The sequence below is a fragment of the Motacilla alba genome, chromosome 2, assembly GCF_015832195.1.
Source record: "Motacilla alba alba isolate MOTALB_02 chromosome 2, Motacilla_alba_V1.0_pri, whole genome shotgun sequence".
Lineage (NCBI taxonomy): Eukaryota > Metazoa > Chordata > Aves > Passeriformes > Motacillidae > Motacilla > Motacilla alba.
In genome coordinates, this window is record NC_052017.1 from 104,166,665 (window position 1) to 104,290,111 (window position 123,447).

Consider the following 123,447-nt stretch of genomic DNA (forward strand, 5'->3'; position numbering starts at 1 on the left):
TTCAAAGCAATGAAAGTGGCATAACATAATATCAAAATGTAAATGTAAAAACATTAAATAATAAATACAGCAAACATTTAAAAAATTTTAACCCAGAATTTCAAACTCCAACCCATAATTTACAGTCTTCTAAGTAGATAGCATTTAAAAAAAATTTTTTTGCACTGTGGAGTGTAGGAAAAATAGGTTCAAATGTAATTTCTCCTTTAATTCGGAATAAAAACAAATTTTCAACAGCAAAATTTCCTGAACACATACATCCCATGTTTTGATCAGGATTGATATTTAGACAAACAAATTAAAAGAAAATTCCTCTTTCCAAAAAGTGCCACATGTTATAGAACAGCAAGAGCCTGAGTGAACATTAAATCAAGACTGTTTAAATTTAGAGTGGTATTAATAAACCATGAAGGAATTCAGTCATTGTTCCAATATCAATCCATATATCATCACCATGTACAGTGTAAGATTATATACAGTTTTCTTATTAGCCAAAAATGCTGCCCATCAGCAGAACCAGGAAGCACAAGTCCAAGTAAAGCTGTGCAATTATATACAAACCGTTTCAGCTCACCCTTGCCAAGAAAAAACATCACCAGAAGTGTTGTCTGCATGACCAATTAATTCCTGCAGAAGGCTGAGAGCATCGAACGTGCACGAGGCTCTTCACCCGCAATACTTGGTAAATACAGGGGTCTACAACTGAGTGAACGCACCTGAATGTATCGTTTGTAACAGTGCTTTGCCTGACCAGAATGAACTTGCCATAGAACAAGCAACCGAGACTTTAATGTATAATTTAGAGTTTACCTATATAAAGAATCGCTTAGGTTGGAAAAGAACTCCAAAATCATCAAGTCCAGCCCTTAACCCAGCACTGGCAAGTCCACCACTAACCCACGTCCCCAAGAGCCACATCTACACAACTTTTAAATACCTTCAGGGATGGAGATTCCACCAATTCCCTGGATTGAAAATAACACAAAACAATCCACTCAATAGGGCTCACCTGGACACATACAGTTAATGAACTTTCAGCTTTCTCATTCAGCTTTCTCATTCTCGTTCTTTGCAATTATTAGTTGCAGTCTTATTTCACAAGACTCTTAAAATTCAAAGTTTCGATAAGAACAATCCACTACAAGAACTGCCACCACCCTGAAAAAAGCTTCCAGTGGTATAAAATGCTGCTGCCTACTTAGTTAGCAGAGCAGATCGTGTCCCAGGGTTTCATTCTGCACATTTCAACCCCACCATAAAAGAAATCCATTTCAAGATTTCTTGTCTGGTGACCATATGCCCACATAGCTATGGCAGTGAATGAATTCATCCCCTGCATTATCACCTTCTACAGCAATTGTTTTGCTGGGGCAACTACCAAAGTCAGAATAGAAGCTCCAAGGTCCAGCAAATGAAGGGCTCGCAGGAGCACTCTGCTTCCAACTGGATGAAAGAAGCTTGATCATGGCCATTTAACACAGGACCATGTATTGTACCTCCCATCGGTGTGGAGGACTTTAATATTTCATGGATTCAAAGTTGAATTGGAAATTGGAATAAATTTTGAGAAGATATAATGAGGGTTATAGACTCCATATTTTCCCAGATAACTTATATAAAATTCATGTTTGTGATTTAGCTAAGCCCCAGTAATTCACCACAGGCACTAGAGGAAGGTGATAAAGAAGACCACAGAGCTGGAACACCTCTCCTGTGAAGACAGGCTGAGCTGGGGTTGCTCAGCCTGGAGAAGAGGAGGCTTTGGGAAGACCTAATGGCAGCCTTCCAGTGCCTAAAGGGGTTACAGGAGAGATGGAGAGGGCCTTTTTACACATGTAGTGATAGGACAAAGGGGAATGCTTTTAAATTGACAGAGGGTAAGTTTATATTAGATATAAGGAATAAATTCTTTACTGTGAGGGTGGTGAGGCCCTGGAACAGCTTGCCCAGAGAAGCTTGCATGTACTATCCCCGGAAGTGTTCAAGGCCAGGTTGGGTGGGGCTTTGGGCAGCCTGGTCCAGTGGAAGCTGTCCCTGCCCATGGCTGGGGGGTTGGAACGGGATGGTCTTTGATGTCCCCTCCAACCCAGACTGTTCTATGGTTTTAAGACTGTATGTTGAATATTTTTTCTGAAATTGGAGGCTGCACTTTCACATCCCTTTTCTTCACCCCAAGGCTGCAAAGAGGTTATGAAGAGTTACCAGAAAACACTCTCAGTCACAAGGCGCTCACTCCCTGTAGGAGGGGGAGGTGAGAGGTGGCTACAGTTACGGCCAAGGCTCTGCTGGCCGAGTCTGTTTTCTGGCGGCAGCTCAGTCAGTCTCTCTCAGGCAAGGTAATGCTTGTTCCTGTAGCCAGCAAATACAGCCAGTTCTCACTCTCATCCCGCGAGGCACCGAGCTGCTGCTGAATCAGGGTTACACAAAGACGAACGAGCCCAACGGGAAAGGGCAGGGAAATGGAGACAGCTCACACTCATAAAATGAGAAACACAGAGTTAGAAGAATTACAGAAACTATAAAAATCCTCTGCACTTTGGAAGGTCCTTCTACCAGCAAAGCCTGAGAAGTCCTTTCCCCACAGTAATTCCTCTTCTGTGTCGTCCAAACCTCAAATTCCTCTCTGGAAATGAATGTGGATGGGACTATATTTCCCTGTGGTTGTTGCTGAATGACTCAAAACTTTTCCCTCCCTTTTCCTGTGAGACCGAGGGGCCACATCAACCACCAGCAAAATTTTGCACTCTGCATTTTAGTTCTGTGAAAGAAGTAGTATCTGGGCCAACAGAATAGGAAATTTGGTTACAAGTTCCAGCTTTCTTTAATTGCAAATACAAATATTGTCAATATGTAAAATGAAAGATACTAACATAAAGTTAGGCTGCTTGGTTGGGTCAATGGAAGCTTGCAGGGGTGGACAGAAAGTGGCTCCATGGCAGATGTCCTGCCTTTGGGACAACATGCACTACTGCTCCTATGAGCTGGGCCAACGCAAACTGCCTCAAAGCATCCTTGCTTGCCACAAAGACCCCACTCCTGGCCACATCTTCAGCAGGTACTTCTTGGGACTGTCTGGAAAGGTCAAGGGAGAGAAGACCATTGCCAGGAGCAGCTTGTACTCTCCACTGCTGAATGTAGTGGCACTAGCAGCTGCAAGGCTGAGAAATGGCTTCTTTGCCTTGGTCTTCTTCAACAAGGTGTCTCAGACCTTAATGCCTAGAAGTGATGGTCAGGGAGAGAGAAACTAAAAAAAAAAAAAAAAAAAAAAAAAAAAAAAAAAAGAACTGAGTCAGAGGTTCCTTAGGAAACTTTGATCTGTGTCAATGGAACTAGATAGAGCTTGTGCAAGGGTTCCAAAAGGTTCAAAGGATAGTGGTTAATGATTCCTGCCACCTTGTCTGGTGACTAGTTACCAGCAAGATCTGTCCTGTCGTATACCTTTATTCCTGATCTGAAGGAGGGGATGAGGTACACTTTAATTAAGTCTGCAGATGAAACAAAACTGGGGAGTGCATTCACTGGGCTAGGAAGCAGTCCTGGATCTGGGCAGGCTGGAGGACTGGGCCAACAGAAATGTTTTGGAATTGAAGAGCAAGTACAATTTTCTGCTCCTGGGATGGATCAGCTTACTGGAATGGGACAGGCTGGGGACTGGGAGCATGGGGAGCAGCTCCACGGGAAGGGCTGTGGGGGCCGTGGAGGACAGCAAGCTGAACGTGAACCAGAGGTGCACCCCAGCAGGTGATAGCAGATTCCTGCTGGGAGGCTGGGGAGGAGATGGAGCTGGGCTCTACACAGTGCTCCATGCTGGGAGGATGAGACACAAGCATGCGTTGAAACAAGGGAGGTTCAGACAAGATACAAGAAGAGACTTTTTCAGCCTGAGTGATCAGGCACACCCAGGCAGGGGTGCAGGTTGCCCAGAGAGGCTGTGCAGTCTCTGCCTTTGGAGCTTTCAAGATCCAAATGGGAAAAGCACTGAGCAGCCTGGTCAGGTCTCACATCTGACCCTACTTGGAACAGGAGGCTGGACCAGAGACCTCCTTATGGTTCCTTCCAGTATAAATGACTTCGTGTTGCAATTTTGCTATTTTAGTGAATTTTGTTCTCTGATACTTCTGCATATATTTGGATATTCATTTCTTTGCAAGTACCTTGACTATGTTCGTTTAATAAATAAAAAAATGGAATTTATTACACAGGCAAGTATCTCAAGGGGGAAAAAAGGAACATTATGAGCAGACCAGCTGCCTGTTACCAATTTTGAAGTCTATTTTCTGAAATCTAATACAAAGCAAAACCAGTAACACTCCAAAACTCAGAAAAATACATGGTAACAGAAGAAGCAAACTCTTCCATACTTAAACTTATAAACATCCCCCAGGAACAATGGTCAGGTGGTGCCTCTGGTGCCTTGTTTCATTTTCATTCCCCACTAAAGTGTTTTTTGTATGTGTTGCATGTGGCACATGGGCTGAACACAGTGCTGCTCCATGCTTCACAGTTCTCCCTGCCCTTGCAGTTATCCATTGCCCAAGAAACCCCAGAGTTCTCCAGGTCCCAAGGGAAAAGTCTGAACAAACAGGTGTATGTATATACTTGTTCTGCAGTTCATGCTGATTTTGACAGATTTTGACTGTCAACAGGCATGCCTGGTCTCTTTCCATGAAGAAAACAGCGTGACAAATGACAGCATGAAAACTCTGCACTTCAAAGGGTGATTTTATAAATGTGTGACAGAATACTTTCCTCTCCATCCCAAGCGTCCCTGCAGGAACAACAAAGCTGGTGAATAATGTGAAGCTTTGCTCCTATTTTCTGTGCTGCTCCCTTTCTGGGAGGCAGAGCTGGAGACCTCACTGAGCTCTGTCAGCCACAGCAGATGTGCTTCTGCTAGTGCAGGAGGGAGTTTTTTCCAATCTCAATACTCTGCTCTAGCATCTGCACTGAAATGGGCTAATAACAGCACTTATTTGCTGAACTTTAACCTGAAATGTTTGGAATACCCTTCACACAAGACTCTGGAAGCCAGCTGCATGCTGAGCAGTCATCTTTAAAGTAGAGAAAAGAGGTCTATAATCTACCTGAGGATGTCTGAGTGGTGATGTTGAGTCTAGAAGCTGAAGGCTGTAACTCATTGCTCAGTTGGGCTTGTAGGTAGTTTTATGTGGATCTGAGGGAGGCATGGGTTCATGTGCTTCATTCCTCACAAATATCTCAAGCAGAGAAATTGACTTTTCTACTGTGGGAGAAAGCTTTGTTGAGCTTTCAAAAGACCTGACAGCCTGGATTGACAGGAGAAAGATCAAACTCGTCTTGCTCCCCTGTGTCCTCTCCACAGGTATCTCCAAACAAATTTTGGGTTATGTCTTCCCTTTATAGGGTTGCATGGTAGATGAAAGATTAAAATCACTGGCCACCATGGTCATTCTTTCTTCATTCCTGAACTGGTTTTGGCCTTTCCTAAAGTTACCCAATACTTTCCATTATAAGGACTTTATAGCCTTGCCAAAATTCAGTCATCCTAGCTGTAATTTCTCCTGCTGGCTGGATGCCTCTGGCTGATTTTGTTTGGACTTCTTTTGATAATTTTTTTGGAAAATTTTCAGTCATTTCCAAGAAAGAACCTAAGGGAAAATGTATATATTGTTGTCTATGTCAAAAGCCCGTAGATGTTTTCCTTTATAAACTCTAATTTCCCAGGCTTTGCATCACAATTCCGAAATCTGGTGGGTAGGTGCTCTTTGTGCCTGGAATAACATTTTCTCTTTCCCAGTGGGAGTCTGCACAGCATAGAAGCAAGATGTCAACCCAAGGTTCGCCCAGTGAAGAAAACTTCAAGTCTTTCAAGAGTTCTACCTCACTTATTGTAAAGGTCAGAGAAGAGGCAGGGGAAAAGAAATTTCTGATTTTCAAAGCTGAAACTAAAGAACAAGACTCTTGACTCTGCCAGGCAGTGCCCATGTGATGGGAACAGCAACACTGGCTCTGGGTGGGGTGGAGGTGACTTTCTTCAAGTGGCCAGCACAGTGCTGTGGTTTAGATTTGTGACCAAAAGAGTGCAGGTAACACATCCATGTATTTGCTGTTGCTGAGCAGTACTTTGACAGCACCAATGCCTTCTGTTTCTAGCTCTGCTGCCCCATGAGTAGGCTGGGAGTAGGCAAGAGGCTGGGAGGGAACAGCTGACCCAAAGTGCCCAGGGATATTTCACACCGTATACAGCATGCTCACCAATAAAACAGGGACCTTTTGTGCTTGGCTGCTGCTTGAAGACTGACTGGGCATAGGACTGCTAGTGGGAGGTGATGAGTGATTGCCTGTGCATCAGTTGGGATCTTCTTTTCCCCATTCACTTATTAAACTGCCTTCATCTTGGCCTATGAGTTTTTCTCACTTTTGGCTTTCCAACTCTCTCCCCCATCTCTCTGGGGAAAAGTGAGTGAGCAACTGGGTGGGGGCTGAGCTGCCACCAGCTGGCCTCAACCCATCCCAGCAACTCACCAACATCCAGCTCATCCCTGTCTGTCACTACCCATGTTTTTCTCAACAATCCTGACAGGACCCCTATAGCTTCATTTGCAGAAGGGCTGAGCACTGCCCCATGACATGGAGGTCAATGGGATGGAGCCTTCAAGCTTGGAAACATTGTGCATGACTGTAGCTGGATTGCTGGTCTTCTGCAATCAGCAGCATCCATCATGTCCTCATATTTCACATGGGGTTTCACTCAGAGCCTGCCAGGGTTGCTCTTTGCAGGTTTCACATGCATGGAAAGATGGGAGAGAAAGGTCAGAGGCAGCATTGTGTGTAGCTGAGCCTTGCGGGGCTGTCACTAGGACTTTCAGCCAGGCTTGGAAAGTGGAAAGTGGAAGGTGCCCTCAGATGTATAGTGTAAACATCAACAACACTGGGTACCTCAAGAATTCATTGCACTTCAAGGGAGTCACTTCTTAGGAGAGAATAGCTTTAATCTTACTGTGTCTCAGTCCTATAAAACAGAGATTGCTTTGCCTTATTGCTGGCAAAGTTTAATTAAGATTTGTGAAATGCTACCCTGATGACAGACATAGAGGAAATCAATAATTGTTTCTTCAGAGAAGACCATGAACATTGCAGTGAATGGGACCTATAAGAACCATGAAGAAAAGACAGAATATTGAATGGGTGCTCCCTAAATGAATTCAGTCCCTCCTCTGTACCAGATAAATGGAATTACAGAGAAAAAATTTATACAGCATTATAGATAAGTATCCATATTGACACATTTTGTCAGTAGGAATGTATGTCTTATCAATAATTCCAAACATAGGCAGGTAAGCTGAAGTCCCACGGGAAATCTTTTTCATGGCATTTTCTATCTTGTGAGTGCTTGATTTCACCACCTCAGTAATGTTTTTTGACCACAACTATTTGTGTGTGCCTGACAAAATGAAAAAGCCACAGTATGTCTTCACAGCCTTCATTAAATTTTCCAGTGAATATCTCATGCTCTGTAATCTACCTGAAAGAAGACAGAAGCAAAACAGCAGTTGCACCAGAAGCAGCTGTTGATAATATGGTCTCAGAAGCAATCACTTCCTATCTTTTGGTACATTTTTTCCTTTTGAAGTCCATTTACTGTAAAAAAATGACCTATGTAAACCTGGTAAATTCTACTAAAAATACTAATCAGAGTGGCCATCTTTTATTTTCAGTATGTTCCAAAAAGCAAAACTTCAAAGGTTCAATGTTCTCTATAAATACTAATTTACATAATTTACAGATGTGTTCTACATAGTGTGCAAAATATTTTACAATTGCAGTCATGATGTTCCCTGATTTTCAAAGGGTTTTTTCTGTTCTTTTTGGGCCAAAGTCAGAGCTGAAGAGTTGTAATTTAATATTCCCCTGGACCTACTTACACCCACTTGTTGAAGCGTCAGGGAGTCCTAATGGGTGGAACTCACAGGCTGAGGAGCCAAAATACATTGCAATAATGTTAACTTAATATAGGGAGGATTCACTGTATTTTTATTTGCTTTTCTTGCTAGGATCCTCTCCTGTGACCAAACAATATACAAGCCACACTCAGTCCCAGTTTGACTCTGAGGTCTGCACTGCCAGGCAAGGGGTCAGGAAGACCACATATGGTATTCCAGTACCTGAAGAGATCCTACGAGAGAGATGGAGAGGGACTTTTTACAGGAGCACACAGTGACAGGACAAGGAGGACTGGGTTCAAACTGAAAGACAATAGGTTTAGATTAGATATTAGGAAATAATTCCTTACTGTGAGGGTGGGGAGCCGCTGCAACAGGTTTTCCAGAGAAATGGTGGATGTCCCATCCCTGGAAGCATTTAAGGCCATGTTGGATAGAGCTCTGAGCAGCATGATCCAGTGGAAGATGTCCTTCTCCACAGGAGGGGGGTGGAACTAGATGATCTTGGAAGTTCCTTCCAACCCAGGCCATTCTATGTTTCTATGATTGTGTCATGCATTGGGACTTACCATGCGAATCTCTCTTGACATAACCAGCAAATCTGGGGAGTGGGCACAGCTGAACCACACTGTGTTGGTGCCTGTAAGTAGCTTACACCGGCTTCCACTCTCTCTAGTGCCAGGTGCCCTTACAGAGACAGCCCTGTGCACCACTTTACCTCTGGGAGAAACTGCACAGCCAGACTGGAGCATGCAGAGCACGCCCAGCTCAAGCCCAGATGTGTGGCATGTAATGACAGCAGACTGATGCTTCTCCGGGCTGACACAGCCCAATTCTGGGTTCCTGCTGGCTTGCTCCCACTAAAGATAGCCATAAGCTGCATGTCATTGGCATTTGGACAGTCTCAAAACATGGAGAGACCTTTGCTGCTTTCTATCAACATAAATCAAACTCTGGCCAGTATCATTTTTATATACTCCAGCTGAAGAGAGAGCTGACCTGGTTAGACCTCAGGCAATAAGAATATATTCCCGAGGCAATCAGAATTATTTTTCTGTGTGTTGAAAGAAACACATACTATGAGCAAACAAAATATCATGAGTAATATATAAAAATCTGCTCCTTGCAGGAGCCTAATAAAATTGCCACAAACTATTTGGTCTTGGTTTTAGTGTCTTCAACATTTTACCACTCTAGCAGTAATGGAATTACTTTTCATTATGGAAATTTTGGAGTGCAAATGTCAAATATTTCATTGGTTTGGATATTAAGCAGATACAATGGCTGCAATTGTTTTAGACAATTTTGACAAAAAAACTGTGCAGGGAAATTGGTCTGTAAATTTCCAGAATAAAATTTCACAAACTTTCTGAACTGCAAACAATCTCTCTTCACTCAAAATATGAAAATACACCACAATGATGTGTTTTACCAAATATTAAAAATATGAAACAGTGGTCCCTCAATCTCACCCACAGATGATCGTAATAGCTGTACTTCTACTTGCATACCAGCACTTTGCTTTTATTTAAATGTAGTGCAATGTGACTGTCCAGCCTATTCTAGAGCTATCTCCCTTTTTTTTTTCTCCCAAGATAAAAAGTTCACAGCAATTGAAAGACAAGACAACTGGCACATGAGCCTTTGCATGATCAGCATCCAAACCATGGCTAGAACAAGTCTGTATCTCTGAGTAATTTTGGCATACTGAAAAGACAACCAGGTGTTTTGCTGCTTTCAGAATCCCCCTCAGCCTCACAGTTAATCAAAAAATAAGAAAGGAAAAACAAAAACCAACCTCACTTGCCAGGGACAAGTCTAGATAACTAAATGCTTTCAAATTATTATGCTAATTACCCAGATTAAGAAAAGGCTCATCTGTAGATTTAACAAAAATTTTAGCAAATAGCTTCACCATTTGTTCAGGATCATTTACAAACTCATTACCCAGATCCAAGGATAATGTCTTCACTCTGGGCACAGCTCCAAAATGGTCATTAACAACAATATGAAATTGTTGTGCAGAAAAAGATTTATCATTAAAATATGTTATAATACTCAACTCTTACTTTTCAAATGCACATTTTGTATGGAACCCAAATGGTTCTTACTTCAGACAAATGATCTTCCACATCTGGTTCCCGTGTCACATGCAGTTCTCCTCAGTGATGCATGCAATTTTTTTTTTTTGAGACATTTTTAAATTCAGTTGCTGCCCTTTGTATTGTATGTGAGTTCAGGCTATGAGAAAGCTGCCTATCAAAAGAGAATGCCACACATGCAAGGACCAAGGCTTCCAGGATCTCCAAGTCTTGACAAAGAGCACAAATTTTGTAGGTTAGGCTCTGGGAATGAGCCAGGTGAAGGTAATGGTCCGTTATGAAGTGGAATCAAAGTGAACAAGAACTGAGCCCATTACCTTGGGTTTAAATCACTTTAGCACAGCCTGCACAATTTATTCTAAAGTGCACACAGGGAGATTAAACACTGACATCTTTCTCTTTTGGATTACTTCTGAATTTCAACTCATTTTGCAGAGTAAAAGTGAGTGAGACCCATTATAAACAAACTTCCTTTATATTCAAGAGGAGACTGTAACAAGAAAAAAAATAAACAATGCACATGTGGTTGGTAAGTGCTTAAAGTCACAGCGTGCCACAGCAACTGCAAAGCACTCACTTGGGTACCTTATTACAGCATTTGATGAATAAATTGTAATAGTTCCATATAAACAAGCCATATTAAGGCAATATGTAAACATTTCTAAAGAAGGATGATTTGTTTAGATCCTTTAGTCCTTCTCTGAGTCTGGATCTGGCTGCAACATGGGATCGCTTTGTGACAGGCAGCCTGTTGTGGTAGTAAGCTGCTGTTATATTGTTATTGTTGGATGAAAAAACAGGCCTCGAAATTTATGTCCTGAACTTGGGTAAGAAGCCCTTAAAATAAAGCATTTCTGTGAAATTAGTTTCCCTAGAACGTGGTCTAAAGTTTCCTTAAAATAAAAGAATATGAAAATATACTTGAAACTTTTTCTGAGAAGATCAGTGGTTTTCTGCGGAAAGGCAAAATAACTGTGTTTGGCAAATTTCACCATAGATTTAAATGAAACTTGAAAAATATGAAAGAGTGTATAAAAAGCTAAAGTTTGTGAAGGCCTGTGACTGAGCAACACAGTATTATGTTTCCTAGCATAACACAAACCTGTATTATGTAGTGTTCTGCATTCTAAATATGTATCTATTCAGCTGAACATATACAATAATGTATATGCTCCATAATATCTATTATCCACTGGTGTTTGTTAAGTGCACTTGGTCGATTACCCCATCTCCATGATCCATCAACAATCTGTCTTTCCCTTTGTTAATCCCAGGATTGCTAAGGGTGGTGATGGTCACCCTCCTCTGGGGGACAGTCATGGATTGGTGTGACAGAGAGAAGAATGCTCACTTTAGAAACTAAAACATAAAATACTTGGGTTTAAAGGAAAGATTTGACATATGAAACAGGTCATGAGTTTCCTGCATTTTTTTACTAACACTAGATTTTTATAGCAGTGTTAGCAGAAGCTCATCAGCCATTTAAATTAACGTATTTTTACCTATACTTTCTTACACATTCCTAACATATGTATAAGAAATCCAGTGTGGAATACAACTTACATGATTAAAGCCCATATGGAATCTTACTTCAGAAATATGAAGTGTCCCACTGTGTTCACAAATTAATAAATATTTTCAAGTCACAAGAATGAAGGTAGACCCCAGGCATACTGAATCAATCATAAACTCTGTAGGAATTCAAAATACTAATAATTTTTCTTTCTATTAATAAGGAACATATTTTCCTCAGACACAGAAATTAACTCATCAGGCTCTGCAGCTTTGGTTGCTACCTTCAGTTCATTAAGGTGACTGTATAAAAATTTGGAAAAGTGTTATCTTTTACTGCTTTTGAGGAATTTTCTAAATTCCTGCACAGTCCTGCTCCTTGCACATCACCTGATGACACAGGTTTAAGGCCATATTCTTCTTTCCCCATCTCTTTTTAAAGCACTCCTTCTACATTGTGTTTTCAAACAGAGGTACCCTCCTATGGAGAAATGGGGCTTCACTTACTGCTTTCATACAGTCATTGAAAAGTGATGGAAAGGTTTCTTTTTGGAAACACACTCATGGGCTTTGCATCAGAGTTTCGATGGCTTTCAGTTTTGAAAACAGAATTTTATTGATTCTTTAAAATAAAAATTGTAAATTAACTTAGGAGCCTCACACCACCAAGTAAGCATGAGTGTTTCTCACAAACACTGCAGTCCTAATCCAACACAGCACTACAGGGACCCTGTAATTACCTGATGACTGTATTCAGATTTAAGTGTTTTACTCATGATATTCCAGTCAACTGCTAGAGTGTAAACTAAAAGCTGAGTCAAGTCTCTTTGATATCTGAGCCCTGCTTTAAAGCAGCAAATGGCTACTGCAGCTGGTATTCCAATATTTTCATCAGTCCCAAACTAAAGGTACTGCCTCCAAGTCAGTGAAACATGCTCAAGCTGATGTCAACTCAAGTAATCAGACCAACTGAAGGAATTCAGATTTCTGAATCTGTTCTTTCATTTTTGCTCTAGAATGACTACTTTTGGTGGATTTAATCCTTCATTCCTTGCTGACATGAGATCATCCTTGATAGGTTTCCAATTCTTTTTGACCTGGTGTTAAATTAATGCTGTGACCCTGAGCCATGACCTTTCTGGTACACTCTGGTCCTTAATGGAGCTATAGACCCTCTGGAAAGACCATGTAGTATAATCATTTCTTTGGTCATCCCTACATGCTGGCTGTGGTACTCTAACAGGCTGTGGTACCTCTAACTGCAGAGGCAAAATCGTGTGCATCTTCTCACTGCATCAGGAGGGACTCTGGTGCCTCCACCACTTTTTCATCTCCCAAAAGGACTGGGGCACATTGCAACTGCCCTGCCTCATCAGCACTGATGTTAACACTCAAAGGTGGATCATATACATTTATCACCGTCTTCAATTGCCTAAAAACTAGTAGCTTTGCAGAAAAACAAACCATGCCTTTCATGAAAACATGAGCCTGGAAACGATCCCTTAGTCCTGGCAAGATCCAGAACTAGAAAAATAAAAGATGACTGGCCTGTATATCCCTAATCCCACAAATATTTACACACTCTCTCCAGCGCCTGTAGTGCACGCAGTCCCATTGAATCCAATAGGACTACTCGAGGCCCTTCATTCAGCACCAGGGTGAATTTCGCACGTCCTGCAGCCTCTTCCCAGCAGATAGCTACTCCAGGATCCCTCCATCGGCGTGCCGCGTGTAAGGCACGCTGCTGTGGGGAGCCTGCACAGATCACACACTCACGAGGAATCCCGCGGGCGCCTGCACGGGCGTGGGGAGCGCAGAGCCAGGACGGTTCTCCTGCCGGGAACACCCCAGGCCGCTTGAGCTCCCCCGCTCCCTGACGGGTGCCCTGTAACTCCCGTCCCGGGCTGCTCCCCACGGACAGCCCGGGCTGCCCACGGCCCCGCAGCTCGGGAACCCTGCGGTCCCGCAGGACGCGGCGGGACGGGGTGTGACACCCCGGGGCGCGACACGACACCCCCGGCCCCATCCTCCGGCGGGACCCCGAGCCCGCCCCCGCCGCCCGGCCCCGGCCGCGGCCCCTTCCCCGGGGCGGAGGGAGGGAGGCGGGGCCGAGCCGCGGCTCCGCGGGGCCGGGCCGGGCTCCGCGGGGCTGGCGGCGAGAGCTGGGTGCCGCCGGCGGCCGAGCAGCGAGGGCGAGCGGCAGCGGCCGGGGCTGCGCAGCAGGGCCCGCGGCGGGTCATGGCCCGGCAGTAGGCAGGGAGCGCTCCGCCGCCCGCCGCGACCGGCGGCAGCCCCGCCGCGCCCCGTCCGTCCTATGTGAGCCGCCCCGGCGCCAAGATGAAAGGTAGGCACGGGAGCGGGGCGCCCGCTGCGCCGCCCGCACACGTGCCCCGGGCACCGCGGCACCGGCGCCGTGCGGGAACGCTGTGCGGGCACGGCGCGGGCGGCGGCAGCCGGACAGCCTCAGCAAGGGGACAGTGCGGGCACGGCGGTCTCGGGGACCGTGCCCGCGGGATGAGCCGTGCCCGCGGGATGAGCCGAAGGCAGCAGGGTGCTGGCGGGACGCGGTGCGGGCAGGTGGCGGGCAGGGCGCGGGCAGCCGGTGTCGGGAGAGGCAGAGCGGGGTCTCACCGCCACCCCGGGTGCGGGGTCTGCGCCGCCGCCGCGGCTCGGCGTGTGTCGGTCAGTCCCGGTCCGGGAGCGGGCTGTCCCTGCGTGAGTGTGTGAGTGTGTCGCGGCATGTGTGCTCTCCCCCCAGCACGGTTTCTCTCGGCACCCAACTTTTATCTTCCCCCTCGCCGGTGCCCCGAGAAGAAGAGTTGTGTTTCTCCCTGGTTGATTTGTTTATTTTTTGCCAGCGTTTTGCGATGTTCTTGGTGTTGCTTCTAAACATCTGGCAGTGATTAGGTGCCAGTAGAAGCTTAACTGGCTTGTGAAATGTATTTGGCGTATTTCTCCTCTGCATCCACCGACTGGAAAATTTTTGGTCTTTACTTTGCATCTGTTCAAACTGAAACTGTTTCTTTTCCTTTTTCTCTCTTTTCCTCCCTTCCTCCTCTTTTTGTTTTAAATGGGTGGAACATTTGAGCCTGTCCTACATAGCTGCGACTGAGAGGTATCACATACTTTTAAATGAAATAAAGAAGCAGGTTGCCAAATTGCTACTCAGTAACCTAGTAAAGATGTATCGAGGGTGCAGGAAAGCCTTCTGTTTATGAAAATTGATAGCCTTACAGCAAAAGGCAGAGGCTTTACACACTGGGGAATACTTAATGAAAGCATCAAACAACATTATAGAAAGTTTAGGAGTTAGTTGGGATGTTGTGAGAGTTGAATTCAGTGTTTCTTCAGAGGCAAAAATAAGCTAAAGGAAAAGACATACATATATGAAAATTGCTTTTGGGCACCACTGTGCCGGTTCTTGGACTGCAGAGTTTTATTCCAGATGCCAGGAGGCCAGTAAACATCATGATAGTTACACTGAGTTTCCAGAGTCTAGGACACCAAATGATGTGATCATTTATTCACTTGCCAGAGTAGCTGCCTGAAGGGAGGAAAAACTTTTGGGGGGCATTTATTTTGCAAGCCCACACACACACTATTTAAGTTACTTCTGGCACTGTGGCACAATGCCTCTCCAGGCCAATGCATTTACAATGTTCTTTATTTATAGGCTGCTCCTGCCAAAAAATTTGTCATCAGCCTGTCATTATCAGCGTAAGTGTAAGGGCAGGAACAAACCAAAACAATGGGGATCTGGTAGTAGGTAAAACAAACCTGTGCCTGTTACCACTGAAAGCCTTACACTCCATTCTTTGGGGTTTTGGGGAGAGGTGGGATGCAAAGCACCAAGGATGGGAATAACATATCATGCAACTTGTGTCTCCTTCCATTCTGCTTCCACCACTCTTTGCGAAGCAGAGCAGTGGTGTTCAAAGGGAGGATGTAATTCCCGGTCCTGGGAGCACTCACTGGTGCCCCACACTCCATCAAGAGGGAGTGCTAGTCCTTACCATTTGGCTTCCCTAAGAGTGATCACAGCCATCTTATTTCTTTCCTCCAGAGAGTTACAGAAATCAGTAATAAAACATGCAAAAAAGAGCGCTTGAATGACTGTGCTAATAACAAAAGAAAAGCGTCAAACAAATCATCACAACAAGTGCTTCTGCCAGTGTTAGAGAAGTCAGAGAGTCAAACCAAATTTTGACATGATGATTTCCTTTTCTGGGTATGGACTTGGCTTTTCATGTTTTCCTCTTTAAACTTGATGGTAGTGATAATTGTAGGACTGTAGAACTTTGTATAGTTACACATTTTTCTCAATAAAAACAAAAAGATCTGTTGATTGCAGCTGTCTCTGTATCTACCCTCTCTAGAGAATGGAGGAATATCTAAATAATTACATCACTAAATATCTGTAAGGAATAAATTATATTTTCCATTGCTGGTATTTGTAATGTGTTATGTTTTGAATCAGTAAAACAAATTGAAGTTTATGTTCAATATGCTGGCAGTTTTATTTCCAGCAAACAACACTGAGCTCACAAACTTTGTCATAATTTTTAGCAATAATTCATGTGATTTATGTAGGGATTTGTCTACTTTAGGGTCAGATATATCTTTATCAAATGATACTTCTAAGTTATGGTTATTTATTGGGGTATGAAGGAGCACTCGTTGCCGGGGAAACAAATGAAAACATCTTCCTCATAGTGAAACACCACCACATGTTCAAAAACATTGGCCCTAATTTAAGACAGGGACAAGAATTGTTAAAACTGAGAGCTTCTTCCCATAAAGCTGCAATATATTTTGTAATTACTGCTTTAAACTCTATCTGTAATCACTACTGTCATGGCAGTGCCAGTGATAACTATTTTCCTGTGAAATATGCATACTGTTTGGACAACCACTTAATATTAATGCCTGAAATCAGGCAATGACAAAGTCAAAGTGGTCATTTTGGGACTGTTGCTCCAGGATGACAGAGAAGCTCTTAATTAATGATGCTTAAAGTAGCTTAGCTGCTTCTTTTCATTCCTCCTCCTCCTCCTCCCTCTCTGCCATCACAAGCACCTTGCTAGGTACCATTTGTATAGCAATGGTGCTGGAGGACAAATCACCTAGGATCCTGTGCTTGAGTGCTGGGGCGTGCTTGAGACCTGGAACGCAACCAAATATTCTGTCTTGTGCCATTCCTCTGATTCGATACAAGAGGATGCACAGGGGAGAAACAGGTGTGGTCTCGGTTGTGTTGCACTGGAGCAGTGAAGCCCGCAGTGCCTCGGGATCAGCCTGGCCTGAACGCCTGCCTTGCTGAGCCTCCTTTAGCTCGGAGGCGGCTCAGCGCGTTCCATGCACGGTGCGCAGGAGATGAGAGCACACCGAGCTCGCATGGGATACGCCAGTTCAGCTTACCCCAAGTTTGCCTTGCACAGTGAACACTTTAGCAGACAATTAATTAACATATCAGCCGCCCGTATTGCTAAAATTGTCCCTTCTGAGGGACTTAGAGCCTGGATGTAATTTGCAAATAGCAAAAGCTGACTGTCCATGCAAGTTCACTTGTTCTTTTTTGACTGCCTTAAATAATCTGTTTATATGATGGTTACCTTCTTGACAGGTTTTGTCTTTCTTTCAGTTTTGATGCCACTGCTAATTTTAAAGAATAAAGAAATAAAAGTTATCATTTTATAACACTGTAGAAAAGTCTCTCTCTCTCTCTCTCTCTCGCTCTCTCTCCCTCCCCTTTATGTGCACAAAATCAAATGAATAGTCATCTGCAAATAGGTCTTTCCTGGATAGAAACTTCAAAACAAGAATTTTTTTTAAAATCCAGTCCAGAGCATTTTGCAGAAGCCAGAAAGCATCTGAAAAACCAAGGATTAGAAGTGGAGTGATCCAGTAACCTTTCCTTAGTCCATTTATAACAGAGCTTATATGAATATAGTGACATAAACATGAAACATATGCAGGAGGTCTGAGTGGTGTGTGTTGGACATGTCACAGGACCCTACAGCAGAAGTTCAAAGGCACGAGCAGTTATAATAAATGTGTGATAAAACACAGAACAAATCCTGAGCAATGCTACTATACAGTCAGTGTGTGTCCTGAATTGATTGGTAGCACAGAGGACTTTAAACACATGGATGAGAAAGATGCAAGTGTGTGTCAAAGCATGTTCTTATTAATACAGAGGAAAACAGAGCTATGAAATTATAAGAGAAATCTGTTCTTGCACAGATAGAAATATTACTACACAACTGTAAAGGATATTGAGCAGAATTAGCATATAAGCTATTAATGACAGGAGCGTTTTCAGTAAGAACTTGTAATTGCTTGTTATTGCTTCAATTCTACTTTTCCCAGCCATACAGGACTAAGAATAGCAACTAAGAATAGCACAGACAAACCTCCCTATGAAGAAGGGAGTTGTTTAAAATACCCTTTTTCTTCTACTTCGGATAACATAGATTCATTTTAGACTGGTTTTGCTACAGCTGAGGGCTGAACAGAGCCCTTTTTTGTCACAACCACTAAACAGTTTACTTAGATCCAAACTGAAAGACTGTTGTGCCCAGAGGTTCAGACACTTCTGCCTGCCAGGATAAGGAGGGAAAGGTAATCTTGCAGAGAGATAGAGCTGATCAGGCCTTGCAGAGATAAAGCAGTGTAAAATAAAGAGAGCTGGGACAAATGTCAAGGATGAAAGCAGCTCAGTACTGCAAAAGATGCATTCCCAGTTATCTTCAGCTTCACAAAACCTTCCTTATCCTGAGGTTCTGTATGTCAGAACAGAGAATCTCTCCTTCCAGCCCTCCCCCTTGGAAAGCAAAATAAAGACACTTTTTACAAGGCATGGAAAGTGAACCTGATCCTCCTCATAATGTGAGTACGGTCTGTGTGAGTGAGGGAGCAACCTAAGATGAATTGTCTTTGGAGTTTGACCACTTCCACCTAAAACTGCAATCCCTTTTGGTGCATAAATTTGAGGTGCAGACTGGGACATCACTGGGGAAAAAAGTGAATGAGTTATGGGAGGTAATAGAGACATGTGTTGTTAGGAATGTGCATGGCATTTTAATACCGCTGTTAATTGCCTCCTCTGACATACAGACAGGGAGGCACGATTTTTCAGTGCACTAATGAGAACATATCTGTTTGCTCTTAAATCATTATTCTGAAATACGATATGATTTAAACTTTTAACTTCTGAGGTTGATCCTCCACATCATGCAGCTGCTCCTGACCCCGGTACAGTAATTGTGCACTGTGGCACTTATGGGCTAACAAGTTTTGTTCAAAACTCCCTATTTACTGTCTTTGTCTTGTGGCTAAAAAGCAAAACTAGAGTGATTGTTTTTATACCCCTAAATGTCACAATCTTCTGTCTTTTTGTGTGTGTTCCTAATGTAAGTGCTCACTTTTTTTGGGCACAGTAGTAGGGGAATCAATGAAGACCAAGACATTAAAGTGCATCCATTTGTCACGATTATTGGTTTTGTTTGTTTTATGCATGTGTTAAGTGATGGGAGACACTATCCAAGTCATAGGATAGTACCAAGGGATCTCTGATCTAGGACATTGCCTCTTTCAATCACTTAGATAAGCAGAAAAATTCCCAGATCAGCAGTCTCGGTTGGACAGAGCTGAGGAAAAGCCTCAGTTTTGCTGCCAGAATCTAAGCTCAAACAACATCCCAAAGGATGCTTTGGGATGCAGGGAGGTGGTCTCTCTTCCAGGACTGCCTCAGCTGAACCTCTGCCGTGGCTGCATTAAAGACCAGGTACTCTGCAAGCGCAGAATCCATGTAATCCCTGTCCAAAGGAGTTTGCTGCGTGACAAGCCAGACAAAGGAAGGGTTGGATAATACGGGCACAACACACTTGGCCAACAACAGTGACTCTTAGTGTGACATGTCGGCTTGGGATCCTGTCAATCAGGAAGTGTTTTAAGTGTGGGGTGAGATTTTGTGAGGGAGGGCTTATCAAAATAGAGGCAGAGAGAGACACTTGACTATGAAAAGGGCCTATGAGGAAAAAAGTAGTGGAGAAAGGCAGAACAAGAGGACAAGTGAAATAAAGCATCTGTGAAGAGAGCTGGGAATGAGCAGCCCATTAGCACAAGCAGGAGACTGTCCAGAATAAAAGCTATGAAAACCAGTGGAAACCAATTAGACTGATGAAGTCATCAACATCTGAAGGCCACAGCTGCTTGCTGTGCTTCTGCTGGCTCCATTTCACCTCTAGGTCAGCAGTTTGAATGTAGACCCAGTTAATAGTGAGCAGAAATGCATATAAATCTGGTGGCAGCTCAAAAAGCTTTTGAAATGTGATATGAGAAAGATATTGGTGTCGCTGTTCTTGTCTGCCTGTACAGTTGTTAATATTACAGAAACCTCACAAGTGGATGAGTTTTGCCTTTCAGTGAAGGTGCTGAGATGGAGAGAGCAGGCAGAAACAGTTTTTGACACTGCAAGCAGTCTCTCATGAAGGAGAGGCACTTGTTACACAGTTCTGAGTAGAGTTCTTCATCCATGCTGATGGGTTAAAGAGCTGAATATTGGGATTTTTCAACTAATGGGCACAGCTTCTTTCCAAAAGGTACAAGTAAAAATCTCTCTTTGATAATATTAGTATGAGCTTTACAGAGTTGCACTGAGATCTAGCTCTATAGTTCCCATTAAGTCAGCAGGAAAGGCAGGGCTCTAACCATTAAAGCCCTTTGAAAGAGAGATTTATTTTAGAGGAAACTCTTACACTGGATGTCATTTTTACTACAAATTAATCTTACAGTCTGAGTTCCTAGCCTGCTACTTAGGGGTAAGTTCTAATGTACTGTAATTTGAGTTTTCAGGGGGTTATAAAGGAACTTCTAAAAGCTGAGGTGAAACTTGGCATGACAATTTTCAGCCCAGATGCCTCTTTCTCTCCTGGAATCGATTTTCCCAGATTTTGAAATGCAATGTAGAATATTGGTTTGTTTTCTTTATTTAAAACTTCAGACGAGGTCTTTAAACAAGGACTTTGTATCCATGTTTGCAACACACAAGTGCTCTCGAAATTATTGGACACCACGTGTCTGCAGCCACCATACGAGCCAGCATCTCTAATGGTTCTGAGGTCTTGTTTGCCTCGTTAGTTAATTAGGTTTAAATGGCTGAGCAAGGTGTACTGTTAAAAGGAGACAGCTGGACACGTACATTAGCAGCTTTCTTTAACACCTTCAATATGCCAACTATGACACCCATGAAAGGAAGGGGCTAAAATGGAAACAACTTCCCTAAAATCACCTTGCACCAAAGGCTCCTCAGATCTGGTGCTGTAGTTTTATGCCCTGTATTGTCTCAGGGGCAAATTTAGCATCCATTTTGGCTCCAGGCCAGCTCTTTCTTAATTGACCTCAGAGTGACTCATAACTGATCCATGATTAATTTATTTAAGGTTTAAGAACAAGAAATTAAACAGTTCTACTCCACAGATTTGCTTTGCCGCTAGCAAATTAATCAAATGAGAGTCTAATTTGTTTTAGATTAAATGAATTCCCTCTGTTCCCTGTGCTAATCCCCAGCTGAACTGCCTTTTCATAATTCCCACTCCCTTGAAGCATTGTACTGTAACTTATTTAACTCTACAAATGTATTTACTAGAGGTGTTGCATATAACTGGAGGGCAAGTGGAATTTGGCATTGGTACTCAATGGGGCATGGATATTGCCAAAATATTTCAAAGGTTTTGTTTTGGTTTTTTTTTTTTACTTTTTTGGACCAGAACTCTTACTTTTGCACTGACTCCTTAAAAACATTTGATGTATTGCTGTTCAGCCACAGCGAGACAGTGATTTGTAGCAGTTTGCTGTAATCTCCCCATGAAAATCTGTTCTAGCATCCAAGGAGTCTCTTGTAAACCCAATAAAACAGGAGATCTCTGGTGGCCCTTCCCCTATATGGTTAAATACAATTGGTTGCTCACATATGTTTCTGTTCTGCCCAAAGTTCACCTTTTTAATGGACCTTCCTGCTGCCACAGTTCTGTACAAGTCAATGGAATAAGAGACTAGCCTTTTCATGTTTTTTCATCTTTCTTATTCTGGATTTTGGTTCACAGTTGAGTGTCTTATAACTGAGTTAGAGGTGGTCTTCCCCATACTAAAGAGTTAATTCTTGTGACCAGGACATAACAACAAATTCTACTTGATTGTCTGCTTCAAGGAGGAGTCTGCCCTTCATATTTTTCACTTAGGAAAATAAGCCTTGCCTGGATATTAATGCATGTGTATGTAACAGAAATACTGTGTTCATTCCAGTCCCCTTTGTAACTGAGGGCTGGATTTAAACTAAAGAAAAATATTTCTAACTTAAGGTTTTCACAATGTCCAACAAACCCCTCCTACACCAGTTGCAGCCTCACTCAAGTGTGGGCACCGCTAATGTGAAAATGCAGAATTTCCATTTCTAAGATCAGTCACTGGTGCTCAAAGCTCGTGAATTTCTGCCACAATGATTTCTGATATTGCCTTTAAAACCATAAGTCATGAAAACATACTGGAGGTGTTCATAGTATTTGACTTCTTACTCGGTGTATATTTTCTTAACCTCTGTAATTCATAACAGATCACATTTTCATAGTTTTCCCTAGAAAAGCTGTTACCTTTTAAATGAAAACTTAGGTTCTCCTGTATTTTGCTGATTTGAAGATATCAGGAAGCTTTGAGATTTTTCTAGCACTTGGGACAAAATTTTAATATTTCCAGCACTGAAACAGGGAGCTGAGGATCAAGTTTCTGCTGCCTCCAGTGAGGATAATACTGCCCAACAGACATGGGAGGGGCAGGCTAGGTGTAGGGCTTTGCCTTGGGACTTTAATTTATAGGCCTGTTTGTCAACATAATTTTTAATATTTCAAGCATAGACTTCTTCTGAGGTAGGACTTTCAACCCATCTTAGTCTCTTTTTCCAAAGTGCTGTAATTTCTGAATGTTTAGTCTAAGCTTGCTTCATTAATTTCCTCCATATTTTTTTTCCTTAAACTTGTTACATAACCGTTAATATTTTAAAGTACTATATTTGCACATGATTTCAGCAAAGTTGCAGTTGTGATTGAAAGAACATTGAGCTTCGTCTGTTAAATAATTTTTATAGACTTCCCCTAAAATTACATTGACTGCCCCTTGCAAGATAACTCACAGAGATGATGTTTGAGATTTTACTGATCAGGGAGACGAGTCACCACTTAACATAACTGTCCTTGCCCATCTCCACTTCTTTGTTTCAAATATCACAAGTGCTCTTCAAAATTAGGTGAATGAATAATTATAATGTATCCAAAGCTTAAAGAAAAAGCCCATTCCTAGAAAGAATAACATGCAGCATTGCAAATACTAAAAAGCATATATCTATATATATTTAAAAGTGTGTATATATATATATTTAAAAGTATATGTCTGTATAGAAATGTATAATATGTACATATATAAACACATATTGCATATACTGAAATGGCCAAAGAAACAAAAATGTGATTAAAGTTGTAAAAGCCAATGCTGTTGGTCTAAGCATGAAAAACAAGAAAGCTAGGGAAGGGGCTGGCAGCCTGGGAGGAAGGACTTGGAGATGTGGTGTGGGATGAAGCTGCAGGATTTAAAGGTGGCCTGGCTGTATACATCAGATAAGCCAGGTTACACTCCTGAGAAACAAAGGAGGCAATTGTGTTGCAGCCTGATAGCAGGAGAGGGCAGGAAGCTAAGGTCTCCGGAGCTGTTATCTTATTTTGTGCAGCATTTTATCTTTCGTGCAAGAGGGGAAGATCTTTCCTGAGTAGCTCACTGCTGGGATGAGAAGTTGGTTGCTGACTGTTTATGGTTTATTAGTACTTGTCATGTTTAGCTGGGGGGCCTTGTCTTCAGATAACATTTGGGACAATTATGAGGGTTTGTTTGGCTTGGTTTTTTAGAGGTTTCTTTCTGTCTTGAAAACCAGGATGTGTTTGTTTTGCCTAAGGAGCATCTGCTGACTCTTCCACTTCTTAAGTGGACATCTGAATTGGGGGTCTGTTTAAACACATGGACAGGAGCGCTGCTGCCAGTAAGCTAAATGTCTTACCTGGTGAAGAATATGTTTTTTAGCTGTTTAATCAATTGTTCTGTCTGAGTAAAGGGTGATATTCTGCAAAATTATGCATTTCATGGACTCTGCTGTGGCTTCAGGCAAAGTCTCCTTCAGAGACTTCTGTGTGTGGCACCTCTCAGGTCAGAAGGAAGAGCAAGTCAGATTTCCTGCTGGAGACATGCACACAAATCATTTTGGCTTTGTTGAGCCTGTATGCAGACTGCATCTTTGCCTTTGAATTCATCCCCCCAAGGCTCTGTGTTGCCCCAAGTTAGCTGTGGCACCAGTTAACCCAATTTTGTGATGCAGAGCAGCCCAATCATGTGCTGTGGGCATGTCTGTCTGTGGGCAAGTCTGTGGGCAAAAAAGATCTAACTAAACACAGACTTCTCACTCCACCACACGTGTCTGTCTGCTTTGAGCTTGCTTTTCCTCCACCAGTCATTAAATGTTATATCTGGAAAATACAGAGGCAGGAGAAGAACAGCCTGGGCTGTGCTGTCCTCCCAGCAGTTGATGCAGAGGCTGGTGCTGGTGACGAGGCAGAGTTTTTGCCTTTCCTGGCTCAGCAGAATGAGGGATTGTCTTGGTGGAGGGAGGCTGAACACATGAACACAAACATATTCTTTTTTTAAAAACAGTCATGGGTGTATTTTTTTTTTTTTTGCTGATGCCAGCCTTTTCCTTTGCTGACAGAAGGAAATGGAGAGAAATTCAGCTTCTGACAAAATAACCTTGTGATTATTAGCATATTACTGCTTGCTTAAGATGAGAACAAGGCATGATGGAATCATCAAATGATAGAATATCCTGAGTTGGAAGGGACCCTAAAGGATCATCAGATCCAACTCCTGTCCCTGCACAGGCCAGCCCCAAGAATCACACCATGTATGTGAACACATTGTTCTAACACTTCTAGAACTCAGGCAGGCTGGTGCAGTGACCCCTTCCCTGGGGAGCCTGATATTCTCCTAACAGCCAACCTAAACCTCCCCACAGCTTCCCTTCCCTTGGGTCCTATCATCAGTGTTGGCCCCTCCACTTCCCCTCGCGAGGAAGTTCTAGATTGTTGTGAGGTGTCCCCGCAGTCTCCTCTTCTCTAGGTGAACAAACCAAGTGACCTCAGCCATTCCCCTCTAGACCTTTCACAATCTTCACCATCTCAGTTTTTATTTTTCTCATCTGAGTTTCTCAGTTCTGTTTCCCATGTTTTATTGGATCTGACATTTTCAGGCCAAGCTAGTGGGCATGGGAGGTGGGGGATGGATGGACAACCATCCCCTCTGACTCCTGTGGCCTGGGCAAGCTTGATCAGGTGGCATGCTGGTGACAATTGTGGCTGTCACTGTGATGAGGGACATATCTGCTCTGCTCTGCTCTGCACTCAGCTGGCCAAGCAGGCCTCAGGAGGGCTGCCAGGTGATAAATCTGCACCGTTAGTAATCCAGAGTTCTGCTGGAGATTCTCATTGGGGGAAAGGCTCTGAACTGCCTTCTGCACTTGAAGACAGAGGTGGGATAGGAGCAGCAGAGGGGAAGAGCAGTAACATGGCTGACAAACCAAGTAAACTTACATTATTTGAACATGCACCTGTAAACACTTTTCCTCATCTTTTTCCAGTGGTAGTAGTAATAACCTACTGCTGTGTCTTTCTTTCTCTAGACGACTTTGCAGAGGAAGAGGAGGTGCAGTCCTTCGGCTACAAGAGGTTTGGTAAGTGACCTTACCAAAAGCAGTACTTCAGCTTGCTTTTGCATCGTGCTTAGGGTAAATCAAACACTTGCTATGAAAAACTTTCTTGCTGGCAGCATCAAAACATACAGGTATAGTCCCATCATCCACATCCAAGGTCCTCCCAGAGGAAGGTGTGATGTTTAGACTTGGTTTATTTTCCTGGCAAACGTAAGGCTTCTGAAATAGTTCTTTCATTAGGAAATTGAAGCCCACACCTGAAGAGAAATGAATGTGCTGGCTGTGAAAAAAAAAGGGCCATGCCTCTGCCCAGCTGGACATTGCTTCAGCCCCCAGACTGATGTGCAGCAGAATTTGTAGGTTTTCCCCACAGTGGTTTCATGGCATCTCCTGTAGACATGGCTCAGTTGTACCAGCAGCTGAGCCACGACACAGGCTGTGCACTCCTCTCAAAGGAAAAGTATATGGTATGAATGCATTCTGATGTCAAAAATAATCAAAATGAGGTTGCTCACTTTCTTTCCTTTTTCCACTTTCCTCTTTTTTTTATGTTTGTTCAACCAAAATGGCCTTCTCATGTGAGGAGGGTGGGTGCATGCATCTGTGCACAGGGGTTAGCAGCCTTCAAGGCCCCTGTTTTCAAGGCTCTTGTGATCTCTTTCTGTTGGGAAAACATGTCAGTCTCTGCAGTCAACAGTTTCACCCAGGGCAGGAGAATGCCTGTCCCTGTGGCAAGGGGAAGGTGGCCTCTGAGCTCCCACAGTGCCAGCCCTGTCTTGGAGCAGCCAAAGAGGCTCATCATCAAAGCTGCTGGTGCCTTTTCACTTATAAGCTATCAGAATAATAGTTCACCTCATTTCTTCTGTCCCGGAAAAGTAGCTGCAGCAAGAGTCACTTTCAATGACCCAGCTGGCAAGTGGATAGAAAAGGCAGTCTGAAAATAAAAATGAAAAGTAAGTCAAAAATTCCTTCCATCCCAAAAGGAGCAGGGGGAGGCAGCATAAGGAGATGTGGAGTTTGGGAGGTGGGGATCACATTCGCATGACCTTTTCTACCCCCTGAACTACTCCACTGCTCCCTGCTGTTGAGCTTTATTTTGGATAGATCAGCCAACCACAGAGCCAGCATCTGTGGCTTGGAAAGTCCTCCATAAGGCTGCACACAAGGTTTTTTCCTTTTTTGATTGTTGTTTTCCTTTTGTTTGTTTCCTTTTTTTTTTTGCTGTTGTTGTTGTTGTTGTTCTACATTAAGCCCTGTAATGGCAAAAAAGCAAAACAAATTTGAGAAATAGGAAGAAATGCTAACTGTTCATTTCTGTCACCTCCAAAATAGTAAAAAATATTGCTATTCATTAACAGCCATACAAATAGCTTCCTTTTGTGTGTCGTACCTGACTATCCCTGGTCAGCACTCTTGCAGTGAACAAGATTTTGGGGTGGAGTGGGTACTCTATTATCCTTACTGTTCCAATACTAAGTGCGCTGCTGTAACGAGATGGGATTTTTGCCTACTAACTTTCTGTCATTTCTTTCTTTCTCCTGGGTATTGTGATGATACCAAGGTGAGTTATTTCTCCCCTTAGAAATACAGACCATTTCCAGAAATGCTTGTGCTGTTGTGCTTGGTGGGGCAGCATGGAGGGAGGAGAGGACTTACAGCCTGGAAGTGGTAGGAGATTTCACCACAAGAGGAGGAGTCAGGGTAGTTCCACCCTTAGGAACCAACCCTACGTGCCTTATGCCTCAGGAAAACAGCATTGCTGTGGTCAGAAAGGTATCCCAAATATCTGCAGTACAGAAGAGCCTTGACTAAAGGAGGAATGGGATCATGAAGCCATAGCATTGACACTAGTGAGAGCTGTGTAATTCAGTAGGGTCCAATCCAAGGAGCTGCCTTTGTCCATACCATTTTGGAGACCAAACTTCCTCCCATACCCTCCTCATCTTTCCCAGCATCATGGGGCAGCTCAGGGAGGAGCTAGGCTGGCCTGGTTTCAACACACCCCTGCACCAGCATACATGCTGTTTGACTGTAGGTGCTCATGCTTTTGTGTCCCTTAAAGGGTCTATTCCCCTTCTTCAGAAAACCTGACTCAGTGAGTTCCCACCCCTACAGTCTCAGCTGCATTTCTGGGCAGCCTCTGAGCAGCCTCTGGAGAGAGTGGGAGCCTCATACCTTCAGCAGTGCTGGCTGCTTCTTCACCTGGCACTGGACTCCTCCAGACAGAAAGGTGACCTGCACGACTTTTAAAGACTCCAAACTCAGTGAACAGCTGGGTCAGCGTTTCAAGTGAAGCACCAGAGGTTGCTCTTGGGACCAAAATGCAGCTGAGCTCCTGCCTGACCAGTAGGAAATGTTACGCCTGCTGTCTTGGTGTTCTCTCTTGGCCCTGTGTCCTTCCTGGTAAAGGAAGGCAATAAGGGGGAATCCCATGGCAAGAATCAAGTTTTATTACACAAACCTTGATAAAAGGTAATTTTGAAAGAAGTGCTGTCTGTGTGCTGGTTGGCACTGTAGAAATGCCAGCGCTGTTCTTGTACAGCCTGTTGGTGTGGGCAGGGATAAAATCAGCAGTGGGGCTTTTGTTTCAGGAGTCATAGTGCAGGAGCAGTTGTGTTAATATATTGTGACTGGAGAGGTCCCTGTATGCTCCATGGACATGAGACATGGTAGGTGGACCATGAGTCAAGTACCTTTGACTCCATCATTTGGAATTGGGAGGTCTTGTTTGGAGCAAAATGTGCTCTGAGGGGCAGAAGGCTAAAGCATAACTGGTTTGAAAAACATGGCTAGCAGTCAGTCTCTGCTGGCAGCTGGGAACACGGTCAGCATTTGGCAGGCAAAGCCTTGACCAAGCTGCTTTCCTAGAGTTCAGCTGAGGAGTTTATTATTAGCTGCCTTGCTCCCAGAGCCTGTAGTTTGGTTGAAGGAAGGAAGAGATGAGCAGAAGGAGGGAAGGAGGGAGGCATTCTCCAGCAATTCTCATTTTGGGGAAGAAGTTTTTGAAAAGAGGACTGAATACACTCTGCCTTGCACCACTTCCCCTTTTTCTGAGTCATTCTGTCCTTCCTTCTGAAATAAGTTAATTTCTGAGAATTTGTCAAGCTACTGTATTATTTAGTCAATAGAACATTAACTGATCATAGTAAGCCAAACATACTAAGCATAACACACTAACATAATAAAGAATAATGAATACAGATGCAGACAACTCCTAGGAAAATACACATCAGATTTTTTTCTCCTTTGAGCTTGGGACAGATTTGCTGCAGGGGGTCAGTAAGGAAAACAGTGTTTCCAGCTCACTGATGCTGTTTACTTCTTTTCCATGAATGCTACAGATGTGCAGGGATGCTGCCAGAAGTTGCTCAGCTGCAATGCCTCCAGATTGCTGCACTGAAAAAGTGAGGAAGCGTGTTTCTTATTCCAGTTACTTCAATCCCATTTCTCAGGCTGTTTTAAAGTTATCTGCTCCAGATGGCAAGCTAAGCCTCTCCACTGGTTTTCCTCTATCAGACTGCCACCAATATTATTAACTCTTTCATCAATCAGTGTCACTGGTTCGTACCACCTCATGCACAACTCACTTTGGGAAAAAATATGAGGAAAGGGCAAAACTTCCTTTCCAATATGATACACTTTGGGGATGCTGAATCTCAAGCATGAGAGCTAAGACTAGTTTCTAAATGGTAGACAGAAGGATGAGATCTCTTTCTGGCAGGGTTTGACTCTTTCCTCTGAGATTTGGGCTCTGGGCATCTCCACAGGCAAGGGAATTGAAGGGATCAAATGGACTCCAAGGGAGAAGATCTGATCTTCCTAACTCATGGCATTCTCAGATAATAGGTGTAGAATTCCTTGTGCATTTTTTTTATGTTAATGTTTTAGAACTCAATATCTCTGCTTTAATAAATAGAGTCTTTTAAGTAGAAATTTCCTGTCAAATTACTGATTGCATAATACAAAGCTATGGTACAATATGGAATTGCTGAAAGCAGAGAAGATGGTCTTTAACCTGTTGCGAAGCACACTTGTAGTGTTTTAGAAAACAGACTTCAAATAAATGAGCTGAAAGCCCTGCTGATGAAGAGAAGCTTCCCGAGGAATCAGAAGATAGGACCAGTACACTATAGATAAGTGGAAGACTAAACAGCTTGTGCAAGATAATTACCCTTTGCCCTTGACAAACACAGCCAGAATTGCAGACTGTGAGCCTGTTCTCCACAGAAACACCCATCTTGGCCACCTCTATGCTCTAGATGGTGAGGCAGGACACTCCTCACCATCACCTCCCCTCTTTCCTGCTGAGTTGTCAGTAGGGGACAGTCTCTTGTGTCCCCAGGGTGGTCCAGTGCACACCAAGGCACTGATCCTCCAACCTTCCCTGCAACCCTTAGGTCAAGAGCTGCCAGGGAAGGAGGGATAAAAATTACTAGGGGGCCCCCTCAAGGAAGGCAGGTACTTCTTTAGGTATCTTTTGTAGGGTATATAAGAAATGACTGGGTTAGGATACCTCTTCCATGCAGTTACAGGAGTCTAGCTCCTAAGCACAATTCCAGGTGTAAGAATAAAGTCTAGGAATTTGTGGACCAGGAATGGATGGATCATCCTGCCATGCAGTAAGGAAATCTGCTATACTAAAAAAAAAAGGTGAGAGGGAAAAATATGTTTAAAAACATATTTGTAAAATAGGGTTTTTTTTTTTCCTTGATGAGTGGGAACAACTGAACAAGATCCATTTAACTGTTTTCTTGCTGTGCACTTTTTATAGTACTTTGTACAGTAAGAAGTTATATATTCTTTCTTCACCTTTGATAACATATAGCTAGGGAGTTTTTAGGAGTGTACAGCTGATAAAAGCATTGTGAATGGGTTACAGCAAAAATGAAAACTTTAAGATACAAAGCTTTTTCTGAAAAGGATTTTAAAAAATACAGGGGAGTTTGTGCCTATAAATAACTGCTCAAACATGATCAAAAATTTATGGCTCAGAATTTTGCGATAGTTCAGGAACAGCATTTATTCATTAACACAGCACAGATGGAATAATTTTAGTCCTTGTCTCTGAATAAATCCAGGCCATTGTTCATATCTCTAATAACAAGCACCAAAACAATGTCTGGCATCAGCCTGGTGGTTTGCTATAGCCACACAAACCTTAAGCCCCTATGAAAAAAAAAAAATTCTAAGCTTTAGGAATTTGTCGACTTTTCTTTATGGTTTGTAAACGACCAGTGAGGGATTTCAGGTGCCACAACCTCATACCTCCCTGGGCATTCTTTCACTTGTATGCCTGCAGTGTGTAATCATATGGCTTAATAAATAGTCACAGGGTCACTCACACTCACAAAGCCAGAGGAAAGTCAGTCACTGCTGCTTCCAGTTCACTGATCTGGCCATATCTGACAGATGAGGATTTTGCCTGCGTGTGTCCTGGGTTATGAAATCCCCACTGAATGGCAGTGCCCATGTGGCTGTTCATTTTAGGCCAAGAAATTTCATTTGAAATGACCCTTTTAATTGCCATGGCCAGTAAGGTGGAAGGGGGGGTCGAACCTGCCCTCTCCTAGGGTGAGCCCTGAGCAGCTGAGAGAATCCAGCACCCTCAGGGGTCCTGGATTTTTGTTGGAGCTTCAATCCCAGCATCAGGGACTGCACAGGGAGGGACCACCTATGTATGGTTTCTTTGTCTTTCTTTTCTTTTCCAGTAGATACTCCCAGTACTGGAGCAGTTGGCAGGGAATTGAAGTTTCAATAAATGAGTAAAGAGTGCTGACATGTATTGCCATTGCAGAGGAATGTGCTCAGGAACTGTCAAGGTGCCCCTGTGCCAGCAGTGTGTGTCTCTCCTCTGTCAGTATCTTCTGCCTTTTGCAATGTAACAGCAAATGTGATAGATGGGATATCCAAACAACACATTTGAAACCACCTATCTTCGTAAAGATAGAGAATAGTTGGTGGACCCTCAGAAATCCATCAGTGTCAGGGAGTAATAGCAAGATCCAAAAAGTTATCAGGTCTGTGTGCCCTGTACTAACTTAGCCAGGAGCTGAAAGAGCTGAGACCTTCGGGTCTGTGGGCTTGAGGCTGCCCCTATCCAACCTGTCCTGCTGTGCCTGGCTAAAGGCACTTCTAATCCAAGCCTATAAAGAGGCCTCTTAGCAGTGCCGTGGGGACTAAAGTCATTCCAGCTGTGTGTTGTTATGTAGGCAATCTATTTTCTCTTAGTTACGGGTTTTTCCTATTTAGTACAATTAAAATTCTTGGCATGCTTCTTCATATATTGCATTCGCATGCTTGGAGCAATACCTGTTTGATCAATCTCTGTCTTTTACAGGGGTGAATTGAAAGGCAGTGTGGTCACCATGATGTGTGAATTTTGCTCTGTCTTTTTCATTAGAGCTATAAAATAGGTGTGTGGGCTGAACAGCACATTGCATTTATGAGACGAATGAAAAACATTGGCTACACTGTAAGCGACACCTGGGGATTTTGTTTTTATTTCCCTGTAAACTAGCTGGACAAATAGTGATGTTTGGTAACATCAGCTTGCTGCCAGAACACCTAGGGCTGTTTTGGGCTGTTCAACTTTGCAGCAAAATTACCTGTGAAATTACTGTCTTGGAAGGAAACTGACCACTGTGTTTTCAGTGCTTGGTACCATTACGTTTCCATGCAAAGGAGTAACACAGGAAAACTGTGGCAGAAATGAAAACTTCAGATATGAAGCCATCACGAGATGGAAGGAAAAAATAATGGAAAATACACATTAGTGGACTCTCCCAGCACTGCCGTGGGCTTGTAGAATGCACCAGCATTACTCTTGAGCTTCTCTTAAGCTTTATTCCAAATACAAATCTGCATTTGTAGCCAGCTGCTACTATAGCCAGCTGAACTTTGTGCTTTCAAGTGCTCAAATGCCTGCAGTTGATCTTTGGCTTTTCTGTAGCTTCTTCATAGTAATTTTATCTGAAAGTGACACAGGGACACTGGTCTTTCCATGAGAAAAGGCGTGCTCTAGTCCCTTGAGGCTGTTTTTTTGGATGAACACACACAAATTAAAAATGTACCTGTCATGTGCTGCTTACTTTGATATCCTGGATTTTTATTTCTTAGGAATTTCCTCAACCTGTACTGTAGCTCTGTGCATGGTTGGTGCCTGGTTTTCCATGCTCCTGGGGGAGCCACTGCAGGGAAGGTGTGAAACTTTACCAGCTTTGCCCAGACCTGAATGTGGGACTGGGACCTGGACCTAGACCCAAACCTAGGTATGTCTGCTGTCCTCTACCATTACACTCAGCAGCCCTGAGCCTGGCCAGTGTCCTGGCAAGGTAACACTCTGAATGCAGCTACATCATGTTGTTGTACTTGACAAATTTCTTGATAATTTTCAGAGAGAACATTTTCTGTCTGAAGATTGACTTCCATGTGAAATCTGAATATAGGACTTAGGGTAGGAGTCATATCATCTACTTTTAGTGATCTGTGGCAACTACCTCTTTGAAGACACCTGTCCTTAAAATAGCAATAGCAAGGAGAGGCCAGTGCTGCGGGAAAGGACTTCCATGCTGAACAAGAGCATCAGCATCCTGATCATTTTGAGTTACTACATAGATAATATTGTCAACTCCAGATCTCTGTAATATGTCTTCTATAAAAGCTGGGGAAAGCCTAAAGAAGCCTGTGAGAGAGAACAGTATAAGGGATAGCACAAATGAAGAACAGGGTAAGTATTTTAGGATGATTTGTCCTGTTGCAAACACTAACAAGGAAACAGTATGCTGATTTGCTAAGTCAAAACCAATCCAAGCTCCACTGTGCTGCACTACAGAAGATCAGCCAAAATAAAGCTTGGATTAAAATTTTACCCAGTCTCAATCAGCTTTCTGTGTATGGGTAAACCTTAGGTGAAGCAGCCAAGAGCCAAGAAATTTCCATTTGTCCTGTTCCAGCCTGGGTTAAGTGACTGGGCTGAGACTCTGGAAAGTGGAGAGAGGTTGGGAGAGAGGCATGAGTGGGAAGGAGTCTTGCTTGGTGCCTGGAGCCGGCACGGACAAGAGTTGTGCAGTGGATGTGTGGAGAGGTTTGTGTCCTGCAGACACTTTTCAGCTCAGTCAGGAATGCATCTGGAAAATCCACCCACTCAGCCAGAGAGAGAGATTGATGCTTTAAATAAATGAAATGTGAATGTGTTTTTGTGGTTTAGCTTGTGACTCTTAATAGAAGCAGCTGAACTTTCTGTAGTGTGGAGTGTGAGACCCAGGGATCCACTTTGTTTCAGCCCAGCTGAGACTTGTAAGGAGATTTTGTATTTGAAGTTGTGTGCAGACATTCAGGCCTAGCATAGCATGACTTTATGTCTTCTCTGGCAGCTGTTTCATAATGCCACAAAGAGGCAGAGCAGAATTGTTTTCCCTTAAGGATATCTGGGCATGAGGGTCTGCTTAACAGGGCTTCACTGCATATTTTTCAAAACCTGAAATTTTAAATATTTGGAAAGTTCCTATTGATTTGCATTACATAACATGTGTCTGTGAGCTTGTTTTTCAAGGTCTTGGTCAGGGAAGATGGAGAATTCTACCAAATTCTATATTTTTAATTAGTCCAGGAATGGACATGGAAGCTTTTACTTGCCAGGCTTGTTATGATCAATATACCCTACATTTGGTAGTGCTCAATGGCAGAAAAAAACCTTCCCTTTTGTGTTTTGTTAGTGGGTCAAGGTATGACTTCAGACCATCTGTGTATGTAGAGACAACCCTTACTCAAAAGATTCCTTACATATTCCTTACATATTACTCAAAAGATTCCTTACATATTCCTTACATCTGCTTTATCATATGATAGGGGACAGTCTGGTTACAAGAAATAATAATACAGAGAGCCAAAAGATATTTTTTTTTCCTTCTTCATTTGTTTCTAGGAATTATTTGCTTCAGGTGGAAATCTGATGTATAATACCACACATAACTGGTGATTTCATTTTAAATCTGACCTGTGAGTCTCAAGTTGGGAGTGGGAGAGATCTTTAATTAAGACTGTGCAGTCTGAAGCCAATTAATCCAAACACACAGTCCAGGTTTCAGCACAGCAGCTGTGCACAGCTAAACTCACTTGTCCCCAGAAGTTACCACACGTCCCTTCTTGCATGCACAGATGTTTATATCTAAACCTGTGTGCTTTGTGTGAATACATCCAAACTGGATTTGGCTCCGTGTGTAGGACAACCTAACAGCACAACTTCAGAAGCAGACCTGTAGGACTAGATTGCATGTAGGTTCCATCTGGAAATTTGTGCTCCAAACATTGTTTCCTAGATCTGGAAAGCCAAAAATCTGAGAGGTGGTTCTTGTGCTCACTGTATTCCAAAGCCGCAGTCATAAGTCTTCTGGCTGCCTCAAACAAAGTAACTTGTCTCCTTAAGAAAACAGGTTTCTTCTTGTTTAATTATACTACAAGTTTAACCTCTTTTGCAAATTTATAAAAATAACCATGTGCAGATTTCAGTTTTTTACAAAATTTCTTTACTCTAGCTGCCTTGCAGAAAGCAGCAGCATAGCTCGGTTTTAAGCAAAGGCAAATAAAACAACATCATGTTCTTCTGCTCATTACACAAGTACTGGAAAAACTTTCCAGAATATTGACAATTTTAGTACTAATACAGGTTTAAATAGTTAATCAAGGTTAGCTAAAATTAGGAGAAAACTTGGGGGGCTCAAAGTAATGAGTTTGGTATGTGTAAGGGTCTGAATCAGCTGAAATACTGCAGGAGGAAGAAGAAGAGTAAACATGTCTTCATTGTCTTTCTCTTGCCTCATCAAAGAGAACCAAAGTAAAGATCATTTTTCAGAGACCTGTCATTCAACCCTTTCTCAGATCAGAACCTCCTTTCTGCAAGGTCCAAAACAACACATGAAACCACATCTGAGAAAGATCTCTGTGCTTTGTGTGGTGTTCACAGCTCAAGCTGATCACGCTTCAGATATCTGCAGGCTCTGTGGGCATGATGTTTTGTGGTGCTGTGGTCTGCTTTTGCTTTGAAGAGGTAATAGGAGCAAGGCAGAGGTGGCTCTTGTCCTTTCCATGTTTAGCTGCAAGTCTGTCCCAGTCTCGAGCTGCGCCAAGGGAGATACCAGCTAGAATTAAGGAGCAAGTTTTTCATGGAAAGAGTGGTCAAATACTGGAATCATCTGCCCAGGGAGGGGGTGGAGTCACCATCCCTGGATGTGTTTAAAAAAAGACTGGATGTGGCACTTGGTGCCATGATCTAGTTGAGGTGTTAGAACATGGGTTGGACTCGATGATCTTAAAGGTCTCTTCCAACCTAGAAATTCTGTGATTCTGTGATTATTATTCCCCCTGCCCACATCATTTAGGTCTAGAGTAGTCCAGCAGAAGGTAGATCTCAGGGTTTCTGTGGTCGAAATGACCCTGAGATGCGTTAAAAGTCTCTTTTTTCCCGGAGCTTGAAGAAGGAGTCAGAATTCCTTGGCTCTGGTTTTCAAGGTTGTTTATTTTGTCTTATCTCTTACATTCTCTTTCTGACCCACTGAGGTCTCCTAGCAGGTCAGTTTGCGGTACGCTGCCCACCCTTGGGCTGGTGTCAACATTTTATACTAAAAACTACGTGTTCTTTATTTACAATTATTTTCCAATACCTATCACCTATGTTAGACAGTCTGTCTCTACTCTAAACCAATACAAAAGTGCCAGCATCACGCAGAACATGGAGGCTAGGAGGGAGAAAGAAGAAGGACATGGTATGCCCAAATTCCTCCATCTTGGGACCCCGAACCTCCATTCTAAAAACCTTAAAATTCTACCTTTTCACCCTGTGACAACTCACTATTATTCTACTTAAACTCCCCTGACTTGTAATTCTTCATACAAAGATGGTAATTTGCTCCATGGCTCAAAATCAAAGTCACAGGTGCCTTTGGCTTCATGCCAGGCTCTCGGAGCGCCCCTGCCAAGGGCTCGAGCTGTCGAGGACAGTCAGAGGGATGTCCTGGGTTCTGACAGGTAGAGAGCTCATTTCAGTACTGAGCCCATGAAGAGGATGCAGGAGGGAAATTTGGTAGCTGCAGGAAATGCCTGCCCTTGTCAGAGGGCGATTGGCACCCCATAAACCCCGTAAACTTCACAGCTGCCTCTTTCTTCAGCAGGCCTTGACTCTGGGCCAGGAGCAGATGAGACTCAGCATGAGTTTGAGCCCCTTTGCCCAGCATGTGACCACCGTGTGTGCTGACCCACAGGATGGGAGGGTCCTGGCTGGGGCCCACCTCTGCAGCAATAGCCACATCTGCTCCTCTGCTGCAGCTCTGACTCCTGAGAAACTCGTGTTCTTGGCCAGCTGCTGTGTGAAATACAACATGGTGAAGCTGTTTTTATTCTCAGTTGTCTTGCAAAAGGTTACTGTGAGTAGTGCTGTGCTTTAATAAAAAGAAATAGAGCTGTGTTCTTCACAACAAGCCCTTTTTATTACAGCTGGTTTGAATAGCAATTGGCCTCTAATCGTGTCTCCAATGGAAAGAAGACCCTTTATGAAAGCCTTTCATTTACTACAAAGAATGAACTTTCCCATGCATGAAACCAGATTACCAAAACAAACTCACCAAATAAGCAAAAGAGCTACTAAGAATTTGTACATGTCCAGTGGGTATTCAAGGTGACTTAGAAGACATTAAGTGGAAGTGTCTTTGTAAAAGGAAGCAGAACAGCTGACTGTGAAATTAAAAAGCATTTTACGTCAAAGGAATACTTAGATCACTATAGCCTTCTTCATTTTGAGCTTGGCGATTGTGCTGATGTGGCACTATAATAATTTACTTTATTTTTCTCCCTTCTGGGAGGTTTCTAAAACAATATTTTTAAAAGAAAAATAAATAGTGTCTAATGTCTTTTCAGTTGTTCTTCTGGGAAGTCTTGTGGTGAGTTAAAAGAAAATACTTGGTGAAGCTGTGAATGGGAGACATTTCCAGGGTGGGTGTGTTTTGAGGTTTGTTTGGGTTTTCGTAATACTCTACCCCTATGTATTTTTTATTTAACAGTTTTCATAACCTTTTGATACAGGGGAAACTAAATTAAGAAACTCTTCCTTATTTCACCAGTTTTGGGAGCTTTGCAGGACGATGTGTTATGGGACTATGACCCTCTTTAAAGTCCTGATGTAGGGAAGCCATGATACCACCCTAGTTCTTCAACCTTCACTCAGGCAAATTCCCAGCAAGGGTTTTCGGTAGTCACTTCTCTGTCCTTTTGCTATCAGATCTGTATATGAAAAGGTTTCGTAGCCTCCAGGTGACCATGTTTCACCTTTCAAGATTGCTGTTTCTAGAACGTCAGAGTTCCCAGAGGGAACCAAAGGTAGTGCTGCGGTCATTATGATCTCATGAGAAATGTCTTATTTTCCCCCAAACATCTTCAGTTTGGAGATTGCAAGACTTGTTCCCCTGCTCCTCCGCTCTGAGCAACACTTCACATCACAGGTAGGACTTGTTCCTAAGCATCCTGCCTCAAAGTGAAAAAAACGCCACCTGAAATCAAATCAGTGCTTGAGAGAATCAGTAATGTGTTCATATAATTTCCTTTGAGCTTTTTAAAATAAAATACAGTCCTGCAGAGTTGATTGGTTTTATGAAAGACATCCCCTTTCCAATGGACAAATTACATCAAATCAGCCACCAAAACTATGCAGTTGAGGGCACAATTCTTTTTTTGGTACAGGAATTACTAAAGCTGCATGAAGTCAGATGGGATTTTCCTCCCATCCTGTGCTGGAAGTGCAGTGCTGAGAGCAAGAACAGGAGAGCCAGGCTCAAGATGACAGAGATGCTCTGTGGTTGTGGGGAGGCAAAGCCACACAGAGCTGGCAGGGAACAGCAGGGAGGGGGTCATCCCAAAACTCTGCCAAGGGACACCCTTGCTGCAGTCTGGTTACTCTGATTTGACCACTGCTCAGCAGGGTTCATATTTCTGTGCCCATTCACAAAAAGCAATGTAAAGACCCTTGACTCTCTGACTGGTGCCTGTTGGGGCCATTCCTCTGCTGCCTTGATTTGCTTTTATTTTATGTACCAGGCTTGACTTCACCCGAGCAGAGCATGCCACACAGGCACGTTTCAGGACAGGGTTAAAACCATCTGCAGTCTGGAAACCGGCAGGGTCCCCAGAGAGGGAGTTAAACCCAGGGAGTACTGATCTGCTTCCTGCTTTTGTTGTGATTTCTGCCATGTAACTCAATCTCGCCCACCAACCAGCCCGAGTGAGCCCAGCCAGCTGAGTCAGCAGGGCATGGACTGCTGCCACTCACTTCACGTCAGCACAGCGAGCCTCCAAAATCCCTGGCAGGTTTTCAGATTAATCCTGCCCCAAAATCGGTGGGTGCTCACCACCTTCACCCCCAAGCATCGAACAGAGCAGAGAGGAGGCGGGAAGGGTGCAGGGGGTGCTCCATGGTCAGCTGCCATTGTGTGCCTGTCCAGAAGGGATATACAGGGCTATAAACCCAGCTCACTGCTCCTATATGGGTCCCAACACAGCCCTTTAGGAAAATCCCATAGAAAATGAGTATTTTTAAATGCCCAAGGGCGTTTAAGACCCTTGGGTGGGGATTCTCCTTTCATGTCGACCTCCAAAATGTTTAAAAGACTTTATATTCTTAAAGAAAATAGAGCATTATCTGCACATTTTTATCCCAGCACAGTGTGTGTAATCTTGCAAATGGAAACAGGGAAAATGGGACGTAGTGTAGTGAGGGCAGGGAAGGGGAGCAGTGCCATGACCTGCCACTGCTCACAAATCCAGGGGGTTTCACCTCCCAGAGAGAGCCAGGCTCTATGTGGGCATCTACTGCCTGCCTGTGAGCAGGGCTGCCCTCACCCTGAGCCCTTTCGCTGTTCGATGTCAAGTCAAACCAGCACCCAGGCTTCTTTGCCTTCTCCAGGACTGCCAGCCCAATGAGGAGGAGCACTGGGAGGACAGTCCTGGTGCTGCCAGAATAAAGGCTGATCAGTTCTTTGGGGAGATGGGTGGGGCAGTGCTGGACAGCACCGTCCCAGCTATGCTGTGGGTCCAGGTCTCCTGGCAGAAATGCTGTGCTGTGCCCAGGAGCCCTTGTGTGCAGATGGGGAACATAGAGTGATGCATTGCAAGAAAAATCATCTTCTCACTTTGTTTTTTCCTCTTTCTTGCACAACTGACATGAGCTGGCACTGACATCTGATCCGCTTCTGATCTTTTTCTAGCACGGGCTGTATGTTTTTTGAAGCGTTTCACTGCCAGAGCTGACCACTACTAAGAGAGAGAAAAAGCAGTCAGCAAACATCCCCATTTAAAACTGTGCTGGTTTTAAAGCTTTGCAGATTCCTTTGCTTGTTTTTCAGCCAATTTGTAAGATGTTGCCAGCAGATTTCCAGTAAATAAGACATTTAAGTCTAATTTAAGTGGCTTATTTGAAATATCTGAATATGTGGCATGGGGAAAGCTTAGGTGAAAGACAGAGCTGAGAGGAGGGTGATCTGTAATTTGTCTGCAGCTCTGCCTGGTGCAGATGAGATATCCACAGCAGACCATCATTTAGGTTATGGACAGGTTATGGTTTGTTATGAGGAGTTGGGATTATCCGTGCTGATTTCCCAGGCCTTAAAATTCTGATTTTTCATTTCAGCTGTAGTACAGTAAGCCAAACATTGTGCTTTTTTTTCTGGGATTTTTTGCTTCAGGCTCTTTTTTAAATTCTTGGAAGCTATCTGTAACATAATTTTCTGATAATAATTTTAAATGTCTTTTATAAATCTGAGGAGAGTGGAGAATTTTGTGACTATCTCTCAGGAGTTACATTCTTAGGTCACAGACAATTCTGTTGCAAAGAAGTACAGCTCCACTAATTAAAGCAGCGTTGTCCCTGACAGTTTTGAAGTGTGAAATGATTTGGGTAGATTTGTGTCATCCCACTGTTAGAAGACAGAGAGTTAAACAATACTTGTGCAAGCAGCTGAAAGGCCTAAATAAGTATGTTGCTTTAAATCACAATAAGATCCATCATTTATTTTTATTGTATTTAGTGAATTAGAGCCAGGATCTCAGTGAGCAAGACTAGTTTCCTCTGTAGTTACTTGCACCATGCAGTCCTTTAACACTTGTCAGAGGAGCATAAGGAAGTTTGTTAACATCAAAGAATTATTGCATCTCACTGTGACTTTTTAAAGTTTTGCAGTAGTAAAGTTAATCCTGCCATGAAGTTTTGCATCGGGTTGGTATGGGATTTATAAAAATGTTTTGTTCACTACTGGGTCTCCCCACTGATTGATAGTATTAAGAGACTCTTAGTTTCCTTCTACCTAACTAGTAAGTTGGTCTTTACTACAAGTTGATTAGAGATAGATATTCCAACATTCTCATTGCTGTATTTTTAATTTTTAGTGAACCACAGAGATGTTGAATGTGGTCCTAGGTGAGTGGGTGATAAAACATTTGATGTTATCATAATTTAAATATGATTTTAAATTATAAAAAAATTTGATTTTATAATAATTTATGTTCTGAAGCCATTTCCATCTCCTCCATATATAGAATATATATTATCCCAGTATCTATGTTTCTGATATTTTCTTATCTTTTAATGGGGAAAACCTTGTCAGAAGCAGACTGAAAACTCAGAGTCATGCCCCAACTGTCCTGCAGATTTATGCCAAAGGAGAAATAACAAGGACCAGGAATAAGCAGTATCTTACTTCCTCTGTTTTGTTCAAAAAAGCTTCAATGTTCCCTCAGCTCCCTTGAGGCAATCCTCTGTCCTCGTCTTGATTCTGGAAAAGTGTTTCTTGCTGTTTCTATGCATCTGCCCCACTGGGCCGTTCACGTGTCCTTGCTCTGTAGATGAGCTGGCCACAGCCATGTTCACCCTCCCATCCAAGCAGTAGCAGCCCTCCTGCTCTGAGAGGTGGGGTTTCATTCATGAGATTACTTGGAACACTGCCTAAAACATAGAGACAAAAAAAAAAACCAAAAAAAAAAAAAAAAAACCCAAAAAAACCAGCTGAGCAAAACAGGAAGGCCAAGCCTTCCTTTTAACATGAAATGCAGTCATCCTTTTAACATGAAATGCAGTCATGGGTCTCACCAGCCGCTATGGAGGATGAGCTCGTACTCATTCCCTCAAAGGCATTTCCACTCCAGGCAGAGGGGGGGACCAGCAAGAGACAGAGCACCTGCTTTGTATCCTATGCTGGCTGCTGCAGCATCACTGTAGCCTGGACTAATCATTATGGACAGTAATTAAGAGTGATTGAGGTAGTCTTTCTAGCCCAGTGCTTTCCCTGTAGCTTTTAATAAGGAGAAATTAGAAGGGGAAACAAATGCTGTTGTTCACTAAGCTCTCATGAGTGGTTTCTGATTGTCTCAGGATTCAACAACTCATTAGATGGAGAATTGGCAGTGCCTGGTTTGAGTAACACCAGTTTTCTGCATGTCTGTGTGATGACGTTGTTTACATTCTTGAAACATGTGGAATGTTAATTTTTCTGTTGGTTTTCCCCCTCCTGGTATGGTGTTCTTGGGTTATTTTGAGCCTGAGCTTGTTTTCCTCTATTATGTAAGAAGTCAAGAATATAGGAAGTGGGATGTACTTTCCTCTAGTGATACTGCAATTAAAGAAACTATGAAGACAGCACTGGCCAAATAGAATCTTTGTCACAGGTCTTTGGTCACAATAAATCACTGGGTTTGGAAAATATAATAATAATAATAATAATAATAATAATAATAATAATAATAATAATAATAATAATTTGTTTGGGGTTTTTTTTGTAATATTTCCTGTATTTGGTGAGACGAGGACAAGTACCAAATGGAATTGCAAAAGAGAAACATGTTTGTAGTGGTAACTGCCCTGGCTGAACCAGCTGCCTCACCTGCAGCCTCTGTGCTGGGCAGTCTCTGCTGGGACCATGTGTGACATACCAAACCTGTGAGCAGTGTCCAGTGCCTGCCAATGAAAAGAGAAAATGTCTAGGGAAATTTTATCTCCCTTATTTCCCATCCCAAAATGTGGATTACTTTTTTCCTCCCCATTTGTTTTGGCTTCCTGTAAAGCTGGGAAAATTAGAGATTCTTCTTGAATGACCGATCAAATACATGAGGAAAACTGTAAATGGACAGTGATTGATGGTTTGAAGGAAGTTTGCACCCAAAAGCTAAATCTGCAGCCATGATGGGACAAAACATCCAGGTAATGAAAATCCCTCTGGACCCTCAGTCTCTCAGTGCTTGTATTCCTTTTTAGATGTCTAAAATCATAGAATCAAAGAATGGTTTGGGTTGGAAGATACATTAAAGATCATGTAGTTCAACCCCCATGCCCTGGGCAGGGACATCTTTCACTAGATCAGGTTGCTCAAAGCCCCATCCAACCTGATTTTGAACACATCCCATAATGAGAAATCTATGTTGTCTCTGAGCAAGCTGTCCCAATGTCTCACCACCTTCATAATAAAAAATTTCTTCCTGGTGTCCAATCTAAATTCACTCTCTGACAGTTTAAAACTGTTTCCCCTTGTCCTGTGACTACAGGTCCTGCTAAAATGTCTCTTTCCATCTTTCTTATAAGCCCTCTGTAAGTACTGGAATGCTTCTGTAGTGAGTCCCCAGAGTCTTCTCTCCAGGCTGAACAGCTCCAGCTCTCTCAGTCTGCCTTCACAGGAGGAGTGCTCCAGTACTCTGACCACGTTTTTAGCCCTCCTCTGGACCTGCTCCAACAGGTCCATATCTTTTTCTGCTGTGGAAACTGGATGGACATACAGAACTGGATGCAGTATTCCAGATGGGGTTTCATGAGAGAGGAGTAGTTGGGAGAGTGACTCCCCCCCTCCCAAACCTGCTGGCCGTGTATCTGTAATGCAGCCCAAGGTGTGGTTCTTTCTGGCTCGTGCCCAATTTTTCATGCACCGGTATCCCAAGATCCTTTCCTGCAGGACTGCTCTCCTATCCATTCACCTCCCAGTCTGTACTGATACTGGGGATGGCCCAGACATACATGCAGGACCTTGCACTTGGTTTTACTGAAGTTCATGAAGTTCACGTGGGTCTGTTCCTTAGTCTTTGTCAAGGTCCCTCTGGATGCATCCCTTCCCTATGGTGAGGGACCACCATTCATTAATTCAATGCAGTCATTCCATCATAGAATTCCACTAGATTATCAGGCATGATTTGCCCTTGGTGAAGACATGCTGGTTGTCTCTAACCACCTCCCTCTCTTCCATATATTTCAACATAACTTCCAGGATGATCAGTTCTTACCAGGCATGGAGATGTGGCTGACTGGTTGGTAATCACTTCTAGCAGTGAATTAGAAATTTATTGAAAGACTGGGCAGAAATGATATTTTTTTCTGTCTGTTGTCACCATGACTCATGGCCCATCTATTTGTGATATGGAAGTTTCAAAACATGAAATGCTTCTTTCATTTAGATTTCATATGTGGGATTACATACTGCAAATAGGACTGCATTGCACGAGGCTGAATTTGGTGTTAAATTCCAAGTATATAAGTTTGTTTTTATACGGAAATACCTCTGTTCAGAATCAGTGCAATGCTGATGTATTGCTCTAATATTAGAGCTGGTCAAAAACTTTTGATTCTTTTGTCCCAGAAAAAAAGTGCTGACATTTCATTTTTTTTGTTTTCTTGCTCTGAATAAAGGCACCATAGGATTCCCACCCACCTTCCCCCACCAACAAGGGACAGTTGCAGAAAGGATCATCTTGGAAAAGCTTATATGGCTTTATTTTGATGTCTTCAGCTGAAAAGCAGCTTCAGAATTCCAGAGCAACTGAGCTATTCTACTTTATTCTGGTGTGATTTTAAATTTTTTTCTTTTGTTTTATGGGAAAAATAGATCAGACAAATTAGTCTCAGTTTTCACTAGGAGGCTGGGCTCCCAAGCCAGAAATGCATCGGGTATCACAGTGGTTTATTTAGGAATGCTGTCCAGTGTTTCCTTTTTGCTACCTCAAAATAAACACATTTCAATTGAGTAGTGCAATTTTTCACTTTTGCAGAATGTTTTGATGCTTGTTCATTATACTTTGTCCAGAATCTAAACATTTTCCACAGCTTATTTTAGCTTTCTTTAAAGAAAAATCTGAAAGTGTAAATATTAAATCTTTCAAATGGAACTGCCTTCTTCCATAGACACATTATTCTGGTAATAACTTCCACTGGGTTTAATTTCCAAAAAAAAAGCGTCACATTCTTCACTGTGGTTTCTTCAGCAGTGCCCTACTCAAAAATATATTGCAGACTACTCCTCCATTTATAGAAACTATGTATTTATTATCTGCAGAAAATCTGAGATCTGACTAAAATGTTTCATGCTTGCAGGGAGCAACTTCTCCCTTTCCAGTGTCTAAATGATGGGCTGTTGCTGTTACTCATGGTGCTTATTTCATAGCATCTGAAATTCATCAGCAAAAAATTCATAGTAAGAATTGTGCAAGATCTTATGGTCTCAGCAGGTGAGATGAGTGAAGACTGGGTAATGACCTGCAGGCCAAGGGAAGCATGTGACAGCAGGAATTCACACATCTTCTCTGTTTGCTTCTAGGCTTGAGACCCAAAGAGTAAAAAATAATAGATAGTAGTAGCATTTTAGGAGCATCTGTGATTCCAGGAGAACCTTCCCCACTGGATGACTAAGCCCTCAAGTCTTTATGAGCAATAAATAAATTAGTTCATCTGTTAGCTGTCATATAAAAGCATATTTTCATCTAAATTGCCATCCACAAAAATTATTGAGAACAGGCAAGGGTTTCTAGCTCTGTTTATAACTAGCTAGTAAACATGAGGCTGAACTATTCTCCAATTCATAAATGCTTTTTTATACTTCTTTGTTTCATCTTAACACCTCTGGATCTTTTAGTACAGGACAGGGAGGGTCTTTATGTGTTGATCATCTTCATCTCCTTTAAGCTTCTTAACCTAGAACTACCATAGGGGCATTTTACTAAGGGATTTCCAGTTGGTTTGGGGGTTTTTTCCACTTTGAGTATCAGAATGCAATGCAAGTTTAGTGAACAGAGTCTAAAAAATCACCAAGAGAATATGTAATAGAGCTCAAATTACAATTTCTAGATGCATCCAAATTATGCTTTAGAGAATAAAAACCTCTCTAAAACTTGCAGAATAGGGCACAGAGATGAAGGATGGGGAGGGATGTAACACTCCCATTCTTCTGCTTAGTTCAGCAGAGGTTTATCATCAAGTGATGTCTTGTGGCTATAAAACTGCTCAGTGTCCGACACAGGTCAGGGCTGTATTTGCCTGGAGTGTTCTCTGCTGAAAAAGGACTTGTTGACAGACTCCTTGCTGCAGCAGCATCATGGAAGGTATTACAGCTAATTCAACATGTCTCTGGCAGGAGTTAGGCAAGTTTGAGGCTTCTGTGGTATCACTGCACTTCCACATCAGCATTTGTGAGAGTTAATTCAGTTCCATATAAGCAAATATAAACAGACCAGCTCAGGTTGTACAAATTCCAGGGGTGGAACCAGTGCTCACAGCTGTGACAAAACAGGAGTGTGACGTGTCCAGGACAGAGGGATACTGTTTCTTCCTGAAACACTCTAAAGGCAAGGAAGATGGAATCTGCTGAAAACGTATTTTTAATGAAAAACAGCCTTTCGGTTATAGTATTTTCTGATATTTAACTTATTCTGTTTGTTACCTGAAATGATGGCACAGACCATTTTTTATTACTGTAGTACATTTACCAAGTCTCATGTAATTAGACTGTTTTCAGCAGAAATAAGCAAACTGAAGGAGCAAGTGAGGTTTTCCTGTCAGAAATCCATGACAAGCAATTAAATCTTTGTCTTGTCACTGTGAAGAAAGGCAGGCTGCCCACTCAATCTGATGAAAATTTTCCCTTGGATTATTCATGCAGCTGAATCCATCAGCTCTGCCTAGTTTGGGGTGGTTTTTGTCTGAGTTAGGTTGAATGTGATGTGGAGGGATGTAAGAAAGCCCACTGGACAGATCGTGCTTCTGTATGACGCAGAATTTTTCATACTGTTACTCAGAAGGCTTTTTGAGAATTGCAGCCCACCCTGCTGGGTGTTTCCAGGTGCAAGCTGGCTGTGTTCACTTTCTCTCAGCATTGAGGGCTCCACATTAGAGAGTGGTCCAGGAATTGGCTGCAAACTGTCCATGAGCTGCAGTGGTCTGGCTGAGGTAGTGTGCACCCCAGCTCCCAAAACATGTGATGTAAACAGCATGAGTGTTTTGCTTTTTCTGCTCGAGTGTGGAAGGAGTCTGGCTGACCTGTTGTGCTCCTCTCCAAAATCTTTTGGATGACTTGGAGGAGCTAGGGAATCACCAAGGGGATCAGGGATTGAATCATAAGGAAGGATAGTGGAGTTTAGTGTGTGCTCACTGCTGAGCACTAATGGACCGAAACAGTCCTTGGCTGTGCATGCTGAGGGGTGATACTGAGTTATGTAGCCCATGGTCCAATTCTGTGTAAATTAAACCCTTGTTGACACCTCATAGGTTTGGGTGGGTGGCACACACCATTTCCTTTTCTATCCAGAGCATTTTTGGGGTGGTCATAGCACTTCAGAGACTTACACTGTGTATGCCTCAGGCATCCTGATTTATGGCCCAATGTTGTCTGCTCAGGACAGTGTGGTGACAGGGTGGGCAGCAGACTGACTGTCTCCCATGCCTGGGTTCAACAGCAGCAGCCTTGAAACTGTGCTTTTGGGGCTGCCCCCACATTTGATCCCAGCTCTATCAAACTGGGGAGTTTTCACTTGATCCATCTCACCAAACTGCTTTTTATGCCAGTTGGTGACTTCTGTCATGGCTAACCAAACTAAGTAGGTATTGATGGAAGAGAATTTGGTGTCCTGGATCTACCATTAACTACTACTTAAGAATGACTGTGAGCTGCAAACTTCTTCCTGTCTTCCCCAGTTTTCATGAGGATAAATCCATTATGGGATTAAATCAGGATGCAGTAAATGGTGGAAAGGAAACAGTCATTTGGAAAGAAGGACAGAGCAGCCAGGATGGGTATGTTAACCTGGGCACTGAGAGAAACTCTGGATTCTTGAAAATGTTTGCAGGGGCTATCCCAAAGTCCATGTAGCTTCGGTAATCCAGTGATCTGTTCCAGCTGTTATCATGAGCACCACAGCACAATAATCACCTCCGTGTGCATTACTCATTCTCCATTTTGTGGTATGTCTCAGTACTTATTAGGTCATTGACAGGGGGAACAAGCCATCCATTGAAGGAGACCTGGATGTAATTAAGCATTGTTCAACTGAATCCTGTTAGTGTTAAGTAACAAAAGATGTTACACATCATCTGAATTAGTAAACTACATGGAGGAGTACAGCAGAGTCACGAAGGCAAGGACTGATGCTCAGCAGAGACTGCTGCTCTGGGAGATATAGCCTTGGTGACATATTAGCCGTGATGCCTGTTAGCCATGTGTCATTAATTCTGTCTTAACATTCTCCAGATATGAGAGGGAAATGCTGAGGTTTTGCAGGCATTGACTAATGACAAATAAAACGTGGCCTGGCACGGAAGAACAGGAGATTTTTGTAATCTATAGCGAGCACATGCCCAATATAAGAGAAGACAGAAAATATTTCAGGGTGGTGCTTCTGCTTTGCCACAGGAATGGATGTGAAGTCCTGGGGAATCCGCTGACCCTGTGTAACAAAGCAATAGGAGCCAGATAGACCACTATTAGCAGACCCCAGCAGGATCTCCTTGCCCTGCAGGTGGCTGATGCTGCACTCACAAATCTGCTTGTGTAACTGTGGTGCAGTGCAGAGCCACAGGAACACATAGTAAACAATACCATTAGCATCCAGGGTAGAGATGCTCTGTTTCTACAGCAGAGTGAAAGGCAGGCTGAGCAATCCCCAACCCTACCAAGCACCAAGCCCATTTTCTGACTGACTTGCATCCAGTGTGTGGCTTGCACTCCGGCTCAGATTGCTAATAAATTCAGTCCGCTGAGGTGCTCTAATAAGGGATCAGTTTTTAGGCTCTAGCTAGGTGCGAGTCTTGCCAACATAACTGTGCTCAAGTACTTAATTTTGGACAGATTTCCTCTTAGCACCTGGAAACCTATAAATGTGTAAGTTGAAATGCAGGGAGAGAAAATACCTCAGAAACTCAGCACTACATTTGGCACTTAGTGTTCTTGATTTCAGTGCAGTGCACTGGGTCAAATGTAGCAGTTTTATTCCACCCTAAAAATGATGAAAAGGATGCAGTTTTCAGGTTTCTTTCAGTCAATTGTGTGAGCTTTCCTTGTTGATATGGTTGTTAAAAGAAGCTTCCTGTTCTTTTTAGTAAGTGTTGTGTCTTAACCCAGGTGGCAGCTAAGCCCCACACAGCCACTCATGCACTTCCCCACTAGCAGCATCAGGTAGAGAATCAGAAAAGTAAATGTGAGAAGGCTTCTGGGTGGAGATAAAGACAGTTTAATAGGGAAAGCAGAAGCTGTGCACAAGCAAAGCAAAACCAGGATTTCATTCACCACCTGATACTAGCTCAGTAGGTTGGAGCATGGTGCTGTTAACACCAACGTCGCATGTTTGATCACTGTCCAGGCCATTCACTTGAGAGTTGGACTCAGTGATCCTTGCAGGTGCCTTTCAACTTGGAATATTCTGTGAAATATCTGGGACATCATTTATTTCCCCTGATGAGACAAATATTCAACCATGTCCAGAAAAGCTGAGCTCCATCCCATGTAACAGTGACTCGGGAAGACAAACGCCATCACTCTAAATGCCCCCATCTTCCCCCAACTCTGTATGCTGAGCATAATGCCATATGTTATGGAATATCCCAGTGGTCAGTTGGGATCAGCTCTCCTGGCTGTGTTCTTTCCCAGCTCCTTGTGTACCCTGAGCCTGCTCACTGGTGGGGGGATGTGAGGAGCAGAAAATGCCTTGACTCTGCATAAGAGCCGTTCAGCAACAATGAAAATTTCCCTGTGTTATCAACACTGTCTCCAACACAAATCCACACCATAGTCCCCTATCAGCTACTAGGAAGAAAATTAACTCTACCCCATTGCAGACCAGCACAATAAGCAAGAAACAGCTGTGGACTTTAGTTTAGACCTCATGTGTTCCAAGACAGCAAAATGTTGTAGGAATTAAGGCCAGCAGGCACAAGTAGTGAATGCAGTGATGATGGAAATAATACTGGTAGAATTAGGGAAATATACAGATTATTATTTTTGTTACTACCATTTCATCAGAGGCCATTATCCTACAATTTTTCTTTTGGAACTGGATTTCGAAACTGATTAAGGAATTTTCTTTATCCAACCATATTTCAGAAAATTCTCACCAGAGGAAGATGCTCAGTTACATCTTGTACATTTGACTTAATAAAATCTTGTCTTTCCACGTGTAGGTGTAAGGGATGAGAGAAGTTACTACGTGGTGAGTTTGTGGTATGGCTAAGAAACTTTATATAACTAAACAAACCATACAGGCCTTCCCTGTAGAAGAGTTCCATATTTAGAAGGAGCAGATGCCAGTTGTTATCAGTGCCAGAGATGAGTTGCATCCAGCCAGAACCAGTAGGAATGCAAGCTCCAATGTCTTTCAGGAAAGAAAGATGAGAACTCAATTTTAGGTCAAATTTGACTATGTGATCTCAGTTCTCAAGTGATTTCATGTCTGGGAGAAATCCATAGTTTGTAAAAAGTTAACACCTGAAATTGGTAATTGTGGTCAAGATGTTTCTTCCATTTAAAGTAAATGAGAATATTTTGGTGCATGTAAATAAGAACCTAATTTATTTGTCACAGTGTCAAGTTCTCCAATCTCCTCTGGTAGCTGTGTCTACATGAAGGAAATTTTCTACCAGTAAATGTAACTGAGTCTTCTTTTGCTTTTCTTTTTTTTTAAGGAAACTGCAGAACAACTAAATACAAATGCTGCACCAACTACAAAAGTCTGTAAAGAAATTACATGAGGGGTGTTTGCTGTTGTTTCCACAAAATCTATAATGCTATTTTCAGATAAGACGTTAAACTACAGGAAATAAACACAAACTTCCTAAGCCGTGTGCTTGAGAGGTATCTAACTTGAAGGCCAGTCTGTTAAAAGACAAATCTACCATGGAAGCCCAGAGATTTGTCCTGTATCCGTGCGGTGCTTTACCTGGGGGTTGAGACAAGTAGTGGCTCACAAACAGCTCGTTTTGTTTCAAAGCCACATTGTAATAGGCAAGTGTTTGTGCAAACTGAGTTAGGAGCAGCTTTCAGCTGGTATGAGTACCTGCTGACAGGCAGAAAATTACATTTGCAAGTGTTTTATCAACAATATTTTATGTAGAACCTTTTGTAATGAAAACAGTAATGTATCTTCTTGTTTACTGCAATGCTGAGTTTTTGATACATCACTGTCCCTCCTAACTATATCACAATTCATGGATTTGGAGAAGCTGAGTTCACGTGGGTCAGGAAAGCTATTTTGAGCCATGCTCTTGGAGAGGCAGAAATAATATCTGGTAACTCACCTCTCTCTCATATTGCGAGTTTGTGCTGATCCCCAGTCCCTTCCCAGGATTGCTGAGACTGCCATATCCATAGGATGGGAGTAGTCTAGCACTCCATATCAGTGAAACCACCCACCAAGAAGGTATATACAGGACTTAGGATTGAAAAGCCATAGCTTCAGACAGCAAGGGAAGTGCAACTCTTCTGGCCCTGGTTGCTGAGAGAATATAGAGTAAAATCTGTCTTTATACTGGCAAGGATGAGATCCAAGCTCCTTGGCTTCTCTTTAACAAGGGTAATCCCCCTATTTTTTGGTGTTCACAGTTCTCCTTAGCCTTGGAGAAGTGAAGAGAAGCCTTGAATGAGTGTTCCATCTGACGAAATGCTTGCTTGCTGAGCTGGCTGAGCAATATTTCTTGCTTGTTAAGCTCAAGATACATCTTAGCACTTCATGAACTGTTGAAAAAAATCCCTTACTGATGCTCAGCCAAGGTGGCCATGGAAAAGCAGCATGGCTTGAAGGGCTGTTGTAATTCCTAAAATTGCTTTAAACACCCTTTGCTACTGTGGGAGAAGTAACTTTTGAAATAATGTGTGTCCCTCATGGTCATGTTACCTAGGGAGTCTGTGCTGCAAAATGTTCTGGAGGCTGCATTTCTGCTGGAGAGGACCCTGTGATCTGCCAAGGCTTGGCTCTGCTGTTGGCTGAACGGGAATGTCGCTGCCTGTGATGCCAACGCAGAGCCGAAGGGCTCGTTCTCCTCTTTGAACTGAGGACCCCAGAGCAGAGTTCCTTGGTTACACAATAAAATAATAAAAATGCTAGTTTAAAATTTGGATTAGTAAATAACTATTTTTGGCTTTCTCAGAGACAGCATCTGTAAATAATCAGGCAGAAGCCTTTCCATAAAACAACACAGAAAAACCTCAAAGAGCATTTAGATTCTGCAACATTTAAACAAGATTTTTAACTCATGGGGAAGCCAACATCAACACAATGCTTCCTGCACATAAAAGCATGGAATTTCTTAGCAGTGTGGGGGCAATAAATGACTATCACATTTCCCTCCCTTCTAAAACCTAAATATTTTTCAATGGAAATAGTAATATTGATGGAAAAATAAAAGAGGACCTTGAGTTATGTAAGAATTTATTTAAGGTCTGAACCTCCATACACTGCAGACTGGAGGCTAATTAAAGAAAAACTGTAGCTGTTCAGTTTTGCTCTAATTGTCCTCCAAGCTCAGGAGATCAAATATACTAGCTGAGATCCTTCTTCTAATCATTCACATTCGTGACCCAAGTTTTGAGTTCATTCCTGCTGCTCTCATCCAGGTCCTTCCATAATTCAAACAAAAGAGATGAATGATATACTCTTAATTTTGTCCTCTACAGAGGCAGGGTAAGACATGATGACAAAAGCTGTACACATTTATGCTCCTAGCAACCTCTGACCACAGGGTTTGCCCACAGTGTTCATGAAATCAGAAATTCATAGCCAAGTACATATGCATGACTTATTTGTTAGGGAAAATGTAAACAATTACCAGTGTAAAAAATTTAATACTTTATTCAAGATGCTGTTACCTTGATTTCTTAGCTGTTTTAGGATGTTTGCTGTTGGCTCAAGGAGCTGCCTAGTCAGGCTCTTGTGCTTTTGAGTGGGAAATTGTTTATGAACAACTGGCTACATTTCTGGTCATTAGACCTGATTGAAACCTGTGGATCTCCAAGCTGTGGATGAATGAACCAGCACATAGCAAGTTTCTGGGAGGGATGACTATTGCAGATAATCAAAACTAGGAAGTTTATGATTTAACATGGCTCCACAAGCAAGCTCTGTGGTTTCACAAACCAGCCCTGGTTTGTGAACTGCTGCTAGAGAAGGGCTGAATTAAGCATTTATTTAATCTGTGTGAATCTCTGAGTAAAGAAGCAAAAATCAGCCTTGCACTTCCTGTTTACCAGTCTGGTTAGCTTTTAGCTATAGTTTGTAAGTTGTCATTTAGAGTGTCTAATGATCTAGCTTCCCACAAACAACAGATTTGTGACTTTTCCCAGATGAGGCACAGTTATGAAAAGTTATACAGTAGAGGAGTCAAGATAATGGTATGCAAAATTGTGCCTAGATTTGTTTTTCTCTGCTAAATGATTTACTCATTTTGATATTCTGACAAATGCCAAAGCAATTTCCCAAAAAAGCTAATGTTTGCTTCATCAGCAGCTTTCAGAGAAAACAAAATGTTGTGGTTTAGACGTGGGGAAAGATGGTCACAGACATACTGAGCTTACCAAAGTGCACCCATTATGAGTTCTCAGAGCCCTCAGAAAAAGGTCAGTCGGTGTTGGTGGCACCTGGGAGCCTGGCACAGTTGTGGCTCCTGGCTGAACCGTGTCTCCTGGACATCTCCTGCTTTCTGGCTGCCCGCAGCAGGTAGTGCTGGAGCACAGGCACATGAAGCAGTGCCCAGGCTGTGCATGGTCTGTCTGCAGCTCAACGCTGACCTTTTCAAATAAACAAAGGACAGCTAAGCTGGTTTGCAGCTTTTAAAATCCTGGTTGGGTCTACCACCACATGAAAATGCTTTGATGAAGGTAAGACCTGAATAAAGACAAGACTCCATCCTCTAAAAAGATTTTAAACTCTATCCCACAGTAACACTTTCTTTGGTGTTTGTTTGTTTGTTTGTTTGTTTTGTTGGGTTTTTTGTTTGTTTTGTTCAGTTTATTTTGTTCTGTTTTGTTTTTTAACTTAAATTTGGGGACAGAGCAGAAATTGGCACTTCTATTATGGTACCATAGAAAGCCAAAGGTTTTTTCTGTAATTACTTTTTCAGTGTGGCTGTCTTTTCACAGAATTAAAGGATGGGTTAAGGTTGGAGAGGACCACATCTGATCCAACCTCCCTGCTCAAGCAGGGCCATCCTAGAGCACATGGCACAGAATTGCATCCATAGGATTCTTGGATATCTCCAGTCTGGGACACTCCACAACCTTTCAAGGCAATCTTTTCAAGGCAATGGTCACTCCAAAATCAATCTAAGCTGCTCTCAGGAGAACAAAAAGCTGGTGTGGAGTTTGTTACCAGCAGCCTGACAGACCTGCAGTGATGAAAGTGCGTGCCAACCCTTAAGTGTTGTTTGCACATTAGCTTGTTTGCTTGTTAATATGACCTGTGGCTTTTAACATTTTACTTTGACTACAGCACTTGCAGTTTAAGGAAGATACTCTGTGAGTTTCTCCTGAGAAAGATACCCTTAAGAAAAGTTTCCCTGCAAGCAGGAAGGATGCTGGGCAGAGGAACTCACACAGGAGATAACTGTCAAATGGCAATCCTGCAACTCTTCAAAGCAGAGAAAGAAAGTGTTACTTAGCTACCATGTGGTTGGCAAAAAGGTTTATTGACTTGGTTAACACATCAATTTACAATTTTTCAGGTAATGTAAACTGATGACAATAGATTTTAGTACATAAATTGAAGACATAAAAAGCAGATGCATTTCCCCAGGTTACTTGACCTTACGTGTCTTATGCTGCTGCATTTTCATACAGGTACTCCAATTTTTCACATTATATCTGGTATCCATGCAAGTCATGACTTCTCGTGGTACTTTCCAGGAGTGCAGAAAGTAAAGGCAGGAATTGGGTTGATGTAGTCTCAGAGATCAAAAAAAACAATAGACAAGATTGTGAAACATCTTCTATCATCCTAGTTCAATTGGTAATGAGTGCAGCATGATCAGCACCAACACAGTATACAACAATAGTATTTTGAATATACGTTTTTGAACTTTTTGTTTCTGTCTTACCCATTCACTCTTTTCATGCCATGTGGGTAGCTAACAGATGTGTTACATTATACTGCATTAAATCCTGTAGAGGCAATAGTCTTAAGTGCTGTGTCAAATATTTATAATGTGGAATTATTTTAGGACGGGAGCCAAGTGCAATATGGCATCCTTCATAGTGTCTCTCTTGTTTTTGTATAAAGTGGAAGCTCAGCTACTTACAATTACAATTTTACTTCTTTAGTCTTCAACAACCCTTTTCATTTGCCACCATTTGAATATGTTTTAATTATTACCATACGTTAGAGCCAGCGTTGCTTTCTTCGTCAGCTCTCTTATTTAAGCTGGGAAGGGCCAATTTTTCAAGATTCCCATCCTAGCCCTACTGCTCATCTGGCTGGGCAAGACCCATCTTCCTTGGGCCCGTGAGGCTCAGCACTTGTGCAGGATGTATGCACTGACTGTGCCCTCTAGCAAGCCCGTGCCTACAGACCAGGCACTGGGAAGGGCCAGCCTGGAAGTCATCAGTGCAAGGCTGGGTGTGAGGTGATGCCATCATGAGGGGCCCAAGATTTGGCTTATTGGTGCTTCTGGCCTGAGGGTGAGGGTGTGAGGGTGTGGAGCCCAGGGGAGCAAATAAGCCTGGCACATCCTGCCAGCTGTTTTGCACCTTTTGCATTGCAGGGAGGTTATGCTTTTTGACATTATATTCTCCTTGATGTTCAAGACACTAATATTTTAATAGCAAGAGGAATTTTCACTCCTAAATCTGCTTAATGCAGTGTTTATGGACAATAAACACTGCATTATGCCTTTTTTTTCTTTTTTTTTTTTGCAAAAATGAAGACCCTAACCATAGCCGCCTGTCCTGAAATCTAAAATACTTGCAGCTATTTCCTCTTCAGAAAACCAGCATGCTAAGGGAGTTTGCTGTTCATCTAAGGCCATGTGTCTTCCATTTATGACTCTGCTCGAATGCCAAATTTCTGTGTCCTTCTTTTACTTCCTTTGACTTCCAAGCTTATCTAAGTCACTTTTTAAATGGAATTAATTTACAGGTTAAGTTAGTAATTAGAGATTGTCTACTCAGAAATATTGACAGTATTTTTACTCCTCATTCAGAAAGATTTCTCTCAGAACTCATTTGTTACTCAACCAGCTGTATGATTGACCACATAATTGAATTGTTGAGTTCCTTTTGATTGTTTTAATCATTTACCCATGCATGCAGGATTCCAGCTTCATAGTTTGATATTCAAGAGGAAAATACCTTTTTGTTGGTAGACAATTTTCTAAAGACTTCAAAATTGTTTTGTCATTTTGATAGTTTAGAAGCATCATTCTCACCTACTGTAATTCGTGGGGTCTGAGTTTGGTTGAGGCCAGAGTCTGTTCCAGTGCCTCAGTTTGTTTGTCCATTAGCCTGTGGGCATGGCTAATGTAGCATGGAGAATGCCCAGATAGTTCCATGTCAGTCTCACTTAGTGACACATCAATTGGACTGTTTGCTGTCTCCGTCACTCAAAGTGAGAATTTACACTGATCAGCATTGGTATGGCTGTAGCTGAAATACAAGCAAAGATGGATGAGATGAGATGATGAGATTGAGATGAAATGAGATGAGCTGAGATGAGATGAGATGATATGAGATGAGATGGAGAGAGCACAGAGCTGAGTAATGAAATATTTTGTACAACAAACGTGTGTCCTTTGCCAGACATTTTCTGAGTGGTTCCAGTCCTTACCTCTGCACAAGTGGTGCATTCATTTCAGTGCTATCACTCTTGCTGGAAATTTTTCTCCACATTTAGGACTTAATAGAATGTATTCGACTACATTTTCTTGGTATTTTATCGATATTTGTTAGGTTTCCAAACTAAAACAAACAGCTTCTCTGTTCTGATCATTATTGTATTACAAAGGGGGGCAGCTATGAATAGTGTGTAGCAGGGAAAATGAGGGTAGGCCCCAAGTTTCTCTGTAATAGCCTTCTATTAATACTTTCAATCCCAAATCCTCGTGTAAAAGTAACATAATTTTTATCATAGTATCTTGACAACTTTAATCCTCTCTGCTGGCACAGGCTGTTACTCACTCTTCAGACCCTTTCTCCTGTTTGCAAATGGCCTTGGGGAAAATGGAAACTATCTGCTGTTCCATTAAAAAGGCAATTGAAACAAACATAAAGATTTTGGCTCAGAAGTCCAAGTCAATCTTAGTTTCTTAGTTCAGTGTGGCATTTTCTCATTCCATAAGAAAGGAACACTGTCTGAGGTTTTCAGCTACTCTGGGTGGGCTCCCGAGCCAGCAAAGTGAAGAGGTGGTTTCTACCAAACTTGGCTTGGGTCTTGTGTAGCAGCTCATAAACACCATGATTTGCATAACCTCTCCAGCATCTGCACAAAAGCGACTGTCAGTCAACACTTCTGGCATGTCAGGGTCATTCTTAACACATTAGATGTGAAAGGGCACCAACAGGGTGAACTTAATATCCTTCCACTGATGTGACCCACATTCTATCCAAGACAGGGAAGGATGTTTTCAATCAGGTCAAAATGAAGATGACTACAAGCTGGGACCATTCAGTCTCTGAGCTGTTTATCAATCAAATATATTATATTCTTCACATGTGATATTCTTGAAACTATCTAAATTTTCAGGTCTCATTGAGACATAAAATAGCCAGACTGTCAGTCTGGTTTTCATTTGTGCTCTCTCCAGCTTGGCTGTAATTGAGAGCAGCCTCATGCAGTCTCTATCTAGAGCTTCCATATACTTTTAGGCCTGTGCGCTTCCTGCTTTCATACAGGGTCCATTGGAATAGCTACAAGAGAGAAGTTTGGGGAAAAATAAAGAAAATGTGCAGAATACATTTTGCTTTGATAGACTATTTGACTACAGGACCCTGAAGGAATTTTTCATTTTTAATTCATGCTTGCTTTCAGAGTCACAGGGTGGTGGTTTTTGTTTGCCCTCTTTGAGTTCAACAAGATTTAGTTGCTACGGCACTTTTTAAAGTCACAGGAGGTTTGCACCTGCATCTTTAGATGACAGTGTGCCCTAAAGTAGCCTATGCCTGCATGACTTGCTCTGAGCCCCAGTAACAGCCAGTGAAAGGACATTGTCCAGTCCAGGCCAACATCCTGGCTCCTGGGCTCTTTTTCCTTGACTATGTCAAGGAAGATAGATAAGGTACAAGAGGTCAATGGGACAACTTAAACTTTTTATGAAAAAAATTCATGAGGCAAATGACTTTGTGATAATTGTCACACCTGGGTCTCAATCCTTCCTTAAGCCACCCAATGTTTCTTAGGGCACTTAAGAGTCGTTGCAGCCCCTGACTAAATGAAATTCCTGCTTTCATGCTGAGCATGTTCCTAAGTGCAATCCCCTTCCTTCAGCAGGCTGGAAGGAGGGAATTCTTTCAGTCAGGCCTTCTGAGGGTTTACCCACTGGCCAATGCAATGTCTGTTATGGCAAACAAATCAGCTTCATTCTTTACATATTTCCTCACCATTTTCCTGTCATTGTTCATTAGGGGCTTTTTCTAGTTCACTCAAGACATAACCAGTTATTGCATGCTGTGGTGTATCTTGTTATATACTAGCCTTGAAATTCATTTAGTGCCTAGTATTTTTTGAAGCATTTTTCTTTAAATCATTCAGAGTCTGCCTATGATTTTGATAGATTTCCCTCTTGCACATCCACATGTGATGACAAAAGTAATGTCTGAGTTGGAGATTTGTACTCTGGTCTTTTAGTAATAGATGTTTGCTGACCAAATATTATTTGAGATGGTAAATGTGGCTGTTGCTCTGTCAATTGATATCCTGTCAAAGAAGTTGGCTTCATCTCCTTTTCTGCATCACCAGGGGGATAATATGTTGTTTCCAAGGTATGGAAATTATTTAATATCTGGTATTCATGCTTATTTCCAAGCACTATTTGCATTAAAATGTCACTGAGGATATCATTACTTTGTTGGGGTTTTTTTATTACATACTATTAATACTTTGGTTTTGTGAAGCTGAATGCTTCATTTGCATATTGGCTGGGCTGTCATTTAGAAGAGCAAAACTATCAGCAAACTGAGCTTAATTGTTGATAAACTTTGTGGTAACTTTATGGTAGACCACCACATTTCTCTTTCCTCGAAACTGAGTAAAAGTCAACAAATGGAGATGGATATGGGGATTTTGCTCTAGAAAGACCAAAGGATCTGGGTTTTGGGAGGGCTAGGGAGTGTGTGCTCCATTAGGGGAGTGTGCCGTGCTTTGCACTTTGACATGGCTTTTTTGGGGAAACACTGTTGTCCCAAAACATTTAGTGTGATCTGTAATAAACATTGGAAAGGGTGTTAGAAGAGTGTGCTTGTAAAATTCAAGCCAGGTCCAGCTTTGAGTCACTCTATGATAATGCCTGCCTTTTTCAGGCTTGCTTGTATTAATCAGTTTCAAAAGAGGCTGAAATGCTGTGATGATGAACGTCATTTGAAAAGAAACAAATTAAAGTAGAAGGGAGTTCAAATGTACATCTTTCCTCTTCTTCATTTTAAAGAACTTCTTATGAATAAGTTCCAAATTACACAATCAATCAGATTCGTTTGCTGGTGCTTTTTGTCAATTGATTTTACTTCTTTTTGACAGCTGCATCCCTGTGCAAATGTAAAATCTGAGTTCCCCACTGAGCCCTGAGTTTGGAATAATTCAAACCTCATCTGAAACTCTTTTTCCAAGCTTTGGTACTGCGACTCTCTCTCTCTCTATGTGTGTGTGTGTGTGTGTGTGTGCGTATGAAGTTCAAGTCTTTTTCTTACATGAAAATGATTGAAAGAAATGTTTTTTCACTGATGACTGGTTGAATAATGTTTAGTGTACAAATTCCAAACAATCAGTTCCATGTGTGATTATAAAATGCTTTTCTTTGCAAAATAATGTGGGCATCTCTTTATTACAGTTTTATAATGCCAGTACCTGTTTCTTTCCTTGAAGACTATATGCAACTAGTAAGAGTACTAAAAAAATTTCATTTATACAGTAAGTGTATGTGTTTGTGTATACATACATATAAAACACGCATGGCTGTTACACATGCCTATGTTAGGGAGCATCCTATGGTCCTATGGAGTTCTAGGTGCATCATTTACCACAAATGCATTGTTTAAGGTGATGGTAGGTTTTCAATCTTATTCTGCTTTGCCACACTGAGAAACGAGAGCTCTCCAAAATAGTTTACGTGCCATATAATTATTTTAGCAGCTGTGGTTTCAGTTACCTTTAATTAGTTCCCCCTGCAGCTCTAAATAAAGAGAGGCTTCTGTTAAATGCAGTTATTTTCTTCTGCAGATGGCATGATGAAGTGTGGCTACTCATAAAAGGAGACTACTGAACACCACATGGCAATCTTGAGGATCTAAAGCAATGTGATTATGAGTTAAGGGCATGGATTTCTCCATGGATTATTCATGATTTCCAGTCACTACGTTTTTATATCAGGAGGGTCAGCCCTAAATTTTATGTCAGCTGACATTGCTGAAAATGGTGGCTTAGATGCTTGAGAACTGGTGAGATAACCCTCCACCATAATGAAATGGTGTTTTGACATTGTCCTGTATTTTCCCCATATCCCTACATTTACTTGGCTCAGTGGCCCCAACCCTCCTAGAAAGCATGGCTTGATCTCTATGAACATCTGTTAAACAGATGAAAAAGCCTCCTAAAGACATTTTCCTTCTCTTATGCATAGGAGAAATTTTTTAGACCCCATTCAGACCTATATGGTTTTAAACATTCCAGTTGCAAACTGTAGAGCTGCATTCTGTTTTGTAGGACTCAATGGTACGTGCCCTGCTGCCATCCACAGCAGCAAGCAAACACACTACTTCTTTCCAATTAGGATTTAATATAATTTCTTACAGAATTCTTCAGATATTTGAAGTTCATCACCTTTGTGACTCTTCAGCTGTATAAACAAAAGCTACATGAAGCAAAGTAAGGGTTCACAACAACACAACTTGAGTTTTAAGGGGTAATTAATTTTTTTTTTAAAGGTAAAACCAAATATACATAAATAAAGATGTTTGACTTGTATTGCTGCTGAGTGACAAGGAGGGATGCATCAGAGCCATGACTTTATTCCATGAGAGTGAACTTCGGCGTGGAAGGCCATGTAAGACATCGCGTAGCAGGTCCCAGCAGGCAGGAGAACCCTGCTGGCTTCCTTCTGCAACTGCTGGATTGTTTAATTAATTAAAAAAGTGTTTCTGTTGCAATCGCAAATGTTCCAGTTTGCGCTGTTACCCAAGGTCAGAGCTCACCTGACCTCCCTGGCAGAGGAAGAGAAGGGTAAGGAAATCAGCAAAAAAGAGAGTAAGCAAATCACTGTAAGGAAGCCTTGTTTCTTTTACCCCAAACCCAGCAGAGCAAGAAAGGCTGAATTGAAAGGGAAAAGGGCTAAGACTGAGATTGATTAAGAGAGGTCCAACGCAAAGAAAAGGCAAAGAACAAAACAACTAAGACAGAGAAAAATAAACTACATTAAGATTGAGCTCAGATGAGGCAGTCGGCCGCTGGCCAGGAGGGAGCAGCTGCGGCAGGAAGACCCGGGTCCCATTGAAACAGAAAAGGGGCCATCTTTTTGCTGGAATGAAAGGGAAACAAAAAAGTAATTCACCTTTAAAGGCACAGAAATGGGATTTGAGGCTAGGGGAAGGGCAAAGAGGAATAAGAATTTGTGAGGGTTTTGGGGTTTTTTCTTCCTAAGAACAAGGCAACGGCTGTTCAGATCCTCCCAGAGAGCTGTGTGATGGTGCAGATTAATCAGACTGGCCAGAATGGGTAGGCCACTCTGAGCAGCTTCATGTTGCATTCAGACTCCTCAACGAATGCTTGAAAATCAAGCAAAATTTCTCATTTTTACCAGGGGAGATGAAGCAGATGACATACTATACTGATGACATCATGCCTCGCTCCAGATGTGAACAGAGAGGAAAGAAAGTATAAGATGGATATTTCACCACAAACCAGTGAAATCCTCGATACAGAGGGGAAACGCAAAGCTGCGAATCTCAACACACTGAGGTTCCACAAAATAAAGGGCAAAAGGAAGCAAGGCAAAACCCTGTGCACTTCCAGGTTCAGGCAACAGAGAACAGATACCGTAAATTAAATATTCATGCCTTGTAGAAAATAGACCATGCACACTAAGTTAATGTCATCAGTGTCACAGCAAAAATTTGTCTGTGCTGTATAAATATAAAATTTAGGCTGATGGAGAAAGCATCTAACCTGAAAGAATTCACAAGGTTATTTAGAAAAATCCTGTGGTTTGGTGTGTCTCAGAGCACTTATCTGCTGTTAAAAGAAACATGTTCAAGAACTGTTTCAGTTTTGTGGTACCAAAATTGTACCTTTAGGGCCCTGCATCAGAAGGCAAGGAAAATTGTCAAGTGCATGTACTTAGTGAATGTAGAAGCAAAATGCCCTCTTCAAATTCTGCTGGACTGGAGTTCCTGACTCCCATAGAGTTCCTCAAACTCCTTGTTCCTAAACTGTCCTACTGATTCTTGCTAAATTAGGTGCCAGACCTTTGCTTCTACAAGTGAACCGGTCTAGCACCAACCAGAATGTGAAAAGGTTGAGATTCTTTATCTTGATGTATCTTTTATGATATCTTGATATATCTTTAATGATTCTTTATCTTGACGTAAAACTGACAAGTCCTGGGAAAAGGGACACTTTTGGAATATATGTACTAAAGCATGAGAAACACAACATATGGACTCAGGACATTCTCAGAAAATCCATTTGTGTTGGGGAAAAAAAGAGGATGTAATGCTTCTGTAAGTCCTTCATTGATGCAAATACGATGTTGGGACATAACAGGAGGGTGGTGTCACATCCTTTTCTTTTTTTTTAAATTTATTTTCAGAGTTGTTTTTATGGATTTTTGATGATGATGATGTTAGTTACTTGTGAACTTGTTTGAAACTCCTGGGAGTGTTTCCACCATCTTTGAGTAGGTGATTTATCTTGTGTGTCTGCAAAAACTTACAGCTGTACCAGAAGTAGCTGTTTCTCAGCACTGCAGAAATTGTCCCCAGATTTGTACTGACAAACTATGCAAAGACATGCCTGGGTTTTGCAATATTATAATGCATGTTGAAGTCCTCCTAGAAACTATAAACATTAGGTTAAAGAATGACTGCCATGTTTGCTATTTGAAACTTTTGCAACATTTTCCCAAACTTTGGAGTACTGCTGTAAACAAATAAACAAAGCCACAGGAATGACTGCAATTAAGCAGTATAAACAGGCTGTGTCTTGATCAAAACAAGGGCTAGCTAAATTCAGTTATGGTTGTATTCTTATGCAAAAGAGGTTGGTTTGTAATCTGAATGACCCTATCCCTGCATGGCTATGCCAGGCTTTCCATTATGGTGTTTACTGTTAGGAGCTGCAGTTAAGGTGAACAGGAGGTTAGAGCACAGCTCTGAGAAGCTGTGGCTCTGCTTTGGCTCTCTGGTTCTGGCACAACACCTTACAGATAACCACATCCCACCTCTTGAGGTGGTAACTGAATACCTGAGACACTGCTCAGTCCAGTGCCTTCTCCGAGCTGTATCCTGATTTCCCTAGGTGAGTAAATACACAGCCTGAGTTCCAGGTGCCAGCTCCTGCCCAGTCCAACGAGACACGGCAGCAAACAGAGCACTGCACAGATAGCCAGCTCTGCAGGGGCATTAGCTTGTAGTTCATCCTGCTGTGGCAGGGACACAGCAAGGCACACAGGGGCAAGGCACGGGGGTACCAGAGGAGCTTGCTGATGAGGTCAGTGCAGGAGGGGACACCAAGATGATCCTGGAGTAAAGAACCAGCAAAGGACAGGACAAAAGCAGCGAGGTCCATCTTTAAAAGGCTTGGAAATACATTGGACCCGAAAGTGCCTAATCTTTGTGTGAGCCAAGCCCTTGGTTTTCCAGCCTCAGCAAGCTAGCACAGCGGTGCCAGCTTCCCCATGTCTCTGCTAATCCAGATGAATGCAACTTTGAACATGAGAAATGCAAATCTGTACAGTGTGTTGAAAGAGTTGTTGTGACATGTCGCCTGTGGTGAGCAATTCCTAGCAAGTGGGAAGCCACAGTGTGTGGCAGCTGTTGCCTCTGACTGATCTTCAAGGGTAGCTCCAAGCCTGAGTGCATTGCAGTAATTACGTCTTGAAGAAAAATTAAATGGAAGTGGAAGGCTTTGGCTGACAGTGCCAGGCCTGAACAAAAGGTTCTAAAGCCTTTAGTGAAGCAAATACTGTGTTGGGACCGAACCAGGAGATTAGTGTCACCTCAAAATCATGAGCTTCTTGCATGAGAAGAGAATAGCAGTCTTCAACAACAGCAGAAACAACCCCTTCCAGGGCATCACTGCCTTTCCCTCCTGTGTGTCAGTGATGTAGACATCTGGAGTTGAATCCCAAGTCAATCCAATCCAATTGTGAGCCAGAAACTGGAAAAACAGAGGAAACTGAACTGCACTGCTTAAATGAAGGCAGGTTTGAAGTACACATTTCACCTCTGAGTAATGTAGCAGGCTCCTCACACTTAGTGAACTGGACCAATGGCACTAGGATGTTCAAAATAAATGGCATAGGTATTTTTAATTTCTGATTTGATTTCTTCAAAGATTCTGTCAAACCACTATGAAATATTAACTAAGCTTTTAATATCCATTAAGAGGGCAGAACAGATATTTTGTATACACTTACAGCCTCTAGTTTTTTCCAGAGTCATATTGCAATGCATTTGAAGCTTTTTTTTTTCAACCCCAACTTTCCATGGTTTTCTCAAGATAAAGCCAGAAATGTTAAGTCTAGTCAAATTTTATACTAGTTAGGTGACAGCAACACAAGGAACTGAGGCATAGTTAGGTTAGACATAGCTTTGGCTTGGACCTAGCTGTAGCCAAGTGCTTTCTCTTTAAATTTTCCCAGCTCTGTATATTATATTATTAAAGAACAGAAGGCATATAAACATCCCCCCAGCAGTGTGGAACAAGGCAGCCTGCAGAATGTGCGGTTGAAGTTGTCAGCTGCAGATACTTACCCACATGCAGGAATGGAAATACTGGTGACATTCAGCTGGTTTTGGTCTGCTGAAGTATTTTTGTTTGGGGTTGGGGTACTTTATTATTACTTTTGGGTTTAGTTTAATTAAGGAGATGACAGACACCTTACAACTTCTGCACGGAATTTATAATGGATGGCTCTGTCTGTACTTGGTACTTCACACAGATATGCCACAGCAAGTAGCTTCAGACAAGTTTTCACAAGTAGAATGTGGAGTTTGGCATTGTAGGTCACTTCTGTGTATGTCCCCTCTCACAGACATTCTCTGAAAGCAGCCAAAGCTGCAACATCCCTGTCTGATGTTGTTACCTTTCCAAAAGATTCTTTAGCAAAAAGAGACAAGGAGGAGGTCTTGGAATTCTTCTGTTTCTGAAGTGCTGCAAAGGCTTTAGAAAGAACTATTCTAACTTATTGAAACAGTTCTAGCCAAAAAAAAAAAAAATTAAAATATGACTCACTGCTGAAATTACTCAATGAAAAGCAAAAACATAGGGCTCTGTTTTGATTCAAAATCATGAAAAATGACATTTGGGGCTAGCCCTGCACAGATTTTCAAGAGGGTTGAGAAGAATTGCATGGAGAGATTTCTGCTCTTTGCACAAGGAGGAACCAATATTCTTAGCCTTTTTTACCAGAGTGGCAAAGGTCTGGGTTTGAAGTTGTGGGTTTTCCCTGTGATGTAGTAAGGAGAACTTGCAAACTGGACACTGGCTGTAGGATTAGACCTTTAAATGGTTTTCTTGAATAGTGGAAATATTCAAGAATATTTTGCTCAGAAAACTGAGCAAAACTGCTGACTCTGAACAGTCAGAGGAAGTGCAGACTTGCATGAACCTTCATGTCCCACAAAAAAAGTAGGCTTATTTTGAGTATCTTATAGTGAAATAGTTATTTATCCTCATGCTAAGGCAAATGTAAGGTTTGCCTGGCCATCCTAATCAGAAAGGCTCTGGAGAGGTTTGTGTGCACAATGTCTTGGGAGAATCACATTTGGTCTCAGAAGGACATATCATCCTTCCACGTTACTAAACAATCAGTGTTTTCATTTTTACATTTAAATGCACTTGCCCAAGACTGTTGGCATCTCTTCCTAGCCCCTCATTGCTTTTAACTACACTCCACAACTGTAAAATGGTGCAGCTTTGAAGTTGCCTGCACAGGAAAGTGAAAGCCTTTTTATTCTTCTGAATAAGAGTAACCACATGAGGACTTAACGTGCTCTAAGTCACATGCAACGTGCTTCATATGTCTAATTGATTTATCTTAGCTTTCCCACATGTCCTCACACAGGCATGCCTCCATGCAGCTTGAAAGGAGGGAGTGTAGCCTCCTGGCTGAAAGCTGATGGTAAGTAATTAAACCTAGCAGCAGTGAGAGCCCCTGAGACAAAATCTTTGGCAGTTTTCTACACCATGTAGTGAGCTTGGGTCACCAAGGGCCTGTAAATAGCATCATAATGACTGGTTCCTCAGCAGGGATATACATGTGCTTTGAGTTTTCTAAATGATTCAGAGGCATGCTGTGAGATAACTACTGATAACAAGCAGATGTGAAGTTTGCTTTTCAAGACAGGGAGGCTGAGGGGGAAAGTCAAGTAGATTTTGACTTATGGACCTCAGAAAGCCTGATATTTGAACATCATTAAAGCCTTTTTTTTTTTTTTTATCCTCAGAGGAGGAACTCAGTTGTATCTGATGAAGGTAATGCTGTTTTAAACCAGATCTTGTCAGGGCTAGTGGGATAACTGTAGACAAAGCTTTCTCTGAGTTTAAACCCGAAGACAAAAGTGGCACCTCACCTTTGAGGATTAGGAATGTTGTATAATTTCACAATCCATTTTACATTTTGCCAATGCCTTTCTGAAAGCTTTTTCAAAACTTGCATATGGATAAGTCATTTTGTTGTTTGTTTGGTTGGGTTTTTTTGAGGGTGCCTAAGTGTTAAAGGATGCATTTCATCATACCAGGCAGGAGGACACAAAACAAAGATGCTGAGTGGATGTGCCTGTACTCAGTGGGACAGGTGCAGTAATGCTGTGGTGCTGGGAGTGCAGGGAGAGGCTCAGGGCTAGCTCCCAGCCCTGTGTTTCACGTTACCAGCAGTGATATATGAGCACTAGAACGGTGCATTTGCGAGGCATCAAAGGAAATCTGTCAGTCTCCCCAGTCAGGTTCTCCATTCTTTCTCAGGGATGTTTGGAGTTTTGCTAATTCTGCACAAGTGGAGTAATATAAAGAAACTGCGTCTCTTGGTGTTACTTAAAAAGCCAAAGACCATGTCAATATTCTTTCCTTAATTACAAGAGTTCACAGCAAACTGAAAGGTGAGATGAAAGCTGTTTCAGTGATCAAGGAGAGTGAAACTATTTCGTTAGAAAAGTGTTTGCAGACATCATTAATCCACAGTGACTTCTTTGAAACATGTTGGAATAGTTGTGGGGATGGATTTTTTTAAAAACAATTTTTCTGTATGTTTAGGAGTTTCCTTTGAAATGGCTCACAATACTTTAAAACTCCTTTTTTTTTTCATGAAACAGCAACAGAAGAGGAAAAGTTTTTCCCTACCCTTCCTTGAGGAGCCAGAGAGGGAGAGAAATGAAAAGAGATCACCAAAGCATGCTGGTGCTCATCAGTTGCTATACGTGTCTGGTGCCTCTTCAGTTTCTGCTGTGTCCCAGATTTCCCAACAGCAATGCACTTGTTCCTCCTGTGACGTGAGCTCCCAAGCTGGAGGTGCACCCTGGGATGCACATGTCTCTGTGGGAGCTCACCCCTTGTCTGAGAGTGGAAGGAGCCAGGTGTTCAGGCACTGTGGGGCACAGTTTGAACATGACTGGCCTGGCACCCTCATTTCGCATGCACAAGTCCCAGCTGAAGCATAGGTACTACAAGCAAGAGAGAGGTACCTCGGGTGACTTTCCTGGTGCAACAGGAAATCTGAATTCAGATAAGCATCTCTTCAAATGCATTAAGGGAACAAGCATGGCATATTATTACTACTTTGCTCTTTGATCTTCTGCACAAAGAAGATCCCAGCGTGGGATCTGGGGCAGCCTCTGTGTACTCAGAAAGTTATCCATGAAGCATCTGTATGTTTGCTCTTTGCTGTTGAGTTGGTTTCCATAAGCACAAGCAGCTGGTCACTGGCTGTTGTGACCTACCCTCTTCAGCCTGTCCATCAAAACTTCTTTTTATGGTCATATAGTTTGGTGCAATTAATGGTTTTCAAGAGCATAGAATGCTTTAAAAATGCATAGGCACATAACTTTACAATTAGAGGGGACCATCATGATAATGAAACCTGACCTTTTACAAAATACAAGACAGCACAATTGCTGAATGATGCCCATCATTCTTTTTTCCTGTAGCTAAAACATATCTTAATAAAAGATGAGACCTAATTTTAACATTTCATGCAGCAGAAAATCCCTTTTATATATTTTTCACTGTTTCCCATTGTTAAATGTTCCCATCATCATCTCTCAAAAGAATTATCAGCTTGTGTCTACTTGGATGTTTAACTTCACTGTCCACCACATTGGCTTTTATCATGTTTTGTTTATTTGAAAGCCATGCATTGTCAGAAAGGGTTTCATTTATGAACAAAACAAGAATAAGTCAGCTTAGTCTCATCTTTGATAAACTTAGTAAAATTATGTTTTCTTTAACCCCTCATTTTAAGGAAAGTTTTTATCATCCTTTTATCTCTACTGTCCAATTCTTTATTGCATTTCAGCTGCTCAATAAATGGATGCAGAAACAGCATAAACTATTCCAGTACCATCACCAGACACAGTTATACCACATCTCTAATTTTGCTTACAGACTTAGCCATTGCATTTTCTCTCTCCTCATTTACTCTTTCCTCAGTTACAGGGTTTCCTACTGTCAGGCTCTGGTGGTTACCCACACTGCCTTCCCTGCTTGCTAAAACACACCTATCCCTCCTAAGTAATTGGGCTCTTGCCTTTTATATTTCGTTTGCAATATTTTAAAAGAAAACAATATTGGATGAGCAAATCCAATTGCCTCACAACTGCTTTGTAGTTCTGACCCGTCTGTGTTTTCCAAAGTTTGTGTCCTCTGGTGGGGTTTTCAGCCATGATCCACAGACTGGTGAGCACACTACAATTGCCAGATATTTTATGCTGTACAGACATATTCTCCATATCCTCATGTGTCTTTTTGGAGATTATATTGCCATTTGCAAGGATGTGGTGCTGAATACGGGTTTCATGTCAGACTGTTTCTGGTTCGACGCCTCTTTGATGTGCCCTCATTCAATAGTCAGGTGGGCTTGCAGCCTGCACAAAACTTCTGACAACTGCAGCCTTCTGATAACAAGTGTATCAGCATGGTGGTAACCTCCTTTTGATACACAGTCAACATCTGTTTCTGTCACAGCCTCCTTCCATGACACAATGTTATGTGAGGAAGGCAGATACTCCTCTGAGCCTTTGTTGAAGCGGTATTGCCATGAAAATGGATTAACTGTATCTCCTGCTTTTGGGGGGATTGAGAGACGAGGAAGTTTTGAGGGGTTTTGCAAACTTTGCTCTGTAGTGTTTCAACAGCCCTCACTGCCAGACTGCAGGCAATGTAGCTATAAATACTGTACTAACCAAGCCGTGTGTAATACATTTTAAGTCGCACCATTCAAACAGTAACATGTTCAGTGCAGTTCCTGTCCAAAATCACTTCCAGGTTAAGGACAGGGCTGTAAGGACATGAGGTGACCCATCAGGCAGCCAGGTGGCAGACTCATGTGCAGTGCAGCCACTGAATCCTGAGGCCACCAGGGATTTTTTCAGAGGGGTCAGAAGGAGAAGAATGTGATGGAGCAGGTCTGGGGCTCTTTGCACAAGGACCAGGTGCTGCTTGGCTCTTGAGAGATGGAGAGATTCCCTTGTGCATAGGAAGTTTTACAAGTGAGAGGAGGGAGGGGAAGGCCAGGGTGTAAAAAGAGACATTAAGGGAGGATGACTCCCCAGGACATCTGGAGTTACTGACAGACCCATGTGTGTGTTGTGGAGATGGAGAAGTGGGACGCAGCAGAGGGATGCAGGAAATATGGAGTCGTGTGGAAGAAAGGATTTTAATCATTGAGTCTAGGGGGGGCCAACCTCAGGTCCAAAATTTCAGTAGAAAAAATGTGGAGAAAGCTAACTATAGAAACTTCTAAAGAGAGAACCTGTGAGACTTAATGACAGTTTCAGCCTGAGTTACAAATCTGAGATGTATTTATAAACCAGCAAGGAATGACCTGTTGATATGTGCCCCTTTGAAACAACGTGGGAAATTAACACTTTGTTGTAAGTGCCTATAGGAAGGCTTTCTGGCAGTCTTAACCTCACATTCCACAAGTTTTCACAGGGACAGCTGGAACTGCTGAGCAGGTTGGATACCAGAAGGCACTGTGTAATATCTAGCTGTGTATGTGTTCATCCAGGGGAGCTTTGGTGTGTGATAGGCACGGCGGGTAAAGTGTCAGAGACCTGCAAAGCTCTCAAGGTGTTTGCGAGAGGGGAGATAGGGATGTGTGGAGAAGGCTGGAGATAACTGAATAGTGAGTTATTGCACAACACGAGTCATGCGGTTTTTACCTCGTCTGGCTAAAATTCAAATTGCTTTCAGAGGGCTAATTTATCCCAGCCTGGTTCCTAAGTGTCTGGTATCTACCAAGCTGACTAGCTGAATTAGAAGAGAGGCCTGGGACAGGAGAAGCACGGAAGCTAAGTCAGGATGGAGGCATGTGAACCAGAATCACATTATCCTTCAACCTCACTTGGGTAAAAGATGTGGTGTTAATTATGAGATGTTCTGAACGCAAATCACTTCCTAAAACTGTTAAATGAGCTTTTAGATTTTCCTCATACACCACCACTTTCATAAAGCAGAAATTTTGTGTACAGGAGATAATCCAGTTGGGCATGTTGAATTTGCAAAAAGATGCTCTTTTGCCTTAGTTTCTCCTAATGATATTATTCCCTACAGCTCAGGCTTTATATTGATGTTTTCAGAGTTTCTTAGGGTATTCCTAGAAGCACTGTCTTGATAGGGAAGTGGAAAGGGCTACAGAAAGACTGGGTCCTGGGAAGATATAAGCTGATTTTTAACACAGTTCTTGTTTTGAATTGGTGACCTCTTTTTTGAAGTACTTTTGAATATCTCACAAAATATATTAAAGCAACAAAATGAGAAATTTTGGACATAGCTTCTACAGTCTATTTCAACAAGTAGCATTTTAATTGCAGTGTCATATTCTGGTGCTGCTCTGTTTTCACTTGTACTAATTTAGATTTAGAGCTACTGCACTGAACTTATCCTGGATTCACATTGAGAGAGTTGAAATTTTCTGTTCAGAAGTAAAAAAATTTGCTCAGGAAGGCAGCAAATTCCTTGGAAAATCTGCTATTAGGACTTTGTTCAGTGTATCTCAGCACTGGAGGGACCACATATTTCAAACTGTTACCCGATGGGAGTCAAATTTTGGTTTTGTGCTGTTTAAGATGGATAGCATGACTGGCTGGCTGTCCTTTGTATTTAAGGACAAAGGTGTAAATAGAAAATAGTATAGTTGAAATTTCACCACCAAGCTTAAAAGACTGGCCAATGTGGCATATTTTATGGCTGAAAATTGGATTATGCTAAAAATCGAAATCTGAGGAAAAGTTATTGTGAGTAAAGAATTTTCAGTTGGGAAAAAATGTCATAATTCTAGAAAAAAAATCTTCTGTTTTCTGTGCTCACTGAATCACAGAATTTTTTTTCTTGGGAGTTCTATGTTCCTCCCAGACATGTAGGGGACAAACTTCTTTTTCTAGAGTTTTTTGTTTTATTTTGTCTGGTCAGCCAAAATCAGGTTCTCAGCCACTTTTTGATTGACAAAAATAAGCAAGTAAGTGGGATTAGTCTAGAGTCTTCAAAACAGGGACCTTTGGCTTTATAGTAATAATAAACCAAATTTCAGAAGAGCTGAACCACCAGCAACTTCAGTTAACCTCCTATCCAGGTATTTAATTTTAAACTCTCCCTTCTGATGAATGGTCCCAATTTCAGCAGGAGTTCCCAGGTACTTTTGAAATGTGGGCTGTTTTTTTAGTAACTCCCCTGGACCTGGAAGTGCTTTGCATTCCTGTGGGGCAAAACCAACCCTTTTCCATATTTGACACAGAGCTCAATGGTGTGTCAATACTGAAGAAATGCTTGTCCTGCTGACCAGCATGCTGGAGGCAGAGGAACATATATTTGAAAAAATGCAATACAGGCAGAACTAGGAAAACCCTTTAATTTCCACTGTCTCCTCATTTTTACCAGTAGTGGTGTTTTGGACTAGATATCCTGAAATTCTGCATTAGAAAACATCTTCCAATAGTCTGTTCACTTGAAAGTCAAAATATACTCATTTTGTCATCAAACAATCGCAGATTTAGGGACAAATTCTGCTGCTTTCTGAGTGCCTACAGCTGCAAGTTGAGTTGGCGCATCTGTGCTGCCATATGAATACCAGACTTGATTTATGAGGTGAATTTCCACTACAGAAAATTGTCTCAATTTATGGTAATAATCTTTTAGAGCTGAATTTCAGTCTGTAATAGCTGCTAAGCAAATTCAGTCTGTTAAAATAAATGTACATTCACTGAAGATTCTCAGTCAAGCAAAGTAAAAAATACAAATTTTGGAACTTGTGTCTTTGCTAGTTTTCACACACAGCTGAAGGATGGGCTGTTTTTCTTTGATAAAGGGTGGAATACCAAGCAATGGACATCAGTCAGCACACCAGATTTTGGGCTGAATTTTATCTGTGTGATGACATTAACTCTGTGAGGTTCCACCAGAGCGGGAACAAGGGTAATTTGGCCGCAGTGCTGTATGAAAGTAAAATAGATCAGTCTGCAACTTATCTTGAAGGTGGGGTGAGTCAGTGACAACTGGCACTGAATCCAAACACTGAGCCTTAATGAAAATTCAATGCAGTGGGTTTTTTTTTCACTTTGTAAGATTGCCAGGTGCTGTTCAGATGAATTAAGAAGACTTAGGCTCTCATTCTTCCTTTTTGCAATACATTAAGCATCCTTGTTAAGTTTAACAGTGTTCATTTAAGAAGCACCCTCAGTATTACAGAGGCATCTTCTCTGTTAATAAGTGTCAGACTGGACAATATAGGATATCTGGGTGCTCAGCCTTCCACAGTTTGCTGCCTGCTGGAAAAAGGTGCTAAAACACTGACACACCTACAGGCTGCAGGAAAACTCAGCGTGAGTGTGAACATCCCTCAAGCAGTGCCCTGACGCGAGGGTGGCCACACATTCTCTGCAATGGCTGTCCCCCTTCCGTGACACAAGTCACTGCAGATTCCCAAAAGCTTCCCTAGAGATTCCCTTACTCCTTCCCCAGCGTGGCAGTCGTGGCTGGAAGCAGAGCACAAGCCGCCCCCAGCTGTGACTAACACAGAGAATGATTCGAGTCTCAGCACAGGGGGAGGCAGTTTTCTTGGCTGTAAAAGGCTGATGCGTTGATTACCCGTTATGCCACGAAAAGCTGGCAAAACTCCTCCATTTCTGCCTCTGTTCTCTTGCAAGTTGCAGGAGCCTTCCCAGCACGCGTGGATTAAGGAATGTTTGGAAGAAAACAAGTTTTAATGCTTAAGCTTTTGTGCATGGTTGTCCAGTACTTCTAGCAATCTTCCAGTGTTTGATCTATTGTATCATTCATCATCCTTTTTTGGTTGCAACTAAATTGTCCCAAAATGCAGTGTTTAACTTATTTCTCAAAGTAATGGGGCAAATACAACAGAAAGGGTGCTCAGGATAGGCACTGCAGGGACCAGCTGCACCTCAGAAGTTTTCTGTGAGTGTCAAGTGAGCTTCGTCTTATGTAGTACTTCAGTAAACAGCTTCTACAAGCCTGTCCAAGTTAGCCCTTTTCAGTTTTCTACATAATGCTTCTGTTTCATGTCCTGGTCCTAAATCCTTACTTTCCATACTGTCTTTTTTTTTTGTAGTCACTAGCATTATCAGCAAATTTTCATTGGTTTAAATAGTAAATCATACTAGTAAAAGTAGTAAAAATTTAGTATAATTATGTTTTCCAAAGCTGTATTAATTGAGTGAAATATGTTGTTCCTTTGTACTTTTCCATACTCACTTCTAAAATCTTCAAGGAAAAAGTTGGACTTTGGCAGAAAGAGTTTTCCTCCAGAATTTGGCTGAAAGCTCTAAAGAAGGTCCAGCAGACTAGAAGAACCAGCTTTAAAGAAAAAAAAAAAAGGTCAAGATGAGAAATGTGTCTTTTTACCCCTATATAAGAGACATATACATGGCTTGGTTGTTGCCTCCCAATGTGGATATCTGTGCCCACTCTGGGGAAGAGCAACAACACAGTAGTTTTGTCTGACAAACCAGGTCAAAGATAACTCACCAAAGCTCTTAGTGGCAGTATCTCTCTCTTCTGGCAGTATTAGAGGGCCATTATTCAACATAATGAACTACGCTGAAGCAGTTTCTCCACCTCTATTAATAGAAGTAGGCTTTTAATTAGCTTCTAGCCTTTATTCCTTTAGATTCATTTTATTTTGTTTCTTCAAGAGTCTTATGACCTGTTTTATAAGAAAAAACCTAAACCCTCTTGTGTTCCAGCATACACTGAACCTTATCACCTGCTGTCTCCATCCAGTGCCATAAAACATCTGGGAGGGTTATCTGTTTTAATTCTGAGCTCAGCTGGATCTGAAAGACACATCCCCCTTGGGGCAGTGAGGCATCTTGTCATCACCATGAACTTCCCCTAGAGACACGTATTTTCTGTGCAGCAGGCCAGAGCACAGCCACACGTATTTCCATCTGTAGGGATCAGAGCCAAGGCACTTAACTACTCTGACCTCTTGTGTGTGATAGGCTGTGCAATTCTATCCAGTTACTCCTGTACAAAGTCCAGTGACTTTGATTTTGGCTGAGGCATATCTTTTAAATGAGGAGTCAAGCTTGATCTAAAGGCATTAAAGTGCAGGGAATCCCCTGTGATGGTAATTTGTTCCAGTTGTAATCACCCCCACTGCTTCAATTTTTGCTTTTTTTCCAAGAAGAGTCTCTACCTCCAACTTGTAGCCAGGAACATATGTTACTCCTACCTCCACATTAGAGTGCCCTTTAGTGACAGTGCTCCATTAAAGCACCCCAGCTTGCAGCCAAGTCTTCTGGTTTTCTTTTAATTACTGTTTTCTTCCAAGTATGAAAAGCATCTGGCTCAATTTAAGCCTCTCACTGTAAACCCCAGACTCCTGGTAAGACTCATAGTGGTGGAAACACCTGGTGTGACTTGCAGCCTTCCCACAAGGAACACTAGAGTCAGGAGCTCAACAGCAGCTCCCTCTGGTGTGGGCTGCCTTGGAGCCAGTGGCCCTCAAAGTGGCCCTCAAGGCTCCTGACCCCATTAGAAGCTGCCCTTGGCCATCAACTTTTCTCTCAGTCTTTGAATGACTGGTGTGGCCCTGGAGCTGTAGAGCTGGTCCAAGGTTGTCCAGCCTCCAAGTACTGTCTCCAGCATGAGAAGGCTGGAAGCCACAGCAGTGAGTTGGGCTTTCTCAGTCACTGTGCTGAGCTGAGTTCTCATCAGTGCTGCGATGCCTGAGGCTGGTCCAGCTGCCAGCTCACTGCAGCAAGCCAAGAAGCTGCCTCTGCCCTTTTGTCCTCAGCATCACGGCGGGAATGCTTTGGTGGCCTTCTTGTCATCTCACTCGTTATCTTCTTTGGAGCCACTGCTCTCCACACACAGCACACAGGGTTTGTGATTTTGTTTCCACCATTGTCCTAGATACCCTGATATTCACTTTCCTGTATGTGGTCCCAGTTTATCCTGTGACTCAGCTTGCTTGAATGGCTGCCCTGTACTCATCATTATATTTGGTTATGCACTAAGTTTTGTGCTCCCTTGGGAAACCTATAAGGTTTGTGTCTGCGAGTGAGAGAGGCCAAAGAAGGATTTCCTGCAAAGCTGTGTGCCATTTTCGGACAATCCAAAATATTATGGAGCAGCTAAGCAGTTTGCTAACTAATGAAATAATGATTAAAAATTAAGTGCTTTTCTGTCCTCTGGCTTCTGTCCATATACAGTAAAATTTTGACCTGGGTTTGCTCATGCACCTTGGCAGAACACTTAGAGGAAATTTCTGTGAGTTCATTTAAATTTCTTTAACAAAGCACTCAGCAAAACAAGGAGTGGAAGAGAGAAGAACCTGCACAACGAATTATACTACCCAATTTCTGTAGGAGTGTAACACTTTTTGCTGGGCATATCCTCTCTCATCTTATGGCACAAGAACTACCAGGACATTTATCAAGCAGTTTAATCTATTTTAACTGTGCAATGCAATTAATCTAAAAATTTACAGATATTGATCTCACCAGCAAAAAATAGTATTCATATAGTTGGATACGAAGAAACTGAATACATCAATTCTCCGTAAAAATATTTTTGAAATTCTTCGTTTTCACAGCTTTAAAGTCTTGTCTAAGCTATGTAAATAGAGCGATGCATTGTTCAGATGAGATGGCAAACAAGATGCCATCTTTTCTTGTGGATTAGAAAAGAAGTGCAGAACAAGAGGAACATGCAAAGTACTGAAAACTCTTAGTCTCTTAACTGAAAAAGCTACTGCAAATGTGTTCAAATAATTCTTCTTTTTGGAGACTAGAGTAAGATTCAAAGTATGAGGAGGTATGAAGTGTGCTTAAAAAACAAAGTCCATATTTCATTAAAAAAGAAGGTTCTGCTCACACTGAGAACTCTGCTTTTTGTGATGTGTGCCTTTAGCTATAGTTGACGGTTTTCAACATTTCCAGCTCTGCTTTTCAGGAGGATATAGTTCAGCCATGGAAAAAATTTGTACTGGACTGAAACTTACCATACAAGGAACTAGCCAAGAAATAAATATACTAAGTCAAATAAAACTGCGTTGAAACAGAATTTTTAGAAAATATTTTTACTCTTAATACGTGAAAATTATTCTTCAGCCTATTACATATAAACCTCAGAGCCCTACTGGGATTCCAAAGACACAAGGAAGAGTTATTTTGTATTTTATTGGATTTTCCCTAAATAGGTAATAGTACTGTGTGTTAATTTTTTTAATACAAAGTTTCCACTGAGCTCCCAGTTTGGCTGCTTCACCTACTCTTCTGTTTTATGCTTTTAGCTGGACAGGGAACAAAAAACATTTTCCAGCTCCCTGGCTGAGTGATACACCTGCACTGGTGTAAATTGCATGTAAGTCTGTGGAAGCCGGAGAGGCTGCACTTGTGTAACTGAAGCTGTGATAAGGCACAAGAGTGTTTAGTGCAGTTTAGTGCTAAAAACATTTGACACTTGCTTTGAACAAATAAATTACAGTGTCTCGACTCTTAGTTGGAAAGGCTGTGGGTCAAGGGTGTGATGTATTTCTCTGCTGGAGTTCAAAAGAGCAGCTGCAGAGTATGGCATAAATAACAGCAGATATTGACCTCCTTGAGAGTGAAAAGGCAAGATATATTGACCCTGAAGTCAAATATTGACCCCAGATTTGTTTCAGTCTTTTTTTTTTTTTTTTTTTTTTAACTTCAAGGACCAATAAATCTTGGTATTAGGCAAAAAAACCCCAAGAATGGAAATGCAAATTCAGGTTGGACACAACTATGGTCAATTCTATTAGCTCGCTAAGTTCTTACCATCTTTTACAGAAAGTACAGAAAGGGACAATTTTCTTTGTATTTTTAGTGGTATATCATATCAAAACAAGGAAACTGATTATTACAGCCATTATTTGAGAAATTCAACATTCCTTAGAGAGTTACAAGTGTGGTAAAGTTACAAGTGTAGAAGAACATTGGAAATCGGTGAGAAAGTTCTAAACCAGATATGTAGGTTTGCAGTCCAAAAGTCTTTGGCATTGACTTCAGGCAGAATAATTTTTCAAAATGAACTTAGACATCTTGACTGCTTGAGTTCACTCAGCTTCCTTCTTCCCTCTTCCCTGAATAGTTGTCCTCCAAAGTTTTAGTTACCTTGGGATTTCTTTCACTGAAACACAAGCTAATATTTGGGTTGGGGTTTTTTATGGCACAGGGTTGTATCTTTCACAAGAACTCTTAATAATATATTTATGTGTCAACTAGGGGAAAAAACCCCCAAGGTCTCTTTTACAATTTTTTGTCTGAATTAAAATTTACCAATTCCCACTTGTAACTATAGATTTATATTATGCCTTCTGCCTCTTAATTAAAGTGCCCTGGGATTTTTCTCTCCATTCAAGCATATGCATTTTATATTGAAAAGTTCTAAGTTTTTCATTTAGTCTTTTGGGTAAGAAAATTATTTTGTCCAATTTAAGCCTTTCACTATCAGCCTCAATCCACTGCTAAAGCTTGTAGCAATGAGCCTGAAATCCATGGTAAAATTTGAGTCTTACCAGACTGAAGACTAGTAAGTTGTACTTAAGTCTTGACTTAAGTCAGACTTTAAATCAAACTTAAAAGACTTGTAAGCCCTATGAGGCATGGCTGAGGGAGCTGGAGTTATTTAGCCTGGAGGAAAGGAGGCTCAGGGGTGACCTTATTGCTCTACAACCATCTGAAAGGAGGCTGTAGTCAGCTGGGGGTCGGCCTCTTCTGCCAGGCAGCAAGTGACAGGACAAGAGGACATAGCCTCAAGCTATGACCCCTGCCCAGGGAGGTTTAGGCTGGACATCAGGAGGAATTTCTTCATGGAAAGGGTTGTCAAGTATTGGAATGGACTGCCAAGGGAGGTGGTGGAGTCACCATCCCTGGAAGTCCTCAAGAAACAGCTGGATGTGGCACTCAGTGCCATGGTGTAGGTGACAAAGTGGAGATGAGTCAAAGGCTGGACTCAGTGAACTTGGAGGTCTTTTCCAACCAAAATGATTCTGTGATTCTAGATTCTTAGTCCTCCATCTGCAGATGTGGAATCTCAGGAGACCCTGGCCTCATGGCAACTGCCTTCCCCTTGTACTGCTCTGAAGACAGGGACCCTAAAAATGCCAGGCTCTGTTAAAAAATATTGTGCAAAGACTTGGCTCTCCATGAGTTCATAAGCTATCAAGGAAAGGATTATATCAAGGAATGTATGTTTCAGGAAGATAATTATTTTTGCAGGTATTATTATTGTTGTTGTTGTTGCTGTTGAAAGTGTAGCAAATTTTTCATGTTTAATGGATTTGTCAGCTTCTGTATTTTCATGGTTGCAGTAAATTTCTGTTTTCACCTACTTAACACAGTGATTGCATTGACATTAGGAAGGCAGCAGGGTAGGTGCTATGTAGACAGGTAATATGTTTGTTTAATTGTTGGCTAATTCCTTATCTTTGTGACTGCAGTGCTCTGGATGTCCTTCTGCATGGCTTTTCCTCACTTGTAACAAGCAGATTTAATTCATCATTTAATTCATCATTTCCCAGCATTTGTCAAGATAGTGCAAATTTGCTTATTGTTTTATTGGGAGGGAAAACACGAATTATGTTCGCCAACCACACTCCCACCTCTGCACAGAAAATTTCTTGTAGTAGTTTACAGAATAAAAATTTCCTCTCTAGATAAGGGTGAATATTAACCAGGGAAAAATCTCAGAAATTGTGATGATATTAGGTGGAAAAAATCCATTTATCAGGGCTGTTTGCTCCTTTCATTGCACAGTCATTACACATTGGCACACATTGGCGTTTGAAAAAAAAATGTTCTGGTTGCCTGAGGAATTCATTCTAAGTCTGCTTTTTATCCCGGAAATTGGATCCTAGTGAGCTGTGAATGAACCAGGGTTAGGGAGACCTCAGAAGTCAGAGATGCTACAGGACGCAAGGAGACAGGAGAGGGGGAAAAGGGAAGAACAGAATGAGAAAACTGAAAGATGGAACCTGCATTGGGACATAATCATTCCTTAAGCTAGGGATCCAGCTTCACGGAGGAAAACTTCCACTTTGAAAAGATGAGATTCTGAAAAAGGAGGCAGAGGGGGAGGTTGGTTATATTGGAGGGTGGAAACAAGATTTATTGTGTCTGCCATCAAGCTTGCAGTATTTCTGTGGAAAAAGCCCTACCTTTAGAAAGTGGTTTTAGAAGGGCAGTGAGGTGGAAAATAAATCCAGGCCCTGACAGCTCCTCTCCTTTGGAGGTGATTTAATGCTGAGTCTCAATTCAGCTGAGGGGAGTAAGGCAGCACACTTCCAGAGGAACAGCGCTTATACCTAAGCATAATTTCTCTCCTGTAGTTGAGCATGTAGCCTCAGGAGATTAGGAATGAATTTACAGCCAGTGGATTTGTGACCATGAGCTATGTTCAGTGCAGTGCCTATGGGGATCCTTTCTTCTCAGTTCAGTATTGGTATCTCAGCCAAGCATTCTTGATATCACGGAGAAAAGGCTAATCAGAACTGGTAATTTGCATAATTAAAAGAGTAGAGCAGGCTTCTTTATACCTACTCACTTTTTTTTTGAGGTCCAACTGCATTCTTCCTTGTGGCCCTCTTCATTATTGGGGTCACCTTCCAAATAACAGGTCTATGTAACTTTTAAGTACCCAGCATGGATAGAAACACTTTTGCCTCTTCTTTTTTCATGCACTTGAATCTTTTAAATTCCAAATAATGTCCTTAGAGAGACTTTCCATTTGGAAAACAGTTAATTTTTATATTAGAGTGGTTCTTAATGAAGGCAAGAGGACCATTACCACTAAATCCAGAAAAGCGTGTGTAAAGGTATATATATTAACTTGAGGCATCAAATCTTGGTTAATTTTTTTCAATTCTGTTAATGTCAGCATTTATTGCAACATTTCAGCTGGAACATAACAAAACCTGTAGTTACAGATACATCTGCAGGTTTGATTTTCTGGGTATATTTGTTCAGTCACAGGCAACAATTTTTTTCCCGCTGAAAACCTCATCAAAAGTATCTGTGTATTTTTCCCTAACAGAAAAAAATGTAAATATGTTTTTTATGCCATCAAATATCGTTGAAACTCTATTTTGTTCAGTTCTGCTGGATAGTAGATGAGAGAAAAAAATCTTGATGAGAAGGGCATGCTGGTTGTGCTTCCGATTACTGAGTGAAAATTGGTTTAGATTCGTATGAGCTACAAGAGCTTAAAAACACACTTTGCTGTAACACATGGTATTTTACAATGCTCTTAAATAAATGACCTAGCTCAGCCATGTCAGGGGTGCATGTGTGCACAGAAACTTACATGGAACAGATGGCTGCCAAATACTTCCAGTTAACTTGTGAAGGCACATAAAAAGTTTAATTTCTGTAGTTAAATGGAATAGCTTTTGTGGCAGCATCAGTGGATACAGAAATGTTGCTTTGTTGTGCATGACTGGAGTTCCCATTGTTTCTTGTTCTTTAAAACAGTGATCCAATGTTTTTAGCATTGCCTTTAAATTTAAAAGTTGCAGAACTGGTAAAAGAACAGGTGAAAGCTTTTTGCAAAGAGCATCATTTGTGCATCTGTGCCCTGGATGACTTCATCCTGTCCCTGGTGAGTAGCCCTGCAGCACAGGTGGCACTGCCGTGGTTTTGGCACCTACCACCCTCACAGCCATGGAGGGCATCATGTTGCCCTCCTCAAGAAATGTATCAGAAGCCACAAAGCATGGAGTTAACCACTTTTTCTGCCTACCATTTAGCAGCATTACTAGGGTCACTAACACATAAATACCGTGTTATAAAATTAGAGAATCTTAGGGAAAATATACGCTTTGGGTGTGTTACCTCTTTTCGTCCTTTCAGTCGAATGTAAATTAAATTAAGGTGGAAAATCATGTACATTAGTCATCAAATGATATAATCTTAATTAGGATCTATGTTTCATTATGAATTAATATATTAATTAATTAATATATACAATTAATTAATTAATATATTAACAATATATTGTTAATTAAACAATTATTTCAGAATGGAAGGCCTGGACTTTCACAAAAATGGCATTACTTTGCCATCTGGCACAGCTCTGAAGGACAGATCCCTTCCTTGACTTTCCTAATGCTTTGTTACCTCAGGTTTTATTTAAATCGTTGAATGGAATATCTTCAGGTTGTCTTAGGAAACTGTTTCACAAACCAAAAATCTGGCTTTGATCTCCCTATAGATCTGGCTATATTTCTTCTTGCAAGTCAGTCTAAATTCTTCTGTATTGAGACAGAGTTTGAGAGAGGCTCTTTATTGTCATGTATCATGGCTTTCTTGCCTGTCATTGAACAGGTCTTTAATTCATACATAATTTCCATCTTCTTTTAACTGTTCTAGTTTTTCTCTCATCTTTTGAATGGCCTAATTAGATTTTTGGACTTAGTTCCAGAGATATGCACTGAGTGATCTGTTACTTGATTTTCAGTAACTGAGGACAGACACATCTCTCTTATTCCAGACAGTTATTTAGAAGCACCAGCACTTTCTGAGGTTTGTTCTGGTTTGAGTTTGTCTTTAAATCTAATAGCATATGGGATGCTGGACCCTCTGCTGGTGTGATATTCTTACCACATTGTTATGGCTGGACCTTAAGCTATTGCAAATCCGTGATTTTTCATAAAATTTACCACACTGGTTCTTCAGCTCTGTTTGTAATATTTGCCTAACATACAGTTCAGATACTCAGCAGTCTTTGCTTACCCTGTGTTGTGGTTGGGCTTTTTTTATCCTTTCAATTAAAATATTTAGTGTTTAATCACAGTAGGACATTGTTTGGTAATACTATATAATTAAATGGTGGTGGTTGTTGAAGTGTATAATTAGGATTTCTGACAATTCATTGTGATTCTCTGGACTGCTGCAAAGAAGAACAAAGCCAGAGAGAAAATGCTGGCTGGGTTATATAAATAAGTGAGAGATGATGGTCAGGCTGAAAATGAGGGTTCTCCCCTCCTTTAATGACAGGGTTTGTGTACATTACATAGAATAAAGTATTTCTTAGGCTGAAAGCTTTCCAGAGATAATAGTGTTGGCCCTCTGAGACTCTTTATTATGTCAGATGTGGGATTCTGATTTATGGGAAGTGGCCGCTGCCTCCAACAGGCTCAGTCTGGTGTGTGGAGGAGAATTTGCTTGATGGCCCCTTTGTGCAGAGCTTTGGGCTACAGTGTGCAGATCATTAAGGGCTGGGTTTTCCCAAGGTGTCCCAGAGAAGGAAATCTCTCATGTTTACTGAAATACCCTAGGCTTTTGGGACAAAATGCACCCCTTCCACTTCAGGGGGTGCGGGGACAGGTTGAGCCCTGCCAACCCAAGCCCCAGCATTGCCTCCTCAGTGTTGAGAGTTGCTCTCCAGAGGTGAGATTATGAAAGTCCTGGTGGAGTCTTTGATTTTCTTAAGCATTAATGAACAACTCCTCCCCACTTCTATTTTTTTGGAGTCTAGGAATCTGTTCTCCTAGAATGCAAGCTGAAAACCCCACATAATTACATAGCTGCAAGAATCGTAGAACAGTTTGGGTTACAAGGGACCCTTAAAGTTAGTCATCTAGTCCAAATGCTCTTCAGGGATCAAGGAGATGTTCATCCAGATCAGTTTGGTCAGAGCCCTGTTCACCCTGACTTTGAATATTACCAGGGATGGGATATCTACCACCTCTCTGAGCAACCTGTTCCAGTTCCACCACACTCATTGTAAAAATCTTCCTTTTATCTAATCTGAATCTACCTTCTTTTGGTTTAAAGCCATTTCTTTGTCACAAAAGGCGTGCTAAAAAGTTTGTCCTCATCTGTCACAAAAGGCGTGCTAAAAAGTTTGTCCTCATCTTTCTTATCAGCCCCCTTTAAGTACTGGAAGGCCACAATAAAGTGCCTTTGAAGACCTCTCTTCTCTGGGTTTAACAGTCCCTACTCTGTCATCCTGTCTTCATAGAAGAGACGCTCCAGCCCTTCTGATCATCTTCATGTTCCTCCTCTGGACCCACCCCAGCGGGTTCCTGTCTTTTCTGTGCTGGGGACCCCAGAACTGTACACAGGTGGGGTCTCACCAGAGCAGAATAGAGGGGCAGATTGCCTCTCTCCACTGCTGGCCACACTGCTTTTGACACAGCCCAGGATGTGTTTGGCTTTCTGGGCTGCAAGAGCACATTGCCAACCATGTCCAGCCTTTGTACATAAGCATCCCCAAGTCTTCTTGGCAGTGCTGCTCTTGATCTGTTCATGCCTCAGCCTATATTGATACCAGGGATTGCCCCGACCTTGTACTTGGAAAGAAAGGGGCACCAGGTGAATAAGAAAGCTCGAATGTGAAGTTCAGGGTAAAATCACAGGAACTGGTACCCCCGGCCCTGGTGGGGGTTGTACAGCCTCGCAAGGCACAAATTCTCAGACTGGGCTTTTGAGGTGTGTTTTCTTCTCTCCAGAGGATATTGGCACAAACTGCCAGCTGTGTAGCAGGGCAATCAGATGATGCTGAACACTGTAGAAACCTGTGGAGATCGAGTGGTTTGGGTTGGGTCCATTTATTTATTAATTTTGGAAGAAAGAAGCTCTGTGTCTTGCAATGTTTACTTGAAATATGGAGTGGCTGTTTCAGCCTGTGTCTTGCTGCCATGCTTCATAATTTTCCACCTGGCATAGGAAAACTGGCACGAGTTAGGTGGGTACATACCCACTGCTTAGATTTCAAGTTTAGCTGCTTTAATTTCTTCCTAATAAATAACCAGAAACTTTTTCAAAGCAAGCATGCTTGCATTTATCCCTATTTGATTACAAAACCAGAAGCAAAACTAGCAAATTCCGGAACAAATGACAGCATGTTTGTGCTAAATGTTTTTTTCCGATGGCATTGTAAAAATGTGACGATTAAGTTAAGCAGGCTGTTGCAATCCACCTGTCCACAAGCCAGCACTGCACTATTTGGGTGAGCAGGACCATTGCCATTGTGGAGACAGGGCTTGCCAAAACTGTGGAACGGGAGGAGGTGTGGACCTTTATGTATTAGCTAGGAAATATGTGGGCATCTATTTACATATAGCTCAAATTACAGCTTTTACAGTGTGAGAATAGACTCTCAACTGAAGAAATTAGCTTTATCTCAAAGCAGTAATTTAAAAAGGCATGAAGCAGTTTCAGTTTTTGCCATTATAAAGAACAATTGCTTTCTGAAGTAGGCCAGCATATGGAATCATCAGTTTTGTTGCAAACTGCAACAAAACCATTCCTGAAGGATCATGGGAATTGTTTTCGTGAGGGGTAGGTTAATAACCTGTGGCACAATACAAAAGCGAAGACAAAAATCTCACTGTGAATTTTGTGGCTGGCTGGATCCAGTTATCTCAAACCTATACAAAGTTCTTGTTGTCAAAGATGCTGTTGGCTCCTTTTTCTTAGTGCGCTGATATAATATGCTGGGGTTTTGTCATTACCAAAGCTTCTCTGTAAAAAAATACACACATTTTTCCATATATTTGAACATAAATGTGTTTGTGTGTTATGTATATATGAAAAACACTTATATGCCTGAACTTTAAAATCCTCTCTGTCCTATGAGACAAACTTACTTTCACACTTGCTAGTCATGCATATTAGTAAACACCTACCATTTTACACTTGGGTGCCTGAATTTAAGCACTTACAACCAGGTTTTTCAAAACATTTAGGTATTTAAACGTAGAGATGGGTTCCTCATGGGATCACCTACTTTTGCTAGTGAGATAGACACCCCTGGGAGCTTGTTGCAACTCTGCAACATTAATTACCTCTCAGTATTTGACTCCTAGTTACACACTGAATCACAGAATGGTTCATGTTGGAAGGGGACCCAAAGATCATGTAGTTTCTGCCTCCCAGCCTTGGGCAATGGCACATTCCAGGGCAGGAGGCCTGAATTAGATGTATATAGTTTGCTCAGGTCCCTTTAAATATAAGTATTAGATCCACTGCTGTTTTGAAAACATTAACTATGAGAAAACAATAATTTGAAAGCTGCAAAGTAGGCTTACATTCTTCCTTTCGAAATTCAAGGGATGTTATCTCTTTTCAGTGAATCACACTGGGGAAACCCCCTCCAAACTAATGCATTTTTGTTTCCTGCACTACATTTCTTTATCTTATCATTATTATCCTTATTTCTTGTCCGAGTTATGAAGAAACCTTGCATCTTTGTCAAAATTGATTTGCTAGCAGAAATATTATGCGGCCACCTATGATCCTGTAGCCAGAGCAAAGAAATGAACAGAGAGGCAAATACTTGTAAAAGAATTATTCAGGGGAAAAAAAAAAAAAGTGTGTGCATGTCTTATTCCAGTGTCCAAAGATGTGCTCCTGAAGTGTAATACAGTTGAGGAGTCAGGCATTTTGTAAGGCGGTTACAAAGAGTGAAGTTATTTAGTCTCCCATTAAAACCATGGAACAAAATAACAACAAGAACAACAACAACAAAAATCCCCCAAACAAATAAAACCCAAAAAACCCAGGTCCTCCTTCAGCAAAACCTCTTCTTGGAGCCCAAAAGGAATCTGCAGATGTATGCCCCCTGCGTGAGAACAAAGTCTTCAGTCACTGGAATGCAATGCTATAAAAACAAATACTACAAAGCCTGGTAACAGGGGGATGTCTCGCTTGCATATTTTTTTCTGAGCATTTTGGTGTGCAGAGAAGGGGGTCCCCAAAGCATGTGAGCCAGCAGGATCTCTTTGTATTAGGTTGCTGTCTGTTTGGCCAGATGTCTTCCCAACAGTGAGGCAGAAAAACCAGAGCTCTTATTAAAATAAGTCAGGGAAAGGAATGGAAAAAAGCATATGTCCAGTGAAATGAGGCACATTGTGTCCCATCTGATATTTATTAAACATTGATCAAATCAGCAGTGAGAAATGCACGTCATGCGGAAGTGAGCCCAGCTCCCTGGGTTTGGAAGTCAGTGACAAATGTCTGGGAGCCGACCAGCATTGAAAACACGTGTACAGGACACAGAGAGGAGTGTGCTGCACTAGGAGCATCATTAACAAATGGAGAAGAGCTGACTTCAGCTGAGAACGCCCTTTTGCAGGTTTTACATTTGTTCTGTCAATGGGATGTGTGTGTAGGGTCTTGCTCTTTCCATTTAGTCTGCAGCTTTCTAGATGAAATGTGATACATCTCCTGGAAGAATTCTGCATTTTATGTCAGTCATAACAGCAAGCAGTCTAGTGGATAAAATTGGGGAACTTCTGCCAAATTAAAGCCCGAGTATGGTCTCCTTCAAGCCTCAACTCACAGTTTTTGTGGTAAACCTGCATGATTTTATGCCAACCTGCTGGGTTTTGTGTAATCACAGTAAGCATTTTTAATTTTCGCCCATTTGTTGTTGCTTAATATTTTGGCAATCACATCTTTTGAGAACAACCTTTGAATAAAAATGTGTCCTCACAACATGAACTAAATGCATCTCCTGTATCAGAAAAATCTTATTTGGGCATGATCCTTAAGTGAGGTAGTGGGGAAGAATAACAGGGCAAGCTGAAGTCAGGGTGTGTGCTGGGGAATTTGGGGAGCTCTGATTATACTGTTGTTCATCCCTATACAGAGAGGGTTGCATTCCTGGCTTTTGCATATAGCCTGATGTATTTAATTGCTCAGAAAGACATAAGAGTGAGTCTTCCAAACCTTTTCTTTAAGGGGTACCTATATCTTTCGTATTTTTGTAGTAGTTTTTATACGTTTAGTAAACTAGAAAGTCTCGTGTTACTAGCAGCAGAGTTAAGCACTGTGTGTTTGTAATAAAGAGCAAATATAATTGCTCTGAAAGACTTTACCGTATCACAGGTAAAAGAAAACAAAGGAGCCTGATAGAGCTCCCTGGCTTTTCACTCCAGCCCTGGACCCGGGTCATGTTAGATGAGGGTAGCAGGGGTTCATTGGCAATCAGAAGTAGTTTTAGGCTGACAGGCAGAAAGCCCCAGTAAGGAATGCAGTACACAGTTCCAGGCCAGTTAGTTAATGGAATCACTCCAGCTGTATGATTGTTTTAGTACGATGTGCCTGTGTTATTGATACCAACCGTGCTGGACTGTAAAAGGATGGAGAGGTCTGGCTTTTGTTGGGGTGCTGTTCTAATGTCACTTTGAAATACACTGAAATGAAAAGTTCCGAAAAGCCGAAGTGCTGTTTTATTGAACCAGAGGCAGAGAGGGTTGAGACAAGTGAAACTAGATCCCTATGAAGCACTGAAACATACATGATGCTTGATGCTGAACTGCGATACATCCACTGACATCGGTGAAGTTTCAGCTCGTTACACTACCCAGGAAGCCGGAGTACAGTGACAGAAAGCAGGTCATGTCATAAAATGAGTAATCTGACTATGAGACACTTATCAAGTGAAACTTTTCATTGTGCAATTGCTGCCAAAGGCTTTGTTTTTACTTCTGCCTTTCTCTGTGTTTTGTACCTCTGCAGTCCATCATTTTTCCCAGATAAGGATCTAGGCCTGCTTCAATTAACATTAAAATAAGGAGGATCAAGCTTTCTGTTTGTCTGTGTATTTAGAAAGTGAATGTGATGTGAGTTTTGCCCCAAACTTGTTTTTGGATGTGTGGGACTTTCAAAGCCAACCAAATTGGAATTTTAAATCCTTCAATGAGAAGGAACCTTGCATTTAGGGCACAGGGCTCAATGAGCCCATTAGTACTGGCTAAGACCAGTAATATAGTGCTCCAGACACCACCAAGTTCCTACTGTGAGATCATTTCAGTCTCTAAATACCTGTTGCAAATCTTTCAAAAACTGCACTTTCCTGCTTTTTCAGCAGTTAGAGCTTCCTCTCCAGCAAACTCCTTGAGACTGTAAACCTAAGAAAGCCCATGTGTCAGGATCCATAAGCAAACCTGACTACTGAACTATGGACCCTTCACCTTTTCTTTTGTGCGCAGGAGTTACCACCCTTCCAAATCCAAGTCACCAATAAATGGGCTATGCAACTGCTTGTAACTGTGCCAGCTCCCTCCCTTCCCACCCCACAGGCCTTTACCCTCTGGGATTTCTGTTCTTTATGCTTACAAGCCTTTGTCTCATTTTCCCATAATGTTCTTGAAAAAAGAAACAGATGTTCTGAGCTGGTCTTATGCCTAAACCGCAAGGAACCCAGATCTATGACATCACTTTCGTCACATGGCAACAGAATGTGATGTCACACCTGAAAAGTTTAGAAAAAACATGTGATGATGTAATGTGGAAAAGACCTGAAAAAGGTGCATTTCTGCCTTACACACAGAAAGTATATGTGCAGAGAGGATTGAAGAAGATGTCAAATAAACTTTGTATAAATCCTCTTCCTCAGTTGCTCCAATATGGTTATCCTTCCTTCTTCAAGTACCTTGGGTGTAAAGGAAGCCATTGGAAAATGTCATTGGAGAGAGAAGTGCAGTTGACTTAATTCATTATGTTGGTCACCCATCCTTCTTGAACCCAGGGGAAGTGGCCTGTGCTTTTCTCTTGAAAAAATGAAAAATAAAAAAAAAACACTCTGCAGAAGGTAATGAGTTTGGAAAAGTAAAATCATCTGTGTGTTAGGCCTTAGGGGAAATATAAGTTATTCATAAAAAGCTACAGAGCAAGTTTTGATTAGTTAAATAATCTGGTACATAGAATTTATTAGAGCTTAAAGCTTTCCTGTGGGACTCCCATAATAGTACACAAATAGAGTGAAATATCAAAGAAATGCATTTTCTGACAGGCACAGAAAGTTACGTTAATCCTGGCCTGCTTAACACACCTTGGAAAGATGGATCAATCCCACCTGTTTCTTCCAGCACATTGGTCCAGCTTTCAGGTTTTTACACATTTGTGCTTCTGATTAATAATCCATGCTCCCAACACTCTTGAGTTATTCCCAATGAGCACAAAAGAGGAAAATTGCTTCCCTAATAGACTCAAAGATATCAAGCTGTTCTGGAAAAGAGTTTAAATATAGAATAGTAAAGCTCTGTTTTCTTTCATCAATTTGAGGCTGTTTTTCTTCAGCTTGTCCATTAAGAGAAATTCACCAGCACTTTTTCTGTGGAAGAACAGATCACTGTATCAGTAAAGCACCCCTTCTTTAGTGTGTTCTCCAAAACCCCCCAAAAATATGCAAGTCTCTCTCATTGTGGAAAGAAAGTGTTTGCATGGTAACTGTCTGTGGTGGTTGTTACAAAGCAGAACTACTCCTACCAGTCTTTCACAATGCTCTTTTATTTCTGCTCTTTATTTCTGCTCTTTTTTTCCTGGTAGAACATTTGTTGTGTCCTATTGCCCCCATAGGGATACCAAATGCTAAGAAAGAGCTGCTGCGGTGTGATGCCTGACAGAAGAGATGCTAATAAAGGTTTTATTTCCAAAACTCACCGTAGTCTTGTTAGCACAATCAGAAAACAGCCACCTCTCAGGAAAGCCAGAGGTTGTCCAGTGAGGCAGAACCTACTTTTCTTACACATGCTAACATCCCAAAGTGATTTTTTCACTGAGCAGATGTTTTAACCTCTGTGATTTTTTTATCCCGGTAGCATAGGCAGATAGACACCCCATATGTAAACATCACCTGCTGAGATAAATAATTTGCTCTTTAGAAAACAGAGGAAAGGAGATGGGGAGACAAACCCAGCAATGTGTTCTTTGCTATTGTATTAAATTTCTTTAAATTTTCTGTTGCAGGTATTCAGGAGGGGAGCCAATGTACCAAGTGTAAAAATAACTGGGCCCTGAAGTTCTCCATCATCTTATTATACATTTTATGTGCCCTGTTAACAATCACAGTAGCCATTCTGGGATACAAAGGTATGTATGCATTGAGACTAACATTTCACTTTCAGACAAGCGTCCAAACCCATTGTCACTTATGAGCTGGCCAGGCAATTTGTCACATTTTAGCCTAAATGGAAGTACTTGGGCAATGCTGGCTTTTTGTATGTATATAACAACACACTGCAACCTTAGAATTTCACTTTCAAATAACTATGAAATTTTGAAACCGGACTAGACATTTGATGAGACAGTTCAAACAAAATGACCATTCCTCCACCAAGAAGGACTACTGGAAGACACAAAGCTGGGTAACATGTGCAACAGCCAGGAATATCTTACTAATAGAATATTTATCACAGGAAGAAAACGTAGTATCAATATTACTTTGAAATATCTGGAAGAAGAAAAATTAAACCAGGAGGTACCAGTGTGTTTACTATCCACAATAATTGTGATGAACAAAGACAATTAGATGCTTTTAACAGTCATTTCAAAGATTCTGGTAGTTGAGCAACCCTGGAATGGAGAGAATTTCATTTGTGCAAATCATTGGTTGGGCACATTGGGAAACATAGCTTAAAATTCCCATAAAATTCCCTTATCACGAATTAACTGTAGCCACTTAGGCATTTATAAAAATGTTTTCATGTAAATACCTGCTTATTGTGCAGTTACAGCTATAATAAGTTAAATAAAATGTGAATTTCTGGCATGAAAAGGAAAGTGAACAACATTATTGTGAGCATTATAACAGGGCATCACAGCTTGTTGCAGAGAAAACCAAACTAGTTCTAAACTACCTGTCTGAGTATGGCTCTGAGAGTAGCTTCAAAACCCCTCCAAGGAGCTGAGTAAATATTCATGTGATTAGCATGCAGTGCGTCCTGTGCTGCCAACAGCTGCACTCATAGCAGAGCTGACATCACCTCTGGTCCTTTGCCAGGGAAAGAAAAGGAAATTGTAGAAATAGAAAGGATAAATAATTATTTAAGACGATTTGGCACGGTTTTGAGTGGGAGAAAATTAAAACTGTTTTGTTTAGATGGAAGATTTATCCAGGGAAAAGAGAGAATGCGAGGAACAGATAGAGAGACTTAGGTAATCTTGTTTCATGATAAAGCAGACAGAAGGTGGCAAATTTACATCAAAAGTAAAAAAAGTGCAGTACATCTATGTGAATACATCTCCTGAAGTAACTCGTCTCTGGAAGTCAGATTTTGAGGAACAAAAAGCCCTCCAGGATTCAAAAACTTATTCTTGATCTATAAATATAGGATGATTTGGTCAAATGGATTAGGGGAAGCCTTTTGCAGATATCAATCTGCAGAGATCTGCTTACATCAGATGAGAATGGGATCTTTCCAGACTCAACCCAGCCACTAAATGACTGGCATTTAGCAGAATTTCCCTCAAGAGTTTTATATAAGACTGTCATTTCTGGGGCTTCCCAGAAGACTGAGCCCTCTCTCAGCATCAGATGCAGCAGAGCAAGTTGGAGAGACTACTGTTTTTTATCTTGCTTTGGCAAATGATTTGCATGTGTGGAGGAAGCAGCAGCAATAAGGAAACTGTCCAGGAGACTTTGGGAGAAGGAGTTTGTCTTCCTCATTTCAATCTAGTTTTCAAGCTTCTTTCTCTATGGGGGGCCCCTGGCACCATCTTTTCCCCAGGCTTCGCTCTCTTCTTGAGGCACAAACTTTGCTTCACTCATTTCTAAACTTCCTTCTTTGAATGAGTAGTCACTCATCCGGGATGAGTCTTTCTGTCATAGCACTACCAAATCATAACTATCATAACTATCCAGGACAAGGACAAAAGAATTCCCTCTTCCAAAAATAAATGTAGAAGGGATTGTAGGAAGGTGGATAATGCATTTCTTGCTCGCAGACCCTAAGACATTTTGGTGACCACTGCTCCACTGCTCACCAACTTTATGATTGCAACATTTGGATGCCAAGGAAAAGAGACAAAGAGAAAAAAGTCTTGTTGAATCCAAGTATTCCTTCTGGAACACCAAGCAGCAAATGGTCATGTGTCTGACATTAATTCTGCCCTTTGTACCTGCAATTTAAGAACTTTGTCTTCAGAGTACCTATGTGCTAATTTGCAGGGAAAACATAAGTTAGATAAAACCCCAGCTGACAGTACATATCCAAATTAATTACTGCAACAGTTTTGATTGTTGAGAAGGGATTAGGCCTTAAAGGAAGAACAAAACTCAGAATAAAAGTATATTGTTCTTGAACTCTCTGCATCAGAATTTGGCTTCTCTTTTTTACTGCAATGTTACACTGGAAGAAGGAATTCTGCTGGCATCAGGGATTCTTTCAGTCTCTTAGCTAAGTTTCCATTAAATTTGCCTCCCACGCTTATGCTTATAAAGCCCAAAACTACTTTTAAAACTTTCATTTCCTACGTTGCATTTAAATATCCTTTGTGATTTAAAACGTTAAAACTACTAATCAGTGGATTAAATATGGCAAGTAAAAAAGTAACTCAATGGGAGGCAAAGTCAACACAGAACAAACCTCCAAACTAGCGGTAAAAATTACATAGTATGTTGGAGAACCCTGAAACCAAAACATGAATGAATAACAAGGAAACAAAACATGAAGGAATAACAAGGCAAGTTTAGTATTCTTCTGCTTTGAGAAGACAAATTGTTGTTTAAAACACTAATAAAGCAATCTGCAATTTTTTGCACATACATTATTAAATTAAATTAAAAATACAAAGTTATAATTTTTCTGACACCAGCCGGTGTCAGATTAGTCTATTAAAGATGAATAATCTTCCTGTGGCTCATTCCAGTAAGGGAATGTTTGCAGCTTGAATTTCTGGTAGTTTTTATTCTCTAGTCAGTCCTTGTTTTTGAGTTTCTTGAGTAATGCCTACCATAACTTTCATCTGCTCCTTTTATCTGTCTCCCAGACATAGTTTGCCTGCCATTACCTGGGGCCAACACATCCTGGTGAGATGGCACATTTTGTCATAGTGGCTTAGATGCAGACAGTCCTCACTGTTCTGGTCAGCAGCTATTTGAAATTTTGGCTTCCTTTAGAGGACCTTTACCACATTTTCCACTGTGATCTTGTCAGGAATTGAGATGACAATGCAGAGAGACCAAGCTGTGAATTAAGGTGAAGTTAACCAAAAGCAAGTTGAGACATACACAATTTTGCCTTTTTAAGAGCGGGCAGATTGTTGGGAGCAGCAGAGTGGCCTTTTGTGTGGGATAGTACAGCTGATCTGCCTGTTTGCCACCTGGAAAAGGTGGAAAGTGGCTGTTCAAGTCTGGGGCACTCTCTAGAGGCTGACTTCCACTTCTGAGAGTGTCCCACATGCTCACCCACCACTGAAGGCTCCCTCCAGAGATGGTGGTGGGAGCTACTACCAGGGAAGGAAAGACATTCCCAATAACAGGACATCAGTCCATATGACCTCTTTTGACATCAAGAGCAACAAAACCCAACACTGGCCTCTCAATATTCATTCTCTCCCAAATTCATCCTTTCCACTTGCAGGGCAATAGCAAGAAAAGCAAATAAGCTACAACTTGCTTTGGGAAGGAGTTTGGGCAGGGGATCAAGTTCCCCAAACCCATGATTTATTTGACCATGGAGGCTAAGATCCCACCCCAATATAAAGCAAATACATCCATTGGTTTATAAATGGGAAGGCAGCTTAGCCCTTGAGCTAACCCTGCAGTCAGGTTTGCAGAGAGCAGCAGGTTTGTTTCTGCTGCTGGAGTTTGGTGGTTTGTTTTGTTTTGTTTTTTCACTCTGAACATTGAAAATACCATATGCTGTTGTATTATTACTTCTGTTCAGTCTCATTTAACTGCCAGACAACTACTTATTGATAGGGTTACTACTGTTTTGTTTACACTTGCTTTGGACTCTTCAGAGTTAAATTTTAATGTGGAGAGTTTTGTGGACAGTTGGCTAGCTGAGAGAGGCCATATAGACATAATACCCTTGGTTAAGCAAGAAGGAGACAGGTACAGGAGTCAGCAGTCAGTTTCCATATAAGGCAAGGACACTGTGCCCTTGGTGCAACAGCAGGATAGGGAAGAAGATCTTTAGCTAGAAATATGAAGAAAAGCAGAAAAGTTGTAACAGTATTACCACAAGAATGCAAAAGTAGGTGTAGTTGGCTGATAAGTAACTAACCAATAATGAGCTCGCCTTTTGCAATATGTCTTAGCCTCATTAACACCAATATAAATATGCGTGCCTATCAATAAAGTTTGAGACTTGTTGATCATCATTGGGTGTGCAAGTCTTCCTTCTCCGTCATTTTAACTCAAACTTCCAGTGTTAGATTTCATTCAACCATGAAAACATACTTGTTATATGATAGTTTAGTTTTACAAACTTCAGATCGGAAATACAAACTAGCATTCATTTGGACAGCAAATGGAAGAAACTATATTTTTCTTTTAATTACTGATAACATATATTCATGTGTCAATTCCAAGTGTGTTGTATAACTGGGGAAACAGTTGAATATTGCACTAAAACTGAATTAACAAGAACTGTAGGTGACGTGACATTGCTAGTCAAGGCACAGGTTCAGCAGAAACACTTGAATTAGGCCTGCTTTTTAAATACAGATGATTTCATAAGGTCACTCTAAGTGCCCAGAGTGAGCCATGCCCTGGCAGTGACTATCTGTAGACAAAGGAGAACACCACAGACTGAACAAGGAGCTGCCTAGAGCCAGAAGGAAAAGCCAAGTCCTCACTCTCTCAGCACGTGATGCATAGGTGTATGCATACATCAGTGGAGTGTCAGAAGTAGCTGAAGGACCTTTGTTGATCTGGGCTCCAGCCTGGAAGACAGCAGGGCAGGACAAACAGAGAATCAACTCTGGTTTCATTTAGGAAAAATGGCATATAGCATTTTGACAACTTTAATGGGCAGAAGAACCAGTGAAAAATTAGTGCTATAATGGGGAGGAAAATGCTTTCTAAAGCTGAAGATATTGAGCAACTGTCCCTCTGAAAAAGCAAAGCCTTTATTGTAGTCTGGGTCTGGTGTTTAGCAAGCAATCTGTCATCATCTCAAATACAGAAAGCCACACTCTGACTGACTGCACAAACAGCAGAGTCTCTCTTTTACTGTCTTGTTAGCAGCCTAGAAAGGAGCAGGCAGGTAATTCCCCAAAGGGTGTATGGTCTCTCTGAAGACCCTGAGATTTCTTCTCTGTTGTAACTCCTCAGTGATGTTCCATCAGATAGTCTCAGTCTGTTTTTCTCATGTAGGTTTTGGGGAAGCAGTAAAAGCCTCCAGTGTAACTGTGGTACCCTGAATCAGAAAAACAAATGTAAACATTAATAAAGAAGGAGCACCTGATGAACTACACTTTAAAGTTCTGGGATTCGTGTGGTTGCTCATGAGCAGCAAAAGACCCCTAAATTTCACTTCTTGTGAAAACCCAAACCTTTACATAGCAACAATGAGACTCTTTCCTAGGTGCAGATCATTTCACAGACAGAAACTGTTAGAGGTACCCCTACCCCACATAGGTTTACAGAACCTCAAAAGATGGGAACCACTTTATTTCTTCTGTTTGAAAAAGGAGCTGGCACAATAACTCGTGTAGCCTCTCCCAGGGTTGTTACAGACCCATTCTGCTCCCAGTGTAGCAAAAGGACTAAATAATCTCATGATGAGAAGCAATTTCTACCCCTAGTTGTGGCTTGAATGCAAAAGGCTGTTAGACAAAGGCTAGTGTGAAAGCTGTAGGCTACCTCTAACCTTGCAAGCATTTCACATTTTTGCCACTGGAAGTCACACCAGGCTGTTTATTTGTTGCTCTGCTTTTTCCATTCCTGTATTAATTTCATCAAATAATTGAATGTCTCAGTGACAAGAAAAGTACTCAGGCATTACAAAATAAAGGGCACATCAGACAAAAATCTGCACTTCCTGAACGACCATCCTTTCAATCTTGATGAGGCAGAATCATGTCAAGACTGATTTGAGTGATCTGTACCATTATCAATATGTTTAAACCCCCCAAAACATTTAGTAATTACGATCTCAGTCCTAAGTTTACTATCCAGGTGGCAACTTTTAATGATGAAAAGGCACAAGGAAAAAAACATTCTTTTTAAGGAGAAATGGCTCATAGCAAAATTAAAGGAAGTCTTCATTCACACATCTGAGCCTTTAGGAATCAGTTTTCCTTTGCCACACAGCACTGTGCCGGAAGCATGGAAATACTGTTAAAAGAAAATTACTTTGTTTGTGAGGAAAACCCACAAAGAGGGATTTCCTCATTCAGGGGAGAGATTTCTCATTGGCAAAAAAAATCATTAGGGACTGCTGGCAGACTGAAGAAGTAGAAGAATTCTGGGTCCACCAGCAAAAAGGAGCTCATCCTTGCAACATTTCACAGAGGAACAGCAGTGTGTAATGGCAAGCAAGGCGATTTTAAGATGTTTTCTTTTTTTACTGTTTGGTGATAATGGTGTGGGGTTTTGTTTGCTTTATTGTTTACTAGTCTTTTTTCATAATTTCCTTTTTCTTCTTTTCATAACACACTGTTCTTTCTCCCCTAGTTGTAGAAAAAATGGACAATGTGACAGGTGGCCTGGAAACATCCCACAGAAGATACACAGAAAAGCTCACAGAAGTGGAGAGTGACCTGAAGAAATTAGGTAATCTACATGCAAGCAAAGCCCCTTTGTATTATGGACCTGGGGTGTTCTCCTGGCAGATTGATGCAGGAAATTTTTCTGAAAAATCTCTGCCTATGACAAGATACAACACTTCCAGTTTCTCAAGTACTTGGGAAAGTACTTAAAAATAGTTCAGATCAGCTCTACTTAGAAGAGCATTTTAAGAATACTTCAAAATTTACAGTTCCCACTGAAGTCACTCTGAAAGCATTTATACTTAAATAAACAGACACTTAAATGTCCTCAGGAGAGAATCTTCTCTGAGGTAGAGACCTAAGACATAACAGAAGTTGTTCTACAGCCCAAAAGATTCTACATAAAATGAGCACCTGTCACCCAGTCATCTTGATGCTGTTTTAGCATTTAAGATTCAAAACTGAAGACCACTTTGCAAGGTACACAAATAATCGGCTATTCAAAATTCTTATGTCAGAGGCAAATGTATTATTTCCATTAATTGTTTCTTGATCATCTCAGGGAATACAGGACATAAGATTGTTATGTGTTTGGGTCTCCCAAGTGCTATCAAAGTTCTCAATTTTCAGGAAGATGTAAAAAAAATTATGGATAAAGATTCTACTCTCTAAGTGTACATTTTTACTTTTCTTCCTATACACATAGTTTTTATTGTAGAAGCATTAATGTACACATTCATGCGTGTGATTCTTGAAATCATCTGGAATCATCTGCCCAGGGAGGTGGTGGAGTCACCATCCATCCCTGGATGTGTTTAAAAATAGACTGGATGTGGCACTTGGTGCCATGATCTAGTTGAGGTGTTAGAACATGGCTTGGACTCAATGATCTTAAAGGTCTCATCTAACCTAGAAATTCTGTGATTCTGTGATTCTGTGGAATAAATTTTGTCTAGTTTTGTAAACCATATATTGAGACACGTATTTCTATGAAAACTTCCTTGCTTGCAGCTTGATTGTAAATTTTTACAACTTTTTTCCCTCAAAAAGGAGCTGGCTTCTAAAGTATTTGCACACTACATTTAGTTCAAAGACGTGGGGTAATACGGTGATATGTTCTTTTACTGACACATCTATGGAAGTAAATGTTACACTTTACTTCTGTAAAGGTTTCTTGTGCAACCTTTTGGATTCTATTTGGGTTATTATATTATGCTGATTAAATTTTCATGACTCGGAGCACTTTTGCTTCTTTCATGGCCACACATTTTTACACACTGCTGGATGGATGCTCAGTGAGATGCTCAGGATCATCCTTTTAAGTGGGCTTGCCATGGAGGAAGTTAGGAAAGTTCTGGAGCAGTTTGAGTAAGAGACATAAAAGTAAGAGAAGTGCTGTAGGGCCGGAAGGATAAAAGCGTGTGCTGAATGGAAGACAGACCTTCAGGGATTAGCTGTATGTGGACCTGGCAGTTGTTGGAGCTGTGTGGGGAACACAGTATAATTTGAGCTACAGCCAAGAGGTAAATGTAGAGTCAGACCTAAGAAGATCTGGGGGTGAGAGAAGTGGCAGGGAGAGGAACTGTGCTCAGGAAGATATCCATCCACAAAAGACTCCATAAACACTTCAGGCTGAAGTCTCACAAGCCATCATTTGACATTTGCCATCGTGACTCATTCACTCACACCAGACAAAAGCACCATACACAGCTGTATTCACTGTAATTTATGAAAACCATACTGCTCTCTCTTGGCATCATCTGAAATTATGGATTTGAGACTGTCTAATTCATAAATATAGCTACACGTAGATGAGGACAAAAATATATGGACTGTGAGCAGGATAGTGAAGTGATTGAGGTCAAGCAAGGGAGTCTTCCCTGAGAGCAAGTGTTGACTGCTTATTTCCTTGGTTTCTATGTCCTGGATGATAGGCTGTGCAATCTCAAATGCTTTATCATACTTGGACAAGCTTCCAGAAGTATTCCATAGGGCAATGTAAGCACAGGCAGAGATGTTCCTCAAAGATTAAAGGTTTTGCCTTCCTCAAACTCAGAACATGAGGAAACAATAATGGCAAAATAAATGTCATTAAAAGCCATAGTAATATATTAGAGAGAAAACCAGAAATATATCTTATCCTGAAATATCTGAAGTAGCCTGCTGGCAAAGGCTTTGTCTCTAACCCAGATTGCTTTAAAATAAGTATGAGAACTTACTTAAAACTAAACCCAAGATTTTAAAAATTGGAACTATATGTACTAAATCACAATTAAGGTATTCCACTTGCAATGAAAGGAAAGAAGAAAACATGAACAGATAAAATAAACTTCTGAGCTTTCAGCAAAATCCAGTTGTAACTTTAAAACCTACACTTGCTGGTGCCTGTTTAATGTTTTGAATTCTGTTTCCCATTCAGTTTTCATTCAGAACACAGCATTCTTGACTGCATATACTCATCAGTTTCTAACCATAGTTTTTCCCATTTGTGATGACAGAATCACAGTTTTGTTCTCCTCAGCAAGACACAAGGTCTCCATCAATTCCTCCTTGCTTTTTTTCTCTGTCTAGAGGCAGAATTTTGCTTAGTGGTTTCTCTTTTCTGGAAAAGATAGCATAGAAGTTCTACTGAAGAGTTTGACAACCGGACTGTTCTTAAAACACACTGTGCTCTTTTATACTGTGTTTAAAAAAAATCATAAAGCCTTTCCTTTTTTTTTTTTTTTTTTTTCCTGTGCAACAGATGACCAAGCTGGACAAAAAGCCTTGAATACTAACACAGAACTGTCCAGCTTCAGATCTGACATTCTGGCTCTTCGTCAGCAACTTCATGACATTTCAGAGAAAACTAGCAGAAACAAAGACACACTGGAGAAGCTGCAAGAGTCTGGAAATTTATTAGATGATAGGCAGAACCAAATGAAAAGTGCCTTAGATAGTAACTCTTTCACGATCATCAGTGTCAATAAGACTCTTCAGGCATATACTGGCTATATCAACAATCTCCAACAAGACACAAGTAATATACAAGCAAACCTGCAAAGCCAAGAGCATTCTCATAACGTGGTCATCATGAGCCTTAACAACTTAAACCTGACTCAAATACAGCAAAGAAATCTTATCAGTGTCTTACAGAAGTCAATGGAAGATACAAGCTCGGCTATTCTAAGAATCAAGAATGACTTTCAAAATCTGCAGCAGGTTGTCCTTCAGGCCCGGAAGGACACTGACTGGCTTAAGGAGAAAGTACACAATTTACAGGCCTTGGCTGCCAACAACTCAGCAGTGGCAAAAGCCAACAATGATACACTCGAAGACATGAACAGTCAGCTCAGCTCCTTCAGTGGGCAGATGGAGAACATCACCACAATTGCCCAAGCCAATGAACAAAGTCTAAAGGATCTCCAGGAACAGCATAAAGGAGATGAAAACAGAACTGCTGCCAAAATCAGCCATCTAGAAGAAAGGTTCCAGGTCTTTGAAACTGATATAGTCAATATCATCAACAACATCAGCTACACTGCTCATCACCTACGGACGCTGACAAGCAATCTCAATGAAGTCAGGACAACTTGTACCGACACCTTAAGTAAACACTCAGATGAGCTGATTTTTATGAACAGCACGCTAGCCAATATTCGCATAGACTCTGCATCTCTCAAGGTGCAACAGGATCTGATGAGGTCAAGGTTAGATGTTGAAGTTGCCAATTTGTCAGTAATCATGGAAGAAATGAAGCTGGTGGATTCCAAACATGGCCAGCTCATCAAGAACTTCACTATCCTACAAGGTATGCAGCTTCCCTAATGATGTGTGTGTGTGGAATTCCTGCTTGCATTACTTCTTTCCTTCTGTGGAAGTTAGTGCATGCTGGAACAGAGTCCTGGGGTTTTCCATTATCTAATCCTAAACTATGGAAATGTACATGTACCTTGAATTTTCCATACTAATTTTTCTATGCCTTTTTTACATTGCTAAAATGGGGATGTTATGAAAGAAGGTTCTGACTTAGCAGAATTTTATTCTGTCTGACTGACTGACTGGATCTGCTTTTGATTTAGTTTCTAAAATAAGTGAGTGAAGGTGTGGAACCTCAAGAAACCAATCCCCAGTAAGGAGGAAATGGCTAAAAAATATATGTTGGACTATTCCCAGAAAGGTCCACCCTTACTGAAAAACAAGTTGCTATTTCACTTTAAGCCAGTTGTTAGTCTGCCAGAAAACATCCTACTTTGCTTAGTTTTTAATCCTGGGATACTTTATTTTCTCCAGAAATAAATATCATCAGGTTTAGGAGGTTTCTCCCAGCCAAATATTATCCCAAATGAAAAGAACATTCATATTTCCAATCAGATGTGAATCAGCCTAAATCTCTAATCACAAATATAAATCCATTGCTCCAAATAAACTAAGGCTGCATTAGAGCCAAGACTATGTGTCAGTAACCTTAACCATTCTCATTTCAACCAGGCCTAAATGATTCCAGCTTGGAAATCTATCTCTGGAGGAGTTTGAATTATGTAGATTAGTGCTGGGGGTGGGAAGGTATTGACAAGGGATTTGCTCATCCATGAACAGAATCCCAAATTGTTTTGTTGTTTATTGCTGTCGCAGTATTGCCATTTCCTCTCATGGGTTATCATTCCCTGTCTTGTTAGAGCTAGCCAATTTGCAACTTCTGGTCTTTCCCACAGTTGGCCTTTTGCTCACTATCCATCATTTTGTCTCTTTTTGACACCCCATTATTGACAGACCAACAAACAGGATCGGGAGAAAAAGTCCTGGGACTAAGAGCAGAGAGATGAGACTAGAAGGAGAAGGGAACGTAGTAGAGTGAGGAAATGGTACCATCAACACACAGCATTAGTGCATAAACTAGTAGCACAGAGTTTTGCAGGGACTGGCACCTTGGCTGGTCACCTGGGGCGCAGTGTCACTGTCCAGTTCACATGCCTGGGTGTATCACAGTATTTTCTGTATCCTGTATTTTGTGGAGGTCAAGGAAAGGACAACAGTATACAGGACCTGGAAAGCAGCTGCACTATTACAAGCACTGATGAAAGCAGCTGTTAGGCCGGTTTCTGTGTTGTAAAAATCCAGTGGCGCTGGTCTGAGATGTATTAAACAAGCCCCCCACCTGGGCTTTTTGTTTTGTTTTCTGTGCATAGCCCCACTTTGTATGCTTACATTGTTTCAGGCCCTCCTGGTCCAAGGGGACCTAAAGGTGACAGAGGCCCTCAAGGTCCTCTTGGCCCCGCTGGCCTAAAAGGACAAAAAGGAGAGAAAGGAGAGCCTGGACCACCAGGACCTGCAGGTGAGAAGGGCCCACCTGGGCCAGCCGGGCCACCAGGAGAAAAAGGAGGGAAAGGTTCAAGAGGATCGCCTGGCTCCAAAGGTCAGAGAGGTTCTCCTGGCAAGACCGGTCTGCCTGGACCAAGTGGAGACCCAGGGCCACCAGGGCCACCAGGCAAGGATGGTCCACCAGGGCCCCAAGGCCCACCTGGATTTCAAGGCCTGCAAGGAACGGTGGGAAGCCCAGGGTTACCAGGACCGCGAGGAATAACTGGACTCCCTGGAGTCCCTGGGCTGCCTGGTCCAAAGGGCCCCCCTGGCCCACCAGGGCCACCAGGTCCAGAGAAGCCAATGGCACTAAAGAGTCAACCTACGCCGGTACCTGAGGCTAATGGTAAGCCATCAACACCCTGCGTGCCGTGGATGGGAATGGGTTCCTCCATTTATTACTGGCCCTATTACTGCTCCGTTGAGTTACCAATAACAGGCTTAACACAAAAAAATTCACATCACAGGTTGTTCTCCCCGTTGGAAGAACTATACGGAAAAGTGCTACTACTTTTCAACTGAAAGAGAAATTTTTGAAGATGCAAAGTTATTCTGTGAAGAGAAAGGATCACGCTTGGTTATCATCAACAACAAAGAGGAGCAGGTAATTACCTTCTCTTGCTGTTTTTCAAGGAGGAAGTTTAAAGCTGTTTAACGTGTAGAAACCACAAGATAGTGGGAAGCTGAGAGCACCATGAATTCATATAGCAGAAGTAAGCACATTGATTAACTCATTAGAATTTTGTCCACCCTACGCCTGATCAGCAGCTTCTCCCTGTGCAGAAGGGTAGTGTGAGCAGAACTGATGCTGACCCTGAAGGTGGTGGGGACAGAGCAGTCAGAAAAGCTGCTGAGAATTGTAGGAGTTTTGAACCTTTAAAGATGGAATTCATTACGCCTTGTGTACTATCAAAGTATTTTTTGCAGCAGTGAATATAATTTAATTTAAAATTATCTGATTTAATACATGCAGCCTAGGTCTAGTATGACCCAAAAGTATCTTTAATCTAGCTATATTTTTAATACTATTCAACATGGCAGTGGAGGTGTCAAGATACGATTCCTTACTCTTAGGGGTTTTTTCAATTTGTGTCTGTAAGATATTAGCTGTGGCTTTATGTCAACCCAATTTTCATGCCTAGCTCTCTCTACCTCATTGCAAACAATTAAAGGGATACTAGTCTGGGCAAGGGGTCCCAAGGCCAACTCCTGAAACATATCTTCAGCTTACAAAAATTTTTCTGGCCCACTGTGTTCTAATAACAAGAGGCTTATGAAACCAGTGTAGTTTATTGGCCCCAAAAACTGTTGTCCTTGTTATGGACTAAGCTTTTTCTTTCACAGCAATGGATAAAAAGGCAGATTATTGGGAAAGGCAGCTTCTGGATTGGACTAACAGATTCAGAGAAGGAAAATGAATGGAGATGGTTGGATGGATCCTTACCAGTTTACACGTACGTAAATAAAAAGCAATGCTGTCACTCTTGCTGACACTTCTAACAGCAGCATCTAGAAAGTATCTGATGAATCCAGATGGTTGTAGATGCCAATAATTTAATTTGTTACTGAGGGTGCTGGGGTTCTTTCTCTCTGCCTTCTCCATGCACAAGGATTCTTTTCCTTGCCAGAAAGAAAACAGAATGTTGAATGAAAGAATCACATAGCTATGCAGCGTGGTGTTTCTTGCCAAAACTTTTGCTTCTGACTTTTATTACAAAGTTGAGATGGAAAGCACAGTTTTACTGTTTTGGTTTGAATGTTCCTTATTTGCATTACAACTGGCTATAAATAGAGTACTCGTTCTAATAAAAAATGACCAGTCTTTAGATAAAGCCCAAATCCAAGTAGAAAGCATTCAACATAAGGAAAATGCATGAAATGAGGGTGTCTATGCTTTGGCCAGCTGAGAACTGAATTGGCAGCTTTCCAGGAATCCTAGGGCTACACCTAATTTGTCCTAAATGGAACAGATTGCAACCACCCAAATTTTTAATACTGAGGAGTAGACTAAAGAGTTTATAGATCTTAACATGCTGTGCTTCAGAAAAACAGGCTACACAGTCAGTCAGATGTTACGAAATGATTAGCTGTGATCTCATTGGTGTTCATTTAGATGAAAAACATGAAAAAAGTAAGATTCCTTTCAAATGAGCCGTAATATTTTCCCCTTTTTCTCCTTTCCCGTTTTCATCTTTCTTACTCTTCATGGCAGCACTATGACTGATCCTACTTAAGGCGCTGCTTTTAGTAGATTTCCACTGCACCATGGTTTTAGGTGCTCTGTCATAACCTCAGAGCTGTTGGCTACAGATTTTTGGAGTATTTCATTACTTCTGGAAAGCTGTGTGTCCTCCCAGGTGCCTGGTTGGACGCTCTATGTCAGGCAGGCATGTTTTTTAGCTGAGCATGGACTGTGTCAGCCAGCAATCACAAGCTCCCTTCAACAACCTGTTTCTTCAGGAAAATTTATCTTTTAAATCCTGAGTTTGGAAGCATTTCTCACTTATTAAACAAAAACAGGATGAGGAAACACTTGCTGCAAGATTTTTTCCTTGCTATGTTCAATTTCACCATCAAAGCTAACTATCTCAAAAGATGTGTGTAAATACACTGCGTGCATTTCTTAAAAGTCAATAGAATTCCCTTCCCATATGAGCACGTGTCCCTAAAACACTTGGATCTTTGCTGTTCCTCCCAAGATGCCCACCTTTGGTGCAGTCAGAGAGCTTTGCAGTGAGCAAGGGCAGGCTGTTGCTATCTTGGCATTACCTCTGAGCCCATGGGCTCTTCTGAGTCCCATCTGCCAGCGGGAATGCGGTGTGCAGGTTTCGCAGGCTTAGAGCAATGCACTTGGAGCATGGAGCACTCCCACTGTGTGTGCATGTACACTCAGAAACTAAAATAAAGTTCATTGGTCTAAATTTAGGTCTCTGAGTTTTGGCAGCCTGAGGCCAAATAGATTCCCTTCTCTGTAATACATCTGTTTTCCATTTTCAGCAAGAGTCATGTATTGTTTGTTTCAATGTGTGTTTCCCGTTCAGAACAGATCTCATGATGTTTTCGTTAATTTCTTGTGGTGAAAACCTGCCATGTGTGCTGTGTTGTGCAATCATATCTCTTGCTTTTTTGTGGAAAGAAACTGGAAACCTGGGCAGCCTGATAACTGGGATCACGAGCACGGGCCAGGGGAAGATTGCGCTGGGTTGATCTATGCTGGGCTCTGGAATGACTTCTACTGTGAAGATGTTAACAATTTCATTTGTGAAAAAGACATGGACAAAGGTAAGCAAGGCCCTTGGTTTGATTATTCCCTCTTGCCTATAGTAAATGTCCCGCAGCTAGAGGTGAGATCTTGGCTAAATGCTACAGCAGTGCCTTGTTGAGGAAGAGGGAGAATCATGTGGGACACTTTTACTCAGATCCAGATGCAAGTGCTGGATTTATTGCACTTGGAAAAAGCAGCCTCGAAGCTGGCTATAGCCATGGAATGCCCAGAATCTTGACCATTTCCTGTAGGCTTTAAACATGCCTAAAATTTTGGGCATGATTTGGCACATGCTCCAGATCCTATCCACACTGGAAGCTGCCTTTATCGGCTCAGTGGCCACACAACAGGGAACGCTGGCCTAAGGGTGGCTCAGGAACCAGCCTTCAAAAACCAGAAAGTCTTTGTTTTGAAAGTTTGTGCAATAGGAGGCACTTGGTGACTGCTAAAGAGATCTTAAAATTCCCATCACTGCCAGGAGATGTCCCATGGGACTGAGAAGCTGGGTCCATAGGCCATAGGCATCTCATCCGTTGCAGCTGGAGTGAAGGACTCATAAACTGCCGGTGTGGCCAGCAGTCAGCCAGGTGTTTGCCACAGGGCATTTCCTTCTGTTGACACAGGCATTTCTGCAGGAGCAGAGGGCAGGTGGTTCCCATGGCTGCTTAGAGCCCGGCCCCATCGCCACAGAACGTGGTCAAAGCTGGTGTTTGTGTTCATGGCAGGGCTCTGCCTGAAACGTTATCTCCTTCGTGCAACCTGTTTAAACATTGCTTTGCCAAGGGTGCCTGGCTCCTCCAACTGGAAACGTGTTGGTTGAATTTCAGTGGAGGCAGACATAAATGTCAGCTGGAGCCAAAATTACATCCCATCCATAGTCCCCTAAGACAAAACTAAGTGCTGAACAAGCTTTGTGTGTATAATTCTGTTTGGATGTCCAGAGTGAAGGACCATGTGTAAGTAACAATATGATTTACCCTGGTTTTCCTACATACATTTGTTATTTTAAGAAAACCTTAAGGTTTACAAATATTTATCCTCCAGGACTTACAGGATCTGAATACGAGTCTGCTCAAATTTTTTCCATACCTTGATATCTGTAAGTTTTCTTTTTGGAAATTTGTTTAATCTTCACAGGCTTTTTACAGGATTTTTTTTCTGTGTTTTTCTTGTTTTCTCTTATACTGTAGGGCAAATTCTTGGAGTGTAATAGGCTGTAACTTTACAGATACCTTCATATTAAGGAAATTTATGTAAAGAAGAAGAAAATCCTGGGAAAGAGCAACACTGACTTCCAAAACTGAAAAAAAAAGATGAAAACAGAAAAAAGCAAGCACTGAAAACTGATTTAAAAGCATCAAGGAATTCAGCAATAACTCTTCTCCAGCATCCTGTAATTATTTAAGGCCTTTCGACCCTCAGCATCAGGAAATACTGTTGGACTAATTCTGTTTTAGATTTTCTTCCCAACCAGTAACCACATCCATAAGCAGCTTGTGTCTTCTGAGAAAAGACATTCTATCAATCTGAGTAAGACTGTTGGTCACTCATATAGAAAAACATATAAAGCAACTGTGTAAACAGTTGCTTAATTTGCTAAAATCCCAAATGTAGGAAAATTATACAGATACACGAATATATAGATTTTATATAAATATATATATATAGTCCAACTCTTATCAGTAATATGGAATATACTTTTAAGAGCTTTTAAAACTTTGTATTTTTGTACAAAATATTTGCTTTTTACAATTGTTCTCTTTTTTACTGACTTTTTTTACAAATATAGTGCACAGGGGCCAAAGAAAACAATAAAGGTACTAATAATTCATTAAGGTTTGCTGTCAGGCCTAGCTCAGCTATAGAGAAATATTTTTCCAGTTAGAAATATTTTTACTTTCCCAGATGATTTGTTCTGGTTAAATAACTTTTAAAGCAGATTTTAGATAGTGTTTTCCTTACTGTATGCAGTCTAGTCTGCATGTGTAACAATTAAGTTGACTAAGGACTAGATACTCAATATAGCTCTGATCACAGCCAGTGTTTCATTGGGGTACTATGGAAAGACCATTTTTATAAAAGCTTTTCCTTCCTTCCTTCCTTCCTTCCTTCCTTCCTTCCTTCCTTCCTTCCTTCCTTCCTTCCTTCCTTCCTTCCTTCCTTCCTTCCTGCCTTCCTTCCTGCCTGCCTTCCTTCCTTCCTCCCTCTCAGGAGAAAATTCCATGGAAGTAAATCTCCAATTTTTAAAAATCATTTAGAAATGTTTTCATTCCTTCTCCCTTCTTGTAAGGAATTCTACCCCAGTAGTTGCCACACATACTGCAGGTCAAGCCCAGATGAGAGACTTCATGAAAAGAGAAACAAAGAAGCTGCACACACTGAAGTATGTTTGTTTTTAAGACAGATTTCAAGATTTGGTGAGAAAAACATGCCATACTCAGAAAAGTCTAATAAACTTGCACTTCTCCAAAGTGCTTTGTAAATCGATCTGTCTGTCTTCTTGGACTGGTACTTCTCTCCCAAACAAAATAGAAAATAAAATATGCTGCAAAGCAGAAAGATATTATACCATTACCCAGCCAGTTTCCTCCACAGTCCCATGAGCCATTGTCTAGGCAGCAATATTGCTTATCAGGAATTTAAAAAATTAGCGGGTTAATTCATTAGCAGAAACCTTGGTATTTGTTTCCAGTTTTTATACCCTTCTCATGGCCAATGCTCTACAATGCTCTACAATGTTTTGGCTTCTTGGGAAGGAGAGCTGTTTTTCCATTGCCTCCTGACCTGCCATTTACCTTGGCTGAATGCAGATAAGTTTGTTGAAATACTCCAACTCTGTTGGAAAGAGAAAAGATTTTGTACTTCAGATTTTCAAATATTGCTCCTAAGATCAATCAATTAAAGACTGCTGTTTCCCTCCAGTGTTTTGAATTTCAATTTTTTTTTTTTCAAAATACACAAAATGTTACATTTGGGAATCTGTCCTGTGGGAACAAATTAGAGATGAGACAGGAACAACACAAAAATTGGTTTATGTATTACATAAAAAGATTTATGTATTGCAGCTCCGGAAACCCTGTGTCACCATCATAGGGGCAGGGCTTGTCTTCAGACAGTCTGGATTTTGTGAGCCTTTTCTTTTTCATAAGGTTTTGAATGCAGCTTGATTCTGCATTCGTCATGCTGTACCAAGGAGCTGTACCAAGGAGTTGTGTGTAGACATATGCCGTAGTGTTTACACATATATTTACACATTGTCTGTGAACATAACGTTAAACTGCTATTTTTGGATAATGAGGTAGAAAACTGATATTTTGTGTGCCCAGAGAGCCTCACAAACCCTGGTGAGTAGAGCCTTGAAGAGCCACTCTGAAGTGGAAGCACTGCTACCTTTGTTTTGAATGTTGGCTTATTTAGGTGAAATAAGCCTGTTTTGAGCATCTACCATATTAAATTACATTCTTCATGCTTTTTATTGATGTCACAGACTTCTCTCACCAAAATAAAGGAATAAGAAACATCTGTTTAAGCCCAAGCTGTATTGCTTCCTTGCCCAGATTTCATCCTTCTCTTCATACAGCAACAGCAGTGATGGTACATACATGAGATCAGATTTTCCAAGAGTTATCTAGTGTCCCCCAGCCAGGGGAATGACAAGCTGAGGACACTGAGAAATGAGATGTGACTGGGCTCACACTCTCTGTTCACACACTTGAATCAAACACTGCAGCTGTTAGACAAAAGTGGATGAAGAGGGGTGCTGCAGTTGCATGCCTGACGTGTCCAGTCATCCTTAAAATATGGCCTGAGCAGACAGGCGTGCTGAGACAGACCATCCTTTTGACCCAGTATTCCTGCGGGAAGGAAACAGAGGTGTCCAACGGCAACAAGAATTAAAATCACTGGGAGGACCAAGAGTGTTAAGACAGCTCAGGAACATGTCACAGAAAGGACAGATTGGCAGGAGTGCAAGCAGGACACCAGAATGGGCCAAGAAATTGTCAAGAAAGTCAGACCTGCCACTCCTTAATGGGAAAACATCCTCATCAAATCTTTCTGTATGGTTTGAGTAATAATGCAGGTTGTATGGAAATTTTTAACTGGTAGCAAATTATTTTGTCCCAGCTTGAGTTTTGCTTTCCTTCTTATACACCAGTACTGTAACTTGTCATATTGAGCACACATTCCCATCATCCTTCTTGTTTTACATAAAATTAAATACACGTTCATATACCCTGGCAAGCACTGGAACTGTTGGAAGAAAAAGAGGGAAAGGCGGAGAAGGTACAAAGTCATTGTGATTTACATTAAGTTCTGGATTTCTTAATGTCATTTCTGACTTGTTTCATTAATTTATTTGGAAATGCCTTCAGCTGATTAGAGCTTATAAATCTCAACTCTCACTTCCTTTGTTGTCTATAATTAATACTTGCAAATGTTCCAATAAAGAAATCACTAAGTGGAGACACAGAAATGGATGTTGTTAACTCTGTGCATGTGTGTGTAAGCACGAGGGATGTGGCGATCAGAGGTATGTGGACCCAGAACGTTCATAGGTATTAAAAATCAAACTGATGAAGCTTTTTTCCATTAAAGCCTTCTTTTTCACTTACACCACCCTGGTTCTGAGCATGGCTGGGGCTATCGTATCCTGTAATTGCAGGTTTAGTGCCTTGTTCTTGCAGCACGTAGGGGATAGGAACATGGTTTTGAAGGTGTCATCTGAGTAAGACCTTTAAGAAGGGCTGAAGCTTTGCTGCTTACTGTCCTAGCACACTAAACACCTCAGGTGAGCCTCCAGGTGAGGGATGTCCTGAGCTATGTTGCGTCAGTCCCCACATTAGCCTTTATGATGGCTTAAATTGTCTGTTTATAATGGCTGATCTGATCTTGCTATTCCTCTCTCTCTCAGATGGCTGACCTCCTCTTTTAATTTTCTGTTCCTGGCACGTAGCTACTCTGCTTTTAGCAAGTAGCAGGAACTGGTGTCTGATCAGTGGCAAGGCAAAGAGCTGGTCAGAGGGCAGCCACCAGCTATGGGAAGAAACTGATGTGCAAGGAGCAGGGGAAAGGTGGCTGAGTCGATTCACACGTGAGAAAACAAAACCACTTTTCCCCAGTGCAGGCTCCTTGCCCAAGAGCACAGCAGCTCACACATCTGTAGCATCCAAAGGGAACAAGCAGTCTCCAGCCTTGCTTTGTTTTTCCTCCCTCACTTCTGCAGGCGTCTGTGTTCCCCAGAAATGTTGGCTCTTCCATGAGCTGTCCCCAGATCAGGCTCTGCACTGCTCTGTGCAGGTGCTGGGGCCCACCCAGGTGAGAGGCCAGCAGTGGGACAGCTGCCCATGCCTGGCACTGCCCCCAGCTGGGACACCCTGGGCTTCCCAGGGCTTGGGCAGGAGCTGGAGGAGGAGGAGGAAGTTCCCAGTGCTTACCCACACTCAGAGATACCTTGGGCATCTATAAATGGGAGAGTAAACTGCCTTACAGACAAAACCCTTGCTTCCCAGAAACCAGGCCTTCCTAAAACCAGAGCCTATTTGTTCATTCACCATCTCCACTTCATTTTTTCCATGTTGTTTAGTGGAAAAAGAATTCTAAAGAAAAACTTGGCAAAAATTTTTTTTGAAAGTTTTCATCTGTTTTCTTTCATATGGTGGAAGACGTTTGTTTTCCTTCCCATCTGGCTCAGAGATGAAAAAACATTCTTTGATTTCTTTTTCAAAATAAACTCAGTGTAATGCTACGAAGTTTGTGTGGAGATGTTTTGGGGTTTTTTTAGACCAAAACAATAAAAGAAAATTACCAGGCAAATAATGCCCTTTTTGGAGAAGATCTTGCATGCCATGATGATTTTCTTACCCAGAGAACTTCCCAGAGCCATGTAAGTATTGCCAACTCCATTTTGTGACTGGAAGAAAAAGGAGATTTTCAAGAATGTGACTCATTTTGATGTCTCATTTTAGAGATTTTGTTTATCAGGTAGGTGATTTTTAGAAGTGACTTTTCCCAGTGAAACCAACATTGACATGGAGCAAATTATTTTTCATACACCTTAGTTAGGGGAGTGGGCTTTCCAGTGCTAAACTAAACAGAGTGGTGTCCTTCCCCCATCACCCTGCATACAGGAGACAGCCATTTCTGCTGCTGTTTTGGAGAGCGGAGCACAGTGTGATCACAGCAGAGGAACACCAGCAGAGTAGAGCAATGTCCTGTGTGGGTAAGAGTTAACACCTGACACTAAATTACCAAGAGACTCTTTGGGTCAGAAACAAGAAGGTTAAAGGACTGCTGAGACCTGTGACTCCTCTGCAGCTTAATTTCAACAAATCCTCCCAAAACCATACCAACTTATACTTTAAAAACAAATAGGGGTTGCTTTTATCCCTTTAATAATTTGGCTGCTCTTCAAAAACTTTATTAGGAATCTTCTTTTAATAACCAGTGTGAATGCAATTATGTCCAGTTCAGATACATTTGTTCTGGTTCCAGTGCTGTCCTTTAGCTTAAACAGCATCTCTCCTGGGACTGTCAAGTAATTGTAGTGGTCATTGTGGAACCATTCATCTTGAGACACAGTAAGGGGTGGTTGGGAACAAACACATGCCTCTGACCAGCTGGGGAGCCTTGATGACAGAGCCTGGCTCTGATCCCACCATCCAGCCCCACAAGGGATTATCTGAGGACATTCTGGGCATCTTGATGAATGGTGGAAGTTTCCATACTCTTTTTTTGTTAGTGTTGCAAGAGAGCAGAGCAACAACATGGGTATAAAGGGTGGTTTCCCGCTGAATTAGAGCAGGTTACAAGTGCCTGGCTTTTTATAAGGCAGTAACACATTTTATAAGGCGTTTGAAAAATCAGTATATCTGAGCTTAAGCACTTATTCTGGGTTTACATCAGAGTGGAATCTAAGTTCAAGTTATACCTAGGTCCTTGTTCTTCAAGAGATTAAAAATCTCCGATTCAGACATTAGTGTGTGACTTCTACTTTTCCTATCTGTCCTGCCAAGGCACAAATCCCCAGCTCAGGCATGAGTGTGATTCCAGGCTCAAAGGATTGCTTCCAAACTTCCCGTGTTTGCAGTCATGCTCCTGCCAGCCCTGCCAGAGGTCCTGCTGATGGAAGCTACAAGTCTGAAATGTGACTTTGGAAGGATTTTGTTTAGGAATCCTTCTCATTCAGAAGTCTGGGCATATTGCAAAGATGACATTTCTTTAATTCCATCTCTATTACCCACACTCATATAAAACAGATGATGAATTATTTTTCTGAATGGCAGCAATGTATTTTTGTCCACTTTGGTTTACTATGTCAAAATAAAAGCCTGGAAATTAAAATCAGGCAAAGCATCCTTGGCATTGCAGTATCCCACTGTAGCAGGCAAATAATGCTCCTGAACTATTGCCTGTGAGAACAGCACGAACTGCTATCTGAACAACAGACAGCTTCATGCTATCTGCTTGCAGAAGCAAACTTACCTACAGGCACAGCATTGTCACTGGCCCATCATCTGACAGACTGGGGCAATCCTGCTTTCCTGCTGTGTTTCAAAGAAACTGTAGGAGACAAGAAAGAGAAAAGGTCAAGCGAGAAGAGCTGACGACAGAAGGGGAACAGAGAAAAATAGAAAGGGACAGCTCAGGGAGTAGAAGGAAAAAAATACAGAGAATGATTGAGGAGCATAATGAACCCTGATGTCCTCATTGTGGTTTCTAGTAAGATCAACCACAGAGGAGCTCTCTTCTCAGAAACAACATAACAGGGACAGTGTTGTGGTTCTCGTAATTCCCATTCTCAGCTGAGAGAACACATCCCTGCCTTGCAAGAAAGGCATGTCATTCAGTTGGTGCCTGAAGCTATGCAATACTTTCCCAGCACAAACAAAAATTCCTGGTTGTTCCAGGTCTTCTGGGAGCTGGGTTGAGGCTTTTGTTTTGGTGGTTGGTTGGTTGGTTGGTTTTTCCTACGTGTCCTTTTCCTCCTACACAAATTTTGAAACACAGAATATTTTCTAGTTTTCCATCTGTATTAGAAGTACAAAACTCAAGTTTGGAAGAAAGAACAAAAGCAAGAACCTACAGTAGGTGTCCAAGCAACAAAACACCGTCTGCAGCGGAAAATACGTCCACAGCAGTATTTGAACTTGCACCTCCCATTTTTATACTAAATTCTCATTGGTATAAACATTTGAACAGGTGCACTTTATGAAGTCAAACATGGATCTTTAATAAACAAGAGCTGCAGAAATGTACACATGCTGAAGAAGAGGATACAAAGAGGAGGTACCTTTGTTTTTAAAGACAGTTAGTTGTTGAATTTGAACACCAGAGACACTTCAATTCTAAATACCCTTGAATTTGCTTTAATGGTAGCATGGTAGCATTTTTAAATGACCAATCACTGATTTTCCCCAATTTTTAACTTTAAGATGCAAAAGTTGGGGACTCTCAGCAGTCACCAGCTGATGATTTAATGGGAAAAAAAAAAAAAAAAACTAATTTCAAAGGCAGATTGGAACTCTGGATACCATTTTATCCAGATTAGCCATGTTAGGAGAGGGAAGGTGGTCAAAAGTCCAGGTTAGAACTCTTCACTAGCTGAATTACTCTTTTTGTGGAGAAGGAGAGCACTTTACTTATTTCAGGTCTCACAAGGTCTCCCAGTCTGCGTCCATCTTGTGGCGTCTTACATATGAGGAAATTCTAAAAATAAAATCAGGCAAGGAAAACCACAGGCAGAACAGCTGTTGTTCTACCCAGACAAAGCTCTGAATTAAAGCCATTATGAAGGACCAGACTCTGCAATTGAAAAGCCATTTACATTTTCAAGTCTGATTCCAACTGCAAATCTTCAGTTATATATATGACAGATTAAAAGACTCTGGCCTCACTGCACTTCTCCCTGGCAAGAGAAAAACCATCTGTACAGCATAGCTTGTGGTTGCTTCAACTCTGTAGGTACAAATTTTTAAAGGACATGGTGATATATTTTTTCATTTCCCTTCCCTTTATTTTAGCATGCAGCAAAATCACGTGCATGGCATTTTTCCCAACCCTGTGGTAGTTGGGACTCTGGCTCAGGAGACTGATGTGTTTTGATTCGCTATTTTCCCTTAATTTGAGAGGCTACTGCACTATTTCCTTTGTGATCATACCAGCCAGGGTAAAAACCTTGTATGAATATGTGGCTGCGAAAGCAGGAAAAAGAGCCAGGAACACAGCTCTCTTTCCAAGCACAGAGAGACAGTGAAAATGAGTGTACACGGTGTAATAGGCTGCACAAACCCATCTGGAACTGACTCCCACAGCACTCAGGCCATGCTCTGGGCTACTCATGCCATGGGTATGGGATAAGGAATGACAGTCCTTCCACATGGAGCGCCAAGAACGAGATTCCTGGAGCCCAGGCAAGCCTTGTTTTGACAGTTTAATCACCATTTGAGAAGTGCATGGCTCTTGTACCACAGTTGATGGAGGGAGCTCTCCCCTTCACTGCTGATGCTGCAGCCAGAGGTGTTCCCACGCTCAAAGACCCCAGATAACACCGGGTCAGCTTTTCCCCAATGCACATGCAGCATCTTGCAAGGTACAGCCCTAATTATTGAACATTTTGAAAAAGAAGTCGAAGAAATCAGGTGAAGAAGCTGAAGTTCTGCTGGGAAAATAAAAACAAAAACAAAAATAAAACTACACCAAACCTAGAACGGGTAAATTATTTTATCATTAGCTAAAATATGTGATAAGTAGAGCTTAGGGAAAATAAAGTATTTGTTGTAATTTATTGTCAGTGTGACCAGGGCTGTCAGGCACTGGGAGGGAGTGCACACCACATGCTTCTCCTTCACATGAGATGACACATCTGAGAAGACATCAAGTATAACACCTGTGGGAGGACAGAATCAGACCCATTGCTTCTGTTCAAAAGGGATTGCTGCCTGAGAATGAAAAACCAAGAGGAAGGGATTTATTAAGACATTTACTCCTTGGTGCTTTACTGCCCAGGGCTATCTTCTCCCACTGCCAAGGGCATGGTTGCCGGCTGTGTCAGGTATACCACGCTGTGTGAACATCTCAGCCACCCCACAGAACCTGTGGCATCATTAGGTGACAGCAAAGAGTGCTCACCAACACACCACTAATGCCATCCAGCACCACATACAACCTGGACCTCATTTAGTGTGGTTCATATAATAACAACTATAATGGCGTAAACATAAAAGCATGAAGTGTGTGCACTTGAAAATATATATTAATTGAAACATCAGCTAAAGAACTTTTGAGTTGCCTTCTAATCCTACAACTATATATAGTTGCAGAGCAAATATATATATCAGAGCAAATTATGTCATTTACATGCCAACCAGAGAGAGAAGGAAAAAAACTTAGAGAGCATTGTGGTGAGTATAACACTTAACTTCAGAATTTGAATTTAATGGAGCAGCAGTTTTTTCTAGTAGTGCTCATACCATGGTTGTAAGTTTTAAAATAGACTGTCCCATGCCCCTAATTGAATGCCATTGTAGTTTAGGCAACAGAAGTTAGAGGTATCTCAATGTTTTTCCAGGAAATCAGGTGAAATATGCCCTGTGTTTTAAAAACTCTCTATAGCCTGACAACAGAGAATTTACCCAGCAGATGTTCATCCCTCTATTCACAAATTCTCTGCAAACACACTCAGTTTATAAAGTCCTTTCTCCAGGGGAGTCAACCAGATTAAATCCTGCCACTGGCACACAAGATTTCTATGTGTAGCAGTCTGTCACAAAACCAGTTCATTTTTCTTCCTTGCTTGTCAGATTTCTTTTTTACTAAATAAAACAGTAGTTTGCTGTAATAATTAAAGTCTGAGGCTGGCAGAGCTGTAGGAGATATGAGCACTACCATCAGTTTTCTTGATGACATTTGGCAAAGATCTAAAGGCCTGGTGTGGTAAATCACTTAAATTTTTGCTTGGCTTTAAACAGATCATTGGTCCTATTCATCAATGCTTAAAAGACTCTTCATCCCAGTTTCTCTCACTATTCACTACAGATGCTGATACATTTTTTCAACCAAAGAGCAGTTTTGTGAGTATTCCCACAGAAACACCTGCAAAATATTTTAAGGAAGTTGGCTGAAAGGTGGAGTAGAAATATAAACACACAGAAAAAACGCACTAGTTCACAAAATATTTGTAACTGACTAAGGAAAACTACCCTTTGCCTCATTTACAAAACAGACAGCAGCTGACCAAAGCAATTACTGCTTCTCCTCACATGAAAGGCCTATACTGAGTCGGTAGACAGATTTTAGGAGGTAGTATTTAAGAATAGGACTCTCTGAGGTCGACTCTATCCCTCCTTTTGTAATAACAGCGAAAGTATTGTGCTATATCTGTAGAGAAAAACATGAACTTGCATTGTTGCCATATATACTGCAAAACTAAGGTCTACCAGCCCCTATCTGTGAGAACAGGGGCACAGAAATAGTGAGATATGGCAACACTGACTGGCTGCAAACAGCATCACCACTGCTCCAGGAAGATTGATCCCACAAGCAGCACCTCCCAATTTCCCCTTTGCCAAATGTCCCCAGCTCAACAAGCTGGGATACGATTTGTGTGTACTGCTTGCTCTGCTTCAGATGGCCTTTCTCACAACAGCTCTTTCTCTGATTCACACTTTTCTCCTGTGAAGAAGCCACAGAGGTTTTAAAACATTTTTAGATCTACAGCTTCACCAAGAAAATGGCCCTGCTGCCTGTTCTTGAAACAGAAATTATTCTTCCAGACCTGAATTTTAAAGGAAGACTCCATGCCTATATTTAGCCTCTCTAGAGTTTAATAGATACCTGAATAATCTTAGGAACCTTCAGGTGAATACTTTGGAAAATTATTACTGTTCCCTTGGGTAACCCAGGGAAGTAATTTATATGTGAAACTTAAGTAGGTGAGTTATATATAACGTGAAACAATGTGATTGATGGAAAGCTGTAGTCAGGTGTTAAATTTTGTCATTTGGGTATTTTATCTTCAGGTTAGAAACCACACTGTTACCTGAGCATCCCTACTGCTGTGAAGTACAGGGGCAACTCAGATTACTAATCCTACCTAAAAAAATTCAGGGGGGAATATATTTTGTTTGGTGGACTGACTTTGTGTGTTAGGCAACTCTTTGCACATATTTCTCCATGCAATGAGTTCTCCTTTTTTTTCTCCCAGCATTTTTGCACTCTGAAGGAGTGCAAAACAACAGGAAAACAAGGAGAAAATGTACCACAATGTCTCTGGAATTGGCACTTAGAGTCAAGGGAAAGTAAAGAAAGTGAAAATAATTCCAGTGTGTCCTTCCCCTTCAACTTCTTCCCCAAGTGCCAAGGGAACTTTCTGGTGTGGTAGCGAATGCTCTCCTTCAGCTGCTGCCCAGATCCCAAGGTTCAGCAAAGTACAGGAACTTGTCTAGGAATTTTTCTTTGGAGCTACCTCCATGCTTCAAATATATGCTAGCAGACTGTATTATTAACAATGATCTAGTGAAACCTTGTTCCTGAATTGTTTTTACAGATCTGTTGCTGTCACACCTCTGAGCACAAGCTCCAACAACTGGTTTAAAATCCAAAACCATAGCTCAGGGGCTCAGTTTCTTATGCTGCCATACAAACACTCTTGTTTTAATTACATAATTGTGAAATTCCTCAACAATAAAAAGGCCAGTGGCCAGTAACTATGCCAAACTATTAGAATAGAGAATTTAAGGCTCATTATGAAAAATTCAATACCAAATGTTGTGAGGAAACTGAAATTGTTAATATAATGATTGTGAATAAGCAAAGAATCCAGACTTGTGAGAGTCTGAGGAACCAGCTAACTAAGGAGAGGAATCACAGTGACATTGCAGGTACTACAGTGTTAGATGTATCTCTTGATACATGCAGTTTGCAATCAGGTTTCATGGCTCTCTGTCTCAGGACCGTAACCAAGTCCCAGAAAAAGCAAGAAGGTTGATCAAATTTTTCTTCAGTTTTGCAAGAAGCATCTAAGGTCAGCAGACATCTGGAAAAGCAACAGATGTGAGATTATCTTGAGCAAGTCAATTTAGCCATTACTCCTAGGCTGCAGCCTGCTGAAGGGTGGGTGTGTGCAAGCATCCTGCCAGTGTGCTGGTCTGCTCCAGTTGCCAGAACACAGCACAAGTGAAGTAGGGGAGATCATTAAGTAATTTCTTTCATTGAGATCCATCCCATCTAATTTGTGGTACTTAACTGAATGCGTAAGAGATAAGCATACTTGTCCTGGGCTCTCTGTAAGGGCAACAGACCACCATAGTGTCATTTTCTCACCTAAATCCCTTTATTTTATCAGAAGATGTGTTTATGAAGGCTGGGATGCTCACTTAGTTCCACACATGACGGGGATCTGGGCCTAATTGAAGGAAAAGAGCTATTTATGAGATCTAAAATACAAATTAGTAGGTCTTTTACCCCTCACCTTTCAACACATTGGAGCCTGCCATTCCTACGTCTTTTGTAGGAGTGATGTTCCAGAGCTTAGCTTCAAGGCTCTTCATCTAGGAGGGACCCATGAAAAAAACAGCCTTACCGTTCTGCCCAGTGATGACTAGGGACATCTTTTGAGCAGTTTCAGAGCCTAAGAGGGCTCTGCTATCAACCAATACCATTTTGCCATTTTGGGTATTAGCGTTCTCTTTTTTTGTTTGTTGTCACTTGGGTTGATACTCCTGCTGGGAGACTAAAGAAGACTTTCCATGACAGAGTCGCAGCAACCTGCTTGCCACACGGTATGGTCACACAGGATATGAGGAGCCCTTGGAAAGGAGTTTGGTTGCATCCCCAAGTGTTGCACCATGGCAATAACACTTGATCTTCTGGACCTGCACTGTCTTCTTCCACCTAGAGAAACAGCTCACCTTGGCAAAGGTGTGGGTGAATATGCATGTGAGAGTGAGGGTAAACAGCTTTAGGTTTACTACAAATTGCAATGTTAAAGGACACTGGATCTCTTCATGAGCTTCCTCCAGTACTGTATGACAAGCAAGGCTGCCTGGAAAAAGACAGCTTCTAATAGCAGTGAGCACTTGGAGATAATTGACAAAAATGTAAACACTCCGCTGATTCCAAGTCTGTTCAGATGTTTTGATTGAACAAGCTATACTTCCAAATGCCTTTGCATGCTTCAGTAGGTGAACTGTGTTTTAGTAGTTAGACAGTTGCACTAAGGGAATGTTCGAAACAAGAAAACCTCTGGGGCATTTATATCATGGGGAGGCATATTGATATTGCCGGGATTTTAAAGTGACTGGTTTCTCTAAAGCAATAAGAGTGACTAATTTCCCTTTCAATGAATCCACATATGCTCAGTTGTCAGGTTTTGAAAGGCAGCCAAAGCAACATTCTTTCAGGCTTTAAGTTGATATAAATGAAGTCTAACAGAGAGCCCCAATAGCAAAGTTTATCAATGACACATGCCTTAGTTAGAATTTACACACGGACATGGCTGGATTTTTTCACTTTGTCTTCAGATGGCTCTTAAAGAATGTCATCAGTTGCTGTCAGCTGGCAGTTTCCCCCCAGTTGCTGTCAGCTGGCAGTTTCCCCCCAGTTGCTGTAAGCTGGCTGTCTCCCTCTCAGATGGATTGAGAGGGGGACACAAAACCTCCATGCATGGACAATCTAAAATGACATTTAGAGAGCAGGAGGCTGAGGTGAAACACAGGTCCCCAAAGAGCAAGGTACTTTACAAACTTCCACTTGGGTATGGAGAACTTATGGGTTTTGCAGTGTTGGAAAAAAAAACAACTCAAAGCAAAACCCAAACGCAGATGTACTAGAAAGGAACATATTCATAAAGTGAGCTGGGAGATGCAATGTGTACAGTTTGCTGCTGGTCCTCCCTATGCTTTTTGGGGTTTTTTTCAAGTATCTTAATAAAATTGTTACCTGTAGACCTCACATATTTTAACATATTATACTGAATTTCACTACAGTTTTTAAAACATTTTCCCATTCTTTCTTTCTTCTTTGTCAAGGAGAACCAACATGTGAGAACAACATATAGTGATCATGCAGCAACTGTTCTAGAGGATCCTCTCTTGTAAATTATGCCCTGTGCTGAAGTACAGAAGAAATACAGCAGGAGACAGTGCAACAGCTTCTGATACAAAAACTTCATCTAGGTAGTTTTCCTTGTTTGGGGAGATTTTTGGATTAATTCCTACTATGCAGCCTCAACAGGGCTTCTCCTCTCTAGCTTGAAATACAAGAGTTGATTCCTTCTTTTCCTCTTGCCTATGCATGTCAGAGGTTATTTGGACTGGATGCAACACTGGTGGGAACCATTTCCTCATTAGCCAAGCCCCACACACAGAGAACTACTGGGCACCCAAATTTAAACATTTGCAGCATGGTGGATTTCTTCCAAAGCAGGCTGAACACTTGAGTTAAGATGGGCTCTCCCTGCTTTAGCTTCTTTTATTCCTTCAAGGGTTCCTTCTCTCCCTCTCCACTGAGACCAAGCTCACCCTCCAGCACTCATAACTCTGACCCCTTCTTACCCCTTACTCCCACTTCCTTCCCCTTATCGGTGGGTCATCACACTCCCTCCTTTCACCTAAGTCTTTCTGGGAGTCTCCCTCTCTTTCTTCTTATTCTAACTTTCTTGACTTCTTCCTTATTAACCCAGTCCTGGATTGCTGGGTATCTTTGCTCTCTCATTTCAAATTTATAGTCAAAGAAAAGCTTGTTTTCAAAAGCTTATGATCAGAATTAGTTGCCTACCTCTTCCACTGGCTTTTGTATGGTTTTTTATGTGTATGTTTGAACTAGAAGTTCTTTGGGGCAGAGCTGTATTTTTCCTGAATATTGACAAGGAAGGTCAAAAAGAAGATGACAAAGAGGAAGGAATGAACTTCAGTACTGCAATCCACAGGAACTGAATTTGCAAAAATGGTATCATTTTTCAGTAGCATAATCACAAAACAACAACATTCATACCAAAATTTATTCAGAACTCATACCACTGACAGATGTGAAAGTAACCCCAGGCACTTGTGGTATAGAAGCACAGGTATCTGGTCCAGAAGATGCCCTCCTGCATTCTTTAATAACTAAGTTTGACATTATAATGCACTCATGAATTAAATTAAAGGGGTTCCATGTCAGAGTATGTTCAAAATGAGAGGCACATTGTAAGGAAATTCTAGCTAAAAAAATGTCCAACTAATCCAAGTTCTCTGCTGAAATCACAGCAGTATTGTTAGGTTAGAATCCAAAAGATATTGCTACAGGAGGGGAAGAGCTGTTGATAGCATGGTTTTTGTGAGATTGTGAGACCTTGCTTCTGAAAAAAATGCCAGATTTCCATAGTCTTAGTAGCACACAGATATGAATTTTAGTAAATTCTTTTGGCAAAAAAAAAAAACCCACCACATTCTCTACACCGGAATAAAACAAACAATACACAATAAACACTTTGCAAGGTTTTGACTCTAAGGTCAAATCCCTGGTCATGCTCATTTAAGTCCTTAGTGGTCCATCTGACAATCATTGCTGTTTGTGACCGTATTTCCACCTAGATGCAGATATAAATTTATATAAATAAAGTATAACACCTGGCAGTATTCCAGGTGTTCTATGCCAGCAAGTCCCATGTCCCAGATAAAAGATGAGGAGTAGAAAGATCAGTCATTCTCAGATTCACATGTGAAGCAGTCTTCTAGGTGAATCCAGGTAAATTAACCTTTCCTAGGCACTCTAACCAAATTATTTGAAAAATGCCACCAAAATACAAAACAGATCAGTAAAATATTTCTGCTGCATGAGAGAATGGGATCACATGGTATATAATCCCCAGCAATTTATTCAACAAATCGAGAGGAAACCCTGAAAGTCTTCAATGCACCAGAACATCATCATGAGATTCAACAAACATAAAAGTTATATTCTGGTGAAAAATGTAATACACTAATAAAATGCAGAAAGATTCTCTATTATTCACTTTATAAAAATGCTATTTAAGTTTTCCTGAGGGGCTGTACTCTGGGTTAATCTAGCTTCTCCTTGGTCAGTCCACACATTATTAACTGTATCTCACAGTCAGTAACAAGCTACAGTGTTTGGCAGGACGCCACCTTAAAATTAAGTGCCTAAGGTAGGACACCTTGTATTCATCAATGTTTAAAAGATAAAACTCCCTTGTGCAACTTCCCATGACTGGTGTGGAAATAACAGGTAAGCCATTTAAACCAGGCTCCTGAGGCAATTTATCCACCTTTCATGCCTGTAGTTCTACACTGGAGGGTGTGCAAGGTGGCGGGGAAGGAAGTGGGTTGAGAAGAAAAGCACCTAAGCACGAGGGCTGGCAACAAGGAGGGAGAACAAAGCACTGAGCCCTAGTGCCATCAGAGATGGGAGGCTCCGGAGTCTCCAGACATGCCCTTCTGCAGAAATAGCAACAGAAATTAAAATGGAAACTCAGAATGGTCTTGGAACAGGACTTAACTCCAAAAGACAGCATCTGGGTGAAGTTTTTTATAATTCCATCTACACAGCCTCTTGACATAAGATGATAGAACACCTGTTCTATCAACTGACCCCTGAGTACAGAGGTGTCCTGAGATACTGTTGCTGTTGATTGTTTTCATCCAACTGAGCTTTCAGCTGCTGATAGCTTTAAATCTGGGCTGAAAAATTATTTTGCTCACAATACTTTTACAGAAAGCAATATTTACTTCTCTTTTCCCCCGTTAGC

General features: G+C 41.6%; 1 protein-coding gene across 1 annotated transcript; it reads left to right on the forward strand.

Annotated features, from left to right (window-relative positions):
• Positions 1 to 13,676: 13,676 nt before the first annotated feature.
• Positions 13,677 to 110,285, forward strand: COLEC12 (collectin subfamily member 12). The gene is made up of 10 exons (XM_038127704.1): positions 13,677 to 13,880; positions 25,305 to 25,355; positions 90,404 to 90,526; positions 97,062 to 97,160; positions 99,840 to 100,886; positions 102,294 to 102,782; positions 102,904 to 103,040; positions 103,781 to 103,890; positions 105,573 to 105,718; positions 106,892 to 110,285. Exons 1-10 carry the CDS (start codon positions 13,874 to 13,876, stop codon positions 106,909 to 106,911), a joined length of 2,229 nt encoding a protein of 742 aa, XP_037983632.1. The 5' UTR covers positions 13,677 to 13,873; the 3' UTR covers positions 106,912 to 110,285.
• The last annotated feature ends 13,162 nt before the right edge of the window (positions 110,286 to 123,447 follow it).

Bases quoted from the DNA above. Each gene is read 5' to 3' on its own strand.
- COLEC12 (XM_038127704.1), top strand. The intron at 90,527-97,061 runs GTATGTATGCAT...TTTCTCCCCTAG, and splicing joins AGCCATTCTGGGATACAAAG to TTGTAGAAAAAATGGACAAT. The intron at 100,887-102,293 runs GTATGCAGCTTC...ACATTGTTTCAG, and splicing joins GAACTTCACTATCCTACAAG to GCCCTCCTGGTCCAAGGGGA.